The following is a 144,179-nucleotide window of genomic DNA, read 5'->3' as shown; positions in this document are numbered from 1 at the left end:
AAGGAATTCAAGCAGAAGCTGTCGTCTTTTGGGAATACGCAAGGTGTGAATTGCAAGATGACTTATAACCTCTACCCTCTGCAGGTTTGTGATTACAAGAATTAAAATGATGGCATCCACCAATTTCAGCTGAACCAGCCTGATTGGTCATCCCCAGAACTATTGGCTGTTTCTGAAACATGAAAAGATGCCAGCAATTAACTAGGAAGAAATGGAAACGTAAATATATGTTTGCCCAACTCTGAGATATTTCTCTCACCCTCCACTTCCACTGTGAAGATTTTCTTTGTTACAATTTTCATTTAGGACTATATGGCGTTCAGGCATAATGTTTAATACAAAACATTATGGCTTTCTGTTGATCAGCTTTGCTGGCACCAGAAAGAATATTTGCACAAGGTGTAGTGAAAAGCTGAGTTGTGAATAGCTCACTAGGTGGCAGCAAGCTTCAACATTAATTTATGCGAATTTCCATCCTTCTTCCCTCCTTGTGAAATATCCATATAGTCATTTCACAGGCTCACTGCTCTGCCCTCTTCACTATTCTCTTTCAAAATTTCCCTCTGGAAAAGGTGCCAAAGAGAAATGACTAAATAGTCACATTTATTTATATGTATAAAGTCAAGAAGTCCCATCCTTGTACAGTCTCATCTCTATTGTTGCAGAAAATGACAGGCTTTAGACTTCTCAGGATACAGGAAAAGTTTATTTGGCTGCCAGGTTCAGAAAGCTAGCAAAATGGCTAACATTGCAAATTCTGAACAACCTTCATTATCGAAGCACGAGTTCTTATACATTCTCAAAAGCAACACGGAAATACTTAACTCATTTCTTATTGGTTATTTGGGGGGGGGGGGTGAAGCCTTATAAGTAGATGAGGGTCTTACTTCTCCTTTTGTTACAGGTATGGACTACATGGCATTAACGAACTTTAATTGAACCTTGTGGTTTGGACTTTTGACATAGGGACGTTGGCTGGAACATCTTGTGGTTAGAGGCTGATGACATTTCCCTGTCCCTTTAAGCAAGCTTCTAACTGTCCCTTTTATGCCACTTCTTCATTCTTATATTTTTAATCCATATTTTATTCTACTTTACTATGGATCCAGAAGTGGGTTCCTATCGGTTCAGCCCGGTTCAGCCGAACCGGTAGGCTTTGGCGGTCTGAGTCACTGGAACCAGCAGCGACCCAGGTCGGCCATATCCCTGAACTGGTTCCCCAGTCAGCACCGTCGGCGTTGCCATGTTGTTTTCCAGTTGTGCGTGCAGCGAAGCGTGCACACAAGCAAACCGGCAGTAGTGCCAGCCGGAACCCACCCCCTGTATGGATCCTTCTAGTGCCACAGCCAACTCACCAAAGCCAACTTGCCATGGGAGAATTCAACATGGCCAACTCGCCTCAGGACAACTTGCCATGGACAAAAGTCACGTAATATTGAAGAAATTTTGAAATAGAATCATTAAAGAAAAGATACAAAAGGAGGGACAAATTGAATAGTCATAATTTTGCTAATCTTTAAGAAGTGCAGAAGTGCTGTTCTTGCTGTTTTCCCCCTGGAAAATATTAGCTGGGTCACCAGCTGTCACCAGTCATGGTGCTTCTCCTTCTCTGGAGGTGACAGAAAACCAGTTTTCCTGAATGTCATTCCGGAGGATTTGTTTACCTGGCTTTTGTGCGTCGGAAACATTAGATAAGGAAGTGAAGGAAGGCATTTCTTGCCCTCTTCTATGTATAATAATCATAATGAAATGCTTTTATAAAATGTTATTTACAAAATAGTTTATAACATGTCAGGGAATTGTATCCAAGTGGAGTCAGAGATGCTGGCAAGAACTTGTGGTTTTACATAAATAAATATATTTACAGTGAATAAGAGAGGCAAACAGGAGCATTGTCAAGTAAATCAACACAGCAGGAACAAAGTCAATCACAGGGGGCACACAAGTAAAAACAGTGGGAAACAAGGAAACACTCCTTTTACTATCACAGCAACCAATTAGAGATTCCTTCATGAAGGCCAATTAGTTATAACTGTGTGTCCTTACTCATGGTCCAAACCTTCGCTGCTCCAACTGTTAAATTTTAAATAGCATAACAATAATTTATAAAATAATAAAATGAATTTATTCTCCATATAAACGGGCATAGTAACCTCCCTCCAGTGTAACTGCGGAGTCCCATGTCAAACTATAGATCACACAGTGACCAGCTGTAAGCTGAGGACATATAGCAATCCAATATCTGATTTTTTAAAAATATAAACCATGACGCACTTCAATTATTAAATGGCCGAGGGCTTCCTGGGCGGGACCTTGCTGATGGTAGCAGCTTAACAGAGCTGCTCCCGAGTTCCTGGTCATGTTATCTGTTTAGACATCTGACAGGTACCTTATCCTTCAGGCAAGAAGGGAAGGAGAGAGATCCAGCTGGCAAAGTGCCTTTTTGATCTTTGCAGCTTTTATGTCTGCGAAGAGAGGGGGGCCAGCCGAGGCAGAATCATCTCCATGCCGGAATCTCCAGCTGCTCTCTGCAGCACAAAGTAAGATCCTCCCACTTAGAACAACATTTGAACTATTTGATTTTAATACAAGCAGAACCCGTATCGGAGAACTTCATTTGTTTATTTAAATCCTAGCTTCATTTTTACAAGATCTTCCTTCGTTAATTTGGCTTTTTTAAAAAAAAAACTTTCAAAATGGCGATGGTGAATTCTCCGTAACAACGCTCACCTTCTTAATCTTCTTGCAAAGAACAGCTATAAAACTTCAAAGGAAGGGAGTGATTCATTGCTCTGCCTTATAGCCGGCCAGCAGATTTTTATTAATTAGCTTCACTTCTACAAGATTCTACAAGACTTTTTTTTAATCAACTTTGCTAATATATATTTCTAATATAGAGAAGTCTAAAATGGCATTGAATATGCTGAGCTGCTTCGTTACAATGCTTTTTTTGTGAAACCTTCTAAAAAGTCCTACAGAGCTAATAAAGGGGTGATTTAATACCTCTTTTCGTAGCTGCATAGCGGGCCAGTAGAGTTTGATTAATTGCTTGAAGAATTATTAAATGGCCTAGGCATTAGTATTTGAACACTGATCTTTTTAACATTTATATTTCATTGTGTTATATTAATCTAAATGAAATATCAATATGTATTGTTACACTGTGTATGCTATGCCATCAAGGTAAAGGTTTCCCTCACACATGCCTGCTAGTCATTCCCGACTCTAGGGGGCGGTGCTCATCTCCGTTTCAAAGCCGAAGAGCCAGCGCTGTCCCAAGATGTCTCCGTGGTCATGTGGCCGGCATGACTAAATGCCGAAGGCGCACAGACTGCTGTTACCTTCCCACCAAAGGTGGTTCCTATTTTTTCTACTTGCATTTTTATGTGCTTTCGAAGTGATAGGTTGGCAAAAGCTGGAACAAGTAACGGGAGCTCACTCCATTACGCGGTCCTAGGGATTTGAACCGCCAAACTGCCGATATTTCTGCTTGACAAGCACAGCATCTGGGCCACTGAGCCACCATGTCTCTATGCTATGCTGTACACTAAAGAAATAATAATCTTGCCCTCTTATCTCAAGAACTCTGCAGCTTTTCCTAAACCACAGCTAAGAAGTTCAATTTATCTGAATTTTGGAATCAGAGATGTAATAACTCTTGAGCACCAGTGAGAGGCGAGGAGATCTCCCCCTCTGGAATTTCCTCCTGGAGTTTCATTTCGGGGAAACACCTTCTAGTCATCAATCCTATCTAAGCATCTCTCAGAACGTCTATGGAATTGATGAGATGAGGCTGGCTTTGTGTTGAATAAGCAGACAAATTGCATTCATTTTTTTTCAGTTGTTATGACATTGGTGTTCCTCCTGGGAGTTTGAGTTTCACATCTGGCTTGTATTCATTATGTGGTTTACCTTGAAAATGTTGCCATATAAGGACTTTTGGATTTCATCATTGAAAAAGCACACTGAGTATATCTCTACCACAGGGTTAAGGTTTTTTTTGCTATAGGCTTTAAACATGGCCTTGATTTCTTTGGACCAGAGGATTAGAAATTATGTTTGAGGACTGCAGTGTTTCTTTCAAACTCGAGGAGGAGGAGGAGGAGGAGGAGGAGGAGGAGGAGGAGGAGATTCTTAGTCACAATGGATTAAAAATAAGTCTGTCTGTTAGCCTGTTTTGTTGTCCACGTTAACAGAATATTACCCCATTAAAAGATTTTAATAGATTATAAAAAAGATTTGCAAAAATCTATTTGTTTTCTTTTTTTCCTTCCTTGTTTTGATTCTACATTTTAAACAGCCCTTCAGTTGGAATGTTCACCTAGTAAAAGCAAGAATGTGTAAATTAAGCCATAGCTACCACACAGAGGTGATATTCAACAGGTTCTGACCAGTTCTAGAGAACCGGTAGTGGAAGTTTTGAGTAGTTTGGAGAACCAGTAAATACCACCTCTGATTGGCCCTGCCCCATCTATTCTCTGCCTCCCGAGTCCCAGCTGATCGGAAGGAAATGGGGATTTTGCAGTATCCTTCCCCTGGAGTGGGGAGGGAATGGGGATTTTATGGTATCCTTCCCCTGGAGTGGGGAGGGAATGGGGATTTTGTGGTAACTTTCCTCTGGAGTGAGGAGGGAATGGGGAGGAATTGGGGATTTTGCAGTAACCTTCCCCTGCCATTCCCACAAAGCCACACCCACCAAGCCAGTTTACCCCTACCAAGCCATGCCCACAGAACCTGTAGTAAAAAAATTGAATCCCACCACTGATACCATGTGATATAACCAGTTGTGTTTATGCATTATGCTTGCTCAGTTTAGGCTTCCTGCCTTCAATCCATCTTGGTCTCTATGAGGGCATTCTGAAGCATCCTAGAGAAATGGAACTTCCTCCTTCTTATAACACGGTTGTACTCATACAACACAGTTTGGTTTTAAATTCTTAACTGATGCATTGGCAACACATGAAAAAAATAGTTTAGGGTTAACCTGGGGTTGTTTGCTTGGATTTTTGCTGTTTTTATTCATTTGTGTTTGAATATATAGGGTGAACCCAGGAGAAAGAGTTAATTTAATAACCAGGTAACTTACCTTGCATGAACTTCCTGATGGCTCTCTCTCTCTCTCTCTCTCTGGTGCAGTATTCTATTCCTTCTTGGTGATTTTTCTCCTCTTAAGGAGGGAGAATGGGGGTGGAGACAGGTGGTATTCAGCTGGTCCTCTCCAGTTCGGGCTAACCAGTAGTAGCGGCTGCAGGAGGCTCCACCCACCCCACCCCTGATGTAATGTGTGACCTGTGCATGCACATTTGTGGACGAGTAGGGAAGGTAAGTAAACCCCACCACTGGGTGGGGGTATGTCTCCAAATGTCTTATTTCAGGAAAAATGAATTAAAGTCAAAGCTGAGGTACTGGGTATGGCTGGTCTAGTGAAGAGAAGGACCAGAGGTGATATGATAGCAGTGCCAGGCCTGCAGCCATCTTTTCTTTTGGATCTTTGGCATGCTACACTTTCTATTATTCTGCTATGCATTTTCTATTGTGGGAAAATGGGAGGGGGCGTTGTAGGATGTAGCCTTAACAAAATTCTTTCTAGAAAGCCAAGGTCATCCTTTGTCTTTGCACCTCTGCACCTGACCAGAACTGGATGGGTGGAACTGCCAGCATGGCAGTGAAAGATTGGACCGTGTGATGGACTTGTGGGTGTGGGGGCAAGATCTTGAACTTTCAACTGGGTGGGGAAAACCAGGAAGCTTTCAGATTTGGGGTTTCCCAAATGTGTCAACATGGCCCTCTTAATAAATTGGAACTTTGAGCAATACTTTGCCTTGGACTCTGGTTTACTTTTGGATGCTATTTGGAACCCTGACAAGCAGTCTTCCAATATTTGAGGGACTGCTACAAAACAGAGGGGATCGACCTATTTTCCAAAGCACTTGAAGGCCAACGATGGATGGAAACTGATCAAGGAGAGATTTAACCTAGAAAGAAGGAGACATTTCTGACAGTGAGAGCAAATAACCAGTGGAATAGCTTGCCTCCAGAGGTTGTGGGTGCTTCATCACTGGAGATTTTTAAGAAGAGGCTGGACTGCCATCTGTCAGAAATGGTATAGGGTCTCCTGCTTGGGCAAGGGGTTGGACTAGATGATCTACAAGGTCCTTTCCAACTCTATTTTCTATATTATCCTATAACCAATGGAACAGCTTGCCTCCAGAAGTTGTGGCTTTTAAGAAGAAACTGGACAGCCACTTGTCTGGGATGGTATAGGGTCTCCTGCTTGAGTAGGGGGTTGGACTAGATGACCTACAAGGTCCCTTCCAACTCTGTTATTCTAAGTCGTGGGTATAAAACGGAAGAGTCGCTACAAAGGCAGTGCTTATGTTATATGTAAAGAGCACTGGTTTCTCTGAGATTAGTTAGATGCAAAGACTGGCCCCCTCCCCCCAAAAAGAGATGGAGAATTATGGGGCTAGAGAACTGTGTTATGCGGGAATGATTGGATCAGCAGTTTTGCTTCATCTTGTCAGAATGGGCTGGCTCCAGTGACTGATTTGCAAATCAGCTGAAGCTTTGGAAGGGTGATTAGAAACAGCCTTGCCCCCAGACCCTTGAAGTGGCTGCTGCCATGCTGCTTAATCCCATTGACCTACTGGAGATGCATTCGAAGGACAGAACAAGTCAGGGAATTGCTTGCAGATCCTTCCCTTTGTCGTTGCCTACTTGGGGAAAGCAGATAAGCTGCCAATGACAGAAATAAGGAGGAGAGTTCCAAAGGGTCAACACTGGAGCTCGGTCTGGGGATTACAGACCTTGGCAAGTCTTCAACAAGGTCTCCGTTGCTCCATTTCAGGCATTTTTAATGGGGAAAGGTTGCATTGTTCAGTGCCAAGGTCTTGCATCCATACAGTGCCATGGGGGGCAGGGGGAGTGGGTTCTTTAGGTGCCTGAAAACTGAACTAGTTAATGTAACTTTGAAAGTGGTTTTTCTCCCCAAAATTATAAATTACTAATCAATTGGATACCCGTGCTTCACTGTGGAACTATGTGATTGGGCTTGATAAATTGACAGTTAAAGCTTGAACATTAATGAATAGTTACGGTTGGCCTCTCCTCTCCTCTTCTCTCCCTCAGGTTTGCCCCATTGATCCTCTCCTATCCCCTTCTGTCCCTTGCAGGTGGGGAGAGGAAGTATAATGTCTAACTCCTTATCATCAGAGCATTTTTCAGGTGGAGAAGGGGAATAGAATGTCTAAACCCCCAGCCCGGAGACCAGATGAATCATGCACTGGCCATGCCCACACCCGTGGCAGTTGGAACAGAGTACTTTTCAGGTGGGGAGGGGGAGTAGAGCATCTAACTCCTTAGCTTCAGAATAATAATAAAATAAGAAATACTAATGATCTGATGGTCATTTTGAAAAATCCTTTCTTAGCAAGCACCTAGAGGCCAAGAGGAACATACGTATGTGCCAGATTTCAAGTTTGTAGGCTTTACGGTTCTGGAGATTTCATGATGATGCATGAGTGGTATTTCATTTATATATAGAGAGATTTTCCTTGAAAAGGCAACATTGCAAAGATATTTTTGCACCAATCAAAGATAATATTTGTAAATCAGGGCTGAATTGTAGGGTCCTTGGTGGTCTCTGGGCATGGTTGTTTTCTTGAAGATGTTTTATTACCAAACTAGATAATATTGTCAGTGCAAGGAGGAGGAGGAGGAGGAGGAGGAGGAGGAGGAGGAGGAGGAGGAGGAGGAGGAGGAGGAGGAGGACGACTGTGGTGCTCTCTGAATTTGGTTGTTTTCTTGCAGATGTTTCATGATCCAACTAGGCAACATCATCAGTGCTGGAAGGGAGTGGTTTGCTCTCCATCTACCTACAAGTTGTTGGTCAATCAGTGTTGGTAGGAGTAGTGTTGAACATTCCTTCATTAGGCTGTTGCTTATTGTTTGTCTGAGTTGGTAGTTTATTCAAGGAACTGCCACTTGTATATAAACAGAGAGCAAACCCCATTCCCTTTTAGCACTGTTGATGTTACCTAGTTGGGTTATGATATGTCTGCAAGAAAACAATGAAGCCTAGGGAGCACAAATGACCTACATATTTTGCAGTATTCCTTAATACAACTTATTGGTACATGCTTTTGCTAAATAAGAATTTATACCTTATCCTGTCTTATGGCTCCTAGGATTTCCAAGGACATATTCTCCTCCCACCAGAATCCATTCCCCTTTGGTGTGTGTGTGTGTGTGTGTGTGTGTGTGTTTCTTGCTCACTGGCAGAAAAAAATATAACAAGGCAGCAAACAGAACACTAGGTAGAGGGTCAGTTTTTGCATTCTGCAATCAGCCAGCAACAATGAGGAAAGGAGCACTGATCATCTCAAGATGATCTTCAAAAGCCAGAAAGGAAGGATATCTTTGTTGGATGGCATGAGTTCAATTATAATAATTTGGAGCTGAGAATGCGGCTGGCAGAGGTGGTATTCAGCAGGTTCTGACCAGTTCTGGAGAACCGGTAGCGGAAATTTTGAGTAGTTTGGAGAACCTGTAAATACCACCTCTGGCTGGCCCTGCCCCCATCTATTCTCTACCTCCCGAGTCCCAGCTGATCGGGAGGAAATTGGGATTTTGCAGTATCCTTCCCCTGCCACGCCCACCAAGCCACGCCCACAGAACCAGTAATAAAAAAAATTGAATCCCACCACTGGCGGCTGGGTAAAAGTATACTCAAACAAAGCATCCTTTCCAGTTTAAACATTTTTATTGAGTTATAAATTATTGTAAAATACAAAAGTAAATAGAAAAGCAGCGGGGACGAAAAGGAGGAAGAGAAGTGCAGGAGGATAAGAAAAAAAAGAAAAAGAAACATTGACTTTCAACATTCTCTGTTAGCAGTAAAACCAGGCATCCTTCAGATATAAGGAATTTAATTCTCAAATTTCTCAGCAAGGGTGATGATAGTTGGAGAATTCTGGAGTTGAAATCACCCTGGTGGGTTGGAAAAGATGGTGTCATCTCATCCAAGAGATGACTTGTGTAGTGCTGTTCTAATCTTTTCATCACTTATTTAATATCTTCCAGGGGAAGAAGATACAGCTGGAAAAAGGAATAAGGTTTTCAAGAACAGAATACAGATAAGACTGGAGATGTAGGAGAGAGTAGAATAACAGAATTGGAAAGGACTTCTAACTCTGCTTTCCAGTGCAACCCCCTGTGGGAGCAGAAGATTCTTTATCCGTGATGGCGGATGTTTGGCACATGTGCCAGAGATGGCAAGGACCTCTCTGTAGGCCTGTGCCATTGCCAGCTGCTCTTCTGATTTCTGGTGCACATATGAGCATTGGCCAGCTGGTCTTCATGGGCACCAGAGCACCAGAAAACGGTCTGAAAAGGGGCAAAAAACAGGACATTTTGGGTCATTTTCAGACCATTTTTCAGGATGTTTTTGGGCTGAAAATGGCCTGAAAACAGACCAAAGACGGCCTGAAAATGGTCTGAAAAATGGCCAAAACCAGCAAAAAAACAGGCATGTGCACACCAGCCAACTGGTCTTTGGGTTTCCAGGTCTCTGTCTCATGCACACACACACACACACACATGTGCATGCACGCACATTCCAGTTTGGGCACTTGGTGCCAAAAAATTTGCCATCACTGTTCTATATCATTCCAGACAAATGGCTGCCCATTCCCTTCATAAAAGCCTCCAGTGTTGGAGCATTCACAACCTCTGCAGGCAGGTTGTTCCATTGATTAATTGTTTTAAGTGTCAGGAAATTTCTCCTTCCTTCTAGGTTGCTTCTCTCCTTGATTAGTTTCCATCCTTTGCTTCTTGTCCTGCCCTCAGGTGCTTTGGAGAATAGCTTAGCCGTCTCTTCTTTGTGACAGCCCTTCAAATATTGGAACAGTGCTATCATGACACCCCTAGTCCTTTTCTTCGTTAGACCAGACATGCCAGATCATTCATTGTAGGATTTAGCTTTCATTCTTTTTATTCTTTCAGCTTAGGGAGACTCTCATGATTCTCCATACGCCATCTCTCTCTCTCTCCCTCTCTCCCTCTCCCTCTCTCTCCCTCTCTCTCTCCCTCCTTCCCCCCCTCTCTCTCCAAGCTGATTTTCCCTGCTATTTTCCCCTCATCTATAGCCAGTGGTGGGATTCAGCCAGTTCGCACCTATTTGGGAGAACCAGTTGTTAACTTTCTAAGCAATTTGGAGAACTGGTTGTTGGAAGAAATCTCCTTTTGTTTTTTCCCACTTTACAGGGCTAATCCTGTAAGGAAGGCAGGAAGGAAACATTCTGGCATTGTTTCTAGCCTCATCTTTATTGCCCTGCTTACAGAAACTCTCCAGTTAATCCTGATTACATTGTAACAGCTAAGACCCATCAACATGAGTGACATTGAGTTGGCCACGCCCACCCAGTCACATGACCACTGAACCATGCCTACCCAGCTGGTCATTAGGGAACAGAATCGGTTGTTAAATTATTTGAATCCCACCACTGTCTATATCCTTCCTTCCTTCCTGCCTTCCTTCCTTCCTTCCTTCCTTCCTTCCTTCCTTCCTTCCTTCCTTCCTTCCTTCCTTCCTTCCTTTCTTTTGGCTTAGTATTCCTCAGTCCTGTCCTATACTCCACATAATGTTACTTGTCCAGAAAGGATGGGTATGTACGGACGTACAAGGCGTACAAATCTACGTGCAATTTCTATTTGAAATGAAAAGAAAATAGATTTCTGGAATGATTTGGAAGTGCCAAGGCAAACAGAGAGGGAAGTAGGAGAGGAAGAGGGGCTTCTTTCATTGGAGCTTTCAAAAAGGAATAGCTGGGCAGCAGGAAGCGGTTTTGAAATTAAATATTGTGTGAAGTGGTTTCCAAGGTAAGCAAACAATGCATTTCTATTCATTCAACTCCCAGTAGTCCTCGGCTTACGATCACCATGGGAACCAGAATTGCCATTGCTTAGCAAAGTGGTTATCGGGTGAGGCATGCCCAATTTTATGACCATTTTTGCCACAGTTGTAAAACAAATCACTGCAGTGGCCATTATGCGAATTCTGCTTCCCCATTGAATGTCAGAAGATGATTGGGAAGGTTGCAAAGGGGGATCACATCACCCTGGGATGCTGCAACAGTCAGTTGCCAAGCAATCAAATCTTAATCACATGACCATGAGGATACAGCACCAGTTGTAAGTATAAGGACCAGTCATAATTCACTTTTTTCAATGCTGTTATAACTTTGAATGGTTGCTGAATGAATAGTTGTAGGCTGATAACTACCTGTACCTTGGTTCATAACGCTGCTACAGCTGAAGCCTTGATTTTGTTACATGTGTAAGTGCTGACTGTTGTGCGGTGAGTGTCTAATTTCTCTGTCTATACAACTTTAAAACTTGTGGACTTCAACTCTCAGAATTCTATGCTGGCTGGGGAATTAAAATATAGAATTACAGAGTTGGAATGGACCTTGGAGGTCTTCTAGTCCACCCCCTGCTCAGGCAGGAAACCCTACACCACTTCAGACAAATGGTTGTCCAACATCTTAAAAACGTTCAGTGTTGGAACATTCACAATTTCTGGAGGCAAGCTGTTCCACTGGTTAATTGTTCTAACTGTCAGGAAATTTCTCCTTAGTTCTAAGTTGCTTCTCTCCTTGATTAGTTTCCACTCATTGCTTTTTGTTCTACACTCAGGTGCTTTGGAGAATAGTTTGACTCCCTCTTCTTTGTGGCAGCCTCTGAGATACTGGAACCCTGCTATCATGTCTCCCCTAGTCCTTCTTTTCATAAGACTAGACATACCCAGTTCCTGCAATTCTGGGAGCTGAAGTCCACAAGTCTTAAAGATGCCAAGGTTGGACATCCCTGCAATACATCTTATTATACATGCTATACATCTTATTTTCTTTCTCTTTTTCCTCCAGCCTTGTCAGATAATAAGACTGTTTTTTAGTCTTTTTGTCCAGCAACTGATTCCTTTTGGAGCTACACCATCTTTGCAATTATAATAGGATTGAAGCAATTTCACATACCTCACTTAGTAAGCTGAGTTGTCAGATAGGGTGAGTTTTCTGCAGACAAATGTTTATGCTTTGGATTCAAGAGTAAAGAAGAAATGCAAACTAGATTCCACATGTTTAATGTTTGATAAAGAAGCTAACCCAAGAATAAAGACACAAATGAAGAAAAGCCACATGCAGTGATTTTGTGATGAGCAGAGCTAATTAATGCCATTCATTCCTAAGAGACTGCAACATTTATTATGGTTTAAGGGGTTAAACTAAGGCTAGATGGCAGATGGGATTTGAAATAGATGGGAAAAATTATGCAGTGCAAAGAGAATTGATGAAAATTAATGCATTAATCACGCCAACAAGGAAATGTATTAAATCATAGGAATATTCAAATATCCAAAGGAGATTCTTGTAGTTGATGAAAAGTTTAAAAAAAAAACCTTCATGGGAATGGAATCATAGGCTGTTTGTTCAACAATTTATGCCAAAAATGAACCCTATGCATTTCAAACTAATACGAAGTGAGAATACAGGTAATCCTCAACTTACAACAGTTTGTTTAGTGACTGCTTGAAGTTACAACCGCACTGAAAAAAAATGACATGACTATTTTTCACACCTGTGAAACATTGCAACATCCCCATGCTCACAGGATCATTAAAATTTGGATGTTTGGCAACTGATTCATATTTATGACGGTTGCAGTGTCCCAGGGTCGCGTGATCATCACTGTCAGCCCTGGAGCAGAGAGGGGTTCCTACCAGTTTGGACCAGTAGATAGTAGCTCAGCCTACACCCCCACCCCCGAATCAGTTCATCTTGTTTTTTGCTTGCGCAGAAGCATTTTTTTTTAGTACTGTGCATGTGCGCATAGTCCACATCAAGTGCATGTAGCTCGTATCACGTGCGTGCACATGCAAAATGTGTCCCTTGAGTGAACCAGCAGTAGCAACAGCTGGAGCCCACCCCTTTCTTTTGGATCTTCAGGACTGCCACACTTAGTGCTGTGGGAAACTGGGAGGAGGGTTTGCATGGAGTTGGTAGAGGTTTTTAGCCATAACAACATTCTTTTCCCTGGGAGTCAAGGATATTTCAACCTGCACCTGGAGTGGCATGACTAGGAGGCATCTCCAGTTGGGACGCTGCTTTGATTGGAGCATGGGATGGACATGTGGGTGCAGGGGGAGGGACTTCAACTTTCCTTTGGGTGTGGAAAACCCAGAAGCTTTCAGATTCGGGTTTTCCCAGATGGGCCAATATGACATCTCTAATAAAATGGAACTTTGAGGAACTGCCTGCCTCGGAGTCTTCTTTGGCTGGGAGTGTTACTTGCAACCCTGGCAATCACCTTTTGTGACCTTTTGACAAGCAAAGCCAATGGCGAAGCAGATTTACCTTACAACCATGTTATTAACAACTGCAGAGATCCACTTAAGAACAGTGGCAAGAAAAGTCGCAAAATGGGGCAAGCATCCATCTCACTTAGCAACATAAACTTTGGGCTCCTTTGTGGTCATGAGTGGAGGATTACCTGTATAATTTGTAGCACCTGATGTTTCAAAGTCTGATATGATCCTTGAAAACTAAGTTTATATGGGAATGTATATCTTGCAAACTTAGCTTTATTTTATTATTTGTTTTGCATGTATCCTGTTTCCCTGAAAATAAGACCTCCCTGGATAATAAGCCCAATTGGGCTTTTGAGCACATGCGCAAAAATAAGACCTCCCCAAAAATATTGCAACACAGCAGCAGCCATGAGGTGACCATGCTCGCTGTCTCCTGCACCTCAAAAATAATAAGCCCTCCCCGAAAATATTGTAACACAGCAGCAGCCATGAGGTGACCACGCTCGCTGCCTCCTGCACCTCAAAAATAATAAGCCCTCCCCGAAAATAAGGCCAGGCGCTTATTTCAGGGGTCAAAAGAAAATAAGACCCTGTCTTATTTTAGGGAAAACATGGTACGTGTTAATCGAATTTTAAGCCATTCATCTTGCCGAAGATGATTCTAGATATTGAATAAAATGTGCTAAAACATTATAACAATAAATATGGATCTTAAATTTAAATATCTATTTTACATTCTTCTCCTTGGGGTTGTGGTATTATCTTAGTAAAAAGAAAACATATTTTTTTTGTTCCGTGTGTCACTGAGATTTCTTGCCAATTGGGGGAAAAGGCATAATTTAGATGTAGGCTAGGAAAAAGATTTGCTAGTAGATATTTTCTTGGGTTGAAGCCTTTATCTTTCCTCTTCTTTTTCTTACAGAAAAGCTTCAATGTATTTTCCCAATATAACTTTGAAATGTTAGCATAGTTTGAAAATAGTATTTGGTCATTGTTTAGACAGCTGCAAGGTTATTTCCCTCTCCTTATGTATTCAGTTTGATCATCTCTCAAGGGGTACAATCATAAAGGTTTTTAACTAGGAATAAGGAACATGCAAGTGGTATATTTCATCAGGAACGTTGTCTCTGTCTTCAAACAAGTAGAAGAGTGTTCAGGTATTCTAAGAGACAGAACCAGACTTAAAAGGCATCAGGGGATGAGTTAAAACTTTTGAGGAACAGGGAAAATTGAAATAATAGCAGGTGATATGTTTGGAAGAGACAAGATCTTGAAATGAGGTGCGCTGGGAGATAAGACTGAAGGTGTAATAAAGGAAGTCATGAAGTTCTTTAAAGAAAGGGTCAAAGAGGTAGGCTGGTTCATAGATATAAAATCATGAGGGGGACATGATGACAGTGACAGATGAAGTGAACTATTTGGGTAGTACAGGTAGTCTTCAACCTACCCTGTTTCCCTAAAAATAAGACCTCACCGGATAATAAGCCCAATCAGACTTTTGAGCGCATGCGCTAAAATAAACCCTCTCCTGAAAATAAGCCCTGCCAGAAAACATTGCAACACAGCAGCAGCCATGAGGTAACCATGCACCTCAAAAATAATAAGACGTCCCTGAAAATAAGGCCAAGTGCTTATTTCAGGGGTCAAAAGAAAATAAGACCCTGTCTTATTTTTGGGGAAACAGTATGACCACAATTGAGTCCAAAATTTATGTAGCTAAGTGAGAAATTTGTGAAGTGAGTTTTGCCCCATTTTACAACTTTCCTTGCCACATTTGTTAAGTGAATCAATGCAGTTGTAAAATGAGTAACATGGCTGTTAAGTGAATCTGGTTTTCTCATTTACTTTGCTAGTCAGAAGGTCGCAAAAGGGAATCACATGATCACAGGACACTGCAACCTTCATGTGAGTAAGTTGCCAAGCATCCAAATGTAAACCACGTGACCTGCAATGGTCATAAAGATGAAAAATTGCCATGCGTCTCTTTTTTCTGTGCCATCGTAACTTCAAAGGTCATTAAATGAATTGTTCTGTCGAGGACTACCTGTACAATTGGAGAGATGTATAAATTGGAGGCTGAAAATGAGACATAGGAAGATTAAAAGAAGAAAGCACAGGTGAGAACCAGAGGTGATATTGAGAAGGTTCTGACCAGTTCTGGAGAACCAGTAGCAGAAATTTTGAGTAGTTCAGAGAACCGGTAAATCCCACCTCTGATTGGCCCTGCCCCCATCTATTCTCTCCGTCCTGAGTCCCAGCTGATTGGGAGGGAATGGAGATTTTGCAGTAACCTTCCCCTGGATGGACAGGAAATGGGGATTTTGCAGTATCCTTCCCCTGGAGTGGGATGGTAATGGGGATTTTGCAGTAACTTTCCTCTGGAGTGGGGAGGAAATGGGGATTTTGCAGTATCCTTCCCCTGCCATGCCCACAAAGCCATGCCATGCTTGCTAAGCCATGCCCACAGAACCGGAAGTAAAAACTTTTGAATCCCACCACTGGTTAGAACTACCAAGAGGAAATATTGCATCTGTTCAAAGTTTAAAAGGAGAAGCAGCAAATAAATTACAAGGATAAATAAGGGAGAGAAATCAAGGTTGTTGTCTGAGTTTTTCTTGGTTTGTGTGTTTTATTAGAATAAAATGCCATTTTCTCCTCTTCGGCATTTACCTCCGATGAGATCTTAAATATTTCTGAGATAGCAGCAAAGATGAAAGCCTTGTCTTCTGGCTATGAGAGTTTGCTCCCATGATTTATGACCCAAAGTCCTTGACAAATAAAATGCTAAGTTTTCACTCAGAAGTAGAATCTCACCTAGATTATATAAGCTCTACTATCAAGTGTTCAGCTAGTAATGCAGTAATGTAACCAGCCCATTGATGTGGATCAATAAGCAGAAAAATAAAGAGCGCAATTTACAGCTGTTCTCTGTGCTCCCAGCAGTTACAACACACCTACAAAGGGTCTTTTAAAATCCTTTAACCCTGCAGGTTCTACTAAATTTTCATAGCTAATAACTGTGGACCAATTTATCTTTGGTAAAGGAGTTAAAAATCCAATTTTAAAATTGCTTCACTGTTGTTATTATATCGTGCAGTGAAAATCAATTAATTGGAGTGAAATCAATTAATTTAAAAACAGCTGAGACCAGCACTTTAGAGTCTGGGGAAACCCATGAGAATCCGGAAAGGCCCTATAATTTGCTTGTCTACCTGTAAGGTGCTGCATTCCTATTTTACTGCTGTTAAAACGGTGACACTCGATGGGGGGAAGGGAGTAAGCTGCATAATCACGACTCCATGAGAAATCAAGAACTCTAGGCTCAACAGAGCCTCCATTGATTTTCTTCTACGTTTGTCTGAAATGTTATTGTTAACCCAATTGATTATGATCAGTCACTTCTTGATTCTCCCTCTTAGGTGGAAGCCATTTCCACTTATCTCTGTATCACAATCTAAGCAAGAGAAACAGCAGAGCCAGGCAGGTAGACATTTCCAGGCTTCTCTGCACCTGGGCACTTTTTCATTTATGTTCCTGGCCAAAAGCTCACCAGAAACCATCCCAGAAATTCCTCCCTGCAGATTTTGGCTGACCTCAAATTGATTTCTATTTATTTCTCAATCTTTCTGACCAGATAGTCTTGGAGAGGAGAAGTAAACACATCTGGAAAACAGACTGGAAATTTTGGCCTAATTCAGACAGACAGGTATTTCCTAAGAGGAAGTCAGACCATTTTCTGCAAAAGTTTTAACTGGTCCAGAAGTTGCTATCTCTGATATGGCTTTATTTGAAGCAAAATTGGAGTTAAGTCTTGAGGAAGACATGCCTCTTCACAAGACCCACCACAAGACCCTCACCTGATGTCATAAGACTTATTGACCTCACAAAGCTTGTTCTGACCTAGGCTTCCTTTATCTCCTTTGAAACTCTGCTAGAGACCTAGCCTTGGCCCCCTCTCTGCCTCTAATGCAGAGCCCTTGTCCAAGCCTTTCCCAGACTCCAGGACTGGCCCAGGTTCCTACCCAACCTGCTCACTGTCTGAGTCTACCACCATCTCCACAGGCTGCTGGCAGACCAAAACAAAGCCTTTATAAACAGAGGAACACTGACATTCCCTAAACTCCCCTGGAGATGTTACCTAGCCTGATTATGAAATGTTCGGAAACCAACCCACAAGCTCAGAGAATGAACCTCCATCCTCAGACTTTCCTTTGATAGACATAGGCTTTTTTATAAGAAAAAAAATAGTAGGAGAGTTCTTGATTAGGAAATAGGACAAAGTGAGGAGTCATAAGATATTGGGAAAGTTAGTTGATCCAAATCAATGGTTCTTATCACAGTAGTTTTTCCAGTTTCATTACTCAATCAAATAGACCACACTATTAAAGGTAAAGATAAAGGTTCCCCTCGCACAGATGTGCTAGTTGTTCCAAACTCTAGGGGGCGATGCTCATCTCCATTTCAAAGCCGAAGAGTCAGCGCTGTCCCAAGACATCTCCGTGGCCATGTGGCCGGCATGACTAAAAGCAGGTGCACGGAACGCTGTTACCTTCCCACCAAAGGTGGCTCCTATTTTTCTACTTGCATTTTTACATGCTTTCAGACTGCTATGTTGGCAGAAGCTGGTACAAGTAACGGGAGCTCACTCCGTTACATGGCACAAGGGATTCAAACCGCCAAACTGCTGACCTTTCTGATTGACAAGCTCAGCATCTTAGTCACCGAGCCACTGCGTTCCCTTAGGCCGCACTATTAGAATTGCTTAAATGCTTACCTAGGCCTTTGTTTTAAATTCTACTTCCCACATGAGCATCCATTAGGGAAACAAAGGCGAGGGGGCATAAATGTTATCAAAGGCATGATGATGTCATCATTGTCATCCAAATGAAATACTTTGCATCCTTTGTACGATGACATGGGCATTGAGATGGCTAAGGCTGGAAATCTATGCCTCCATTTGAGATAAATGGTGGCTATTGATTTCTCCTTGCCGAAAGAGACAAACATCCTGAAAATAGCCAATTTTTTTCTCCTTTTGCCTTCCACAGAGAAATGCAGAGGAGAACCACCAAGATGATTAGGGGACTGGAGACTAAAACATATGTAGAACGGTTGCAGGAACTGGGCATGGCTAGTCTAGTGAAGAGAAGGACCAGGAGAGACATGATAGCAATCTTCCAATATTTGAGGGGCTGCCAGAGAGAGGAGGGGGTCAAGCTATTTTCCAAAAGCAGCTGAAGGCCAGACAAGGAATAATGGATGGAAACTGACCAAGGAGAGATTCAACCTAGAAACAAGGAGGAACTTTCTGACAGTGGGAACAATCAACCAATGGAACAGAAGTTGCCTTTGGAAGTTGTCGGAGCTTCGTCACTTGAGACTTTTCAAGAAGAGATTGGACTGCCATTTGTCAGAAATGGTGTAGGGTCTCCTGCTTAAGTGGGGGGTTGGATTAGATGACCTATAAGATCCCTTCCAACTCTGTTAATCTGTTAATGTTTCAGTGTCCCAATTATTGCAGAGCAGGGTGGAGATAGAAGGAGGAAGGGAGGGAGGGAGATATATTCCTGTCTTCATTCATCCACAATGCCTTCCAGAGTCTAATAATCTAAGCTACATGAGAAGTGAAACATTTTCAAAGGAAAAAAAAAACCAAGAAAGTCCAATTGACTTTTGAAAAAAAGCACCTTTGGGACTTGCAAGAAAATTATGGAGACTTATGCAGATGTTTGCCAGGAATCAAGAGGAACGAAAGAAGAAAGAGAGGGAGGGAGGAAGGAATGAAATGAGGGGAAGGAAGGAAAGAATGTTGTAGAGGAAGTAAAAGATACAGGTAGTCGATTTATGACCAGTTGCTTGGTGATTATTTGAAGTTATGACAAACCAACTCAAAAACAGCTCAGATTTGAAGTTCTAGTGTCCACCTTCCCACAGTCATTTGACTGTATTTCAAGCCCTCATTTATAGACATTTCCAGCATCTGGCTGCCACATGGCCATGATTTATGATGCTTATAGCAAACAATGGGCTTGCTTAACAACCCTGGCATTTGCTTAAGGACCGCTACAAAAAAAAAAGGTAGTCAAATGGAGTGTGATCCCTTGGAGACTCACTTAACAACCATTACAAGTTACAACCTAAAAAGTGGCCTCAATATATAATCATAAATTGAGGACTCCTTGCACCTACAACTAGTATGCAGCAGTTGGAAGAACTAGATTCAGATCCATATGTAGCCAGGCAGCTCTTGATGTAGCTGTGGACAAACATTTCAGCTGTGGGTACATGCCTTCTTGATAATGCCAGACTACCAAAAATCTAAACAGGGTAAGGACTTAGATCTGTGATAGTGAAGCTATGGCATGCGTGCCCAAAGTGACAAGCGAAGCCTTGTCGCCTGGCACACGCGGCCTTGCCTGTTGTCTTCCGGGTTTCTGGTGTGCATATGTGCGTGATGAACAGCTGTCCTTCATGCATGAGGCAGTGCTGAAAACCAATGTGTGTATGCATGCCAGCCAGCTGATTGTCGGGTGTGCATGTGTACCAAAACCCGGAAGTTCTGCTTTTCCGGAGTGTGATCCCTTCACGCACACAGAGGTGCCGAAAAACAGCCTGTGCATGCACACTGATTGTCGGGTGTGCATGTGTGATAGAACCCGGAGGTTTGGTTTTTCTGGAACGTGGCCCTGATGAGCATGCGCACACGTGCGACGTTTCCGTATGAATTTTTCGGTACGCAGTGTCAAAAAGATTTGCCATCGCTGACTTAGATGGTGGAGCATCCAAAAATCCCAGGGATCTGAACTAGACCAGGAAAATAAAAAGATCTCAGAAAGACTGCATGGAAAGCTATGTTGCTGCCAAGAAAATTGTCTCCCTGTGGCCTTCGGGAGCTGCCCTCACTGTGAAGGAGCTTTTACCTTCTAACCTCAAGAACCAGCCTCATCACTTGAGCCAGATTAGGTAATAAATGATGAAAAAGATCTTGGAATGAATCTGTGGTTAATTATAGTTTTCTCTAGGCTTCAGAGCAGAGCTTATTAGGTAAATGATCTGATAATGCACAAAACTATGACGGTGAATCTTTTGCGCTCCATGTGTGAAAAATTTGGAAAATGTCTAACTTGAATTGCTGATATGTCACACATGGACATCAGTGGTGGGATTCAATTTTTTTATTACTGGTTCTGTGGGCGTGCCTTGGTGGGTGTGGCATGCTTGGTGGGTGTGGCAGGGGAAGGATACTGCAAAATCTCTGTTCCCTCCCCACTCCAGGGGAAGGATACCATAAAATATCCATTCCTCCCCACTCTGGATAGCACAAGGCCTCCATTTATGAAGTGGCTTCAGAGAATGCTCTTCTGTGGTCTCTACTGCCCCTGAAAACTGTGAAAGCATGTCACGTTCATGCACGATTTTCGGAGGCTCCAGAGACTCGAGAACATGGCCCTCGTGCACAATTTTTGGAGAATCTTGAGTCTGTATTCACCTCATTCTCCTTGGCATTCGTGACCTCCAAAAATCATATAAGAATGGCATATGCTTTCAAAAATGGATGCTAGGTGTTGGTGACACTCCAGTTTGTGGTGTATGTCATAGGCATACAGCATTTAAATTTTAATTACTCAGCTTAACTTCCTTTGGAAGCTGACTATTTAGCAGAATATTTAGTAAAAGGCGAAAGATTGATACGAATTGAAGAAAATTCAGAGTATATAGAATGGGAATCATATGAGACTCTTTTACCTTCTTGGACAAACACCACATCTAAATGCATTACATTTGTTTGCAAATATTTCCCACTTATGAGGCTGAATTTGTACTTATCTTGGTCCAGTTTCATTTTACACATCATAACATCCACTTCTGGGGATGACCAACATCTCTACTGTATCCCCTTATGCCAGTGGTAGGAGTCATTTTTTTACTACCGGTTCTGTGGATGTGGCTTGGTGGGCGTGGCAGGGGAAGGATAGTGTAAAATCTCCATTCTCATCCCACTCCAGGGGGAAGGTACTACAAAATCCCCATTCCCTCCCGATCAGCTGGGACTTGGGAGGCAGAGAAAAGATGGGGGTAGAGCCAGTCAGAGGTGACATTTAATGGTTCTCCAAACTACTCAAAATGTCCTCTACTGGTTCTCCAGAACTGGTCAGAGCTTGCTGAATACCACCTCTTGGAACTCCAGTTACAAAAACAAGCTGCCCCCCACCCAAAAGCTTTGCCCACTTCTTTCTGAAAGCCCCACCAACAGAACAGAAAAAGACACTCTTTCAGTCCACCACATCTTTCTTCACCTAAGTATTGAAACCAAATTTTATTTTGGAAGATGACATTACACACACGTTGCCAATGTACATTGAGATGGGAGGGGGGAGGGAAACAATGCATAACAAATATTGAGAGCAAAGCTATCGCGTATACAAATTCTTCTTGCTGCGTGTTACAGACCTCATCTGGTCGGGATTGGGTGGAGAGGACAACGGGTGATTAAAAACAGTTCACAATATTTCACCATTGGAAAACCAAGAGCTTGAAAACATCAGGCCTCCAAACAGGGCCTTCCCAGTGGAGAGAAAAAGAGACTCAAAAAAGGTAAGTCTTCGGGGGTACGTCCATCCAGTTTGCTTTCTTTTCACTCAAAGTCACTGATTCGCAAGTTCTCGAGTTCTTAGTCTCTGCAGACTCTTTTCTGGAGTCAACCCAAGAACTATGCTTCCTTCAATTGTAAACGATCACACTTCTTCGATTGTGGTCATCGTCAGAAGAGGGAGCCATTAGGACAGAACGCAACACTTCTCCATTGGAACCTGGTACCATCAGGCGCCCTCTCTATCCCATTTCCAATAATCAGAGGGAGGGGGGAAGGGAAGTTCTTGACATTATATACATTTTCTCCTTTAAAAAAGTACAAAAAACCCTGAATGGCATTGGGCATAATGCTCCGGAAACACGTTTGTGAGGTCTGTTGCCGTGAACAGACAAAGAAATCAAGGCAAGTTATTCTTAGGAGCAAGACATTGAATTGTACAATACAACTGTAATGAAACACCTTCCCATAATCAGTGCTTATTCAGGTTTTGTCCTCTTGCTATATTCCAAGTATATACCAATAACTGGGAAAATAAACCCCCACAAGAATGCAAAACACAGAAGGACAGAGAGAAGCCAAGAATGGGCAAAAGAAATGATTTAAGGCATGAGATGTCAATACCATGCGTTTACTCTCAAACTCTTCTTCGCTAGCCATCTAAAATGTCTAAAAACTACCACAACTATTTTGACGTTCTGTCAGCTAAGTAGCCTAATTCTACCTTTAGCCATGGAATCGAAGCTTTAAAAAAAATAATCCCCCCTCCCCCCCAAGATCTCGATAAAAATGCTTTCTGTACAAGTTGAATGGCCGAAAAAAACGGTGGACGAACTGCTAACTGATTTGCCATGAATTTAGAATGCATTATGGGCTCAGAGCATGTACCTTGAGAAGAGAGTGGATTCATTGGTTTAAAGCTGCAATATTTTACAAGGCAATAACAGCTGAGAATAGTTTGGGATGGAAACTCTAATTATTGTTCCTCGTGTAGAAAATGTCAACATCCCCAAGCAGGACATCCTCAATAGAAGTGAAATTACCTGATTGACACCAAAGAGACTTTAAAAGACAGACTTCAAAAGAATTCCCTTTTGCTTAAGTCTTCATTAGACTGGAGTCAGATTAAGGACATGCAGGAGTTCATGAAAAGCAATGTCATAGTCAAAGGAACAAGGAGGAAATAACACACAGTCAATGGCACCATGTAAGGTCCCTGAGCCCAGCTAATTAAGGAGAAAAAAAATCATATTGCTATGCTTGCTCAAAGAGTTTTCTGGAAGGTTCTTCCTCCATGGATTACATTTGTAATCTGAATGGCACAGCAGATCATGGGGGTCATCATAAGCCTTATCTCTTCTGTTACTGTTTGTACAGGTGGGTAAAAAGTCCAGATAGTGCTACAAACAAAAAAACTTGGCCACCATCTGACTTTCTTTGAATTCCTGCTTCCTATGGACAACCCAAGGGTGGAGATGTCATGGGAGAACACACTAAGACTGTGAGGGTGAACCTATGACACACGTGTCAGAAGTGGCATAAAGAGCCCTGTCTCTGGGCACAAGCGTCAGCAGCAGCTTCTCTTCTGCTTTCCGGTATTTGGGAGTGCCGGAAAATGGCCTGAAAAATGCCCTAAAAACAGGCATGCACGTGCATGCACATACGTTCCAGTTTGGGCGCTCAGTGCCGAAAAGGTTCGCCATCACTGGACTAAGAGCTGCTCATGATTGTGAGCAGGAAGTGGTTCAGAGCAAGCTGGCTTAGCAAGGCAGAGATGTGGGCTGCTGTCGCAACTATCTGAAGCATCGGCCATGATCCACTTCCTGGCCTCTCCATTTCGATGGCCACATGGCCAATCCATGTTAATGTCCTTTATGTCAAGTTTTCCAGGGCACCAAAAATGCTGCTGCCTATTTTACAATCATTTGTCTCTCTATAGCAATACCATAATGAGCTATTTTGGTTGGGAAAGGGGTTGTTGGAAGCTTGGGGAACTTCTCAAAAGGGGCATCTGCCATGGGGGGCTGGGTTTCAGAAAAGTAAAGATGGCTGTCATAATTATGCGATGGAAACTACAGCCTGCAACACATGTACAAAGGCCTAGGACTGTGATAGCAAACCTATGGCAAAGGTGGCACGCGAGCCCTCTCTGTGGGCACATGTGCTCTTGCCAGCTGGTCTCTGCAGGCACTGGAGCGCCAGAAAATGGCCTGAAAACGGCCCAAAAATGCCCCCCAAAGCAGACCATTTTATGGGCCATTTTCCAGGCCATTTTGGGGCTATTTTTCAGCCTCAAAACACCCCAGAAAATGGCCAAACAACAGGCATGTGCACATCAGTCAGCTGGTCTTTGGGTTTCTGGAGCATGCACATACGTTCCTTTTTGGGCACTTGGTGCCAAAAAGATTCACCATCAATGGATTTCGGTCAAATGACTGAGACCGCCATCTTGATTCTTTTTTTAACCCTCTGCAGATGCTCCTGATATGTGGCAACCTTGTTTCATGATGCAGCTTCACTTGAATTTCACCCAGTGCTGATCGCTAGAAGGGAGAATTGTTGCAAAGATGTAAAACATTTGAAATTTACTGAAAGAGAGATTATTTGTGTTGGATGTGGGTGAAAAAAAAGTTTCCAGCTTTTTATAAAATCCTTCAACTGTACTGTCCGAGGGGTTATGAAAATATAAGATGGATTTGTTAAAGAAAGATTTTTTTAAAAAAACCCTTAATTTAATTAATTCATCCTCTTTACAATGACTCATTCTTTAAATATGTCATTCGAAACAAAACAAAAACTAAAGTATCAACCCTGTAAAATTCAACAGTTCATACAAAGGACCTGTTTTTAAAGATTCTGTACAGAAAGTTTAAAGTATGCCAGCTAAACTTTAAACCTTACCTTGCTTCTTCTTCTTCTTTTACTTTTTAAAATTCTTGTGTTTATTTTTCTCCACTTCATTCCCACTCAACACAAAAAGATTATAGAAGAAAATACATTATGACGTCCTGGTAATATCATATTGCAGCTTTCTTTCACAAATGAAGCAAATCGTACATAATCAGCTCAGGAAACTCAAGATATTAAATTACTGTCTGGTTTTAGTTCCCGACAGTCTTCAGGCCACAGTTAATTTTGCAAAAGAGCAGTAAAGAAAGAGACTGCATCTCAAAAGAAATAAAAGGAATGAATGTTCATGCAGATGCCATTCAGAGAGTTTTATAATTCAGGGTGTTTTTGCTTTGTCACTTGCTAAGGATTAAGAAAATTGGTTGGTGGCATTCACACATTTGATATCTTTATACACTTTTACTTTTTATAAGGTAATTGGTTGGTGATGGCTAACCTTTTTGTAAAGGTGTGCCAAAACTGTGTGTGTGCACGCTATCATGCATGCATGTGTGCCCACCCATATGCGCATGTGCGAGCTATCCCCATCGCGCAAGCACAAGCGGCCCCTGTGGGGGGGAAAAGTTTCACCCTCCCCAGGCTCTGGAGGCTTTCCTGAAGCCTGGGGAGGGTGAAAACAGCCTCCCCCAGCCCTCCAGAAGGCCAAAAACAGCTGGCTGGCACACACATGTGGGACTGTCCTACTGGCAAATATGGCTCTGTGTGACACCTGTGGCACCTGTGCCATAGGTTCACCATCACAGTAATAGGTTATGGAGAAAAAGAAGACCCAGGTTGAGACCTGGATTTAGGACAGAGATGGCATTGGTCAGGATTTGGATGAAGGTAGTACAGTTCTCAGTGGCTGTCAATAGCCTGGACCATGGCATCCTTCTGGACAAGCTGCAGAGACTGGATGTTGAAGACACGGTTGAGGTCCTTCCTCAACAGACAGTTCCAGAAGGAAGAGATCAGTTTAGTGGCTCCTCCCCTGTGGGGGGCCTATAAGGTTGAGTTATCTCCTCCCGTTATGAACACTTATAGAAGCTGTTAGGGAGATCATTTGGCAGTTTGAGGTCTGGAATCATCAAGAGGCTGATGATACTCAACAGTACATTGTGACCTTGGGCTGTATTGAACATCCTGTTCAAGTGTCGTCCTAATGGATAGGGGTTATGAAGTTCTGGCTCTAAGAGATCAGCCTTAACTTGAACTCTAGCAAGGCAGACCATGTTGCTTGAACACTGGAGTTCTTCTATGATCTTTTGTCTTAATTCTGGGAAAGTTGCACAGCTCCTGAGGGAACTGATCCACAACTTGAGGACCTTTCGACTTCTCTTTCTGGATTTGCAAAGGAAGGACCCTGGCCAGGGAGGATTTTGCTCAGTTTCAGCTGGTGCACCAATTGCAGCCTCACTTCAGATAGGAAGATCTCAACATGTGCCCTCATCAGTATCAATAGCACTAGATTACTGCAATAGATTCTACATAGGGCTGCCTGGAAAGACTATTTAGAAGCTTCCATTGGGGAATACAGGGGCTAAATCTGCTTTTAAAGTGTTCACTGTCTTCCTATCAAATTCTGGGTGCTATTTAAATGCTGGTATTCACCTATAAAAGCCTTTTATAGCTTGGCACATTGATGATACTGGGAGAAATAGCTGGCTGGCCCCAGTTTTGGGAAGTTTGAGGGCAGAGAATGCGGAAGCTTTGTTGTTTAATTAGATTTTTTTTTGTCTCCAACATTATCTGCCTTCTGTGGGGAAAAAATGAAGATAGGATTTTTCCAAAGATCTCTTGGGATCTGACACCTTATATGATTTTTGGGGATTTCTTTTAAGGTATTTATAAGACATTTTCAATGGGGACGCAGTGGTTTGGTGGCTAAAACACTGAACTTGTTGATCAGAAAGGTCGGCAGTTCGGTGGTTTGAATCCCTAGTGCTGCGTAACGGAGTGAGCTCCCGTTACTTGTCCCAGCTTCTGCCAACCTAGCAGTTCGAAAGCATGTAAAAATACAAGTAGAAAAATAGGAACCACCTTTGGTGGGAAGGTAACAGCCTTCCATGCACCTTCAGCGTTGAGTCATGCCGACCACATGACCACGGAGACATCTTTGGACAGCGCTGGCTCTTCAGCTTTGAAACAGAGATGAGCACACACACACACACACACACACACACACACACACAGAGAGAGAGAGAGAGAGAGATGGGAATGACTAGCACATATGTGTGAGGGGAACCTTTACCTTCATGACATTTTTGTTTGGTGTTACTGCGTTGTTTATTGTTATGAGGTTGCCTTGAGGTTGCAGGGATAGAAAACTGATCAATTCATAAATGAATAAATGACAAATTTGACAGAGAGGAGAAGGAGTCTCCTCTCCTACAGAAGATGACATTCAATAAGAATCTCAAGGGGACAGGTTTTTAAGGTAACAGTGAGAAATAAAGTTGTAATCATTTAATGAGAAACATGATTTACAAGTTTGACAGTTAAAATATATGACATGGAACAAGGGTGAATATGCATAGATATTATTCCTTCATGATAAGGAGTGTTACTGAACGCAAGACACATTCTCCAGTCCATTGTCCTGACACTTTTCCTTAATAATCAGTTAATTTCCATGAGTCCTTTTAAGACAATTTTAGGCAATTACAGTTTCCATGAATTCCATTTAAAAATATGTTTCAGAGAAGCATTAATATCTTCTTAATTTATTGGATTATCTGTCGAAAACCAAGCTACAGGTCCCAAGGCAGAAAAAGCTAACAGTTGTGAAAATGACCAAGAGTCTATGAAATTGACTATATTGGATTTTTGATTAAGATCATCTTGTGACATGGCAGAGAGCTGTTTTCTCAACTTTGGCAACTTGAAGATGTGTGGATTTCAACTTTCAGAATTTTCCAGGCTACAATGCCACAGTACGCACCCCACATATAATTTGCATCATGAGTTGATAATTGGTGGGGATGAATAAGAATTCTTATTTCTGACAAAACCTGTTTCAGGAAGAAATAAGGTAAAGGTAAAGGTTCCCCTCACACATATGTGCTAGTGGTTCCTGATTCTGGGGGGCGGTGCTCATATCCATTTCAAAGTCGAAGAGCCAGCATGTCTGAAGACGTCTCTGTGGTCAAGTGGCCGGCATGAGTAAATGTTGAAGGTGCACGGAACGCTGTTACCTTCCCACCAAAGGTGGTTTCTATTTTTCTACTTGCATTTTTTATGTGCTTTTGAACTGCTAAGTTGGCAGAAGCTGGGACATGTAATGGGAGCTCATTCCATTACAGAGTGCTAGGGGTTCGAACAGATCAGTGGTGGAATTCAATTTTTTACTACCGGTTCTGTGGGTGTGGCTTTGTGGGTGTGGCATGGCTTTGTGGGCGTGGCAGGGGAAGGTTACTGCAAAATCCCCAATCCCTCCCCACTCAACTAACCTGCTTTCCAGCTCCATTCTCCTGTTCAGGGCAACAAAAGAAGATCAGCTGGGAGGAAGCAAGGGCGGGGTCAGCCTATTTGCCAGTTCTCTGAACTACTCAAAATTTCTGCTACCTGTTCTCTAGAACCAGTCAGAACTGGCTGAATACCCACCTCTGCCACAGATCTGCTCTTTCAAGTCATCCATAATCTGTCCTCAAGACAGCTGCCTCACCTTTGCTTCCCAAAATTAGGAGAACTTCACAGTGGTCTCTACAACATGCCCCTCATAATTCATGAACTTCTAAGATTACAAGGATCTTCTTCATGGCCGACAAAGACATTTTTACATGTATATTGACAATAGGCAGCTGCCATGCAAAGCAGAAAGCATGGGACTGTAATTCAGGGCTCCTCCCACCCCCATAAAAATGGTCCTCTGCAGTGAGAAAACTTACATTTATGGGTTGGATGGCAATAGGGATCTGAAAGACATTAATAGTGGTCATGGATAGTTAAATCAAGAGGGAATGGATAAGAGTAAAGTTGCAGGCACCTGTGAAGGGCTAAAGGACTATATAGGGTCCAGGTGTGCAATTTGGCTATTGCTGCCTTCTAAATCTTCCTTCTACACCCTAATCCTGCATCTGCTCAAGTGCAAGAGTTTTTAAAAAAGAAAGCATACATAGTTTCCTAGAGCTAGAGCAGGGATGCATTGGAAAGACTGTCCCAGTCAGGAGGAGTTATTAAGCAGGGAATTAGTCTGGAATCGTTATATATCCATAAGAGGGAAAGGTCCAACCCCACCCTACCGCTTCGATTGCCTTTGAATCTTATCTAATTTTTCCAGGCGAAAAGCTTCTAGTCTGGGAAGATTCCTGTGGAATAGGCACAGAACAATGAAGTAGCTAGCGTGAACTCTACTCGTATGGGTCTTGGTGGATTGTGCCTGACAGGATGGGATGTAGCCTCAAGGTCACAAGTTGCAGCATCACCCTTCTGTGGTTCTTGAATTCCTTCCATGAATACAGGAAGCTGCTATTTTGAAAGGGGAAGCAATAAACACTGTTGTGGAAATCCTACCATAGGCATATAAGAGCCAAACAAAAATTAAATAATTGCCCTCTCTGCCCCCCCCCCAAAAAAACATCATCACATGCTCACATGTGTGATACAGTGGTCCATCTACTGTGTGGCCTTCAGCCCTTCCCTCCTTAAGTGCCACTCCTGGCCAGTCAACTTTTGAACTTGAGTATTGAAAACTGCTGTTATAGTCCTTCAGTGCTTCTGTCTTTCATAATACAATCAGTTTGTATAAAATACCATATTTTTCAGAGTATAAGACGCACCTTTCCCCCCCTAAAAGAGCGTGGAAATGTTGGTGTGTCTTATACACCGAATACAGCCATTTTTGGCCTCCCGAAGCCCTGCCCCTAAATTTCATTTTTTGTGAAAAATGGGTGAGAAACAGGGTGTTTTTTGCAAAAAATGGAGCCGTTTTTCCCTTCCTCCAGTCCCCAGAAGTACTCTGCAGGCTTCAGCAGGGCTGGGGGAAGGGAAAAGTGGCCCCATTTTTGCAAAAAAACCAGGGCGTTTTTGCCTTCCCCCAGCCCTGCTGAAGCATGCAGAGTGCTCCTGGTGGCCGGGGAGGACATACCTTTTTTTCCTACTTTCCTCTTCAAAATCTTGGTGTGTCTTATACACCTGTGTGTCTTATAGTCCAAAAAATATGATAAGTGGCATCTGTTTGCGCTAATGAATGAGCTGTAAGAGAAAAGCACTGTAGCCTCTAGTGTTGTTGGTTTTTTTGATGAGTTTGGAGCTGAACACACCTAGCATGGTACATATGGCTATTTGGCATGCATTTTAATTTATTTATTTTCTACAAAGAATCATGCAACATCCACTACATAGGCAGTTTTACATCTGACATAGTCACTGATTTCTACCTACAGTTCAAGAACACTTACCTGAAAGATTCTTCTAAAACCTGGGAGTCTTGTTCTTTACCCTGTTTCACTTCTGCAAGTTTTGAATGGCTCCCCCTGCCCCTCCCCTGTTCCTTTTTTAGAAAGAAGAACCTTCCCTTTCCATTGACTAGGCCTCTGGTTTTCTGAACGCTGAAGGTGAACGCTTACCAAAGCTGAATCTCACCGTTTCTGGATTCAGAAGTAACGCACAGCATGGCACAGCTCAAGCAACAACATTCCCATGAGATCAGTCTTTCGGACATGCCATTATTAAGTGCAATAAAAATGAAAGCCCCAAAATTGGAATTTTTGCAGACGTTCAGCTATAGCATGTTAAACCATGATCAAGAATCATGACTGGAATGGACCAAAATTCTATCCAGTTTCCAGCTGTCAAAATGTCCAGGTTGTACATCTAAAGGAACTTCTTCAATTCTCTTTGGGATTTCAGAGAACTAGAAGTCTGAAGTAGATCAGCTGGGGTAAACGGATCTAGTTTATCATTCTATCTATGAGCTTCTCAAGGGCTTACAAGCTGAAGATATATATGGTGGCTTCTCCCTTAATATGTGTTCCCAGCATTTTATACAAAGGACAATGCTACTTCAGAGTTTCCATTGGCAGATAGAAACAGTCTACGTTTGTCCTCTCTGTGCAATCAAGAAAGAGTAAAGTTAACATTCAAAAGACTCTACAGTACTACTACCAAGGATAGGCTTAATGCTAGGGCATTGCCCAAGAAGAGCAATCAAAATAGATCAACCATCTACAGATGTATTTTGCATGGGTATGTGTTTGTGTATGTGTGTAAGAGAGAGAAAGAGGGAGGGAGAGGGTCTGTTCTCCATGCCCCAGTTTTGATGGAGATCATTGCTTCTTGTCTATTAAAACCAGGAAAGATTGGGTTGAAGGCATCAAGATTTTTAGACTCTTGACCAAAAAAAGACAGTGCTGTCAAGAAGCATCATCACCTTTAGCGGAAAAGGATCGCTCAATTTCAGTTTCCAGAATTATAGCTCCTCTGATCACACCCAACTGGAAAAGTGAGAACAGCCCTTCAAGTGGGGGAGAAAAGAGAGAGCAGAAGATCAAAACCGGAGCAAAGTGAATTCGTGGCAAAAAAAAGCGTATCTCCAAATTGACACATGTTCCTGTTTAAGCAATTCACAATGGAGGTCACCTTTGTGACCATGATTCAGAATCTCAGGAGGGACAGAGTCACCATTGCCAAATCTGGGAGGGAGAGATCAGTTCCTGTTTCGGGTGTTGACCACAGTCAAAGCTCACAGCGTGCGCATTGATTAGTTGTGGTGGTTCAGGGCTGCTTGGCTGTCTGTAGAAAGATGATCTTTCAGACCACCCAGGAAACCTTCCCTGAACTCAACAAATCCCACCCCTTCCAAAGTTATGAAGTACTTTTCCACCAAATATGTCTTTTACGGCATTAACAAAATGACTCACCTGCCAACCCAGCCACCCTTCCCGTGAGGTAGAGAAGTATTCCTGTCCCTATTTTGACAGATAAGGTAAATTGAGGCACCAAGAAATTAAGAGACCTGCTCCAATTTATACACTAGATCTGCTAGGGGGGGTCAAACACACCATGGGAAATTCTCCTGTAGATCTTCTTCTGTGCTTTGTCCTCTAGGTCAGCCTTCCCCATGGTGATCCGACTGTGATCCTACAAGGAAAATGGTTCTCCCGAACCAAGTTTTAGTGGATGCATCGGGCCAAACGACAACATTGGGGAACAGGGAATTCTAGACACTGCTTTGGCTAGCAATGGGTTCAGTCTTACTTGTCTTTGTGATGCAGGATTGGGGTCAACTACAGGCCACTCCATTTTCTGACACCTTCTCTGCAACGATAACATCCGAGCACTTAGCTCACTCACATTGTCACCCTAACGCAAAACATGCTAGTGGCGCAATGATCTTAACCAGTGGGTTAAGAGAAACGTCATTTTAAGAAATGGGAATTTCTCCCCCACTCCACACTAGGTAAAGGAAGTGAGCAAAGTAGCCACGTTGAAATCATTTAAAATCATGCCTTTTCAGCTCACCTTTCCTTATCATGCAAGTGGCCCAATGCAGCTTTTCCAATCGAAATGAAAGAACGAACTCTTATCATACACATTCTAAATTCAAAAAGGGGGTTTGGCCACCCCCCCAAAAAAGCAGAGCACCTCACATGGAAAGATCAGAGAATTAAAAAAACATTTAAAAAAATCAAAGCACTTATTTTGATGAATCGGGAACAAGGCGACACACACTATCCAGCACCGATTTAAAAAAAGGCATCGGGAAAACGGTTCAGCCCTGTATCAAACATTGCATTTACAATTATGGAAAAAAGGGAAAAAGCTTGCTTATGCTTTGCATTCTGTTCTAAAGGGCTGTTTTCGTAGAAAAGAGGACTCAAAAGTAGTCTCCTGGCCTTCATTGTGATTCTTGAACATGCCGAAAATGGCAAGATAAAAATCCAGCATGTTGCACAGGGGTAGGAGGGGTGTGGCTGGAGGCAAAAGAAAACATCAACACGGTGCCCCTCCATTGAAACCCAACCTGCTTTGAGGCGCCTTGTGCCTGCAACACACATAAAAGGCAAGTTGGGGCTCCAATACAATGATATGGGGAGAGCAGACACCTTGACTTTTGTTTTATTCTTCCGGGGAGCGGCCTAATGTTACAAACCCCTTCAAAATACTCACTGGATGAGTAACAGCCCACCTCCCCAATGCACCCAATCATGATGCCAGCCCTGGTTTTATTTATTTTTTCCTATTTCAGATGCCAAATTTGGCCGCAACTTCTAAAACGTTTCACTGCGCAGAACATTTTTCTATACTTTTCTTTTTCTATTTTTTAAGCAAAATCAAGTCACCAGTTTTTACTTTTCTTAAAAAAGAAAGAAAGAAGGAAGGAAAGAAAGAAAGAAAAAAGCCTGAAGAATTGCTTCTCTACAACCTAGCTAAAGTCATTTTTCCATTATAAAATTGTACTGATTTCATATTAACAACAGCAATCGCAGTAGTTGTAGGAACAGACAAAGTGTTAGAAACCTGAAAACAAAACCTTCACAGTATTTTCAGTGTTGGCTATTTGCAAGGCATTAAAAATCTTCCAGAGACCAAGAGATACCACACAGCACTTCCAGTAACTTCATATCAACCAAATCATTTTTTTTATTGCCACTACTTTAAAAAAAAACAACCCACTGCAGTGAGAAGATCCTGACCTTAAAGGTCCTGCAGCAAAACTACCATAAATAGCTTTTTGCTCATTTACTTGTGGGGCATGCTGTGATATATTGACCTTATTACCATCATGGATTTAGCCCTTGGTGGCTGTGAGCATAAATCAAGTAGAGTTAATAGGAAAGTATTAAATTTAACACAGCAGAATCAAAGCTACTTTGGTAAAGTTGCTGGTAACTAGGAATATCTGAAAAAACATCCAGGTGGGAAAAGTTGACATTTAGGGGCAATGTTACCACAATCTGCTAATGGAATATCTTGACATGGAATCTTTTGAAAAGACTATCATTTTTTCCCCTACACTGACAGCCAATCCTGGTGTCCTTGCACTCAGGACAAAGAGAGAGAATAGAAAGTGGAAAGATCACGATTGTTCTACTTCACCTCCGGCTCCAAAACCCACCAGGAATAACCATTTTAACTTGGAGGGCGAAGTTCTGCAAGTGGTTGGTATCCCTTTACCTCTGCTCTGTTGCTAGTATCAGTTTTGTAACACAGAGGAGAACTCATAGGAGGGGAAACAAGAAAGCAAAGCAAAAAGAAAGCATAACCATAAGTTTTGTGTCCTTGGATTGATTGCGAGCACCAGTGACCTCCGTTGGGCAGAAGTACTGCTCTGCATTTAAAACAGAGCGTGTACTACAGAGACGGGGAATTGGGTTTCCTTTACATGGAGTCTCCAAGAGAATCAGAGTCGTCCAAGGATAGAGGCAGGTACAGGTCCTGTAAGAAGAGAGGGACAAGCGTTAAATCCCACAATTAGCCCGGATGGCAGCAAGAGGAAGGAAACGGAAACTTCCTTTGCATGGATGAAAAGCTGGCATGGGACAGAATAACAGAGTTGGAAGGGACCTCGGAGGTCATCTAGTCCAATCCCCTGCACTACCAGGAGTGTCTATACCATCTTAGACAAAGGGCTGTCCAGTCCCTTCTTGAAAACCTCCAGTGATGGGGCACCCACACCATTAGGAAATCTCTCCTTCGTTCTAGGGTGCTTCTCAACTTTTCTGAAGGTATCAATGCAGAGACGCTGCACTGAGGCAATCCCCTTCACCGTATCAAAACTAGACTGTTTCTGAAGCTGATCTTTTATACAACATAATGATGAAGGTTTTCCAAATGCCAACTTCAGATATTCTATGCTGAGAGGCATATATTTCCATTTGGCATGCAACGCATCTGAAATTTTGTTCATGTCCGAACTACTCAACATTTCCGCTACCGGTTCTCCAGAACCTATCAGGACCGGCTGGATTTCACCCTTGATCCAGCTCGTAGCTTAGGACTTGTTTCCTACAATATTTCCCATTCTTTGAGGCCTTGCCAGGGCAAAGCTCCTGAGAGTTAAGATTTCTGACAGTTCTATGTGCAAACTCATTCGAGTGACCTTCAGCCAGACTCTCTCTCTCAACTCACTCTACCAGTAATGGTATCCTATTCCATTTACTACCGGTTCGGTAGCAGGAGCGCATGTGCAGAAGGTCTGTGATGATGTCAGGGGTGGGTGGGCAGAGCCTCTTGCCGCCACCACTACCATTTTGCGTGAACCAGTGTGAACCGGCAGCATACCACCTCTGCACTCTACCCCCTATATTTTTTATTGGGGGGTGAAAAAGAGGAAGAAGGAATGCAATTTCCCCTGTTTTGGATTCCTGGAAAAAAGTGGGAAAAATGATGTTAACAAATAAATAAGCAAAGAACTGGCACAGTTGGGAAAGACAAAATGGCTTCCAAGTTGCTAAATGATCGGCAGTGCTACCTGAAGTAGAAGCTTTCTTCTACTCTCACAGAGATCACCTTAACACAGTTTCATAGAAGATAGAATAAACAGGGTTGAAGGGGAACTTGGAGGTCTTCCAGTCCAACCGGTCGACGTGATGTGCCAGTGCCTGGAGGCTGTCAGGGTCTGGATGGGGGTTAACAAGCTTGTGCTCAATCCAGACAAGACCGAGTGGCTGTTGTGTTTGGTTCCACCACAAAACCGCGATGCCCTTATCCGCGCCGACATAAGTGCGGAGGCAAATCCGCGGCGTCCGAAGCGCTAATAAAAAAACGACCCTACCGCCGCGACAACAGCGCGGTGACAGAAAGGCGTTCTACATGCTTCGTTCTTTGCCTCCAAAGGTAGCCCTCCTCCTCCAGCTGACAGCGGCAGCGGGCACGGGGCAAAGCGGGTTGCCCAGCAGCAGCAGCCCGCGGGAAGGGTCCAGCACAGCCGCGGGGGGCATCAGGAAGCGGAGGAGGACGCGGCAGCGGCGGCGGCTGAGGCTCTCCCGGGCCGGCGAAGCGGGCTTGCCCGGCGGAGGCAGGCTGCCCTCTTCTTCCTCAACAACATCTCCTTGGACGGGCGGCCTCCGCCGCCGGCGCCTCCCCCGGAGGAAGAGGCAGGGCAGGCGGCGGCGGCGGCTGAGGCTCTCCCAGGGCCGGCGAAGCGGGCTTGCCGGGTGGCGGCGGCCGCCCATCCAAGGAGATGTTGTTGAGGAAGAAGAGGGCGGCCTGCCTCTGCCGGGCAAGCCCGCTTCGCCGGCCCCGGGAGAGCCTCAGCCGCTGCCGCTGCTGCGTCCTCCTCCGCCGCCAGCGTCGGCGGCCCTGCTCGGGCCCCCCGCGGGCTTCCTGCTGCCCTCCGCGGCTGAGCTGGACCCTTCCCGCGGGCTGCTGCTGCTGGGCAGCCCGCTTTGCCCCGTGCCTGCTGCCGCTGTCAGCTGGAGGAGGAGGGCTACCTTTGGAGGCAAAGAACGAAGCATGTAGAACGCCCTTCTGTCACCGTGCTGTTGTCCCCGCGGTGATGACGTGCGATGATGACGTCGCGACTTTAGTGACACGATTTAATCTCCGCTATTTTGCGTAGCGCGGTTTTGTCGTGCCACAGTTGTGTTTCCATCCCAAAAATCTGGTTAGTATTCCATCACTCAGGCTGGGGGGTGAAATTCTATGCCCCTCAGACAGGGCTCGCAACTTGGGAGTCCTCCTGGACCCGCAGCTGACTTTAGAACACCATTTGTCGGCTGTGACCAGGGGGGCATTTGCCCAGGTTCGCCTGGTGCACCAGTTGCATCCCTACCTGAACCGGGAGGCACTCGCAACAGTCACTCATGCCCTCGTGACCTCAAGACTGGACTACTGCAATGCGCTCTACATGGGGCAGCCCTTGAAGAGCATTCGGAGACTTCAACTTGTCCAGAATGCAGCCGTGCGAGCGATTGTGGATGTACCTCGATACACCCACGTTACACCTATCCTCCGCGAGCTGCAGTGGCTTCCAATCGGTCTCCGGATACGCTTCAAGGTGCTAGTTATTACTTATAAAGCCCTTCATGGTATTGGACCTGGGTACTTGAGAGACCGCCTGCTGCCAATTATCTCCCAAAGACCCATTAGATTGCACAGGGCCGGCCTCCTCCGGGTTCCATCCACCAGCCAATGCCATCTGGCTACGACCCGGGGGAGGGCCTTCTCTGTTGCAGTCCGGCCCTTTGGAATGAACTCCCCGTGGAGATTCGGACCCTCACCTCTCTCCTGGCTTTCCGAAAAGCCGTTAAGACCTGGCTGTGCCGGCAGGCCTGGGGTTGATGAGCTCCCTTCCCCTCTCAACAGGTGTGGTTGTTGGTTATTTTAAATGTCTATTTTGTATTTGCATGTTCCCCTTCCCGTTGGAGTTGTTCGCTGCCCTGAGTCCCTTTTAGGGAATAGGGGAGCATATAAATAAAATGAAACTTCAAACTTCAAACTTCAACCTTCTCCTCTAGCAGGAGATCCTATATTAGTGGCCCCCGACCTTTTGGCTATCAGGAACTGGTTCCATTGAGAAAGATATTCCCATGAGCTGGAGGTGTTATGGTTTTGCATGCTGCCTGTGTCCTCTGGATGGGGCTTCACTCATTTGCACAGACTACCATATTTTTTCAGACTATAAGACTCACCGGAGTATAAGACGCACCAAGATTTTGAAGAGGCACATTTAAAACATTTTTGTTTGGGCCAGCCCGTCCCCCAGGAGCACTCTGCAGGCCTTCCAAACCCTCTGCATGCATTTGAGAGAGTTTGGGAGAGTTTGGGAGGCAAAATGCGCAGAGCAAAATGCTCCTAGGGGCCAGGGAGGGCAAAAATGTGGCATGTTTGGAGATTTGGAAAATGGGCACATTTTTCGCAAAAACAGGGTGTGCAGAGGGTTTGAGAGGCCTGTAGAAGAGGTTCCAAAATTTTTTGAAACCCACCACTGGTCCTTGGATATGATTACTTTACACTATCATGCTCATATTTATAAAACTCAGTGCCTCTGTGAAAGGTAAGGATGACTACTGTGTTTGTGGTACAATCAGAACATTAAGTGTGCTGAAGTTGTTTTAATGCAAACCAAAGATGCCTTTGCGTGCCAATGCTGTGTGTGAGGTAATTTAAGGTGGTTCTGACAAGTGTCGTTGGCATCTTCATATCCGGTCACATGGGCGGCAAGCCACTCCCATCCGGTCACATGGGTGGCAAGCCACTCCCACAAAGGAGGCCACACCCACAGAGTAGGTTCAAACAATTTTTGAAACCCACCACTGATGCAAAGCCTTTAGAAGGCTTATAGAGTACTCCTGGGGGCTGGGTGGGGCAAAATTGAGCAAAAAACGGCCCATGTTTCACTTATTTCTGCCCTCCCCAGCTCCCAGGAGCTCTCCAAAAGCCTCCTAAAGGCTCTGCATGGCCATTTTGGTGAAGGGGCGGGGTTTCAGGAGGCAAAAATACTGTATTCAGTGTATAAGATGCACCCAGATTTTCAGCCTCTTTTTTGAGGGAAAAAGGTGCGTTTTATACTCCGAATAAACGGTAACTCTCAACACCGTGCAATCTGCTGAAAGGAGGTTTAGTAAGGTATAAGAAACGTAATACCTTGTGCTTACGGAGGCTTCCTGGACTAGTAGGTGTAGAGATTGGGGATTGCTTTGATTTCGGTGTGGAAAGCTGGCTGCTTGATGTTCCATTTGCTGTCAGGAAACAAAAAGAAACTCATGAATGAAGATCAACATTAAAAAAAACATCAATTACAGTCTAGTTTGTGAAATCTATAGCTGGGAAATAATGATTTGGATGGTTTCACTTTTCTGGCTTCATAAGTATTATAGGGCAATTCTGCATATCGTTTCTCTGCTATGCAGTATTATACTAATACTCTGAATTTGCCGATTAGCCAGAAAACAGTAGGAAAAATATAGAGGTGGAAGGCCAGGTGAATAATTTCAAATACAGATAGTTCTTGACTTAATGACCACATTTGAGTCCAAAATTTCTGTTGCTAAGCAAGACAGCTGCTAAGTGTGTTTGGCCCAGTGGTGGGTTTCAATTTTTTTCAGAACCTCTTCTGTAGGTATGGCCAGCTTTGTGGGAGTGGCTTGCCAGCCATATGACCGGGTGGGAGTGGCTTGCTGGCCATGTGACAGGGTGGGCATAGCCAACTTGTAAAATGTGGTGAAACTCACTTAACAAGGCTCTTGCTTAGCAACCAAAATGTTGGTTCAGAAACTCTGGCATTTGAAGCACGCAAGTCTTAAAGCTGTCCAGTTACAAGACCCTTGCACCCCTAAACTCTTTAGAGAAAAAAAAAACCAGGGGTGTTCAAACTTGACAGCTTTAAGACTTGTGGACTTCAACTCCCAGAATTCCTCCTCTCGCTCTTCATCTTGATGATGTGTGGACAGGTGTGGGGAGAGAGCTGGAACCAGTTCTAAACGGCACTGTAGATTTGTGGAACCTCTTCTATAGAAGAGGTTAGAACTGGCAGGAACCCACCCCTGGTTTGGCCCCATTTTATGACCTTTCTTGCCACAGTTGTTAAGCGAATCTCTGCACCTGTTAAATGAATCACTTGGTTGTTAAGCAAATCTGGCATCCCCATTGACTTTGCTTGTTAGCAGGTCGCAAAAGATGATCATATGAGCGGGATGCCAGTTGCCAAGTGTTTGAATTTTGATCACGTAACCATGGGGATGCAACAGTTGTAACTGTGAAAAATGGTCTAAAGTCCCTTCTTTTTAGTGCCACTGTAATTTTGAATGGTCACTAAACAAATGGTTGTAAGTCGAGAACAACCTCTAATATCTTGTAAAGAGGAAGACAGATAACTGGAATTACAGAAAAAATTGCCATTTTTTTTCTTTTTAATTTAGTCCTGGGATCACGTTAAACTAAAATTATTAATGGTTTAAGGTTGATTGACTTAACAATAATATGTGAATTATTTCCCAATGTCTCTATTTGAGTTTTATAAGCTGTCTCAACATTCAACTTCTTTGAATTGCTTGCAATTTTTTGTTATTAAGATAAATGTTCCTTTCACACGTATGTGCTAGTAGTTGTTCCTGACTCTAAGGGGCGGTGCTCATCTCTGTTTCAAAGCCGAAGAGCCAGCGCTGTCTGAAGACATCTCTGTGGTTATGTGGCTGGCATGACTAAATGCTGAAGGTGCATGGAACGCTGTTCCCTTCCCACCAAAGGTGGCTCCTATTTTTCTACTTGCATTTGTACATGCTTTTGAACTACTAGGTTGACAGAAACTGAGACAAGAAATGGGAGCTCACTCCATTATATGGCACTAGGGATTCAAACCGGTGAACTGCTGACCTTTCTGATCGACAAGCTCAGCATCTTAGCCACTGAGTCACCGCCTCCCTCATTTTTTGTTATTGTTTTTGTTACTATGATGCCTTGCAAAAGAAGGCTATGAACCATCTCCTACCAATTCCTGGATTCCATTTTGCTTTCTTAAATCTGATTAAAGCATGAAATGGAAGGAAGGAGGGACGGAAGGCTACGCCTGCTTTTTTCTTGACAGAAATCCACGAGGTATAAATCTAGCAGGGCTTAATTGCTTCATGAACTCCATTAGAGAAGCGCATAAATTTAAATGCCAGGCCTCACATATTGTGCCTGCTGTTGTTGCTCTCCATGGAAACTGTTCATCGCTCTGCAGTTTAGAGAAAAGAAACTCAGTCTAAACTAGAACTGCAGACTGTAATAACAATTTATATGAGAACAGCACAGCCCATCAAATGTAGCCAGGAATCCTGCGTAAGCATCTCCGTGTAATAAAGATTTATCTTTTAAAAAATCTTTGGGCTCATTGTGGTTCATGGTGAGGCTTGACAATTGTATTTGATGGACTGCTTCTAGTAGGGCCAATAACTGAATTTTAACTGAATGAGAATCAACAGCCTGGCGCTTTCTTGATGTGAGAAAAGCCAGATGTTGCAATATTTGCTGATGAATTTTGTTCCAGGATCATTAAAGAAAGGAGCATTTTGCAAAATGATAATCAGTTGGTTTCTGTTTATATAGGTGTACATTTTTTTTTCCAAATTGGAGTCAGGGAGTTCGGAATCACAGTCTATAGTGCCGTGATTGCAAACCTATGGCATGCCATAGGTGGCACATGGAGCCCTCTCTGTGGGCACATAAGCCGTTGCCCCAGTTCAGCTCCACCGTGCATGCATGCATGTCTCCCGCCGACCAACTGATTTTCGGATCTCTGCCAGACATGCGGGAGACATGTGTGCATGTGGGGGGGGACAGAGGGGTTGGGCACGCAAGCGTGGGAGTGGGGGAGCACCGGGGGGGTGCGGCACCCCCTCACAGCCCATTTTTGGTCCCAGGAGACTTCAGGGATGCCTGCTAGGTCCAAAATGGGACACGGAGTGGGGTCGCATGGGGGGGGGGAGCAGGGGGGAGATCGTCACACATGCATGCGTAGGAGGTGGGGCGCATTGTATTATGGGTGTGGGCACACACACACTTTAGCATGGACACGCTTTTGGCATGTGAGGACAAAAAGGGTAGCCATCACTGCTATAGTGGTATGTAGAAATAACCATGAGAGACAGAAGGAAGAGATGCAGCTTAGACAATTGTCATAAAAAAAGATATCTCAGCCCACGAAAGGAAAAGGGATGTGGGAAGCATCTAACTATAACCCTCCCTAGTTTTCTGGAATGTACCAAGTAAAGGAGGGAGAAGTGCTTTCAGACTGCTGTTGTAACCTTACAATGAACGTAATGCAAGGACTCATCTTTGATGCTTTGGGTATGTATTATCTCAAAGGGCTGACACAGGCTAATAACTGCTGAAATTAGCATGTTCATCATTCTCCATTACCACAATTCATAGTAAGGTGGAGGGAAAGCAAACACAGATACTACAATCTCTATTTGCCATTAATCTCTGCAAATGCATTATGGTGTTCTCTTGGCAGCTGACTGCAATGGCTAGTTCTTGTCTTCTGCGGTTTTCTTTTTATTAACTTCGCACTCTAGCCTCTAGTTCTGGAATTCCCAGTGATAAGAGAATAAGAGTTGGAAGGGATCTTGGAGGTTTTCTAGTCCAACCCCTTGTCAAAGAGGGGACCTATTCCATTTCAGACAAGTGGCTGTCCAGTCTCTTCTTGAAAGCCTCCAGAGATGGAATAGCCACAACTTCTGAAGGCGAGCTATTCCATTCGTTAATTGTTCTCTCAATTGTTAATTATTAGGAAATTTCTCCTTAGTTCTAGGTTGCTTCTCTCCTTGATTAGCTTCCATCCACTGTTTCTTGTCTTCCCTTTTGGTCCTTTGGAAAATAGGTGGACCCCCCTCTTCTTTGTGGCAGCCCCTCAAATATTGGAACATTTGCATGATTTCTCCTCCAAATGCTGGATTAGCTTTTTAGATCAGCCAGTTTGATGCTGCCATCTGTGGGGACAAGTCAAAGCATCCTATATGGTGTTTCCAAATGGAATAATTGCAGTTTTATTAATTGCACTCTCATTTAGCATTAATATCCCACCCCTTGCACAAGTGTCTCTTTGAATTTATTATGATGGAGGTTTTCATATAGTTACAAAGCTTAGCATTGTGGAGTTGAAAAGGATCACATCTTAAAGTTGCCAGTTTGAAAAATACTGGTCTAATGGGTTTTCTTGCAAACTCAAAAGTTCTTAAGATGTGCAAACTTCAAATCCCACAATTCTCCAGCCAGCATGAATTAAAGTCTGCCCATCTGAAAGTTGCCAAGTTTGAAAAACATTGGACTATGTGATCTATTGATCTCTTCAAAATCCATGATCCAATAATTGTATCTGATTGCCATTGATATTATTTTATAATTGATACTTGCTGAAGACTGTGTCTGGCATGTTTAAATCATCATTTACATGGACAGTTTTATTACACTTCATATTTTTCAGGGAAAACTCAACAACTTATGATAACATGGGTAAGCAGTAATTTCTATGCTTTTTCTTGGGGAGCATAGTCTTTTAAGCTTTCCCAGGGAATCTGGAATTTGTCACTTTGCTTGGAAAAAAGGCCATGCGGCAGAAGTCACGTTGAATCATCAGAAGAAATTCTAAGGCGAAGGAAGATGGATTGGTTTTTTTTAAAAATCACATTAGCATCACACTAGTGTTGTTCATTGATCCAAGTTATTAAAAGGCCAATCAATTTAAGCCTCTTAACTTTTGACTTCTGTCTTCTGGTATTCTTTGCCAAAGAAGCAGCTGTGTTGTTTAATATTACTTATTTATTTTGCAGGGGGGAAAAAATACAAACACTCTTGTGGTTACATGAAGCTTTTTATGCATCACAATCCACTTCTCTAGAGAGAATAACCTCCATTTATTTCTTCCTTGCCAGGCGTGAAATACCAGATCCATACATGAAGTTTCAATTAAGCTGATTTATTGCTAAAAGCCTATGCACAAGAATCTTCTCAGCTAGTGGTCAGCACCTGGTTAGAGTTAGATAAGACTTAACAGCGCTCAAGGGGAGTTAAGACTGAATTTGCTTGTGCCTACATAGGGATTCCACATAGGAATTCTAGAGGGATGTGGTGGCTCAGTGGCTAAGACCCTGAGCTTGTCGATCAGAAAGATCAGTAGTTCGGCGGTTCGAATCCCTAGTGCCGTGTAACGGAGTGAGCTCCCGTTACTTGTCCCAGCTTCTGCCAACCTAGCAGTTCGAAAGCATGTAAAAATGCAAGTACAAAAACAGGAACCACATTTGGTGGGAAGGTAGCAGCGTTCCGTGTTCTTTCGCCATTGAGTCAAGCTGGCCACATGACCATGGAGACGTCTTTGGACAGCGCTGGCTCCTCAGCTTTGAAATGGAAATGAGCACCACCCCCCTAGAGTCAGGAACAACTAGCACATATGTGCGAGGGGAACCTTTACCTTTATCTAGGGATTCTAGGCTGATCCTGCTTTTCACTCTGCCCACAAGTTCTGCTATTCCTTCTACATTCCTCCATTCTTAGCTGTCATTAATTAATTAATTGTGGTTGAAAATGAGTGTATAAGCTGCATGGTTTTTTTCTCCATTGTAATATTTTTTTATTATTATTTTGATCTAGTGTGCAAGTACAGTAATGTTAGTGAAAGAATTTGAATGGATGCTTGGATGTTATCCAAGCGGAATTATATTTGAATTCAAATCATCCTTGGTTCATAATCCAAACAAACAGATTTAATATAGAAGAGCAAACTTCTACCCATTCAATTGGATTTCTCCTATACTCAAAACAACACTATAGAGCACTGCACATCAAGACAACTAGACACAAGAACATTTTCCCCCGAATGCCATCACTCCGCTAAACAAATAATTCCCTCACCACTATCAAACTGTTCACTAAGGCTGCATTACTATTACTATTATTCTTCTCATTGTTCCTATCACCCATCTCCTCCCACTTATGACTGCAGGACTGTAACTTTATTGCTTGTATCCTTACGATTTATATGGATATTGATTGTTTCCTGATTGCTGATTTGTACCTCATGACTATCATTAATTATTGTACCTTAGGATTCTTGACGAATGTATTTTGTCTTTTTATGTACGCTGAGAGCATCTGCACCAAAGATAAATTCCTTGTGTGTCCAATCACACTTGGCCAATAAAGAATTCAATTCAATTCAATTCAATTCTATTCTATTCTATAACATCAGTGCTTAAAATAGTTGAAGATTCCTCTTCCAATCAATAATGAATGAGCAATCCTCAGTGTAAATTCTAGATCTCTATTTGAACTACCTAGATGTTTCACTTTGCTCCAAGCTAATCCAACTTTCCTCTTTCCAGTCTTTGCAGAAAGCTACCAAAGTCACATGGTAGGAAGACACTTAATTTCTAAACCTGCTTACTTTTTAGAAAGGAAGTATCTATTTTAATTTTAAGAAATTTCTTAACATATTACCAGACCCTCCAAGCACAGTGGCACAGCCACATTCTTAGGTCCTTCCTAAAGGCCAGATATTTGGGGTTGATCTAAATTCTGGAAGAACTATGTTCCAAAAGATTGGTGCCATTTTCCTGAATCTTGTCAGATTCCTTAATAGACGAGACCCATAATATATCTCTTCTGCGGGAACTGATTTGGTCTAGATAGATGTATCCAAGGATAGGTAGTTTTTCAAAATCCCTTATGCCTCACCTCTTTACTACTGGTTCTGTGGGCGTGGCTTGGTGGGCATGGTGTGGTGTGACTTCGTGGGCATGGAAGAGGAAGGATACTGTAAAATTTCCATTCCCTCCCCACTCCAGAGGAAGGATACTGCAAAATCCCCATTTCCTCCCAATCAGTTGGGACTTGGGAGGCAGAAAATAGATGGAGGTGGAGCCAGTCAGAAATGGTATTTACCAGTTCTCCAAAACTACTCAAAATTTCCACTACTGTTTCTCCAGAACTTGTCAGAACCTGCTGAATATCACCTCTGACACGGTCCTGGTGTTGCAGACTATGTGCTCTATTCTTTCTGTTTGCCCAAATTCACTAGCACGGAGGATGTTACCTAGTTGGCTAATGAAACTTCTGCAAGAAAACTACCAAGCTGAGAGAGCACCAAGGATGCCTCATTTCAATCCTGAACTAGAAACATGATCTTCTACACATCTCACTATAAAGCTTCTCCAGATAACATATTCTCTGTTTCTTCCATAGGGTCCCAATCAGAGGTGGTATTCAGCCAATTCTGACAGGTTCTGGAGAACCGGCAGTGGAAATTTTGAGTAGTTCGGAGAACCGGCAAATAGGCTGGCCGTGCCCCTGCTGCCTTCCAGCTGATCTTCTTTTGTTGCCCTGAACAGGAGAACGGAGCTGGAAAGCAGGTTAGTGGGGTGGGAAGGGAATGGGGATTTTGCAGTATCCTTCCCCTGCCATGCCCACAAAGCCACACCCACAAAGCCACACCATGCTCAAAAAGCCATGCCCACTGAACCTTCAGTAAAAATTTTTGATTCCCATCACTGGTCCTAATCATCTCCCACCCCCATCCCCCACCTTGGTAAAAAAAAATTGGAGGCCTACAAGGAAGATTAACGCTACTACTTTGCAGCTGTGTCAGTTCCGCTGAGCTATTGCCAACAATTGATGTGACAAACCAGAGAGATGGAGAGTTTTTGTCTATTAAGGTTTTTTTTTTTGCTCAGCTCAGAGGTGAAAACAAACAGTGCATTATCATTGTTAATTTCTTGCCTCATGCAAGCCTCTTCAGCTACTTGACTTTGCCTGATCACAAAAACACCCTTCTTTGTCTATATGAGATTGAACAATACTTTCTATTGTTGGCAGATTGTTCAGTCCACTCTTAAACTAGAAGCTACAGCTGAGCCAAGCATGTTATCCTGCCCGGTTTTCTCTGAATATATCAGAGATGGGGGGGAGGGGGGAAGAATCAATTCCTTCCCATTGTGAAAGGAAAATTCCAATAGGAAACAAAGGCAACAACACAAGCAAAATTTCTTACTTTAAGAGCAGAGGCTTATTGTTTCTAATAATTTGGAACATTAGAAATGAATAGATATAAAAGATATAATAGCAGTAATACACTGCATTATCATATTAATGCAGAGGGCCAATGAGATACAGCAAGTCCTACAAGGACTGCTATAAATCAAAGAGCTCTGAGCTGATCTTGAACTCTATCCTTTATACTGTTCTTCTAAGCACATACATAGTTCACAAGTTCACTAACTGTCACTATCTGTGAACACCAGTGTACATTACTTTCAATTCCTCATTTCCAACAGTTTCATTCTTCCTGTTTTAAACGAATCCATACAAGTGCATATTTTAGAAAAACATATTTCACAGTTAGCAATGGTTCAGCAGGATTACAAATATTTCTGGTAAATTTTGAAATCATCCTAGCTGAAAACTTTGGTTCATATCTCTTTCTTCTGGGGCCTTCTATTATCCATAGGACTTATTGAATCTAATAGATCGGCTATATATAGGCTATATTTCTTGATTCTCACACCATCATAGGATGGGAATGAGCAAGAAAGATTCCCATTATAGTTTGGAGGTAGCAGCTGTTCCTTCACTTCTAAAAGATGCTTCATTTCTTTTAAAAAATAAAATTAGAGGGTTTTTTTAAAAAAATTTTTTTTAAATAAATAAAAATAAAGAGATAAAAATGAACAAAAACTAATAATTAAAATAGAGGGGAAAAAATAAAGAATGAAAATGAAAGCAAAGCAGAAAGAAAAGGAGCAGAAATGAGTATTAGATATGTTTGCCATCTTGATCTTGTAAAGTAATAAAGGTAGGATAAAAATCTAGTAAATAAAATAAATAATAAATTAATAAAAGAAAGAAAAAGAAATATAAAAATGACTTCCAACTCTCTTTTGCAACAGATATCAGAATGAATTCCTTTTAACCTCTTACTCTATGTTTACAACACAACTTTCATTTTTTCTATTACATATTATCGGTATTTTTTTCTAATTATCAAATAAAATCCATGTGTCATAATTTCATTTTTTCTGTTACACACACACACATACACACACACACACACACACACACACACACACACACACACCAGAAGGGCTTCCAATCATCATTGAAATTAATCGATGTCTTTTCTTGAATCAAAGCTGTCTATTGCACATCTCACCCAGTTCCAAGAATTTCATCAAACTGTAGAATAACTATGTTTTCCTACTCAAACTGTGATATATTATAACACAGCATCGTTGCAGGGCTATTGTGAAGAACAAAGCAACTAATCAAGCACAAGAACTTTGTGCTCCCTCCCTCCATAAGAATCCCACTAAAATCCTCTTTTCCTTTGTAGAAAACACTGAAGCCACATTTTTATCAAATCAAATGAGAAATGCCAGGGGAAAAGATTCATAATATTGGGCTCCAATTTTAAGAAAGTGCTAGTCAAAGTTTTGAAGCGCATAAGCCAGGGGTGTTAAACTCAATTTCATTGAGGGCCACATCAGGGCTGTGGTTGGCCTTGGGATGGGTGGACGGGCATAGCTGATTGGGTGGGCGTGGTCAACTGGGTGGGCGTGGTCAGCTTGATGCCACTCCCCAAAGTGCTGGCATGTTTCCTCTTCACATTGGGTAGATTAGGACGGCCCTGTGGGCCAGGTCCGACCACATTCCGGGCCGGATCCTGCCCTCAAGCCTTGAGTTTGACACCCCTGGCATAACCAGTTTGTGAACTGAAGAAGCTTCTTGGATGAAAAGCGAAATGTTTTTAAGGAAAAACAAAGTCCAGCTGCCTTTTGAAAAAGCATCTTTGAGTCAACCAGCTGTGTCTAGTGGTTAAGGCAGCAGGCTAGAAACCAGGAGAGTGTGAGTTCTAGTCCTGCCTTAGCCATGACAGTCAACAGGGTGACCTTGAGCCAGTCCCACTCTCTCAGCCCATCCCATCTTACATTTCGTTGCTGTGGGGAGCATAGCGGGAGGGAGTTAGACATGTTGACAGCCTTGAGATATTTGTAAAAATAATAAAGTCAGGATGCAACTAAATAAATAGTTTAAAATATTATTTCTTCTGGAATGCAGATGACACAACTAATGGAAATACATTGCAGTAGCAGCTACCGCTACTGTCTTAGTCAATCACTTCACTCCGTTCTCCAACCCTAATTCAGTGAGTTAGAGTTTTTTAGAATTTTTTAGAATTTTATTAGTATTTGTAGGCCGCCCTTTTCCCTGAGGGGACTCAGGGCGGCTCACACAAAAACTGGGAAGGGGGAATACAGACAATTAAGACAGAAACATGTAATAAAATAGCAAGCAACATACATTCATCATTCGGGAGGGGTAACTATCCTATCCCCAGGCCTGACGGGCAAGCCACTTCTTCAAGGCTATGCGGAAGGCTTGGACGGTGGAGAGGGTACGAATCTCCACGGGGAGCTCGTTCCAAAGGGTCGGGGCTACTGCTGAGAAGGCCCTCCTCCTTTGGATGGACATCATAAGCAAAAATAAGCCAGCATGGGGACAGAAGGCAGCAGAAATAAGCAAAGACCAGGTTAATTCATGGTCTCTTCCATAGCACTGGAATTGGTCAGTCTCCAATCCAAGAGGGATATGCTTCTCAATTAAGTTAATTTATCCCCTAGATCCATGAGGAGCTCACGTTTATTTGTTGGAAGAGAACAATCACTCACCATCCTGAAGGTTACCTGAATCAGCTGGTGATTTGCTCCGGCGCAATGGAGCTGGGCTTTTTGCAGCACTCTTCTGTGGGGTTGGAGATGACTTGCTTCCTGGGGTGGTAGGCGGGTTTGCTTTCATTACTCGACACTCTGTAAGGGAAACAATAAACAGAACACACACACAAGATCCTGGTAAACGTGATGCTTTTTTGAAGCGTGGACCACTATCCATGATAGTGAACCTGTGGCACACCATTGCCAGCTGCTCCACAGGTTTCTGAGGGGCAGATGCACGCAGATGTCATAGCTAGTCTTAACAGGTGCCGGAGCCCCAGGAAACAGCCTGAAAATGGCCTGAAAAACAACCAAAAAACCAGGCCTGAAAACTTCATGAAAAATGGCCAGAAAACAGGCATGCATACAAAGGCCAGCTGGTCTTTGCGTTTCCAGTCCTCCGGCACACGTGAAGACCAGCGTGCCGGAATCCCGAAGTTGCCCAGTGAGCACATTCGCACCAGCCAGCTGGTCTTCGGGTTTCTGACGCTCCGGCATATGCACATGCACACATGTTCCTGTTTGGGCACTCGGTGCCCAAAAGGTTTGTCATCACTGACCTATATGCTTGATGTCCTTTGGATGAATGGAATTCAGGTTCCCAAATTATCTGTAATGTTCAGGCTTCCTTGTATAAACTCTGGAACTCCCCCCACGTGGAGGCCACCCAGGTTGGAGAATTCTGATTTGAACCAACTTTTCAACTTGGTTCCTTCCACATGTACATGATGAGGTGGTATCTCATTAGACAATGTCTTGTAATCTCTCTGCTCCTTTTCCAATCTCCACTAGAGAACCTTCAACAAGTTTGAAAAGTCTTTGCAGAACTTCATGATATCAAATTAGTTTGATGAAGCTTCATTGAATGAACAGATCAATCTGGTACTTAAACTGCTTTGAATGGCTTCCCTGAAGGGAACCAATCAGAAACTCATCATAGTTTAGTATGACTAATGAAAAGCAACACTTGATCTAAATATTGGTCAGGGATGCCTGACAGAATAATTTCACTTTGTGCTAAATATACCTATTCCTGATGGTGTAAGTCACCGTCTTGGCTTGAAATAAGACATTGTACTATGTTTCTACTCATTCTAGAATGTCTCCTCAAAAATCTAGCTTTAGGGTCCTGAATTATGGGAAGATACTTTATATACTCTCCAGGGATCACCAATCTAAGTAGGAATTATCAATTTTAGCTACAGTCTAATTGGATGGAAGCATGCATGCATGCATGCATGCATGGAAGGAAGGAAGGCATAGATAGATGGAGGGATGGATGGATGGATGGATGGATGGATGGATAGATAGATAGATAGATAGATATGGATGGAAGGAAGGAAGGATAGATAGATAGATAGATAGATAGATAGATAGATAGATAGATAGATAGATAGATATGGATGGATAGAAGGAAGGAGGGAAGGAAGGATGGCTGAATGGCTGGCTGGCTGGAAGGAAGGAAGGAAGGAAGGAAGGAAGGAAGGAAGGAAGGAAGGGAGGGATAGATAGACAGCCAGACAGCCAGACAGACAGACAGGCAGGCAGGCAGGCAGACAGACAGACAGACAGACAGACAGACAGACAGACAGACAGACAGACAGATGGATACGTATAGAAGCTGTGGAGGAACTTCAATTTCTATGTAGCATAGAAACTGATACAGAAAGATGTGACATTCACTCTCCCAAACACTCCAAAGCATCTTTCTGGAATAAGATCCAAAATATTTGGAAGATAATAAAAAGAGAGGAAAACCAGGTGAAAGAGATCCAGATAATGATAATTTCTTGCAAACGGGGACAATTCCCACAAAAACAAGGGTGTCTGTCATAGTCTGGAGAAGCAATCTGTCATGAACAACAATCTTGCTTAGTTCTTACAAGGTATTAAACGTCTTTAATAGATTCCAAATGAATCAGGGTTTCTTAGCCCAGAGGTGGCAGGAGGGGCAAATGAGTGAAGTCTTACACAACCGCCAGGTTTTGTCTAAAGGGAAACTAATCAAGCAGATTTATAGAGGGGACAGTGTGGCAAGAAGCAAAAAAAAGACTTTGATGAAATTTATAATCTTCTTGTGAAACAGAAAACATTATTGCTTGTCTGCCTTCAGGTGCTTTGGAAAATAGATTGACCCCCTCTTCTTTGTGGCTGCACCTAAAAAACTGGAAGACTGTTATCATGACACTCTAGTCCCGTGATGGCGAACCTATGGTACACCTGTCACAGGTGGCACGCAGAGCCCTCTCTGCGGGCACATGAGCCATTACCCCAGCTCACCTCCACTGTGCATGCGTGCAAGCCTCCTGCTGGACAGCTGATTTTTGGATCTCTGCCATGCATGCATGGGGGGGGCGCATGTGGGAGACACACGTGTATGGGGGGGTCATGCATACATGCATGGGGGTGGGGAATGTGCATGTGTGTGTCTATGTGTCATGCGTGCATTGCGTAATTTCAGCACACAGCGATGAAAAGATTAGTCATGACTGCCCTAGTCCTCCTTTTCTATAGACTAGCTGTACCCCAATTCTGCAACTGTCCTTCATATGTTTTAGTCTCCAGGCCTTTAATACCTTAGTTGCTCTTCTTTGCACTTTTTCCAAAGTCTCAACATCCTTTTTATAGTGTGGTGGCCAAAATTGGACGCAATAGTCCAGGTACGGTCTTACTAAGGTTTTATAAAGCAGTACTAATACCTCACAGGAATTTGAATTGGGTTCCAATTATGGTAGGTTGGGATCCAGTGAGATGCATAAAATGCAACCTGAATTCTATTGTGAGTCTAAGCAATTTTATTGCATATAAAATGTCTAATACAAATGCAAGGTAACCCCCAATTTAGCCAGAAGATACCCTACCCCTTTAAAATAATAATAATAATAATAATAATGATAATAATAATTGTGGAAGAGATTTTACCATTTTCATCCAGAGAAAAGTCATCTTGGGCATAGCGGAATTTTTCTGGGCCACAAGCAATAAAAACATCATCATCGCCAAAGAAATCATGAAGGCAAGTTACCTATCGAAAAAAGAAAGTCATTGGTTTAGTGTGAGTTGGCAGCATTCATTTTATGGCTCAGATTTCTTGTAAACATAAAACTGTTTATCTCGGTCTACCTCCAGTATCTCTATTTCCCTTTACACAAACTATAACACAAAATGTAATGTTGACTTGGCATAAAAAGAGTCATCCGTTATTTAAAAGGGTGGTGGGAGATCAATTACTTTGAAATAATGCAATGGCATGTTAAGCTTTCTGTTTTACAGGTTCTATTTCATGCCAAATGAATAACCGGGCAATTTCTTCCCATTGGCTTCATTTTGCCAGTTCCTGATTGTTTACGGGATTGCAAAATTACCAATGCTCTCTGGGCTAGTTTTTTTTTTTTTTATAGACATTTTATTAAGATTTATAGGCCGCCCTTCTCCCTGAGGGGACTCAGGGCGGCTTACAATCACAGGGAAAGGGGTGCAATACCAAAAGACAAACAGTGAGTGAACAAAATAAAATAGTAAAACACAACTTGCATTCAACAGTCAACACTCGGGCGGGTAAATTAAGAACCTATCCCCAGGCCTGCTGGGAGAGCCAGATCTTAAGGGCCGTGCGGAAGGTCTGGATGGTGGTGAGGGTACGAATCTCAACAGGGAGATCGTTCCACAGGGTCAGAGCTGCAACAGAAAAGGCTCTCCTCCATGTAGTCGCCAGTCGACATTGACTGGCAGATGGGATCCGGAGGAGGCCCAGTCTGTGCGATCTAATTGGTCGAAGGGAGGTAATCGGCAGAAGGCGGTCTCTCAAGTACCCAGATCCACTACCATGGAGTGCTTTAAAGGTGGTCATCAATACCCTGAAGCGCACCCGGAGATCGACAGGTAGCCAGTGCAGCTCACGGAGGATGGGTGTAATGTGGGCGAACCGCGGTGCGCCCACTATCACTCGCGCGGCTGCATTCTGGACTAACTGCAGTCGCCGGATGCACTTCAAGGGCAACCCCATGTAGAGCCCATTGCAATATAGTTGCAAGAGTAGAGCCTGACATTTTATATCAGATGGCATTAAAATGAAATATGCACGTCTAATAGAATAAGGCCACTTCATTGAATCTTCTGGTATGGGAGAATCTCATCCTTGGTCTTATCTCATCCTGCTCTCTACTAGAAGAAAAGATGAGATCGTTGATAGTCTATCCTCACAGTCAACTTGAGTCTGATGACTATGACTCACCATGTCTGAAAGGCCTACACCAGAAACCAAGACCGATGAACCAAGTTGTCTCAGAGAATAAAGCCACTTCATTGATCTCCCTCTTGGTCCATCTCATTCTGCTCTCCACTAGAGAAGAGGATGAGATCGTTGACAGTCCAGTCCTCAGAGTCAACTTGAATCTGGTGACCTTGACTCTCCAGGCCTACACCAGAAACCAAGACTGATGGACCAATTTCCTTAGACGATAAAGGCGGCTCATGCTTGAGGCTCAATGGAGAAGTAACTCCTTCTTGTTAGTAATAGATAGGAAGAATTAAAAAATAATGTAGTCTCAAATCTCTGACCTACCTGAAGTTTAAGCCAGCCTATGGTTCTAGAAGGTCTAACTTAAGACCCAGAGTTTCTCCTAAAGGTAAAGGTTCCCCTCGCAGATATGTGCTAGTCGTTCCTGACTCTAGGGGGCGGTGCTCATATCCATTTCAAAGCCCAAGAGCCAGCGCTGTCCAAAGATGTCTCCGTGGTCATGTGGCCGGCATGACTCAACATCAAAGGTGCACGGAACGCTGTTACCTTCCCACCAAAGGTGGTTCCTATTTTTCTACTTGCATTTTTTACGTGCTTTCGACTGCTAGGTTGGCAGAAGCTGGGACAAGTAACGGGAGCTCACTTCATTATGCAGCACTAGGGATTCGAATCACAGAACTGCCGATCTTTTTGATCGACAAGCTCAGCGTCTTAGTCACTGAGCCACCGCATCCCTAGAGTTTCTCCTAGGCCAATGATGGCGAACCTTTTTGGGCTTGCATGCCAAAAGTGGGGGGAGTGCAGGGGGGTTGTGCACGGGCATGCCACACCCATAATGCAATGCACGACCCCCAGTGTGCATCTGCTCATGACAGGTGCTCCCCCTATTTTTGTGTGTGCTTTTTTCACCCTCGCCAGGCTCCAGAGGCTTTATAGGAGCCTGAGGAGGGCGAAAACAGCCTCTTCCACCCCCCCGGGGGCCCTCCGGAGGCTTCAGGAGCTTCCCTGAAGCTTCTGAAGTGCAAAAAAAAAAAGCCCTATGGGCAAACCAGAAGTTTGGGAACGAACTTCCGGTTTGCTTGTAGGGCCGCTTTAAGCCCTCCGGAGTCTTCAGGGATCTTCAGGAGGCTTCCCTGAAGGCTCCGGAGGGCTTAAACTGGCCCTTAAACTGGAAGGCTCCAGAGCCTTCCCTGAAGGCTCTGGAGGACTTAAATTGGCCCTACAAGCAAACCGGAAGTGACTTCCGGTTTGCTCGTAGGGTATTTTTCGTCCTCCGGAGCCTTCAGCAAAGCCTCCGGAAGGCCCCTGAAGGCTCCGGAGGGCTTAAACCGGCCGTACGAACAAACCAGAAGTCCATTCCTGAGGATGAAAAACAATCCTATAAAGCCTCTGGAGCCTGGGGAGGGTGAAAAATGGCCTCAAAAAAAGCTAGTCAGCTGGCCAGCGTGCACATACGTGCTGGCCAGCTGACAGGGCAAATGGTTGCATGTGCCACCTGTGGCACGTGTGCCATAGGTTCACCATCCCGGTCCTAGGCAGAATTAAAATACCACATAACAAAACAATTTCACTTTCCCTGCTTCATGCAATGGAGCAACAAATATGAGGAGTATATAATAAGTAAGAAAACAAGAAATATTCCTGTAAGCTTCTTGACAAGTACAACCATGACAACTTAATTTTAACTTGTAAACTATCAGTTACAATTACATGGTGACAAGAAAACTACAATCCTGGAAATAAGCATTTCACAGTCATTCCTGTCACCTCCTCTTTAGGAGCTTAAAATATTAACGTGTCTCGTAACGAGAAACACGCTGGGAAATAAGACCTTAAAACAGGGAATTCCCTTCAAAGATGTTTCCAGATGTCTTTGTTGTTGTGAAACACTTTGACCATAAATTTGCTAGAAATATCACAGAGTTCAACATTTATTAATTTAATGATATGTTATTGGTTGGCTGGAACGCCTATGCATCCGTTGGCCCACAAAGGTGACCAAGAAGCAAGTACCAGAGTGTATAAAACCAGATGTATTGCTGGCAGGCAAAAAGCACAAAATTCTTACTTATTTTGTCCAAATGGAAAAGGCAGTTATACTCAGAATAGGAGTATAGTGGTAGGATTCAGCCTCTTCGCACCTATTCAGGAGAACCGGTTATTAACTTTCTAAGTAGTTTGAAGAACCAGTTGTTGGAAGAAATCTCCTTTTGTGTTTTTTCCACTTTACAGGGCTAATCCTGTAAGGAAGGCAGGAAGGAAACACTCTGGTGTTGTTTCCAGCCTAATCTTTATTGCCCTGCTTACAGAAACTGCCTCTCCGGTTAATCCTGATGATATTGTCACAGCTAAGGCAAAGCGCCCAACATGAGTAACGTTGAGTTGGCCACGCCCACCCAGTCACGTGACCACAGAGCCACGCCTACCCAGCTGGTCATTAGGGCAGAGAACCGGCTGTTAAATTATTTGAATCCTACCACGTTTGGACACCACCTCTGGACACCATCAAAGCCAACAGCAGTCAGAGAATAAAAAAAACCCTGAAACCACTGCACAAGATCAGAATATGTGAGGAGAGGCAACCCATAGAATTGCTGAAAATTGGACACAGTTGAACAGATGCAGCATCTATTAGCTGTTAACAACTTAGACCATTAGCAAAGAAAGACTCTCGGACTCCTGGTCATAGAAAGTGCACTTTACTAGAGCCCAGTAGTTACAGGGTAGGAAAGCCAAGTCTGGCATTTCACGCCTGAAGAGTGTAGTTAACATTCCCCTTTGGGTCTTGTTTTCCTCCTTCCTTGGTTACCGGTGAGTGTCCAATAGAATTCATATTAATTATTTTGGTAACAGTCCCTAGCTGCATACCTTGTTTTCTCGAAAATAAGACAGATTCTTATTTTCTTTTGACCCCCCCTCCCGAAATAAGCCCTTGGCCTTATTTTCAGGGAGGTCTTATTATTTTTGAGGTACAGGAGGCAGTGGGTGAGGTCACCTCATGGCTGCTGCTGTGTTGTGATATTTTCAGAGGGAACTTATTTTTGGTGGAGGGCTTATTTTAGGGCACGCGCTCAAAAGCCAGGTTGGGCTTATTATCCGGGGCGGTCTTATTTTCAGGGAAATAGGGTAGGCTTGAAGGTGTTGCATTCCATTGGATGACCTTGAAGCAGGTTGCAGTTCTTACGGGATGGCATGATGATCTTCCCTTCCCTTTCCTCTATCCTCCGCCCTTCTATCCCACCCTGCAGTTTCCTCCCCCCACCCCCATTTCTTAAGACAGCTAAGCAGGGGCGGTATAGCAGGACAGCAGGTCTGAACATTTGGCTGGAGTGCCATGGGGCAATGAACAATTTAAACAAATTTGAGAGTGAGCTTCCTTAAAAGGAATAACTACAAGTAGTCCTCAACTTACAACACTTCATTTAATGACCATTCAAAATTACAGCAGCATTGGAAAAATGTGACATGATCATTTTTCACACTTATGATTGTTGTAACAACTCCAAGATTATGTGATTTATATTTGGTTGCTTGACAACTGACTCACAATTATGACGGTTGTAGTATCCTGGGGTCATGCGATCCCTTTTTGCGACTTTCGGACAAGCAAAGTCAATGGGGAAACTAGGTTCACTTAATAACCAGGTTACTAACAACTGCAGTGATTCACTTAACAAATGTTTACAGACTTTACTTCTCTAAAGACATGTAGCCAACAAAAAAAGAAATTAATAGCTCCCTTTCGCAGAACGAAAGCATCAACCAATCTCAGAAGCTGGAAGGTTGGGAGGCTGGAAGAACATACTAGAAGGCGGACATGGGAACCCACTTCTGAATTTTTACCAAAGAAAAATGGCTATGTCTATGTGGTCATTAGGAGTGAAGTTCAAGTTGAAATTTAATATCCTCCCACGATCCATGCCAGTTCTATATTGAGCCTAATAAATACTTTACTTCTAAAATAGCTGACACTCTTTAAAAGACGGGGATCCAGTTTGTGTTCATATTAATCAGTTCTAATTATACAGAGCAATTTGTCCGGAAATAGAATTCTCAGGGGAAAAACTAGCAAAAGTTCCTCCAAAAAGACATGCAATACTTCATTAATGGTTCTAAATGCTTCTTTGTGCTCATAGCAATCATGGCCAGGAAAGAGAACAGCTGATTTTCAAAAAGTGAGATAACTGACACAGCAGAGAGAAAAGTTGCAAAATTTATTGGCTGCATTTCCCCACCAAACAGTCAATGGTTTGTTTGTCCAGTCTTTATTGTATAAAAGCACAACAGATGGTATTCATATATTGTGCTAAGCAGTGAGTTTGTAAATTACAGACACGTTGGTTGCAGAGAAGCTACATCCCAAAATCACATTATGAATAAGCCTGCATGAGTAAATAATAAAAGAATGGAATGGAGTAGAGTGGAGTGGAGTGGAGTGGAGTAGAAGGGAATGGAATAGAATAGGGGACAGAATAGAATAAAGAACAGGATCGAAAATGGAATGGAATAGAATAGAATAAGGAATAGAATAGAATAGAATAGAATAGAATAATAGGATAGAAAATGGAATGGAATGGGATAGAATAGGGAATAGAATAGAATAAAGAATAGGATAGAAAATGGAATAGAATAGAATAGAATAGAATAGAATAAAGAATAGAACAGAAAATGGAATGGAATAGAATAGAATAGAACAGAACAGAATAGAATAGAACAGCATACTGTATTCTTTGTAAGAGTGATGGGGCACACAAGGAATTTGTTTCCAATGCATAAACTCTCAACAGTACGAAATCCACAAATTAATAAATCATAAATAAATAAGATACGATCACAAACCATGAGATACAACCAACAGACAGGTGATAGTCAAAAGATCCCAAAGGAGTAAGTAATAGGAAAGATGAGAAGAATAATAGTAATACAGTCCTACTACATGGTAGTTATCCTTAGGCATAAGACAGTACTGTGGGAATTATGCAATAGCTTTTAATTAAATAAAGGGGCAATGAGATAGACCTGAGTCATAGTTATCTGGATTCACACACTGTGTTAAGCCAGAAACAAAATTTGGGACTTACTCATTGAGATGATGAATTGGGTTAGGCCAAATCTAAGCAAATCATACTATAGCTTCAAAAACTCTGCCAGTGTGATTTTTGCACTTCACAGCAACTTTAAAGCAGAGTTTCATGGGTTCCCTCAAGAGGCATATTGTGCGTTCCAATTCCACCACCTTACATTTTATATTTATATGTATATAGTCCATTGAGATCTTTTGCAATGGAGATGTTTCTTCCCTAGCCCGGCTCATATACTATGCATAAAACTGTTGACATATGCGAACGGTGGAAAATAAGATGAATTTTGCATAGACATTTGGCAAACATCTTATGGCATCTCTGTGGTTTTATTTCTCATGTGAGCATTCTCCATAATTTGCAAAGCATGAAGCTCTGCAGATATTTGGCTAGCCTTCTCTTTGTTTAGACAAAAGGTTTTTTTTTTCTTAAAAAAAAATCTCACTACATTATTCTTGTATTTTTTTATATTTTATTTCCACTATAGCATAATCTATTTGGTTTAGTTCTCAAATCAAATGTTATATTGACTTATTGTTATTTATTTATTTAGCATATGATGAGGGAATGACATAAGAGAAGGAAACACACACAAATCACATAATGTTATACAAAACTTCTAAGGCAGTGATGACGAACCCTTTTCGCCTCAGGTGCACCCGCTCGCCAGTGGTGGGTTTCAAAAATTGTTCGAACCTACTCTGTGGGTGTGGCCTCCTTTGTGGGAGTGGCTTGCTGCCCATGTGACTGGATGGGAGTGGCTTGCCGCCCATGTTACCGGATATGAAGATGCTGACGACACTTGTCAGAACCACCTTAAATTATCTCACACAGAGCACTGGCATGCATAAGAATATGATGTAAACTTGTTTTTTAAAAGGCATCTTTGGTTTGCGTCAGGGACGTGCAGTCACTAGAGGCAAGGGAGGCGGGGCCTCACCAGTCTCCTCAGGGAAAGTAAAGAATTTTAAATATATTTTTTAAAATAATTAAAGCCAGGGTAGTTGCTACCAGATTTCAAGTCACAGTGGCTTGGTGTCTGCTCTCAGTATTAACTAGGAGGAGGCCAGAGAACTCACGGCCTCCTTTGCATAAGGAATTTTTCGCCTTTTAAAAGTTAAGAAAGAGTTAAAAAGCAAAAAATTCCATATGCAAAGGAGGCACTGATTCTCCCGCCTCCTGATCGGGGAGCAGCGAATCATGCCTTATGAGCACGCTTACGTTGAGCACGCTTACATTGGATGGACAAGAGGAGAGTTGAGAGAGTTTCCACAGCTGGAAAAGGTATGTGGATCAGACGGAGGGAGGGGGGGGATTCAAATTTATTGTAATTAAATATGTAATTTTTTTATTGTGGAGTGTATGTGTGTGTGTGTGTGTGTGTTTCTTTCTTCACAGTGGTCCGGTGGGGTCGGAGGGGGGGGGGGTGAGGCGGCGGAGCGTGGAGGCGGCAGGGACGTTCTCGCCGCTGTGTCCCAACAGGCCAGGTGTCTTGCGTTTATGTTCGCCATAAACGCGAGACGCCTGGCCTGTTGGACACAGTGGTGGCGGGGGGAGGAATGGGCTGGGTGGGCTGGCTGGCTGGGGAGGGGGGAGCCCTTTAAAGCCCTGCTGCCGCGTCTTCCCAGCAAGACTTCCTTTCGGTTTGCGGTTTCCCTTGCCTGCCTTAATTAACTTTAGAGTGCCGGCAGGCAGAGCTCGGCCGCCATTCAGCGAAACATGTTTCACTGAATGGTGGCTGAGCCCATGCCTTTAAGTGCCGGCTTGCCTTCTGGGCCGGCTGGCGCGGAAGGCAAGCCAGCACTTAAAGGCATGCCGACACTTTAGAGCTTGGCAGCCATTCAGCGAAATATGTTTCGCTGAATGGCAGCTGAGCCCATGCCTTTAAGTGCCGGCTTGCCTTCTGGGCTGGCCGGCGCGGAAGACAACCCGGCACTTAAAGGCATCGGCTCAGCTGCCATTCAGCGAAACATGTTTCGCTGAATGGCGGCCGAGCTCTAAAGTGCCGGCATGCCTTTAAGTGCCGGGTTGCCTTCCATGCCGGCCAGCCCAGAAGGCAAGCCGGCACTTAAAGGCATGGGCTCGGCTTGCCTTCCGGGTGTCCCGCCTCCATCTGAGATGCTTCTCGCCACCGTCGCGCTCCACCGCCTTGCCCCCCCCGCCTCCTCCGACGAACAATCCTTCTGCCCCGGCCTGCAGCCAGCCCAGCACCGAGCGGGGAGGACAAGGAGGAGGAAGAGGAGGAGGAGAAGAGCGGTGAGTCCTTGTGCTGGCCGGCCGGCGAGGCAGGGAGCAGGTTGGGCAGAGGGTGGGTGGGCTGGCTGCAGGCCGGGGCAGCAGGACTGTTCATTGGAGGAGGCGGGGGGGCAAGGCGGGGGGGGAAAGGCGGTGGAGCGTGACGGCGGTGAGAAGCAACACCCCCGCCACTGTGTCCGACAGGTGTCTCGCATTTATGTCTGCCATAAATGCGAGACGCCTGTCAGACACAGCCGCGGGGACATTGCTTCTCGCCACTGCTGCAGTCTTGCCTCACCAACGGTAACCCTCACCGCACGTCACTGGTTTGCGTTAAAACAACTTCAACACATGCAATGTTCTGATTGCACCACAAACGCAGTAGTCATCCTTACCTTTCACAGAGGCACTGAGTTTTATAAATATGAGCATGATAGTGTAGTATAATAATATCCAAGAACCAGTGGTGGGTTTCAAAAAATTTTGGAACCTCTTCTGTAGGTGTGGCCTGCTTTATGGGTCCACTGGTGGAACCTCTTCTAACCGGTTCGGTAGATTTGATGAACCGGTTCTACCGAATAGGTGCAAACTGGTAGGAACCCACCTCTGCCGCTCGCGTGCCCACCCACATATTTTAATGCCCCCCATGCCATGCCCCCTGTGCATGCATGCATGAAACACACACACACACACACACACGCTGCCCCACGCATGCGTGCAGAGCTTTCTGGGAGCCTGGGAAGGGTGAAAATGGCCTACCCTGCCCCTCCCGGAGGCTCTTTGGAGGCCAGAAACGGCCCATTTTCTGACTTCTGGTGGGCCCGGTAGGTCTGTTTTTCGGCCTCCCAAGACTCCAGAGGCTTTTTAGGAGCCTGGGGAGGGCATAAAACGGCCCAACATGCAAACCAGAAGTTTGGGAATGGACGTCCGGGTTGACCGTTGAGATGTTTTTCTCCCACCAGAGGGTGAAAAACAATCCAACGTGCAAACTGGAAGTCTGTTCCCAAACTTCCGGTTTGTGCATTGGACGGTTTCTTTGCCCTCCAGAGATCTGAGATGAACAATCTTTGGGGAAGGATTTTGGAAGAGATGAACATAACGAATGGAGGGATAAGTTAAATGGGCACAATCATATCAGAATAACAGAATAACAGAACAACAGAATTGGAAGGGACCTTGGAGATCTTCTAGTCCAAACCCCTGCTCAAGCAGGAAACCCTGTACCATTTCAAATGAATGATGTCCAATCTCTTCTTAAAAGCCTCCAGTGTTGGAGCACCCACAATTTCTGGCGGCAAGTCATTCTACTGATTAATTGTGGAATTGTTGGTTCTCCCCTTGATTCCATACATCGCTTCTTGTCCTGCCCTCTGCTGCTTTAGAGCAGGGGTCTCCAACCTTGGCAACTTTAAGACTTGCGGACTTCAACTTCCAGAATTCCTCAGCTGGCTGAGGAATTCTGGAAGTTGAAGTCCGCAAGTCTTAAAGTTGCCAAGGTTGGAGACCCCTGCTTTAGAGAATAGGTTGACCCACTCTTCTTTGGGAGAAGGAGTCTTCCTTCCTTCCTTCCTTCCTTCCTTCCTTCCTTCCTTCCTTCCTTCCTTCCTTCCTTCCTTCCTTCCTTCCTTCCTTTCCTCCCTGCCTGCCACCCTCCCTCCCTTGCAACCATCTGGACCAATCTTAGGATTTTCTTGATAAGTCCCCAAAATGCTTTTTCCAAAAGACAACTGGATTTTCTTCAATGTTTTCATTGAAAATATTGTGCTTCTCATCCAAGAAACTTCTCCAAACTGCCTTCTGGAAAAAGCACTTTGGGGACAACTGTGACCTAGTTGATTGAGAATCTCCATAGAAACTTTTCCCGACAAGGTTTTTCAGAAGTGGTTTGCCCTTGCTTTCTTCTTCCCAGGGCTGAGAGAAAAGAACTACTCGACTCTAGTCATCCAACTGGCTTCAGGCCCAAGGCAGAACTGTAACACAGTCTTCTGTTTTCTAGCCTGGTGCCGTAACCAACAGATCAAATTGTCTCTTACTTTGCCTTTGAGTCATTCTTGATTCCTAATGACTACATGAACAAATCTCTGCAATTTCCTTGGCAAGGTTTTTCTCACAAGTGACTTGCCATTTGCTCCTTCCCAGGGCTGAGAGAGAGGGACTGGCCCAAGCCACCTAGCTGGCTTTGTGCTTAAGGTGGGACTATAGTATAGCATAGCCTTTATTGTTGTTGTACAAAATAAATACAATGAAATTGGTTTTAGCCTCACTGGTGCAATCCATGATAACAAATACCAACAACATAAATAGTGTAAAGAATAATCCCAATACAAGTAATTCGGGGAAAAAAGAAAAAAAAAGACAGAAAGAAAAAGAAAAAACTAGTCATACATTTCCGTGTGTGTGTGTGTGTGTGAGTGTGTGTGGAGTGATTGTGGTTGTGTTTAAGAGTCTGACAGCCCAAGGATAGAAACTATTTTTAAACCTATTTGTTCAAACTGGCAATACTTTGATGCCTTCTGCCCGACGATAGAAGTGCGAAGAGACACTGACCAGCGTGTGAATCATCTTTGAGTAGCTTCCTTACTCTGCTAAAGCAGCGAGACCTGGCGATGTCATCCAGTGGTGTTAGAGGGCAACCAATGGTTTCTTCTGCCAAACTGATCACTCTCTGTAGTGCCTTCCTGTCTGCGCAATTAAACCAGCATACCATACTGTAATGCAATATGTGAGACGCTTTCTATTGTGAACCAATAGAAAGAGGCCATCAGCCATTGTTCCACCTGATTTTTTAACAGGACTCTAAGGAAATTAAGTCTCTGTTGGGCCTTGGCAACAGAACTACAACTTATGGCCTCCCAGTTTCTAGACTGATGCTATAACCAATAAACCAAACTGGCTGTCATAGAGAAGGATGGAGAGAATGTTTTCTTTTTTTGGATTTTCTTTTATCTAGTTACAAATTGTACCTTTCTTTTATAGCGGTTCTACCTTGGAGAGATCTCACTTGGAGTCGGCATCTTCACTTTTTTTCTGAAATTTTCACAGCAATATTGTGGGAAGCTGTGGTTCCTGTTCTCAAAAAATTGAACCATGGAGTTTTAGAGAGAGTTTTATATGGCCTACTCTTGCTTTAGTTCAAGATCGGTGTTATTACAATTATTTATTGTCACTCCCCCCCAAACTCTATATATTTACCAAAATTTAAGGCAGTGTTTGGCAATCTTAAACTCAGCAACTTTAAGATGTGTGGACTTCAATTCCCTGAATTCCTCAGCTTGACTAGGTAATTCTGGGAGGTGAGGTCCTTACATCTTAAACAGTGGTGGAATTCAAAAGGTTTTGTGGGTGTGGCTTGGTGGACATGGTGTGGCTTGGTGGGTGTGGCTTGGTGGGCATGGCAGGGGAAGGATACTGCAAAATCCCCATTTCCTCCCAATCAGCTGGGATTTAGGAGGCAGAGAATAGATGGGAGTGGGGCCAGTCAGAGGTGGCATTTTCCAGTTCTCCGAACTACTCAAAATCTCTGCTACCGGTTCTCCAGAACTGGTCAGAACTTCCTGGATACCACCTCTGGTCTATACATATTAAAGCTGCCAAGGTTGAAAAACAGCAACTGAATCCCAAACGAGTTTGGAAGTTTAACTGACTGTTTAAAAGCACTAGAACAATAAAATAAAAGAAGAAAAGGAGGGGTGTCCAGTCCTTCGGGATTGGGCGGCATATAAATTCTATTAATAAATAAATAAATAAAAAGGGGAACCAGGGAAATAGGCAGATTTTCAGTGTTTTGGGGAACCTCCGTAGGATGGGATCTCTTTCATATATTTTTTGGGGGGAATGGAACGTGAGTTGAGGTTGACTTTCAGATAAAATTTCCGGGATTGCTTGCTAGATGCTAAAGTAGTTATGCTTAGAGGGGAGTGATATTTCTCAGTGGAAGAATGGCCACCGTGCCTTGAGGCATTGGTATTAAGATGCCATTTCAATATTTTCATAAAACATGTTACTGAGCATTAGATAATGAGCACTGCCAAATTACCCAAGTGTTCCTCTAGAAGAAAGAAATGAACAGATGGAGACGGTGGAAGAGAAGATGGCAGCAAGTAGCACCAACAAATTATCTGTAAGATCATAAAAATATGTTTGGGAGACTGCAAAAATTAAGCCTACTTGCAATCCTTCTTACATGCTCTTTTTATTAACAGAAAAACCAAGGTGGAAGGAACATTGGAGGTCTTCCGATCAACCATACCAGACAATCGTTGTCTAGGCTCTTCTTAAAAATTCCCAGTGTGGAACACATACAACTTCAGGGAGCGGGTGGAACTGGTTAATTGATCTCACTGCTAGTAAATCCTCCTTAATTCTAGGTTGCTTCTCTCCTTGATTAGTCTCCATCCATTGCTTTTGTCTTGCCTTCTGGTGCTTTGGAAAATAAGGGGACCCCCTTCTTCTTTGTGGCAGCCCCTCAAATATTGGAAGATTGCAATCATGTCACCCCTAGTGAGGGGTGGTATTCAGCAGGTTCTGACCAGTTCTGGAGAATCAGTAGTGGAAATTTTGAGTAGTTCAGAGAACTGGTAAATACCACCTCTGGCTGGCCCCACCCCATCTATTCTCTACCTCCCGAATCCCAGCTAAGAGGATTTTGCAATAACCTTCCCCTGCCACACCCATTAAGACATGTCACACCCATCAAGTCTCGCCCACAGAACTGGTAGCAATTTTTTTTTGAATCCCACCACTGCCCCTAAACCTTTTCAATAGACTAGACATACCCAATTCCTGTAACCATTCTTTGTATGTTTTTGCCTTCAGCTTCCTAATCATTTTTGTTGCACTTGATGAAGTTTATGAAGATTGTTCCTGATTTAATCCTCATAATTACAGCCCTGAAGATAATCACCCAATGGGCTGCTTGCATCTAGGACTTCCCTCCTGTACCAGGAAGACAAACCATTCTTTTAAATACAAATGGGCGTCAACATTGCAGTTGGTTAAGATTGCAACTAGAAATTGACCCAAAAGTGTGTTTCTGAAGACTACTCAGGAAACATTTTTGGACACTCGAAAAAGTGTGAAAAAAAATTCTGCGTCTGTCATTTCCAGGCTATTTGAGAATAAGCTAATGTTAAAATACTCATGACTGGGAGAGACATGGGAACAAGGTCAGCCAATGAATAGGCATAGCAACTAAGTCAGCCAATGGGAGCTTAAACAGATCTGAGTCTGCAAAGAATTGAAACAGAAACTTAAGCAGTTTGCTGCTCTGAGAAGTAAACTAGCAGTCTGTCTGGGCTTGTCCGCTGAAATGAAACTAACTAATTGTGTTTGCCTGTAATTCTCCTGCCTTGTGTTTACTTGGAAGAACCACCTGTTGGTATTGTACATTTATTCATCTATTCTTATGTATATAAAGAAGTTAATGAATCCTGCTGCATCAGTTATCTGGGTGTGTTTCTGAATTTGAATTTATTCAACAAACTCTGACAGTTAATGTTGCTCTTGGAAGGCTATAACCTTCCACTGTGCATCAGCTTGAATTAAAATAGCACACACTTGGCCATTAGGCAAATTGCACCCAATATTAACATTAAGTTGGAAGTGAATATGTTTGGGGAAATGTTGGTACCTCCAATACTTGAGGAAGCCAATTAGTCTCAAGCTGAGATGCTTTTTTATTCATATGAATAATGTATTTGCAGCCAGGAGGTACCAGAGGTTGCATTATTAACCTCTGTTAGAGAAAAGATTCATTGGTCTACAGTCAACAGCTCTGCAATAGTTGCCTCAAGGTGTCATGACTATCAACAGTACAGACCTTCAAATTTCTTGGTTGTATCATATCTCAAGACCTAAAATGTACACCTAACATCAAAAATGCACAACATTTCTGTGCCAACTCAGGAAGCTCAAACTGCCCAAGGAGCTGCTGATTTAGTTCTATAGAGGAATCATTGAGTCTGTCATCTGCACCTCCATAACTGTCTGGTTTGGCTCTGCAACCCAACAAGACAGACGCAGACTTCAGAGGGGAATCAGAACTGCAGAAAAAACATTATTGCCAACCTGCCTTCCATTGAGGACCTGTACACTGCACGAGTCAAAAAGGGGGCCATGAAAATATTTGCAGACCCCTTGCATCCTGGACATACCGTATTTTGGGGAGCATAAGACACACCTTTTTTCCTCAAAAAAGAGGCTGAAAATCTGAGTGCGTCTTATACATCAAATACAGCATTTTTTGCCCCCTGAAGCCCCACCCCCTTCACAAAAATGGCTGCGTATACCCTTATGGAGGCTTTCAGAGAGCTCCTAGGGGCTGGTGAGGGCAGAAATGAATATAAAATGGGCCGTGTTTTGCCCCTCAGTCCCCAGCAGCACTCTATAAATCTCCATAAGGGTATGCATGTAAATTTTTTTGACAAAAAATGGGCTCATTTTCGTGAAAAAGGGGTGTTTTTGCTCGTCCCCTCCCCAGAGCACTCTGCAAGCCCCCCCCCAAGGCTATTCATGCCTTTTATTTGAAAAAAAGGGCCCATTTTCACAAAAAACGGGCCATTTGGGGCAGGTGATAATGAAACATCTGTAAGAAAACAACCAAGCTCAGAAATTGCCAAGGACCCCACAGTCCTAGGATCTTCCAGCAACTGATGTTACTGGGTGAACTTGAATTCTACTAGGGATGCAAATGAGAAGTTTACGAAGTGACTTAATGATGTGTTATATCATTTAACTATCTGAATATCCATGCTTCACAATGAAACTATGTGATTGGGCTATGCAGGAGAAATTCAGTTCACAGTCCATTGGCTCAGTGATGGTCGGTGATTGAAACACATAAGGCAGTGGTTCCCAAACTTGGCAATTTTAAGACTTGTGGACTTCAATTCCCAGAATTCTCCAGCTAGCTCTTCTGGCTGGAGAACTCTGGGAGTTGATGTCCACAAGTCTTAAAGTTGCCAAGTTTGGGAACCACTGACATAAGGGAATGTCTCTCCTGCTGCATTGAGTCTGGAAGTAGTTCCATAGGTGGAAGGCGTAGATATTTTGGTAAGGTACCAATGTTTAGTACTGTAAGGAACCCCAGACCACTCCTGAGTGAAGGAATGGAACGTCTGCCAGTTTGAACTGAGGTAACAGAATGTGAGGCAAGTTGGAACAGTTCTTTTCAGGTGGGGAGAGGGAGTAGAATGCCTAACTCCTTGGCATCAGAACCTGTTAATCTGTATATATTAAATACTGTATAAGAAACACTAATGAGCTGATGGTCATTTTGAAAAATCTTTTCTTAGTGGGGCACCTAGAAGCCAAAAGGAACATACGTGCCAAATTTCAAGTTTCTAGGCTTTACGGTTCTGGAGATTTTGTGATGATGCGTGAGTGGCATTTCGCTTTTATATATATACAGATTCAAAATGCTTGGTAATATTTGAGATCCCTCCCTTCTGCCGAGTGGACCCTGGGCCTTTGCCTGAAAATCCTACCCTTATGGGTAGGATCCTACCCATATCATTTTTGCAAACACCATTTTTGCACCATGAGAAGAAAAAACACAACTTCCTTTCTTCTCTCTTTTCACCGTACGCACCAGAACCATGTCTGCCTAGGGCACTATATTTCTTACATTAAATGCACCAAAAGACGCCACGGTCTTCCCTTAAAATACTCCACCCTCTACTCTTTTCCATGCTTTCTTTCATCTTATTCCTATCTTAAAAGACATATCAAGATATAGATACTCCCACAGTGGGGATCACGAGAAAGCATGATCACTGAAGCTCAATGTAGCAAGCAAAATCTGGAATGCTTAATTTATTTCCCCCTGAATTGTAACCACCAGCTTGTCTCTAGACTATAAATATCCTTGCTACCCTTGTTTTACTCTCAGTTAAAGCTGGAAATGGATGTCAGGAAGCCTTTAAATATTAGATAAGAGCCAGCTAGTAGAACAATCTAATTAAAACATGCAGCTTTTATTGCCTTCATATATTTTTACAGCCATTACTAGGGGTCAGGGGTCATTTGCTACTTTCTTCCGAAATATCCTTTTGTGTATTTTTACTAGCTAAATCAGATTTTTATGAATATATAAAAAATGCTAGGCTAATCACTTTAAATATGCTTAGGTAAAGGTAAGGATAAAGGTTCCCCTTGCACATATGTACTAGTCATTCCCGACTCTAGAGGGCAGTGCTCATCTCTGTTTCTAATCCAAAGAGCCAGCACTGTCCAAAGACGTCTCCGTGGTCATGTGGCCGGCATGATTAAACACTGAAGGCGCACAGAACGCTGTTACCCTCCCACCAAAGGTGGTTCCTATTTTTCTACTTGCACTTTTACATGCTTTTGAACTGCTAGGTTGGCAGAAGGTGGGACGAAGTAAAGGGAGCTCACTCCATTACGTGGCGCTAGGGATTTGAACTGCTGAACTGTCGACCTTCTGATCAACAAGCTCAGTGTCTTAGCCACTGAGCTACCGTGTCCCTTTTAAGCTATTAGTTAGGGATATGCTATTTTTTTTCATCACAAAGCAAGTTCTACCTATAGATGATGCCACACAAAATGATTAGTATCATTTTGTGTGGCATCACAAAGAGTAGCACAAAAAGAACTGGAAAAGAGTGCAAAATATCAGAACTTCATAATTTAAAAATGAACATTATGGACTGAATAAGCAGAGGTTTCAGGGGTCCTTGGTGCTCTCTGAGCTTGGTTGTTTTCTTGCAGACCTTCCCTTACTCAAACTAGGTAACATCATCACGGCTGGTGAAATGCCTGCAAGAAAACAACCAAGCTCACAGAGCATTAAGGACCCCTCATTTCAATCCTGAGCTACAAATATTTTCCTTTATCGATAAGCAGATGTTTCCCCCATGATTATTGGTGCATTTGGAGTTATAACAATCAAGTTGTCAAAACACAAAGTTAAAATTATTTGACCTCACACTGTTTAACAAATACTAGTCAGCCTTGGGAGCCATATTTTCCTTGGAGCTTCAGAGCTGCCACAATTACTACCCTGGGAAAATGGGAGGGGGGATTACAAGGAGTCGGTGGAGATATATAGCCATAACAACATTCTTTTCTCTGAGAGTCAAGGACGTTCAGCCTGCAGCTGGTGGGAAGTGACTGGGGATTGTCTCCAGTTGGGACGAGGAGTTGATTGGACCATGTGATGGAATTGTGGGTGCAGGGCAGGTATGAAATGCTACTGGTTCGCCCGAACTGGTAGTAAAAAATACTAAAAAATGTTTTTAAAAAATAGACGTTCCGAAGATCGCACGTCGAACAGCTGAGCTTTGGAACTTTTTTTTTTTTTACTTTTTAAGCATTTTTTTTACTACGGGTTCTCTGGAAATTCAGGGGTGGGGAAGTCCCATTTTGCTCCCAGCAGGCTTCCCTCAAGTCTGCTATGCCAAAAATGGGAGGGGGGGCTGAGAAAGAAAGAAAGGAAGGAAGGAAGGAGAAAGAAAGAAAGAAAGAAAAAGAAAGAAAGGGAGGGAGGGAAAAAGAAGAGGAAGGAAGGACTACAAACCTGGCACTAGGAGCAGCTTCAGAGGATAATCCAGGGCTGGAAGGGACCTGGAGGTCATCTAGTCCAACTCTACTCCAGCAGGACATTGTGAGTTTCTGTCTTTTGATTCCCCAGTTACATGACTGTAACGCCCACCCAGTCACATGACCGAACCAAGCCACGCCCACCAAGCCACGCCCATAGAACTGGTAGTAAAAATTTTAGATTTCACCACTGATGCAGGGGATGGGTCTTTTTTTTTGAAAGATTTTTTATTTTATTTTAGTTGAACAAAAACACAAAAAAGAATTATCCTTCATTACATCTTAGAAAGCGTGTCGATTGGTTACAGATAACTTTCGTGCATTTCTTCCACAGTCATTACTTATAGTTCATATTAGATTATACACTTTAAATCAAAAATCTTTGTATATCTTACTATCAATGTATCACAATTCTCATTTGACTACAATTATTTGAACATGCTTTTACCTCAAATCATTCATACTTAAAGACACAACCACATAATGGCATTCATTAGCTATTTCAAAAAAATTCTTCAATAACATTACACCTTTACAGTATCTTTTAAGTAAAAGTCAATTAATAAAGTTTCTAAGCCTTTCCCCCCCCTTTTTTTCCAACTCACTGACTAAAATTTAAATCCAAGTTACTTTAGCCAATACCATAGCATGTATATATTGTTAAACAATGTCCATTAACATTTCCTTGTTTTTATTTTAATTGGCTAAAAATCATTTACTATTTATGCCCCATCTCCTCTCATCAGGGCCCCCACCCACCCCAAAAAAAACCCTTAACCTTTATAACAAGATCTAAATGAAAATTTGTTAATAAAATTTATAGGTCTTTTTCCCAAGTCCTGTTGCAATTTATATCCAATTTTTTTAATTAAATTGTCAATACATGTATATATCATTACGCTGTATCCATTATCATTTCATTATTATTATTTATGTTTAATTAATTGTTAGTGAGCAAACATTAAATAATAATCTAAAACAATCTAGGAGTTACAAAATTCCTACTTATTAATCACCAATAATTTAAAAAAACTATTTTTTATTACCAACTTTCATTGTCAACCTGTATCTTTCCAGTAACAAAACAGTGTTATCTCTCTTGCCAATTGTGGAGTCAGCCTCTTTTTATCTCCTTTATAAGGTTTTTATAGGCTTCTCTCTGCACTGGAAGACCAGCCAGCGGTAGGGGTTGCCATTCTGGGACGACCCTGGACGACGCCGGCTCCATCGACTCCGGCGGTTTCCATGCTTTCCCGGCCGCTCGGCAACGAGGAGAGGAACCTCGGCCGGATAACAGCGACGGCGCTTCCCGGTGGCTTTATCGCCTATTCCATCTTCCTGCCCTGTCTACTAATGGCGAGGACGGCGAGGACGAGGTCTCGGGGAGACCGCCCCTGCGCCGTGCAGACTGTGGCGATTCCAGCGGTCTCGGAGGCTCTGGTGATTTTTGCGCTATTTCGGCCGTTTGACACCGAGGAGGCAGGCTTTATTTTGAGAGCAGCGGCGGCGTTCCTCGACCATTCCAGTGCCTGTTCCGCCTTTTCGTTTTGCCTGCCCCTGACGGTGAGTTTCTGGGAACTCCCTGGGGTGGCTTTACCCCTAGAAAGAAGACTCTTGGACTGGGCTACCATTGAGACTGCAGGTGGACAGATGATGGCGGCATTGGGCGTTCTCATCGAATCCCCGCAGTTCCTCCTAACCAACATTGCCCAGCTTGCTGAACTTCCGGTTTCCTCATCAAACCGACAACTAAACCGACATCATTTTAGAAGACGTAGACTGGGGTCGGGTGTCTGTAGAGACTGGCCAAATTACGGGACTAATTGTGACTGCCATCACCACAACCCTTACAGACGCTCCCCCCCTCTCCTTGCCTTTCCCCGTGGCTTAGCCTTCGTTTTTAACATCATTATTGTCTCTGTTTTAACACCATCATTGCTGGCTGTGATGCCATCTGGGGAGAACTATTTGACCCTCCCGGAACCCGCAATTTTAATAGAACTGCTGCGCATTTTATAACTTCTTCTTTTTTTTCTTTTCTCTCTCCTCTAAAAAAAAACAACCTCTCTCTTTTTCCCCTTTCCCTTCTCCTCTTCTTTTTTTCCCTTGTTTTAAATCTTAATCTTAAACAGGTATGTTGAGTATATGGGATTGTATGTGAGTGTGTGAGTGACCCACTTTTATTGCTATAATTGTTGTATTTTTGTATTTTAATTATTACGTGGGGATTGGCTGTGTGAGTGCTTGAGTATGCTTGATTCGGAGGAACTGCCGGGGGATGCGGGGGTCACCGGGGTGGTTGGGGGGACCACGGCCACGGGAGTGGGTCAGAGCATTACGGTCGTAACAGGGAGGGGCAGATATGGCGGGGACTTTAGGGCTGGCCATTACCGGGGAAGGAGGGATCGCTACATCACAGAGATCCCTCCTTCCGGCCCTATGAGTCCCACTCCGAGGCCAGATGGCGCGAGTAATCAGGACCCTGGTCTCAGGCTGTTGTCGCTAAATGCCAGGTCTGTTGTTCACAAGGCTCCTCTCGTCCGGGACTTAATTTTAGACGAGAGGGCAGACCTGGCATGTATTACTGAAACGTGGCTGGGCACGGAGGGAGGAGTCCCCCTCGTAGAGATGTGCCCAGACGGATTTCAGGTGCTTCATCAGCCGAGAGCCCAGGGAAGGGGTGGCAGTGTGGCCATTGTTATCCGGGAGTCGTTAGCACCTCGTAGGATCCCTGCTCCGGAGCTTGTCGGGTGTGAGTCTCTGCTGCTAAAGTTGGACCTCAAGGGTCAAGTGGGTTTGCTGTTAACGTACCTGCCTCCCAACAGCGTTGCAGCAGCCCTCCCCTCGCTCCCCGAGTCAGTAGCCGAGCTAGCAATTGAGTTCCCCAGACTTATGGTCTTGGGGGACTTCAATTTGCCTTCGCTCGGTGAACACTCTGATGGGGCGCAGGAGTTCATGGCTTCCATGACAGCCATGGGCTTGACCCAGGTAATTCGGGGCCCAACCCATTCAGCGGGTCACATGCTCGACCTCGTATTTCTCTCGGAGCAGTGGATTTGTGATCTTGGTCTGAGGGGTAATGAGATCATACCCCTGTCGTGGTCAGACCACTGCCTACTGAGGCTCGACTTCCGGAGGCCAAACCCCCACTGTAGGGAGGAGGAACCGACCAAGTGGTTCCGCCCCAGGCGACTTATGGAGCCCCTGAGGTTCCAGACGGAGCTTGGGGTTATTCCTGATACTCTCGCCCACAGTCCGGTGGAGACTCTGGTTGCTGCCTGGCACTTGGCAGCATCGGAGACCCTCGACCGGATTGCGCCACTACGGCCCCTCCGAGGTGGCGGATCCCGGAGACCTCCCTGGTTCATCGAGGAGCTCTGGGAGATGAAGCGCCGGAGGAGACGCCTAGAGCACCTATGAAGGTCCGATAAGTCCGAGTCGAACCGAGCAATCCTAACAACCAGCACCAAGGAGTACATCAGGGCACTTAGGGCAGCAAAAAGATCTCACATTGCCACCTTGGTTGCGTCTGCTGAGTCCCGCCCAGCCGCCCTGTTTAGGATAACCTGCTCCCTCCTAAACAGGAGGGATACGGGGGAACCCTTGCAGGGTAGAGCTGAGGATTATGCCCAATTCTTAGCGGACAAAATTGCTCGGTTTCGGTCGGACTTGGACTCCATCCCTGCAGTTCCAGCCGAGGCACAAGATGAACTGGTAGACCACCCCTGGGTTGAGTTTCAGGATGTTGCCCCTGGGGATGTGGACAAGGCCATGAGAGCTGTGAGTGCCTCCACCTGTGTACTGGACCCGTGTCCCTCATGGCTGGTTGCCAACAGCAGTGAGGTGACACGAGGCTGGATCCAGGCGGTTGTTGCCGCCTCTCTTCGGGAGGGGCACTTCCCCGCCGCACTTAAAGCGGCCGTGGTGAGACCCCTCCTGAAGAAGCCATCTCTGGATCCAGCTGTTCTTAACAACTATCGACCAGTCTCCAACCTCCCTTTTGTAGGGAAGGTTGTCGAGAAGGTGGTGGCCTTCCAGCTCCAATGGTCCTTGGAGGAAGCAAGCTATCTCGACCCCTTCCAGTCGGGATTCAGACCCGGTTACAGCACAGAAACCGCTTTGGTCGCATTGACCGATGATCTCTGGAGAGCCAGAGATTGAGGCCATCCCTCTATTCTGGTTCTCCTCGACCTCTCGGCGGCTTTCGATACCATCGACCATGGTATCCTTCTGCGACGACTGCGGGAGGTGGGAGTGGGAGGCACCGTGTTGCGGTGGTTCTCCTCCTACCTCTCGGACAGGTCGCAGTCGGTGTTAGTGGGGGGGCAGAGATCGACCCCTAGGCCCCTATCATATGGGGTGCCGCAGGGTTCGGTCTTATCCCCCCTACTATTTAACATTTACATGAAACCGCTGGGTGAGATCATTCGAAGGCACGGGATAAAATACCATCAATACACGGACGATACTCAGTTGTATCTGTCTGCCCCGTGCCAACTCAATGAAGCGGTGGACGTGATGAGCCGGGGTCTTGAGGCCGTTATGGACTGGATGAGGGCCAACAAGCTTGTGCTCAACCCGGAGAAGACCGAGTGGCTGTTGTGTTTCCCTCCCAATAATTCGATCAGTGTTCCATCACTCAGGCTGGGGGGTCAAACTTTATACCCCTCAGAGAGGGTTCGCAACTTGGGAGTCCTCCTGGATCCACAGCTGACTTTCGACCATCATCTGACGGCTGTGACCAGGGGGGCATTTGCCCAGGTTCGCCTGGTATGCCAGTTGCGACCCTACCTGAATCGGGAGGCCCTCACAACAGTCACTCGGGCCCTTGTGACCTCTAGGCTGGAATACTGCAATGTGCTCTACATGGGGCTGCCCTTGAAGAGCATCCGGCGACTTCAGCTAGTCCAGAACGCGGCCGTGCGAGTGATTGTGGGCGCACCTCGGTTCGCCCACATAACACCTATCCTCCGCGAGCTGCGCTGGCTACCTGTTGATCTCCGGGTGCGCTTCAAGGTGCTACTTGTCACTCATAAAGCCCTCCATGGTAGTGGATCTGCGTACTTGAGAGACCGCCTCCTGCCAATTACCTCCCTGTGACCAATTAGATCGCATAGATTAGGCCTCCTCCGAGTACCATCTGCCAGTCAGTGTCGACTGGCAACCACACGGAGGAGAGCCTTTTCAGTAGTAGCTCCGACCCTCTGGAACGATCTCCCCGTGGAGATTCGTACCCTCACCACCGTCCAGACCTTCCGCATAGCCCTTAAGACCTGGCTAGCCCGCCAGGCCTGGGGACAAAGATAAGCTGTCCCCACCCGAATGATGAATGAATGTTGCTTTTATTTTTATCTTTATGTATTATTTTGTGTCTGTTGTTTGTATCCCCCCTTCCCCCATTTTTATGTAAGCCGCCCTGAGTCCCCTCAGGGAAAAGGGCGGCCTATAAATGTTAATAAACATTCTAAACATTTTAAACAAACTTTGTTGCTTGAAGGGTCTCTCAGATAATCTCCTTGCCTACCAATTGCTACTAAAGTTAACTTGTCTTTGTCAATTTTGCTTCTGAAAGAATTCCTCTTCTTCTGTCTATCATCATTAGTATTTTTTTCTCTTCTGTGTCCTGGAATCTGGGGTAGAGCTCCAATTCGTCAAATTCCCTTTTCCATATTCCCTTCTTCCCATTTTTACCCACATTGCTCCATTAATAAATTCATCTATGTCTTATCTTTATCTTCTATATCTTCATTCTCCCCTTTAATTTTGGGGGCTCCAACCCCATCATCTTTTGCTGTGAGGAAGACTAGTCTTTCCAGCTTCTTCTCAATTCTCCCATATCCTTCCAATAGATTTTGAATTCCAGCCAAGATATTTTGGAATTTTAAGGTTTCCTCATCTGAATATTGATCCATGTTTCCAAAAAAGAAGGAAGAAAGAAAAAAAAAAAACTAATAGCCACTGCCACTCTAGCCTTCCAGGCCTCTTTTATTTTTGTTGGCTTGAACACAAGTTATTTTATGCTCTTCAAAGGGGAAAGGTTCTGTTCCTTCCCTTTCTTTCTTTATTTCTTTCTTTCCCTGCCAAAATAATTCTCAGAGGCATCTGTGAAAACAGTTCATGCTCTTGGTTCTTTATCAGTCTCTGTAAACAAGTTGCAAACCCTTCAGCTGCAAAGTTAGTGGAGTCAAATAAAAAAAGAGATACGTTGTTTCAAAAAACTCCAAGTGGCAGTTAATTTTCACCTTCTGTAGGAAACAAAGTTCTTTAGATTTCTTTTAGTGTGGTTTAATAACAAGTAGTAGGAAGAATTGTTAAAATAAAAAGGAAGATTTTAATCCAGAAGTCAAAAAATAACGCAACAAAAAGCAGAAGAAAAAAAAATCAATCCGTTCACTTTAAGAGGAGAGATGAAGAACGTTCATTTCAATCCACAAAAAATAGTTACAATGACAAAGGAAAAAAAACTTTCCACAGCGATCCCATTAGGATTATTTTTGCCAACTAGCATCTCTCGACAATTCCACATGCTGGTTTGGAAAGCCATCCATGGCTTGGCATCACAAAACATGTAGGATCACCTTCTCCACTCAATTTCAACCTGCCTGTTTTGGGCACCCCAGGAGAACTTGCTTATGAACCCATAAGGCAGGGGTGAAATTCATCAGGTTCTGGCCAGTTCTAGAGAACTGGTAATGGAAATTTTGAGCAGTTTGGAGAACCAAAAAATACCACCTCTAGTTGGCTACAGAGTGGGTTGAGAATGGAGATTTTGCATTATCCTTCCCCCAGGAGTGGGGAGGGAATGGGGATTTTGCAATATCCTTCCCCCAGGAATGGAGAATGGGGATTTTGCAATATCCTTCCCCCAGGAGTGGGGAGGGAGTGGAGATTTTGCAATATCCTTCCCCCAGGAATGGAGAATGGGGATTTTGCAATATCCTTCCCCCGGGAGTGGGGAGGGAGTGGAGATTTTGCAATATCCTTCCCCCAGGAGTGGGAAGGGAATGGGGATTTTGCAATATCCTTCCCCCGTGAGTGGAAAGAGAATGGGGATTTTGCAATATCCTTCCCCCAGGAGTGGGGAGGGAGTGGAGATTTTGCAATATCCTTCCCCCAGGAATGGGGTGAGAATGGAGATTTTGCAATATCCTTCCCCCAGGAGTGGGAAGGGAATGGGGATTTTGCAATATCCTTCCCCCGTGAGTGGAAAGAGAATGGGGATTTTGCAATATCCTTCCCCCAGGAGTGGGGAGGGAGTGGAGATTTTGCAATATCCTTCCCCCAGGAATGGGGTGAGAATGGAGATTTTGCAATATCCTTCCCCCAGGAGTGGGGAGGGAATGGGGATTTTGCAGTATCCTTCCCCTAGGAGTGGAGAGAGAATGGGGATTTTGCAATATCCTTCACCTGCCACACCCACCAAGCCATGCCTACAGAACCAGTAGTAAAAAAAGGAATTTCACCACTGCCACAGGGGGCTGAGGCTGGTAGGCATGACTTTTTGGGGGATGCATCTGCTCTTCACCACCATTCCATTAACTTTCCCCAAGCTATTAAAAACCGAATTATATCAGAGAGCCCTTTGGGAGGATGAACTGACCCCTTTGGGCTGACCAATCAATGGTTATGTCACTTTTGATTAATTCTTTTTATATTCTTTCACTGTGCTGTTTTATTGCTTTTCTCTTGATGTATGTGAACTGCCAAGATTTTTTTTATTGCACCAGAGTGCAAATCTGATCAATAAAGGCTCTATCTTACTATGATATAATTTAAAAGAGAATTTTTACAAAATGATGCACAGTTGGTATATGACTCCCCAAAAATTATCTAGAATGTATAAAGGTGCTTCAGTTTTATGTTGAAAATGCGGACAGTGTGAAAAGTCATTTTATTATGCTTGGTGAACTTGTAAGAAAGCCAGAAAATGTTAGGTTTAAATATACACAATGCTGTAAAAAAATTTTTTTTTAAAAAAAGACTAATATTTAACTGAAACTAGAACTATTTTATTGGGATTAATGGAAAGAAAATTAGAGAAGAACCTTGGAGGATAATTGTTGTATATGATTACTCCTGCAACACTAGATTGTACTGCTAACTAGAGCACACAAAACATTTGCTAGACCAATCTTCGAATACAGCTCATCTGTCTGGAACCCACACTGCATATCAGACATTAATACAATCGAGCGAGTCCAGAGGTATTTCACAAGAAGAATCCTCCACTCCTCTGCTCACAACAGAATCCCTTATGCCACCAGGCTTGAAATTTTGGCCTTGGACAACTTAGAATTACGCCACCTTTGGTCTGACCTAAGCATAGTACATAAAATTATCTGGTACAACGTCCTACCTGTCAATGACTACTTCAGCTTCAATCGCAACAGTACACGAGCACACAATAGATACAAACTTGAAGTAAACAGCTTCAAATTAGACTGCAGAATATACGACTTCAGCAACAGAGTGGTCAATGCCTGGAATGCTCTAGCTGACACTGTGGTTTCTTCCTCAAACCCCCAAAGCTTTAACCTTAGACTGTCTACTGTTGACCTCACCCCATTCCTAAGAGGTCTATAAGGGGTGTGGATAAGTGCTCTAACATGCCTACGGTCCCTGTCCTAATGTTCCCTTTTATTCGTACCCATTTCATGGATTCAAAGTCTTGTTTATATTTATATCTGTTATCTAATACATGTTTGGCAAAATAAAATATATAAATAAATAAAATTATATGTGCCAAAATGAAAAGATTTTAAAATACTCACAGTGGAGGAATGGTTGGCAAGAGATGGCAAAATGGTTGGAAGAGATGGCAAAATTAACTTTAGAGAAAGATTAACATTTATTAGTGACTTAACTTCTTTATGGTTTTTTTGATGTAAAAAGAAAAAAAATCAACTGTTGATTTATGGATTTGATTATTAGAAAGGGCAGATTATGAGGAAGTTATGATGTAACTTCAGAGAGGGTGAGATTATGCGGATTTTGCAGTAACCTTCTCCTGGAGTGGGGAGGGAATGGAGATTTTACAGTATCCCTCCCCTGCCATGCCCACCAGAACCTGTAGTAAATTTTTTTGAATCCCACCACTGGTTCCTCCACTATAGAGGAGGAAGAGATGAGGAGGAGAGTCACATCTGACCTCAGAATAGTTCTACAGAGAACAACTATTCTAAGGTTAGATGTGAATCTTCCTCCTCCTCCTCCTCCTCCTCCTCCTCCTCCTCCTCCTCCTCCTCCTCCTTGTCTCTCTTCTTCCCCTCTTCCTTCTCGTCTCCCTTCTCCTTCTTCTTCCCATCTTTCTCCTCCTCCTCCTCCTCCTCCTCCTCCTCCTCCTCCTCCTCCTCCTCCTCCTCCTCCTCCTCCTCCTCCTCCTCCTCCTCCTCCCACATGACTTGCTTTGAGCCATTTCTTCCTACTCAGTGACCAATCTTTATATCTGAGCTGTCTCAATTGGCTGGTTATTTGAGAAATCGGCTATACAGTTGTATATTTTTTTTCTTGAGAAAAGTGGAGTCACCCAGCCAGCCGCCTACTCAGCAGAAGGGGGGATGGATTTTGTGCATTGTTTTGCAAAGTTATACAACGTTCAGTTGCATTGGTTGGTTTTCTTTATAACCATTAAAACTGTAGATAAGGCATGCCCACAATCTGGCAGGCATTGGTTGAAGAGGTGACTTTGCTTAGAAGTACAACTCAGTACTACAGAGTCATGTGAAATAAGGACCTCGGATTCTCAAGCATAACTTTAAAGGACCATCTGACTCCTTCTCCTTCGTATTAAGACCCGAACCTCTACTTTCTGCTTACATCAATGCTACAGAAGGAAACAAATGATGTGCAAGCTTTAGCTGCCCAACATAAGTCAGTGTGAATGTTATCTGATATGAAATTCTTCCATGTTTCCATATGCTAGGGAGCAGAAAATAACATTTGGAGAGGATCTAACATCTATTTAGCAACCCAAGGGATAAGAGCAGAGGCAGATGGTTTTCAGAATCAATGAGCCCCTCCTTTTAGGCAATTTCTACACTAGCAATTTGTAGCCTTTTCTAGTCTCGTCCAAAAATTGTTCCATCAAAATAATATTGATGAGAAAGGGTTTTATATCACTTTGGGAATTGCTAGGGGTTTCTATGAAGTCATTAGTGGGAAAATGGCCAACTAAGAAGAAGAAACCAGATGTAGTAATAACAATTGTGCAGTTTTCTGTAATGTTTAGAAATGCCTTTTCAGCAAATCAACATGTTTTAAATGCAACACCCATCCTACAGCTTCACTTGTTTTTCACACAGGGAATGTCATTGCCTGTGCTATTCTGATCCTTGTAGGTACCAATGCATTATGGCATCATTTTCCAAGATCTGAGCAACTTTCAGAGATCAAAGAGAATTTGACAGAGTCAAAACTTCTATGTGATTAATAAAGGGTAGCCTCTGAGTACAGCAGAGAATAAAACAATCCAATATGGTTAGCTACTGATCCCCATGGTATATATAACAAGAGTCCAGTTCAAGAGTATAAGGGTTTAGTTCCTGGGAGTTTGATTGTTTATGTAAGGAACATTTTTCTTTCTTTCTTTCTTTCTTTCTTTTTCTTTCTTTCTTTCTTTCTTTCTTTCTTTCTTTCTTTCTTTCTTTCTTTCTTTCTCTTTCTCTCAATCCGTCTGTCTGTCTGTCTGTCTGTCTGTCTGTCTGTCTGTCTGTCTGTCTAGCTAGCTAGCTAGCTAGCTAGCTAGCTAGCTATCCAGTAGTGGGATTCAAATAAATTAACAACTGGTTCTGTGCCCTAATGATTTCTTCCAACACCCAGTACACCCAACTGTTCAGAAAGTTAACAACCGGTTCTCCAGTGGTGCGAACCAGCTAAATCGTCTGTCTCTCTCTGTCTCTGTCTCCCTCTCCCTCGCTCTCTCCCTCCCTCCCTCTCTCCCTCCATCCAGCCATCCTATCATCTATCACAATAGCACTTAGATTCACTGTATATATCACTTCAAAGTGTTTTCCAGCCCTCTCTAAGCAATTTACAGAGACAGCATTTTGCCCCCAACAATCTGGGTCTTCATTTTACCCACCTCGGAAGGATGAAAGAACTGAGTCAACCTTGAGTCGGTGATGATCGAACTCTTGGCTATGGGCAGAGTTTTGCCTGCAATACTGCATTCTAACTATTGTGCCACTACGACTCTATCATCTATCTCACCTGCATTACTTTTTTTATAAATAACTAAACGTGTTTAACATATCTAATATTCACAGAACATAGAATAACAGAAATGGAAAAGGACCTTAAAGGTCTTCTAGCCCAACTAGAAGGATTTGGGCTCCTTCTAGGAGTTGGGCTCCCTCAAGCAGGAGATCTTTACCATGCCAGACAAGTGGCTGTCCAGTCTATTCTTAAAAGCAGCAATAGGGTACCCACAACTTCTGAAGACAAGCCTTTCCACTAGTTGATTGTTCTGCCAGGAAATTTCTCCTTGGTTCTAGGTTACTTCTGTCTTTGATTAGTTTCTATCTATTGTTTCTTGCCTTGCCTTCTGGTGCTTTGAAAAATTCCTTCCTCCTCCTATTTTGCTCACAGCAAGCACCCTGTGAGGTGGATTGAGCTGAGAGAGATGGTCCAAAGTCACCCAGACACCTTTCATGCCTAAAGCAGGACTAGAACTCACCCTCTCCAAATGTTTGGTCCCAAATCACCCAGTTTTGTTGTGTGCCTAAAGTGGGACTACAGCCACAATCTCCTGGTGATTGCTCCAAAGCCACTCAGCTAGATTTCATGCCTAAGTGGGACTAGAACTCACCATCTCCTGGCAATTGACACAAAGTCATCCAGCCAGAGTTGGGTTGCCCATTTTTTTACTACTGGTTCAGAAGCATCTGGGTGGGTGGATGGAGCCTCCCGCCACCGCTACTACCGGTTCAGCTGATTGGGACCGAACCGAGAGCAACTTACCTCTGCATCCAGCTGATTTTCATGTCTATGGCACAGAGGTGGGTTTCTTCTGGGATTACTGCCGGTTTGGTGCGCGCATGATTTTGCGCTCCCCGCACGTGCCTATAAATAGGTCTGCGCAAGTGCAGAACATTTAAAAAGGTAAAAAAAAAGATGTTGCGGCGACCGGGGAACCGGTTCAGGGGAGTGGCGAGCATGCCGTCCCTACTGGTTCGGAGACTCAGTCATCATTTCCACTACCGGTTCCACTGAACTGGTGTGAACTGGTAGGAACCCACCACTGCTATGGCAGGATTAGAACTTATTCTCTCTGGGTGTTTGGCCCAAGTTCACCCAGATGGCTTTCATGTTTAAAGCAGGACTCGAACTCACAGTGTCTTGAAGATTGGTTCAGTCACCTAGCTGCCTTTTGTGCCTAAGGCCAGACTTGAATTGTAGCCTGGCCTCTTGACTACTAGACCAAACTGATTTCCAAACAATATGATCACAGACTTTTAGGTGCTATTAATTCTTCAATATACTTTGCTCCAGGAGATCATTCGGAGGCACGGGATAAGATACCACCAATATGCGGACGATACGCAGCTGTATCTGTCCGCCCCGTGCCAACTCAATGAAGCGGTGGACGTGATGAACCGGGGTCTTGAAGCCGTTAGGGACTGGATGCGGGCTAACAAGCTTGTACTCAACCCAGAAAAGACCGAGTGGCTGTTGTGTTTCCCTCCCAAAAATTTGGCTAGTGTTCCAACGATCAGGCTGGGGGGTCAAAATTTACACCCCTCAGACAGGGTTCGCAACTTGGGAGTCCTCCTGGATCCACAGCTGACTTTTGAACACCACCTGTCGGCTGTGACCAGGGGGGCATTTGCCCAGGTTCGCCTGGTGCGCCAGTTGCGACCCTACCTGAATCGGGAGGCTCTCACAACAGTCACTTGGGCCCTTGTGACCTCTAGGCTGGAATACTGCAACGTGCTCTACATGGGGCTGCCCTTGAAGAGCATTCGGCGGCTTCAGCTAGTCCAGAATGCGGCCGCGCGAGTGATCGTGGGTGCACCTCGGTTCGCCCACATAACACCTATCCTCCGCGAGCTGCACTGGCTATCTGTTGGCCTCCGTGTGCACTTCAAGGTGCTTCTTACTACCTATAAAGCCCTTCATGGTAGTGGATCTGCGTACTTGGGAGACCGCCTTCTGCCAATTACCTCCTCTCGACCCATAAGATCCCACAGATTAGGCCTCCTCCGAGTGCCATCTGCCAGCCAGTGTCGGCTGGCAACTACGCGGAGGAGAGCCTTTTCTGTAGCGGCTCCGACCCTCTGGAACGATCTCCCCGTGGAGATTCGTACCCTCACCACCCTTCAGACCTTCCGCACAGCCCTCAAGATCTGGCTATCCCGCCAGGCCTGGGGGTAAAGACCATAGTTTGCCCCCGCCCGAATGTTGAATGAATGTTGTTTGATCTTAACTATATATTGTATTTTTATGTTATTGTACGTCTTCCCCTCCCATAAGTTGTTAGCCGCCCTGAGTCCCCTCAGGGAAAAGGGCGGCCTATAAATAAACGCAACTACAACTACTACTACAGGAGCTCCCCCCAAATTACTGATTTCCCTTGTTTGTAGATCTTCCCCCAAAGAATTGACTGTAAAGCAGAATATGTACCGTATTTTTTGGAGTATAAGATGCAACGGAGTATAAGATGCACCAAGATTTTGAAGTGGTAATTTTTTTAAAAAAAATATTTGCACTCTGCAGGCCTCCCAAACCCTCTGCACGCCTCATTTTTGGTGCAAAAGAGGGCATGCAGAGAGTTTGAAGCAAAGTGCTCCTGGAGGCTGGGGGGGGGGGGAGGCAAAAATGAGCAAAAATGGCCTGTCTTTCACTAAAATGGGCCCATTTTTTGCCGAAAACATGGTGTGCATAGGATTTGGGAGGCTTGTAGAGTGCTCCTGGGGGCTAAGGGGACAAAAACAAGCAAAGAAATGGCCACTTTCTTTGCTCATTTTTGCCCTCCCAGCCCCCAGGAGCACTTTGCATGCCTCCCAAACCCCCTGCAGGTTAATTTTTGTGAAGGGGGCGGGGATTTGAGCAACCAAAAATGCTGCATTCAGAGTATAAGATGGACCCACATTTTCACCCTCTTTTTGGGAGGAAAAAGGTGTGTATTATACTCTGAAAAATATAATAACCTTTTTATTAAATTGGATTTAACCCACATTTTAGCGTTCCCTTCTTGGGGAAGGTTGTTGAGAAGGTGGTGGCCTTCCAGCTCCAACGGTCCTTGGAGGAAGCAAACTATCTAGACCCCTTCCAGTCAGGCTTCAGGCCCGGTTACAGCACAGAAACCGCTTTGGTCGCATTGATGGATGATCTGTGGAGAGCCAGAGATGAAGGACATTCCTCCATCCTGGTCCTCCTTGACCTCTCAGCGGCTTTCGATACCATCGACCATGGTATCCTTCTGCGACGACTGCGGGAGGTGGGAGTGGGAGGCACCGTGCTACGGTGGTTCTCCTCCTACCTCTCGGACAGGTCGCAGTCGGTGTTAGTGGGGGGGCAGAGATCGTCCCCTAGGCCCCTAAATTATGGGGTGCCTCAGGGCTCGGTCTTATCCCCCCTACTATTCAACATCTACATGAAACCGCTGGGAGAGATCATCCGCAGGCACGGGATTAGATACCATCAATATGTGGACGATACTCAATTGTATCTGTCCGCCCCGTGCCAACTCAATGAAGCGGTAGACGTGATGAGCCGGGGCCTTGAGGCCGTTATGGACTGGATGAGGGTTAACAAGCTTGTGCTCAACCCAGAAAAGACCGAGTGGCTGTTGTGTTTTCCTCCCAAAGATTTGACTAATATTCCACCACTCAGGCTGGGGGGGTCAAATTATATACCCCTCAGAGAGGGTTCGCAACTTGGGAGTCCTCCTGGATCCACAGCTGTCATTTGACCACCACTTAACGGCTGTGACCAGGGGGGCATTCGCCCAGGTTCGCCTGGTGCGCCAGTTGCGACCCTACCTGAATCGGGAGGCTCTCACAACAGTCACTCGGGCCCTTGTGACCTCTAGGCTGGAATACTGCAATGTGCTCTACATGGGGCTGCCCTTGAAGAGCATCCGGCGACTTCAGCTAGAGCAGAACGCAGCCGCGCGAGTGATTGCGGGTGCACCTCGATTCACCCGCATAACACCTATCCTCCGCGAGCTGCGCTGGCTACCTGTCGATCTCCGGATGCGCTTCAAGGTGCTATTAGTCACCCATAAAGCCCTACATGGCAGTGGATCTGGATACTTGAGAGACCGCCTTCTGCCAATTACATCCCTGCGACCAATAAGATCCCATAGATTAGGCCTCCTCCGTGTTCCATCGGCCAGCCAGTGTCGACTGGCAACTACAAGGAGGAGGGCCTTCTCAGCAGTAGCCCCGACCCTTTGGAACGAGCTCCCCGTGGAGATTCGTACCCTCTCCACCGTCCAAGCCTTCCGCATAGCCTTGAAGAACTGGCTCGCCCGTCAGGCCTGGGGATAAGGATAGTTACCCCTCCCGAATGATGAATGTATGTTGCCTACTATTTTATTATATGTTTCTATCTTAATGTCTGTATTCCCCCTTCCCGGTTTTGTGTGAGCCGCCCTGAGTCCCCTCAGGGAAAAGGGCGGCCTACAAATACTAATAAAACTCATAAAACTCATAAAAACTCCTGAAGTTCTTCAGCAGATGTGGGAATATAATGGCTGAAAATGTGCCCAGATAATAGATTCACTTCGTCTCCCAAAGATCCTAATTCAATATATTTTATTGTTTTATTCCTGTGACCACCAATACTGAAAGAATCTGAAAAGAAGGCAACATAATCTTCTTAATGAAGATTATATAAAAGTTTTAAAAAAGTCTTTTAATTACCATTTAAACTGCCCTTGGCTTATATAAACCAGCACCCCACAGAACCCCCTCAGCAAATCCGATTTGTACTTTTATCACAGCAGAAGTGATTGCAATTATCAGATAAATGCTTTTAAGTTATATATAAATTATTAGGTAACAGTATGTGCTAGTCATTCCTGACTCTAGGGGCGGTACTCATCTCTGTTTCAAAGCCGAAGAGCCAGCGCTGTCCGAAGATGTCTCCGTGGTCATGTGGCTGGCATGACTCAACGCCGAAGGTGCATGGAACACTGTTACCTTCCCACTAAAGATGGTTCCTATTTTTCTACTTGCATTTTATGTGCTTTCAAACTGCTAAGTTGGCAGAAGCTGGGACAAGTAACAGGAGCTCTCTCCGTTACGGGCCGCTTTCTGATCGACAAGCTCAGTGTCTTAGCTGCTGAGTCCCTATATAAATTATTACATATATATATATACATACATACATACATACATACATACATACATACATACATACATACATACATACATATATATATATATATATATATATATATATATATATAATTAGACAAATGCTCATAAGTGTGGGCTCTATTAAGGGGAGACTTCAGGATGGTAAAATCACCCCACTGAAAGTTTAGAGACCAGATCCTTTCTATAGATTCTGATCTATTCCATTCCTTAATAGAGATTATTTAGCAGCCCAAAATTACTCTGCATTTTTTCCTCATTTGTTTTGATGAAGGAATTTGCTTTCAACATTTCTTCCAAAAGAGAATACAATACATATAATGAACACATTGTATGAACTCAATTATCCTTTGAAATTTAGAAATTTCTACATTTGGAACAGACTTCTTCAGTCGTAAATGTTTATCCTTCTACTAGTATTAGGAACACATAAATCAGTTGTAAATAGCTCTCGCCCCCTCTCTCCCTCCAATGCAGCCCTCATCAGAGCCTTCCCCAGACTCCAGGACTGGCCCATGTTCCTCCCCAATCTCCTCACTGTCCGAATCTGACGCCAGTTCCGCTGGCGTGCCACAACACCTAGCTGAAGCTTAGCTTGAAGGAAAATGTGGCAACACTGTGATGTGATGTCTCTTCACAGATAGCCACTGTACTGAGAATACACCGGATGGCAAGAGATGGAGGCAAGAGAAGAAACTGTTATCTTCTGCTGTTATCTATCCATTGGAAACCTTGCATGTGCAATTTTTCATATTTTCAGCCTGGGAACGGAATGCAAATGTAAGGTATCCGAGCCCTTTTCAGCACCTTGGATAAATGGATGCATCCCATTCCTTTTGTCACACATCAGGACAATCCTTTGCTGGCCTTGTAAGCTCATGGAATAGAATAGAACAGAATAGAATAGAATAGCAGAGTTGGAAGGGACCTTGGAGGTCTTCTAGTCCACCCTCTGCCTAGGCAGGAAACCCTTTACCGTTTCAGACAAATGGCTATCCAGCATCTTCTTAAAGACTGCCAGTGTTGGGGCATTCACAACCTCGGGAGGCAAGCTGTTCCACTGATTAATTGTTCTCACTGTCAGGAAATTTCTCCTTAGTTCTAAGTTGCTTCTCTCCTTGATTAGTTTCCACCCATTGCTTCTTGTCCTGCCCTCAGGTGCTTTGGAGAATAGCTTGACTCCCTCTTCTTTGTGGCAGCCGCTGAGATATTGGAAGACTGCTATCATGTCTCCCCTAGTCCTTCTTTTCATTAAACTAGACATACTCAGTTCCTGCAACTGTTCTTCATATGTTTTAGTCTTCAATCCCCTAATCCTCTTTGTTGCTCTTTTCTGCACTCTTTCTAGAGTCTCCACATCTTTTTTACATTGTGGTGACCAAAACAGGATGCCGTATTCCAAGTGTGGCCTTACCAAGGCATTATAAAGTGGTATGAACACTTCACGTGATCTTGATTCTATCCCTCTGTTAATGCAGCCTAGAACTGAGTTGGCTTTGTTGGCAACTGCTGCACACGGCTGGCTCCTATTTTCCAAGGAGAAGAGAGTTTCAGCAAAAGTCGAATGCTGGAAGCAATTATTGTATAAGTCAGAGTGTGGCTCAAACACTTGGGGGGAGGATCATAAGCTAGCTGGAGTTGTGCCACCATTTTTAAAAACCCTATCAGGATTGCACAAGCAAAAGGGAACACTGTCCAAATTGTCAGGCTTCATTAAACATTACAATTATCACTTATTATCTTTGTCATTGATTGACAATTAAAATTATCTATCAAAAATCAGTGTGGAATTTACTTCTAACCTTGACCTAGCTCTAGTGATATTTATTTTATTTATATTTCATTTCGGGGACTCTCAGTGTTGCAAAATTTGAAAACTCCTCTTCTTTTCTGGTACAAATGAATCTCACAATTCCTAAACAAAACTGCATTGAAAGCTAACAAAAATATAGGTAAAGATAAAGGTTCCCCTTGTACATATGTGCTAGCTGTTCCCGAATCTAGGGGATGGTGCTCAGAGAGCCAAGGTGGCCCAGTGGGTAGAGTGCAGGCCACTTCAGCTGACTGCTATCAGCAGTTCAGCGGTTCAAATCTCACCGGCTCAGGGTTGACTCAGCCTTCCATCCTTCCGAGGTGGGTAAAATGAGGACCCGGATTGTTGTTGGGGGCAATATGCTGACTCTGTAAACCGCTTAGAGAGGGCTGAAAGCTCTATGAAGCGGTATATAAGTCTAACTGCTATTGCTATTGTTATCTCCGTTTCAGAGCCAAAGAGCCAACGCTGTCCAAAGATGTCTCCGTGGTCATGTGGTTAGCATGACTAAATGCCATAGGCACACAGAACGCTGTTCACCTTCCCATCAAAGGTGGTTCCTATTTTTCTACTTGCATTTTTGCATGCTTTTGAACTGCTAGGTTGGCAGAAGCTGGGACAAGTAACGGGAGCTCACTCCTTTATGCGGCGCTAGGGATTTGAATTTCTGAATTGCCAATTTTTCTGATCGGAAAACTCAGCCTCTTAGCCATTGAGCCACCGCAATACAATTTTCTCTTTTACAACTGCTTGACAGAACCTACAAGTTTGGAAGATGGAAGCCATGTTCTTTCTGTAGAAGACTTCTGATAATTCTCCATTTGATTGCATGGCATGTGGGCTGAGCATCTCTTTCAATTGAGATTTTCAACTGCCTGAGATTCTGTAACTAAGTTAGGAGCAAACTCTTTGTTTAAGCAATTACTGCAGTGCAGAAGAAAATTGAAGCTCATTGGGCTACAGACAGGCAGCTCGATGGTGTAAATGGGGAAGAGTTGCCAAATGTCTGTTTGGGGATTTGTTTATTTGTTCTGCAAGCTGAAAGACTTTCTTTCTCACCATAATTTATTCTCTTGTCATTGGCTGCTATTTGGGGCTTCAAATACATAGCTGCCAAATTGGGATAACTGGACAGATGGATAAATGAGTCTGCATATGATCTAGGGTGTGTGTTCACACATATCTATACTTACACACAAACACGGAAACACCCTTGCACCTATTTCACTTATTGTCAAGTGCTGTTTTTCACTTGTAACACAATTTTCTATAATAGCATGTGCTCTATGGCCAAGGTCTGTTAATGGTTTCATTTTCTATACAGTGTTTCTATTACCCATGTTGAGAGCATCTAAATTGAAGCAATTTCTCACTTGCAAAATATCTCCAGGCAAGGTGTAAATTGCTTACCTGGTATTTTTTTGGGGGGGGGGAGGAGGGGAGAATATTATTGATAGTTTTGTAAGAAGAATGGATGGAGAGATGGATGGATGGACAGATGGGTGGATAAAGATAATCATTTTTGATGCATATTAAGCAATAGTTTTCAGATTTTTAGGTGATATTTGGTTACCTTGCCTGTCCATTCCATGCAGTGCGTTCATAAAACTTATTAAAACTTTTCAGGACCAAGAACAGCTCCAGCTTGAGATAGTGGAATGACCTTGGAAGAAATTGAGATGGGAGAATCTTCCTTTTCTCTGAAAACATCTTGTATATGGATGTCCAACCTTGGCAACTTTAAGACTTTTGGATGTAAATTGCTGGCTGGGAATTGCCAAGGTTGGACACCCTGCTCTAGTAGCATACTTATTTCATTGACCAGATTATGAAGTTGAGTTCTTGACCCACTAAGAGATTTGTTCTAATGAGCATGGCATCATATGATAATCATGATACTATGTGAAGAAGAAGCTAGATTGGACTTTGGCCCTAAGATGGACACTTTCCGTGTTCAACAACAGTTGATATTTATGGCTGAGAGGAAATTGATACAGTAACTTTTTATTTTTAGAAAAATATGGAGAGAATTGTAATCCCTTTTATTGGGATTTCCTGAAAGAGTGAGTCAAGCTATTGCTCACACAACTATCCAATAGAAAAGAATATTAGTAGCTCAGGGTTAAACTGTGGGGTCCTTGCCAAATAATATGAATATCAAGTTCTTCTCAAGCTTTCTGATATATGTAGGCTTGTCACAAACATTACAGCCAAGTTTGGGCTATCTGATCCCTATTAAAATGTTTTCTAATCATATCTTAAGTTTATTTCTGTAAGCGTTGACAGAGAGACTTAATCTATGACTTTGAACTCAACTTTTCTGTTTTAAGTTTCATACTGAGGTATGTTTGATTGGATCTAAATCAGCTTAATGGAACAAATATATCAATCAAATCACCAGAAGGGGCAAAAAAAGGCATTCTTGACTTCTACTGCACAGATTATCTAAACAATGTTTCATCAAACTCCACTGCTTTTAAATCAGTCTGCAAAAGATGGATTTGCCATCCCTCAATTATCAAGACAAATAATAATATCCTGAATTTCATTTTCCTGACTTACCCACCACTTTGCAAAATTTGATTTGGGAGGGACCAGTGGATTTTGACACAAAAAAGCACAGGGCATGTAAATTTAGACAGAGACAGAGAGATAGAGACAGAGAGACAGAGACAGAGAGTGGGGGGGAGGAGTGGGGGGGAGAAATTTGGGCAATAAGATTTGTTTTTTGAGGGACATTTCAGGCCAATCAATGGGCTGAAGGCAGAATGGAGGCTCCAGCAAGAATGGGGTGGTGTGGGTGTGTGATGATGGCTAACATCAAAAGAGTAAGAAAGATTTTTTTAAAAAGCTATTGGAGCAGATTTGGCAGCAGAAATAATGAACCACTTCTTCAGAATTCTGTCCCAAGAAATAGTCCCGCTACAAAGACTAGAAATGATGAATTGACATGAAGTTCCAGTTTGGAGGAAATTCTCACGAAATCCCCTTTTATTATTACAAGGAACCCAAAGGACTCAAGTAATGGAAGTGTTTAGATGTCAGAACATACAGTTTGGCCAACATCTATGTTTGTGAAGCCAAGATAATTGATGGAAGGGATGCTGGAGTCTGAATAGTATAATACAGTCTTTATTGTCATTGTACAATACAAATACAATGAAATTGAGTACTCAGATGTCTGCTGGCTGGGTCTCTCAACGGGCCGCTTCATTTGTTATATGCCTAGATATGGTCCTTTAGGTGCCCACAATCCTCCATAGCCCAACTGATTTCAATTTATGTTGACTTTGGATTAAAACCAACAAAAAAGGGACATTGTAAGCAAAGTGCAAGTCTTAAAGCATTATATGTATTCCAAAGATGACAAACCCCGCCCCAATTGTTTGCAGTTTAAAAACGTTTTAAACAGACATTGTCTTGTCTGACAATGAGCCCATTTGCCACCCCTACCTCCCCCCCCAAAAAAAATTAAAGCTAGTGCGGTAGTGACCATCTTGACAACTAGAAGAAATAGCATGGGACAATTTTATCTCTTCATCTTCAGGTCTATGGCTGTTTGGTGATTGGCCACATCCTCCATTTTGTGAAATGGCCTTTGACTTTTCTGAATTCCAAATGTGGCTATTCAGGACTTCTAAGATAGAGGAACTGCAGGGAAAGTAGCCTTTGTGCAATTCTGGTGAGTTCCTATCATTTAGTGTAGATATTGTTCGGTTAAATGGACAAACAAGCTGATTCACTGTAAAGATATGTTGCATCCTTTTGTGTTGAATCACATTTACCAGCATTATCACGTTTCTGCTGGCAAGTCTGAACTGGATCTGACTCTAAAGTGACTCATATGACAAGTCAGGTGTCAGGGTTCCAAACTGCATTCAAAATAAATCAGAGTCCAAGGCAAAGTATTGCTCAAAGTCCCGATTTATTAAAAGAGCCATGTTGGTACATCTGGGAAAACCTGAATCTGAAAGCTTCCCGGTTTTCCACACCCAGTTGAAAGTTCAAGATCTTGCCCCCACACCCACAAGTCCATCACATGCTCCAATCTCCCACTGCCATGCCACCCATCCAGTTCTGATCAGGTGCAGAGGTGCAAAGACAAAGGATGACCTTGGCTTTCTAGAAAGGATTTTGTTATGCTACATATTATCTAACTCCGTACAATCCCCCGTCCCATTTTCCCACAATAGAAAATGCATAGTAGAATAATAGAAAGTGTGGCAGACCAAAGATCCAAAAGAAAAGATGGCTGCAGGCCTGACACCAGGTTTTCTCTCTACCAGTCAGGAAATGCCTTTCTCTGTTCCAAATGCCATGATCCTGTCTTCCTCAGGTGAAAAGGACCAGAAGGATCAGGAGGAGACATCTCAAGAGCCAAATTCAATCTTTCCAGACCTGAGAAATAATGCTGAGAAAGCAATTGGCTTCACCATTCCTGGAGCCCTGGATTCTAACCATCCCCCAGGGACTTCATTTAGACTCCAAGAACATTATTAACTAAACCTAGAATGTCTAACAATGCCTGCCTATGGTAAGGGAAGGTCAAACCAGACTAAATCTCATGATAGCAACTTGTTGAGAAGAAGCAGGCTAGAACACTATTGATCTATGATAGTTCTTCTGTTCAGCTTACTTGAATGTTTATAGCTCAAAAATCTCTTATTTTGTTTCGGCCTTATCTCTTGACTTTCAAACTTCTTTAATCCTTTTGATACTTGTCCTCCAGTAAATTGACTTGTGTGTTCTTAACTTGGAGTGGATTTATTGCAATAATATCTGAGATATTATTGCAATGAATCCACTCCAAGTTAAGAGATAAGTGTTGCTGGTCAGGAGGCTGGAGATTAAACCAGTTTTTTTTTAAAAAAAATATAATCAAGGTCTGCATGAAATACCTAAACTCAAGCTCAAATTTTCCTTCCTTCCTTCCTTCCTTCCTTCCTTCCTTCCTTCCTTCCTTCCTTCCTTCCTTCCTTCCTTCCTTCCTTCCTTCCTTCTTTCTTTTCTTCATTCACTCACTCACTCACTCACTCACTCACTCACTCACTCACTCACTCACCCACCCACCCACCCACCCACTCCTTTCTATTTAACCCTTCTTTCCTTCCTTAACAGATTTAACAGATTAACAAGAGCAGGAAGGGACCTTACAGGTCATCTAGTCCAACCCTTAACTCAAGCAGTCCAATCTCTTCTTGAAAGTCTCAAGTGATGAAGCTCCCACAACTTCCAAAGGCAACTTCTGTTCCATTGGTTGATTGTTCCCACTGTCAGAAAGTTCCTCCTTGTTTCTAGGTTGACTCTCTCCTTGATTAGCTTCCATCCATTATTCCTTGTCTGGCCTTCAGGTGCTTTGGAAAATAGCTTGACCCTCTCCTCTCCATGGCAGCCCCTCAAATATTAAGACATTACTATCATGTCCCCCCTGGTCCTTCTCTTTTCTTTCCTTCCTTCCTCCTTTCTTCCCGCTGTCCCTCCCTCTTCAGAACTATCACTACTAACTCCAGCATAGGAAATATAAACCTGATACATATAGTTTCTCACTTACAACCATTCATTTAGACACCATTCAAAGTTATTATGGCACTGAAAAAGTGACTTATGACCATTTCCAGATTTACAACCATTGTGGCATGCTGTGGTCATGTAATCAAAATTTGGATGCTTGGCACCTAGCATGTATTTATGACAATGCTGTGGTTGTGTGATCACTTTTTGCGACCATCTGACAAGCAAAGTCAATGGGAAAGCCAGATTCATTTAACAAATGCATTAGTAACTTAACAACTACAGCAATTCACTTAACTGTGGCAAGAAAGGTCATAAAATAGGGCAAAACTCACTTAACAATGGTCATGCTTAGCAAGGGAAATGTTCAGCTCGAGTATGGTTTTAAGTCTAGCATTGTCCTAGATAGCAGACTAAAAAGCAGAGACATCACCCTGCCAACAAAAGTGCATATAGTCAAGGTTTTGGTTTTCCCAGTTGCAATGGATGGCTGTGAAAGTTGGACCATAAGGAAGGTTGAGCACCAAAGAATGGAGGCCTTTGAACTCTGGTGCTGGAGAAGACTCCCGCGAGTCCCTTGGACTGCAAGGCCATCTAACCGGTCAGTCCTAGAGGAGATCAACTCTGACTGCTCTTTAGAAGGCCAGATACTGTAGATGAAACTCAAATACTTTGGCCACCTAATGAGAAGGAAGGACTCACCGGAGAAGAGACTAATGCTGGGAATGATTGAGGGCAAAAGAAGAAGGGGACGACAGAGAATGAGGTGGCTGGATGGAGTCACCGAAGCAGTCGACATGAGCTTAAATGGACTCCAGAGGATGGTAGAGGACAGGAAGGCCTGGAGGAACGTTGTACATGGGGTTGCTATGGGTTGGACATGACTTTGCAACTAGCAACAACAAGTCAAGCATTACCTGTTTTAACATGACCCTAAAATACATAAAGCAATGATGCTAGCTGTTCAAGCGTGTCCAATTCTTAGTGATTCTCTCCATATATACTGTCTTTGTATACCTTCTTTCAGTGTTTTACGCTCTACCTAGTGTCAACCTGGATAGTGTCTAGTCATCGTGGTTTGTTTTGGCAGCCTTGTTTCCTTTTATCTCTGACCGTTCTGAGCATAACTGCCTTTTCTAGTGAGTTTGAGCACATGACATGACCAAAATAAATAAGGTGAAACTTTGTGATTTTGCCTTCCAGCGATACGTCTTGTTTTGTACGCTCTGGTACTTGCTTATTGTCATCTTTGCTGTCCAAGTAATGCCCAGGAGATTTCCCCAGCAACAAAGCTGGAACAGGTTGATTTTTTTCTTGTCTATTTTTTTCATGTCCAACTTTCCCAACCATACAACTCTGCACACCATACATAGGATGAAAACCACTCTCAGATAAAATTATGCATCAGTAAACACACACCAGGCATGGGATAAACAACTCAAAACTTTAAAGAAATGGCAAGGTTTTATCAGACAGTTTAGGCTGCCATCTTGACATTTTTGACTTTCCTTGCATGTGCCCCAGGTTGGGGGTGCAGAGGACATTCATGTAAAAACATGGGCTACACTAATTCAGTTTAGGAAATAATGGAATTGTAACTACTATATCTTTAACTGAGCTGGTAAGATACGTTATGCAAATCCAGCGATGGTCTAAACCCAAGCAATAAATTGATTATCTGAAAATCCTTGCAGGTACATAAAAAAATTGCACTAGCCTCAGAAGGGGTTCAATGAGATAATTCATGTCCCAAAGAAGGCACCTACTTAATGGTGAGAACCATCAGGTCTTTGCAGAGGTGGGTATTCAGCAGGTTCTGACCAGTTCTGGAGAACCAGTAGCGGAAATTTTGAGTAGTTCGGAGAACCGGTAAATGCCATCTCTGACTGGCCCCACCCCCACCTATTATCTGCCTCCCGAGTCCCAGATGATCGGGAGGAAATGGGGATTTTGCAATATCCTTCCCCTGGAGTGGGGAGGGAAGGGGATTTTGCAGTATCCTTCTCCTGGAGTGGGGAGAGGATGGGGATTTTACAGTATCCTTTCCCTGGAGTGGGGAGGGAATGGAGATTTTACAGTATCCTTCCTTGGAGTTTGGAGGGAATGGAGATTTTGCAGTATCCTTCCCTGGAGTGGGGAGGGAAGGGGATTTTGCAGTATCCTTCTCCTGGAGTGGGGAGGGAATGGGGATTTTGCAGTATCCTTCCCCTGGAGTGGGGAGGGAAGGGGATTTTGCAATATCCTTCCCCTGGAGTGGTGAGGGAAGGGGATTTTGCAGTATCCTTCTCCTGGAGTGGGGAGGAGATGGAGATTTTACAGTATCCTTCCTTGGAGTTCGGAGGGAATGGAGATTTTGCAGTAACCTTGCCCTGGAGTGGGGAGGGAATGGAGATTTTACAATATCTTTCCTCTGCAACATCCACCAAGTCAAGCCCACAGAACCAGTAGTAAATTTTTTTGAATCCCACCACTGTGTCTTCGATCTCCATTCATAGGTAAAAATCGATGCTACCATATCAGGCTTTCTTTTTGACAGTAGAAGAAAAAAAATGGAGTTTTCAGGGTCATCAGATCCGTGAATGGTTCAATGAGCATAAAAACCCTAACAAAAGGTGATCAATTTTTTTCTGAAGGGGTAAGAGAAGGACTCTCCCTATTGGCAAAATGTCCCTTGGTTCTGAATTGGCAAAACAAGAATTATTCCACTGAGAAGCTCAGCCTTATGTCTTCAGAGGTTTCTGTCAGGCCTGTAGCCATCTTTTCTTTTGGATCTTTGGTCTGCCACACTTTCTGTTATTCTACTGAACATTTTCTATTGTGGGAAAATGGGAGGGGGGATTGTACGAAGTTAGATAATATGTAGCCATAACAAAATCCTTTCTAGAAAGCCAAGGTCATCCTTTGTCTTTGCACCTCTGCACCTAACCAGAACTGGATGGGTGGAACTGCCAGCATGGCAGTGGAAGATTGGACCATGTGATGGACTTGTGGGTGTGGGGGCAAGATGTGATGGACTTTCAACTGGGTGGGGAAAACTGGGAAGCTTTCAGATTTGGGGTTTCCCAGATGTGCCAACATGGCTCTCTTCATAAATTGGAACTTTGAGCAATTCTTTGCCTTGGACTCTTTACTTTTGGATAATATTTGGAACCTTGACAGTTTCAAGCTTTCATGGAGATGCTTGAAAGAGCCAAAGCTGATACAGTAATATAATGTCCATACATTTTGTAATACAGGTAGTCCTTGACTTATGACCAAATTTCTGTTGTTAGGTGAGACTTTTTGTTAAGTGAGTTTTGCCCCGTTTTACGACCTTTCTTGCTATGGTTGTGAAGTGAATTACTGCAGTTGATAAGTTAGTAACCTGATTGTTAAGAGAAACTTGTTTCCCCCATTGACTTTGCTTCTCAGAAGGTCGCAAAAGGGAATCACGTGACCCAGGGACACAGCAATGGCCATAAGTATGAACCCGTTGCCAAGTAACTGCAATTTGTTCATGGGGATGAGGATGCTGCAAAGGTTTGCAACCGTGAAAAATAGATCCCTTTTTTCATTGCCGTTTTAATGGTCACTGAATGAATTGTTCTAAGTCAAGACTACCTGTACCACCAGAAGCCGAAGAACCCTGATCTAGCCTGCCCACTCATCTGTCTCCTTCACTCAAACCAAGGGAAAATTCTGTAGATCAGGGGTGTCCAAACTTGGGAACTTTAAGACTTGTGGACTTCAACTCCCAGAATTCCCCAGCCAGCCTGGCTGTGGAATTCTGGGAGTTGAAGTCCACAAGTCTTAAAGATCCCAAGTTTGGACACCCCTGCTGTAGATGAAGGACATACATCTACAAGGGGGCAGTCAGAAACATCAGAGCTGACATGACGCAGTGGTTAGGGTGCAGTACTGCAGGTTACTTCAGCTGACTGCTAGCTGCAATTCAGCAGTTCGAATCTCACCAGGCTCAAGGCTGACTCAGCCTCCCATCCTTCCGAGGTGGGTCAAATGAAGACCCAGATTGTTGGGGGCAAGAGGCTAACTTTGTAAACTTTTTAGAGAGGGCTGTAAAGCACTGGGAAGCGATATATAAGTCTAAGTGCTATCAATATGGTGGTTGCGACTGCCCTATTGATGCTCTCCCACTGCCCCATTTCTAAGAAGCAACAAACATAAAAGAGATTTCGATTACTCGTTGTGGGTCCTTTCTTGACTAACACTCTCCTTCTCCACCTATATACCATCCTGCTTCAGGTGAGGATGGTCAAGAGAGATCATGCTGATCCCAAAGAACATACCAAGATGCCTTCATGCTGATGAAGATATTAAAATACTATCTATGCCAGGGGTCAGCAACCTTAAACACTCAAAGAGCCACAAAGGTCCTAACTGGAAGCCCCCCGTTCAATTCTGGAGCCGACAAGAAGTCTGTTTTCTCCACCATAGAGGCTCTTCCTAGCACAGCTTCCTTTTCTGCTACCTGTCCTAACTGAAAGCCCTATCAATTGTGGAGCTGACCCGAAAACCCTCCCCTTGCCATAGAGTCTCCTCCTGCCATGCCCTGCTTCCGCCCCCCCCCCCCCCCAAAATGGAAGCTCCTCTCAATATTGTGCTGCAGAACATGGCAAAGTCAGAATAGGAGTGTGTGTGTGTGTGTGTGTGTGTGTGTGACAGATACACATACATATATATCAATATATATATATATATGTGTGTGTATGTATGTATGTATGTATGTATGTATGTATGTATGTATGTATGTATATACAAGTGTCTATGTCTGTCTGTCTATGTAAAAGTTTATATATATAAACAAACATGATTTTGCAACTAACAACATACTGTATGATGTATGTATGTATGTATGTATGTATGTATGTATGTATGTATGTATATACATACATATAGTATGTTGTTAGTTGCAAAGTCATGTCCAACCCATCGTGACCCCATGGACAATGTTCCTCCAGGCCTTCCTGTCCTCTACCATCCTCTGGAGTTCATTTACCGGTAAGCTCAGGCCTACTGCTTCAGTGACTCTATCCAGCCACCTCATTCTCTGTCGTCCCCTTCTTCTTCTGACCTCAATAGTTCCCAGCATGAGGGTCTTCTCCAGGGACTCCTTCCTTTTCATTAGGTGGCCAAAATATTTGAGTTTCATCTTCAGGATCCGGCCTTCTAAAGAGCAGTTAGGGTTGATCTCCTCTAGGACTGACCGGTTTGATCGCCTTGCAGTCCAAGGAACTCGCAGGAGTCTTCTCCAGCACCAGAATTCAAAGGCCTCCATTCTTTGGTGCTCAACCTTCCTTATGGTCCAAGTTTGTTGCTAGGATCTTTCTCTTAAGACAGAAAGTTGCTGGGTGGTTTATATCACACCGTTTGACAAATGAAGACAAGAAAGATGCTGCCTTTGCTCCTTTTGACTCATGAGTGGAATACTGACTGCATTTGTTAACAACGCAGAGACGCAAGCTTTGCCCTTGGATTGGGATAAGCCCCCACCCCCCAAATCTGGCAACGGCTCAATCATGTTGCAGAGTCTAGGACCACCAACAAAGGGAATAAGAGCCCGGTGTGGTATCCTGCCAGTTGCCCTTTAACTGCTCTACCTCCAGCCATACAAAACCAAGTCGCATGCAATTCCCCCCCCCTTTTTTTTGCCAGAAAAGAGATTTTTAAGGAAGGGGGAAAGAGGAGAATTGAGTTTCTGCTGTTCTTTCATCTTGGGGAGATGCTTAATACTGATTGAGCTCCTGGTGAAAGTGAGAAAAAGGCAAGTGCTAATTCTGCACAGCTGCTTGGAAATGGCAGGACCAGCCTCCCCAGACAGCTTCTTTGTGCTCCAAGAATTGTCACTTAGCAATTCGCCCCTGCAGCTGCCAGATTGCACAATGGGGTGGGGGTGGGGGGAGGATCCTCAACCTCCATCAAAAGCCAGAAGTTAGGAAAAGGGAACAGAGGAAGGGAAGCAAGGCATTAAATCAGCTGGAGAATTTTTATTACAGGATCTTGATATTGCCTTGGATGGAAATAATCTGGAGGGTCAATGCTTCTCAAGACAGAGACAACCTTCACAATATTGGATTGGCTCCTCAGCTTGGAGAGTCTGCAGCAGTGGCAATAATATCCTTACAAAATAGAAGTTGAATTAAATACAGTTAAATAATGGTTCTCATACATACAATGCATCATGTTGCATCATATATATATATAATTTAGCATGTACTAAAATAAGCCCTCCCCCGAATATAAGCCCTCGCCAAAAATATTTAAATGCATGCACAGCCAGTCCCCACCATTTCCTCTGGTTGCTTGCTGCTCAAACAATACGAGGTGAAGAGGCGAGGTCGGAAGAGGGGGGGAGGTGGGAACATGTCCCATGCACCTCATACGCCCTTACCTAATGGCCTCTCCCACAACCCTAGCTGCTGCGCCCCTTCTGTCATGCCAATGGCTGCCACAAAAAGAGTGGCAGGTCCAGCAACACGCAACATAGGAGCAGGCATGAGGTGACCATGCTCACCACCTCCTACACCTCAGAAATAATAAGACCTCTCTATCTCTATCTCTATCTCTATCATCTATATCATCTATACCTACTTACCTACCTATCTATCTATATCTACTTGCTGTCTGATTAGCAAATGTACAAAAAGGCAGGAGTCACAAACCAATAGTCCTTTATAATTTTCTTTCCTTCCTTCCTTCCTTCCTTCCTTCCTTCCTTCCTTCCTTCCTTCCTTCCTTCCTTCCTTCCTTCCTTCCTTCTTTCCTTCCTTATCTCTCTCTTTTTCACTTTGTCTCTCTTTTCCTTCCTCTTTCTTTTTCTTTCTCTCTTTTTTTTCTCCTTACTTTTTAGGTATTTTAACTTTTGCTAAATCTGCTTAGTCCATCTCCCCTAATACCTTGATGTAGGTTGCAATTACGGTACGTCTTATACTTTAAAGCTGGATGAAAAGCCAAATAATTTCATTCTTATAATGCTGACATCCTATATTTAATGTCCTCTCTGTGGGCACGCATGCCATCACCAGCTACTCTTCTCGTTTCCTGCATGCATGTCTTCGCGGGCACCAGAGTGCCGGAAAACAGCCTTAAAATGGCTCGAAAAATGCCCCAAATCCTGAGCGTTTTTAGGGCGTTTTCCAGGCTGATTTCAGGCTGTTTTCTGGACCAAAAATGGCCTGAAAACAGCCCAAAAAAACAGCCAAAAAACAGGCATGCACGTGCCAGCCAACTGGTCTTCAGGCTTCCGGAGCTCTGGCGTATGCGCATGCATGCACATTCTGATCTGGGCACTCAGTGCCGGAAAGGTTCACTATCACTGCCCTGCATTCTTACTGGTATTTTTTCTTTAGCAATGGCTTATAATCATTCACCACAGGGGTCATAAACTCCAGGGATGAAAATTTGATTCCAGGCTTTTTATAATGATGCCCTCCCTCATGGATTATTGGGACAGGGAAAACACCATTGGAACTTCTAACATAGGCCCCCGCCCAAATCCTTTACAACCTGAGCAAGAATGGAAATTCAGAGAGCCATCTATCTATGTGATGTGTCACAACCCCTTTTGTATCATTCTGCTGCCCGCTGTTTTTCATTTTTAAAACGTTCAATCATTTTATTTCACAGGCTCAACCACAGTTTCAAACTGGGAAACTATTAGCATCTTAGAGCAAGTCACATCCCCAAATGCTGGAGAATGACTGGAAGGTTGGCATTCAGACAAATCAGGGATAAGCCCCATTTTCACACCATTCAAAAGAAACAATAAAGAACCTAACAAGGAAACAAGAAGAGTAGATAAGCAGGGATTAGTGCCAGATAAACAATAAGGCAGAAAACAATATTCTAATCAAGGACCACCAAGAAGGGAGCCATATCCCCAACAGTGGTAGGGCAAGCCATTATATTTAAACAGGCAGCAAACCTCACACCCATGCACATTGATGATGTTATCTAGGTGGGTAATGAAACATCCACAAACAAACAATCAAGCTGAAATTTCCACAAAGAGAGAGAGAGACAGGGAGAGAGGGAGAAAATTGAGATGGGGGGGAAACTAGGAAACAGTAACCAACAAAACATGGCATATATAGAAAATGATTCAGCCTAATTTTTGCATATGTCATGACTATATGAAATACCATATTTCCCCCAAAATAAGACCTCCCCAGATAATAAGCCCAATCGGGCTTTTGAACGCATGCGCTAAAATAATCCCTCCCCTGAAAATAAGCCCTCCCTGAAAATATTGCAACAAAGCAGCAGCCGTGTAGTGACCATGCTCACCGCCTTCAGCACCTCAAAAATAATAAGACCTCCCCCAAAATAAGGCCAAGTTCTTATTTCGGGGGTCAAAAGAAAATAAGACCCTGTCTTATTTTTGGGAAAACACAGTAATATTGATAAATCTTTCCATTTAATTAATAAAAGAGCCAAGTTTAAGAATATAAAACAAATACATGGATGGTATGAGATTGCCTGTGGGACTTTACAATCCTGAAAAATAATTTATTTTGCCCCTGGCATCCATAATTATTCATGTAATGATAAATTCCAACTTTGGGGAATTTGGGGAACAGAGATATGTAAACACATTTTTAATGTACATTTATTTTTGTAACACCATAGTAACCAACTTAAAGATATGAAAATAAACTTCAGCAGTGGTGAGATAATCCCAAACCATCACTTCCAATTTAATGGATTTATGAGATAAGACCTTTTAGAAACTGAATCTAAGCTGTCACATAAATATCAGAAAACATCTTTTGTTAAATGCATCTCAGCTTAAATTTATAAGAAATATTCATTGTGTTCTTTAATATATTTAGACACTAACTTGTTAATATGGGATAAAGGTAAAGGCAAAGGTTCCTCTCGCACATATGTATTAGTCGTTCCCAACTCTAGAGGGCAGTGCTCGTCTCCATTTCAAAGCCCAAGAGCCAGTGCTGTCCAAAGATGCCTCTGTGGTCATGTGGCTGGCATGACTCAACGTTGAAGGCGCACGGAATGCTGTTACCTTCCCACCAAAGGTGGTGCCTATTTTTCTACTTGCATTTTTACGTGCTTTCAAACTGCTAGGTTGGCAGAAGCTGGGACAAGTAATGGGAGCTCACTCCATTATGCAGCGCTAGGGATTCGAACCGCTGAACTGCCGACCTTTCTGATTGACAAGCTCAGGGTCCTAGCCACTGAGCCACTTGAGTATAGGATACTCAAGCCTTTTTTGAGTTGCCAACAATAAAGCCTCCTAATTGCCATGTCTCCAAGATTATGTAGCTCACTCAATGCAGCAACAAACAATTGGATCTGGACTGAAAACATCTGGAAGTTTGATAGATGGCACTTAAGAAAGCATTCTATACCTCTTTGCTATCATTTAACCACCTCGGAAGGATGGAAGGCTGAGTCAACCTTGAGCCGGTGAGATTTGAACTGCTAAACTGCAGCAAGCAGTCAGCTGAGGTAGCCTGCAGGTTTCTTTCATTTCTTTTTCTCTTTAGGACTTGAAAAATATAACAAGAAACCAGAGAGGGAAAGACAGTCTCTGATGATTACAAAGGCTCTAATGCAAAGCCCCAAAGAACAATGAAAAAGAGAGTGGAAAAAGGAAAGAGCATATTAATGTCAAAAAGCAGAGCACATGTGCAATGGCATGTGGAAAAGACCTTGGAAGATAGACTGATGAGATGCTGCTAAGGAGCATGAGGTTATAATTAACTATAATATGTTAACTATACGATATTAACTATAACATCTATTCTATTGCAACTCTATGAGGCCATATTATGGAGATTTTATAATGGTTTTATATAATATTTTATCATATACTATATACATGTATCACAAACATGTATATGCTAACCCTAACTCTCAGAATTCCTCAGAGTTCTGGGAATGCTGTCTGGGGAATTCTCCGGGTGCAAGCAGGGGTGGGCTTCAAAACTTTTAGCGAGGGGTTCTCTGCCCGCTTGCTGGGTGAGAGTGGCCTAGTCGGCCTCCTGCAACATGATGAGGGGGTGTTTTTGCCCTCCCAGGCTACAGAGGCTTTCGTTGAGCCTCGGGAGTGCGAAAACAGCCTTCCCAGGCTCTGGAGACGCTCTGGAGGCCAGATATGCAAACTTCTGGTAGGCCCATTTTTCGCCCTCCCCGAACCTCCATGTGTGCCCTGCACTTACCTGCATCCCAAACGGACCGCGTGGGGACTCCTAGGAGGAGTGAGACAGGGTGGGCAGGGCCAGCCAGGAGTGGGATTTGGGTGTTCTCCAAACTGCACAGAATCTTAGCTAGAGGTTCTCCCAAACAAACCTATTTCCGGCCTTCCCGAACTTACAATAGACCCATTTTTCACCCTCCTCAAGCTTCAGTGGATGCCCTGCACTTTCCTGCATTCCGGCTGTATGGAGACTCCTGGGAGGGGTGAGGTGGGCGCAGCCAGGAGTGGGATTTGGGGGTTCTCTGAACTGCACAGAATCTTAGCTAGAGGTTTTCCCGATCCCGAGAATCCCCAGCAGCCCACCCTTGATCCTGGCTTAGCAAATCCCAAAGGTGCCTTAATTGCTTTGTACTTCCCGTTCCTAGGAACCATTCAGATTTTAAAAAAATATATAAAACCAAACAAATTCATAGAATAAGAGCTAATAACAAGGACAAAGTGAGATATAAGCATCCACCCTCCTTTCTGTTGGTTTCGAATTGGAGCAAGGAGATTTTTGTTACAGCTTAGGGAGAAACAGTGATTAAATTACGCTCTTTGCATTTTTTAGTCTTAACTTTTGTATTAGGTTGAAAATTATCTTTCCTTGGTTTTTTCGGACTGAAAAGCAGAATCTGCAGCATAGAGAAGCTGCCCGAGCTAAAGCCTCTGGTTTTGGGCTTCAGGGAGATATAACATTTGAGTCAAAGAAGAGGCAACTTCTAAAATAAGAACAGTTTGGAATTTTGCTTTTAGCAGTTTCTGGAGATGTCGTTTTGCTTATTTCTTGAGTTGATTCAAACTGAAGCAAGGATTAGTGTCCCATTTCTTGTGTTGCCTTATCCACATGCAGAATTTATTTTACATTTCTGCTTAAAGAAAATGGAATTTTGGCAGGAGTGAGGAGGAGTTCACTGACAAAATATCTATACACTACTAAAGCTGCCATTTTGTTTGTCTGTTTGTACTCTCATGTTAGCCCAAATGGTGCATTGCATTGCAACAATTTTTGAATTAAGGTACCTAAAATCTGCTAACGTAAAAATGCATAAACAAATCTAGGACCTATTAGAAGTGTGGAATTGAAATTTCAAGGATCTTCAGATCAGTTTTATTCGCAGAGTTGTGACTCTTGTGGTATCTCTGTGATCACGTGATTTTGATTTCCAATGTTCTCTGGGTAGCTTCTAAGAGGCAAAGTCATTGGGGAACCCAGCAGAAAGTCGGAGATCACTCCTGCTCCTGCTGCTTTTTTGCTTGTCTCTGGTCCTTCTGTTTATTTGTTTAGGTAAGTAAATATTGACTTATTGTTGAAGTTCACGTAGAGCACGGTGACTCACTTGGTTAGGATGCTGGGTTGGAGGTTAGCGAGTCAATGTTTGAGACCCAAGTGCTGCTGTGAGGCAAGGTGAGCTCCCATCCTTCGCTCCAGCTCCTGCCAGGGACATGAAAGGAGCTCCCAACTGGGTGTCCCCCAAGCAACAGTGATGCCACTAACTAATCCTTTCAACCTAGAAATGCCTTGGTGTGTCTGACATGAGAGTGACGCAATGCGATTGAAGTTGCACTACTGTTATTTTTCTACCTATGATCAATACTCTTCTTAGATGATCAGAGGAACAGTGCAGGGATTCAAAATTTTTTACTACCAGTTCTGTGGGCATGGCTTGGTGGGTGTGGCAGGGGAAGGCAAACACAAGCAGTTAATTTCACTTCAGCAGACAAGCCCAGACAGACTGCTAGTTTACTTCTCAGAGCAGCAGACTACTTAGGTTTCTGTTTCAATTCTCTGCACAGACTCAGATCTGTTTAAGCTCCCATTGGCTGACTTTGTTGCTATGCCGATTCATTGGCTGACCTTGTTCCCATGTCTCTCCTAGTCATGAATATTCTAACATTTTAGTCAAATCTCTGTCTCAACATGGAGAAGAAAACAGATTGCTTATGATTCCTTCTATTCTGAACTCAACATGGAAACAAACAGCTTTATCAGGACTGGGGTGTCACTTCAGTGCTTATTTGGGGGGGCATGAAATGCCCAACCTTTGTGATATTATTTAAATGTTTACCTTTATTTTCCTGATAAATATTTGTTGTAACTCAAAAAATGCCTGTCACATAATCTCTATGGTCAAACTACAACATCAACCAAAGTGCCTTTGTTACGTTGGCCATTTTCAACATTCTTGGTTTAAAACAGCAATACTCACACACAACTCTTTGTGACCTGTGTGCAGATATTTAAAGGAGCCCTTGTGACTCATTAATTTCTGATCCTTGCCAGTATATTTTAGGAGCTGCCATGTGCTATAAATAAGTGCTCTGATGTGCAAACTCTTCTGCGAGTATGTTTGACATTTCAAGCCACAGGTTGTTTCTCAACGAAGTAGATGTGAAATGCGTCAGCCATCTATTCTCTTTCTCCTCTTGCCCCTGGTTAGGAATCTTTTAGTATTGACTGACATGAAATAGTGCAATAAACAACATTTTGACGCAGAGTTCATTCATGTGGAAGCTCGGTTCTGTTTTACCTCAGGATTTCAAACCTTCTGAGGTGTCTTCCCTCCCCCAGTTTTCCTCACACACACAATCAGTATTTAATGCTCCCCCTGAGCAGTCTTCATTTTTATTTCCCCATCATCTCTGTTTTAACACTTTTCCCATGATGCTTTAAAACCTTCACATTGTTCATTGATCCAAAATATTAAGGTAATCCCTTAAGCAAACCAGGAAATGACCAAAAAATGTTTGTTTGTCATTCGTTGGGATTTCTTCAGCACTCTTCAGCTATTCCAACCAGGTGTCCCTTCCCTTCTCTTTCCCTTCCCTTCCCACTCCTTCTCACAAGAGACTTCAGAGGACAGTCTCTGCAGAACAAACAGAACTGCAGAACTGTAGAAAAAACAGTTACTGCCAACCTGCCTTCCATTGAAGACCTGCGTAGGAGTCAAAAAGAGGGCTGTGAAAATATTTACAGACCCCTCACATCCTGGACATAAATTGTTTCAACTCCTACCCTCAAAATGACGCTATAGGGCACTGCAAAGCAAGACAACTAGACACAAGAACAGTTTTTTTCCTGAACACCATCACTCCGCTAAATAAATAATTCCCTCACCACTGTCAAACTATTCACTAAGGCTGCATTACGATTACTCTTAGTCTTCTCATTGTTCCTATCACCCATCTCCTCCCACTTATGACTGCAGTGTATATATGCCGAGGCACACAGAATGCTGTTCCATTCTCAGCAAAATGGTACTTATTAATCTACTCGCATAGGCTTGCTTTCGAAATGCCAGGTGAGCAGGAGCTGGAGCAAGGAACGGGAGCTCACCCTGTTATGCAGTGCTGGAGCCTCAAACCCAGGCTGCCAGCTTTCCAGCTGACAAGCTCACTGTCTTTAACTGTTGAGAGACTAAACTCTAAAAACAAAAACAAACTGCTTGCACAGAGCTGTCTTTTGAGGAATATTCCTAGTGATTAGAATCCCAGCCATTTTGCACCTGCTATTCTCTGAACATTGGCTGCCCTTCTCTCCGTGATGCAAACTGTAGTGACAATTTAGTTCCTGCTGCCCCTGGCATGACAAATCGGGGAGCAGATGGTGGACACTTTAGCAGGCTAATTTTGAGCTTCGTTGGACATTCATTTAGACATCATGGCTTCTTGTATAAAAAAAAACGGACATCAGAGAAAACAAGGGTAAAAGATATATTGATTGTAAAGGGCAGGAAAAAGGAATAGGTGGAAAGGATAACAGTTTCAAATTTGGGAGTACATGGATTTGAATAAGGACACCTTGGCTTTTGAATTATTTAATGAATTACCCCCACGTTTGATTAAGTTGAAGGCATCATTCCTTGGGTGAACGGGCAGGTTTTCAGCAGAGAGACAGGAGAGAGGATTTTCAAGCAATTTGGCTCAACATTCTTGAATTATTTAGGTTATAATTACATATTTACAAGCTGCCCTTTCCTCCCTCTCTTTCTTTTTATTTATACATAGTATTGTTTCAGTGCTGTTCCTCCCCTTAAAATAGATTTAAGCTTTTGCAGTACCTAAAAATATTGAAATGACTATATTTATTTATTTATTCATTCATTCATTCATTCATTCATTTATTTAGAGTTACAACCCCCGGTATGCTCAAATATGGGAGGAAGATCGCTACTTCCATTCTCTGTCCATCGGCTCGTCACAAGAGACCATCCAGACAGAAACCCAATATTTTTACTGTTGCCTTTATGTTACATTTGTGTTATATTTGTGCTGATAAATATTTGGGCATACCGGGGGTTGTAACTCTAAATAGATACTTTCACCCTGGCTTGGCTGATAAGGAATCGAACTCTGTGGCTGAGTGGTTAACACATCTGCCTAAGACGCAACACAGCACAGGTTCGAATCCCAGTAAGGGTATAGCTAGCTGATAAGAGCTAAATAGCTTGAAATAGATCTATACTAGTCTCCCTTTATTTATTTATCAGCACAAATATCACACACACACACACACACACACACACACATATATATATATATATATGTGGAATTGTATTTCCCTCCCTTCTTCTTTACGTTTAAATGAATAGTTTGAATCAATGCGCAAATGTTACTTATTTCCCAGTGCATTTATAATGCAGGAGGAAGTTCTGGGTGATTTTATGGTTTTAGAATAAGTCATAGAAGGTACTTCCCCACAGATCATGTTAAATCATAACCCACGATTTACTAACATGATGTCCAGGTTCACATAATCACAATAGATCACATTAATCTAAATATAATCTCATACACCACTCAAATGACCCAAATCAGTTGGCCAATACAAGACCTCTATCAGTCAGAGTAAGAAATCAAATTTTGTTAAGAGACACAAAAGAAGGAAAAGACTCTTCTGAAAGGAACATATGAATTTAAGAAGTCTAATTTCTAGATTCTAGACTCCAGATTAAGTGGATTCAAAAATTTCAGCCTATGAACCACCACGTTGAAGCATTTTTTTTCATCTTTTGATCCAAGTTGGCTGCCTTGGTGAAATGCTCTACAATTCCATTAAAACATTAGAGAGGGTCCAGAGGTACTGTATTTTACAAGAAGAGTACTCAACTCCTCTGCTCGTAATAAAATTCCGTATATCACCAGGAATTTTGAAATTTTAGGCCTGGATAACCTTGAACTATGCCGTCTACATTCCGACCTGAGTTTAATGCACAAGATAATCTGCCATGACGTCTTACCTGTTAATGACTACTTTTACTTCAACTGAAATAACACAAGGGCTATCACTAGATACAAACTTGATTGCAGGAAAAACTATTTCAGCAATAGAATAGTAAATGAGTGGAACACCCTACTTGATCCTGTTGTTGGTTCCTCTAACCCCCATACCTTTTACCTTAAGCTGTCTACCATGGACCTTACACATTTCTTAAGAGGTCCTTAAGGGGGCGTGCATAAGCGCACCAGCGTGCCTACCATCCCTGTCCTACTGTCCCCATTTATATGTACTCTTTTTATGGGTCTATGGCTATGTTTTTGTTTGCTTAATTCTGTTAAACAACTAATTCCCTCACCACTGTCAAGCTATTCACTAAGGCTGCATTACAATTACTATTAGTCTTCTCATCGTTCCTATCACCCATCTCCTCCCACTTATGACTGCAGGACTGTAACTTTGTTGCTTGTATCCTTACGATGTATATTGATATTGATTGTTTCCTGATTGCTTATTTGTACCCTGTGACTATCATTAAGTGTTGTACCTTGAATGTATCTTGTCTTTTTATGTACACTGAGAGCATCTGCACCAAAGACAAATTCCTTGTGTGTCCAGGCACATTTGGGCCATAAAGAATTCTATTCTATTCTGTTCTGTTCTATTCTGTTCTGCTCTACTTTACTCTATATTCTATTCCTATTCCTATTCTATTCTACTCTACTTTATTCTGTATTCTATTCCTACTCCTACTCTATTCTATTCTACTCTACTTTATTCTATATTCTATTCTATTCTACTCTACTCTATTTTACTCTATAGTCTATTCCTATTCCTATTCAATTCTATTCTACTCTACTCTACTTTATATTCTATTCCTACTCCTACTCCTACTCCCATTCTATTCTATTCTACTCTACTTTATTCTATATTCTATTCTATTCTATTCTATTCTACTCTACTCTATTCTATTCTCCATTCTATTCTACTCTACTCTACGCTACTCTCTATTCTATTCTATTCTATATGCACCAAAGACAAATTCCTTGTGTGTCCAATCACACTTGGCCAATAAAGAATTCAATTCTCTTCCACATAAACTTATGGCTTGACCATAACTGGAACCAATTTACCAAAAGGTTGCTATGTCCTTGTTTGTCCCACTGCTGAGCAGAAGGTTTAAAGGCCTTACCTGCTTCCCATCCAATGTATACAGCTTTTTAACGACTCCAGTTTCCAGCTTTATGGCTTCGGTAATGTCAGTGAGCACCTGCTCAAAAGAATGAGCTGTTTTCTTATTCAGGAGCACGCGCACCGCCTTCCTTGGCTTCACTCCACTCCGGATGATGGTCACCAACTTGGGACGCACAAAATCCTTGTTCTCCTTCGCCTGGGCACTGTTGCTACTGGCCAGAGACTGAGGAGCTTTCATGTTGGCAGAGGTTTTCACATTGACTGACCAGTTTGGGTTGACATTCTTGGTATACTCCACTTTCTTAAAGAAGTTGTCTGATGAACATACATAGCTTTCTCCTGTGAAGAACAGAAAATATAGGGATATTTATTAAGGGCAGAAGCAAGCTCTTTTCAGCAGGAAGGATAGCCATAGAGGTTTGGACATCTCTGAAGAGAGAAGTCAAATGTGGAATGCAGGTGGCTTCTTAAAGACCATCTTTTCTGTTATCCATCCATCCATCTCTATCATCTTCTCCATCTGAGTCTACCTGACCACCAAGAGTTAGCATTCTCTGTTTGAATACACCTAATGGAAATGCATGTTACTGTAACGCGCTCTACATGGGACTGCCCTTGAAGAGTGTTCGAAGACTTCAGCTAGTCCAGAACGCAGCCGCACGAGCGATTGTGGGTGCACCCAGGTACACCCACGTTACACCTATCCTCTGCGAGGTGCACTGGCTACCCATTAGTCTCCGGACCCGCTTCAAGGTGCTGGTTGTTACCTATAAAGCCCTACATGACATTGGACCTGGGTACCTGAGAGACCGCCTCCTGCCGATTACCTCCCATAGACCGATCAGATCTCACAGGCTAGGTCTTCTCCGGATTCCATCTGCCAGCCAATGTCAGCTGGCGACTCCCCGGGGGAGAGCCTTCTCTGTTGCAGTTCCAGCCCTTTGGAACGACCTCCCCGTAGAGATCCGGACCCTTACTATCCTCCCGGCCTTCCGCAAAGCCACTAAGTCCTGGCTGCTCCAGCAGGCCGGGGGGCTTTTGAAATACCCAGCCCCACGGTAACTGTGAATGTTGTGTATTTGTAAAGTGTTGTTTTGTCTATTTATCCCCTTCCCTTGTTTATTGTAAGCCGCCCGGACTCCTTCGGGAGTGGGTGGCATACAAGACCAATAAACATCAAACATCAAACATGTATATGTTTGTTTGTTTATTTACTTGATTTATGTGGTCACCCAGCTCAACATAGTAACTCTGGGCATCTAACATTACATCAAAACATACCTACAGCACAACACAAAAATAAAGCCAATATCTCAATACTCAGAGAAAGTTAGTTCGTCTCCCATCTCTCAGATTTTTACAATTGGTTGGTTGGTTGGTTGATTCATTCATTCATTCCAAGATGAAAGAAACAAGTGCTAACTATCCTCTCTTTCATGATGCAACATTTCCTCCAGTGGTCTGCAATTCCTCTGTTTTTTCTATACTTCCATTAATTCTCAAGGGAAATCATGAGAGAAAAAATATTTTCCATGGGTATAATTTCCCAGAAGAAGTAGTACACTCGTTGCTTTCTGGAGAAATAGTGGAAGGGTTTTTGCTTCCCCTGCAGACCCTGGAAAAAATGAGCCCAACATTTCTGTTGCTAAGTGAGAAAGTTGTTAAGTGAGTTTTGCCCCATTTTATTACATTTCTCGCAACAGATGTTAAGTGAATCACTGCAGTTGTTAAGTTAGGAACATGGTTGTTAAATGAATCTGGCTTCCCCATTGACCTTTCTTGTCAGAAGGTCACAAAAGGTGATCATACAACCCTGGGAAACCACATTCATCATAAATATGAGTCAGTTGCCAAGAATCTGAATTTTGATCATGTGACCATGGAGATGCTGCAATGGTTATGTGCAGTGATGGGATTCGAATGATTTAAAAGCTGGTTTTCTACCCAAATTACCAGCTGGGTAGCGAGGCTCAGTGGCCATGTGACTGTGTGGCGTGGCCAACTCAACATCACTCAGGTCGATGGGCGCTTCATCTTAGCTGTTACAATGTAAAAAGGGTTAACCGGAGAGGCAGTTTCTGTAAGCAGGGCAATAAAGATTAGGCTGAAAACAACGCCAGAATGTTTCCTGCTTGCCTTCCTTATAGGATTAGCCCTGGAAAGTGGGGAAAAACAATAGGAGATTTCTTCCAACAACCGGTTCTCTGAACTGCTTAGAAAGTTAGCAATCGGTTCTCCCGAATAGATGTGAACCAGCTGAATCCCACCACTGGTTATGTGGGGGGAAAAAGTCATGTCACTTTTTCCAATGCCATTGTGACTTCAAAGTCCTCAAGTCTCAAAGTTGCCAAGTTTGGAGACCCCTGATCTAGAAAAAAGAATCTTAAATTAAATGTGGAAAAGGAAAAACAATGAGGCTAAATTTGCTGCTCTGAAAGAACAATTTCCTGGAACCTAGCCATTTTCAAAGGGTCATGTTTATATTATACTGAAACCACTAAAAGAGAAAGAATCTAAAGGCAGCTGCAGTGAATGAGTCTTGTCAAGTAACACAACTGCTGTCATGGATGTAATTAATTTTTGACATTGCAATGTATCTAACAAACCCAACCTTATGTCTACTCATTACAGGAGGAAGAGAGACAATTTTAGAACAACGACTAGCCAGAATCTTTTCACTCCATCTCCCCAATCAAGCACTATAATCGTAAACTGCCAACACAAAGGTGGCAATCAAAGTTCTGATTGCTGAAATAATTCTACATATAGTTAATAGGAAGAATTATCTCTTGTCGCCCTTTGTAGTGTATGTATCTCCACATCTCTGTCGCCACAGTTGCTATCTCCAGCAATTCTGTCTCTCAGTGTCATTTCATCTGATATTCATCTTCTTTCCTGACTTTGCTTTTAATAAAGTAAAGGTAAAGATTCCCCCCGCATATATGTGCTAGTCATTCCCAAATCTAGAGGGATGAATGGTGCTCATCTCCATTTCAAAACCGAAGAGCCAGCGCTGTCCGAAGATGTCTCCGTGGTCATGTGGCTGGCATGACTAAATGCTGAAGGTGCATGGAACGCTGTTACCCTCCCACCAAAGGTGGTTCCTATTTTTCTACTTGCATTTTTACATGCTTTCAAACTGCTAGGTTGGCAGAAGCTGGGACAAGTAACGGGAGCTCACTCCATTATGTGGTGCTAGGGATTCGAAAAATAGAACTAGGGGGTATACGATAGCAATGTTCCAATATTTGAGGGACTCCTACATTGTTAATTGGTAACAATTAACCATTGGAACAGCTTGTCTTCAGAAGTTATGGGTGGTTCATCACTGGAGGTTTTCAAAAAAAGATTGGACAATCATTTATGTGAAATGGTATAGGATTTCCTTCCTGAGCAGGGAGTAGGACTAGAAGACCTCTAAGGTCCCTTCCAACTCTGTTATTCTGCTAACATAAATTATTAAGAGATTTACTGGTCATTTATCTGCTCCATGTCCCAGACTGAAATGACATCTGCAAAATAAATACTATATTATATTTATAACTTTTCATCCAGGAGCTCAAGATAGTTTTCAAAACTTGCTAGCAATTTCATCAAAGTGACCTCAACAACAATTGACAAGAATACAGTAAACATTCAGATTTTGGCATGTTCCCAAGCTACAGAGAAAGGATGCAGGATTTCCTCCCATTTTTGACCGAGCAATGACCGAGCTTCAGGGTTTGCGTGATTCGTTACCCAACAGTTGAACACTCAATAAATTGTCAAGGAGAACTGATAGGTTGTGGCAAGAGCCTGATAGATTTTAATCAGGGATACGTTTGTTGGGCAATTTAATCCATTGCCCAGAGAAGTCCTTCTCCAAAGGGCATTTGGAGATGGTGAATTTCTGTGTCATGTTTCTGCTCTATATCAGGATCTGTGAATGATTGATGTGGTTGAACATTCACTCTGCTTCAGCTATGTCCAGCTTGTTGGGGGCTGGGGGTGATAACACTCAAAGTGGAATGAACGCAGGGCAGGAAAGAACCAAATTCTAGAAAAACCATGTTAAGTTGTTGGCCGTGCCTTCTTTCTTTACATTTACCATCACTGTTTGACAAGGCAGTGCTGTGAGGCTTCCTGACTTGCCAAACATTCGTTGTGAAAGTAAGGGAGAAGAAAAGCACATTTTCAAATCTCAAAAGACAAGAAAGAAAAGAGATGTCAACCCCTCAAAGGAAAGTTACAGAATTATAGAATCATAGTTGGAAGGGACCTTGGAAAGTCTTCTACTCAGAACTCCTGCTTAAGCAGGAGACTCTAGTCTAATCTATACCATTTCAGACAAATTGCTGTCCAATCTCTTCTGAAGAACCTTTGGTGATGGAGCACCTGCAACTTCTGGAGGCAAGTAGTTCCATTGATTGATTGTTCTCAGTGACAAGAAATTTCTCCTTAATTCTAAGTTGCTTCTCTCCTGGATAAGTTTCCATCTATTAATTCTTGTCATGCCCTCAAGTGCTTTGGAGAATAGGTTGATTTCTGTCTAGAATGACTTGAGATTCTGGGAGAAATATTTGGAGTATCTTCTCTTCCTCTGACTTGTCTCCTAATTCTAAAACCGTACCTGGCATTTGGATTCCTCACATTCCACTTTTTAGACCACTTTGGACATCATGGTTTGCTATTTTTCTGTTTAAAGAACACAGTATCAACAGTAGAGACCTTCAAATTTCCAGGTTCTAACATATCGCAAGATCTAAAATGGACACCTACATCAAAAACGTCATCAAAAAGCACAACAAAGGATGTTCTTTCTGCGCCAACTCAGGAAGTTCAAACTGCCCAAGGAGCTGCTGATTCAGTTCTACGGAGGAATTATTGAGTCTGTCATCTGCACCTCCATAACTGTCTGGTTTGGCTCTGCAACCCAACAAGACAGACACAGACTTCAGAGGAGAATCAGAACTGCAGAAAAAACTGCCAACCTGCCTTCCAGTGAGGACCTGTACACTGCACGAGTCAAAAAGGGGGCCGTGAAAATGTTTACAGACCCCTTGCATCCTGGACATAAATTGTTTCAACTCCTACCCTCAAAATGATGTTATAGAGTACTGCACACACCAAGACAACTAGACACAAGAACAGTTTTTCGCCCCGAACACTAAACAAATAATTCCCTCACCACTGTCAAACGATTCACTAAGGCTGCATTACTATTACTCTTAGTCTTCTCATCGTTCCTATCACCCATCTCCTCCCACTTATGACTGTATGACTAACTTTGTGGCTTGTATCCTTATGATTTATATTGATATTGTTTCCAAATTGCTTATTTGTACCCAATGACTATCATTAAGTGTTGTGCCTTATGATTCTTAATGAATGTATCTTGTCTTTTTATATTTACTGCAATCATCGGCACCAAAGACAAATTCCTTGTGTGTCCAATCTCACTTGGCCAATAAAGAATTCCATTCTATTCTATTTTATTCTATTCTAAATTTAGTCTTGCTAGAACCCAAATTTTATTTTTGTCTGTTTCAGAAAAATGAAACAGTGTCCCTTACCAATAGAATTAAACAGTAGACAATTAAACACTGAAAAAAGCTAGCACTAATTTAGTGTTGACCAAAATTAATTTTATCCCCCCCACCTTCTGCTGTTGCCTTACCACTATGCCAAAATATCCTTACCTGTCCTCACTTGAGGGCTCCTTGGTGCTCTCTGAGCTTGGTTGTTTTCTTGCAGACCTTCCCTTACTCAAACTAGGTAACATCATCAGTGCTAGTGAAATGTCTGCAAGACATTTCAACCCTGAGATGTAAATATTCTCCTTTATTGTCCTCATTTGATTGCAAAATTCTCAAAAAAAGAGCTTTCTTTGTTCTACATATGGTAAGAATTCCAGTATTTCTGCAAGGAAAGCTCTAAAAATCTTCAAGGAAATGGGAGTTATTAATGGCCTCTCTTTTGATACTGCAGCATTAATACCAATTTCACCTCAAGTGAAGAATATGAAATACAAATGTAATTTAATTTCATCTCCTTCTTCTCTCCCCCTTGCCGTTCGGTTTAATCAAGCATAAAACAGGAAGATATATTTGCTGGCATTTTTCTCTTCCCCTTTTCTCTCTCTCTAGGTCCCTCCTTGAAGAGATGGAAAGGCAGCACATTTTTAATAAGACAACAAGAAAATGCTGACTAATTTCATTATTTTAGCTTTGATTTCAGAATAGGGATGTGAAAAGATGAGGCTGTGTGTATTTCAAATTACTTTCGCTAGTCAATTGCCTTGAGAGCTTTCTGCAGTAGGAAATGGATTCGGGCAGTATAAATAAATCAATGCATCTGTCATCATAGCGTACATGAGGGAAATGCAAATTATCAGTGTAGGGGAAGCAGCAATGATACAGGTGGCTGCGAATGGATGTCAAATATTTCCTTAAATAGACAAAGGTACCTGCATTCTCACCAATCCAATCAAGTGATATTTACAGCAAGAACTAACCCTATCCTATGAGCAGTCAAGATGCTGAGATTCTTAGAGTATCACAGTATGTAATACTAGAAATCTAGCCCAAGGGTTTTGGTACAAATTAGCACAAATCAATCCATCACAAATTAATTAATTAATTAGTACTAATCAATTTGGTACAAGAAGAGATTAGGCGAAACCTGGCTCAAAAACAGTAACTGTGAGAGATACCTTGGAGTCCTAATGGACAATCACTTAAACATGCGCTAGCAGTGTGCAGCAACAGCAGCCAAAAATGCTAATACAATCCTTGGCTGTGTAAACAGAGGCATAGAATCAAAATCATGCGAAGGATTAATACTGATTTATAAATCCTTAGTACAGCCACACTTGGAGTACTGCATCCAGTTTTGGTCACCACATTAAAAAAAAAAAGATGTTGAGACTTTGGAAGAAGTGAAGACAAGAGCAATTAGGATGATTAAAGGCCTGGAGACTAAAATATGTGAAGAACAGTTGCAGGAACTGAATATGGCTAGTCTAGAGAAAAGAAGGACTAGGGGGACATGATAGAAGCATTCCAGTATTTGAGGGGCTGCCACAAAGAAAGAGGGGGCTCAACTTATTTCCCAAAACATCAGAAGGCAACACAAGAGACAACAGATGGAATCTAACCAAAGAGAGAAGCAACCCGGAATTAAGGAGAAACTGCCTAACAGTGAGGGCAATTAACCAGTGGAATGGCTTGCCTTCAGGAGTTGTGGGTGCTGGAAGTTTGTAAGAAAAGATTGGGCAACCACCTATAAGAAATGGTATAGGGCCATGATGGCAAACCTATGGCACACGCAACACAGGTGGCACACAGAGCCCTCTCTGCAGGCATGCAAGCTCTTGCCCCAGCTCAGCTCCACCGCACATGTGTGTGCACCAGGGGTGGGTTCCTGCCAGTCCTAACCTCTTCTCTAGAAGAGGTTCCACAAATCTACTGTGCCTTTTAGAACTGGTTCCAGCTCCCTCCCCCCGCCCGTCTGCACCACGCTTGCCCTACCTGTCGCTCACTGATTGGCTGGCTCACCAATTGCCCTGCCCACCTCTAAGAGTCCTATCTAAACCTTAAAGCCTTAAAGCTGTTACGTTTGAACACCCCTGGGTTTTTTTCCCTAAAGGATTATGGGTGCAAGGGTCTTGTAACTTGACAGCTTTAAGACTTGCACACTTCAATGCCAGAGTTTCTGAGCCAACATTTTGGTTGCTAAACAAGAGCATTGTTAAGTGAGTTTCGCCACATTTTACAAGTTGCCCACGCCCACCCAGTTACATGGCTGGCAAGCCACTCCCACCCGGTCACATGCCCAGAAAGCCACTGCCACAAATCAAGCCACACCTACAGAAGAGGTTCTAAAAATATTTGAAACCCACCACTTGTGTGCACCTCCCACCGGCCAGCTGGTTTTCAGGTCCCTGCCGCATATGCATGGGGGGTGCCTATGGGAGACACACATGCTTCTGCAGGGTGGGTGAGTAGGTCGTGCACATGCATGGGTCACACGCATGAGAGTCACATGCACAGGGGGGCACCTAGAGGCGTAGAGGGCAGGTGGAGCACGGGAGGGTCACACGTGCATGTGGGGGGGGTGCACACACATTGCATTATGAATGTGCACACTGGCGCACATGCACACACTTTTGACACATAGCGACAAAAAGGTTAGCCACCACTGGATCGGCTGCTTGAGGAGAGGGTTGGACTATAAGACCTCCAAGGTCCCTTCTAGCTCTACTGTGATTGATTGGTTATTCCAACTATCTACTTTACACAATGCACAATATTCAGAGCACCCTTGACTTGCAACCATTCATTTAAGGACCATTCAGTTACAACCTGACTGGGAAAAAATGACTTGTGCTTAGTTCCTACACTTAAGACCATTGCAGCATCCCCACAGTCACATGATCAAACAAAAATCAAGGGCCACCTATATTCTCCCAAGCTTTCCTTGCACTGTCACAATGCACTGTGAATGGTGTACATCTCCTAAACCATTTAATCAGCTCCCTCTTGTTACGTTTGTAATGTGAATTCTACTGGACCAGTCTAAGGCTGGTGGGGGGGGGGAGGGGGGAATCCATAATTTGAGATTAGCTTCAAATTCACATCCTCTATTTTTAATTCTGGGTTTCAAGTACAGGAAACATCTTTGTAATTTAAAAAAAAATAGAAACCAAACTTTCCCACTATACGTGACCTGAAGAATACAATAGTGTGGTTTCCTGATATTTTGAGGTTGGAAAAATGTGAAAGCTAAGGTAAATCTTAAAAGAGGTTTGACATAAGTTGAATAACATGAATCTTCTCTCCCCCATCACCTACTCGCCAAAAAAGGAAGAAAAATGGTGTGTTTGGCTTATGACCAACTCACAGACGTTTTCAGTTAAAAATATTAATTACAATTATGAAAAGTTTACCAATTTCTGATTTTCTGAATTTTGTACTGAACTTCAGTCAGAGACAAATATTCTATGATGATGGTGAATTTAGCACCAGCTGTTTTCTATTATTATTTTGAGAATATTAAGGAATGCTGTTCCTTAAACTAAGTTCCTTAAATAAAGCCATTTGTGTATATTAGGAATAATCAATGTGAACTGTTTCTCTTTGTATCTTTCATTTTGGCCTACTTACCTACAATACCCTGCTGATTCCTCATCCAAAGATTAATCAAGGCTTCAGCTCAAATTGGCTAAGCACTGCCATCTGTATTTCAGCTATGAAATGATGATAGTTTCACTGCCAGGAAATTACAGCTCACCTCTAAATCCATACCTAGTCTTACATCATAACATATTTCTTTAGGCACCTCTCAACCCATAACTAATGTGGGGTAGAGTCGGGGCGACTTGGATGGAGCTGAGCATTTACTGGCCAGATCCCTTTCCCGATGCCACGTGGAGTTTGCAGCAGACATTTTTTTTCTTTGTCCCTGGAGAGAGAAACATCTGCCACTACCTAGGATTGAACTCTCAACCTTCTCAACGGGAGGCGATTAGCTTCACCGCTAGGCCACCATGACAATTTCTTTGGGTTTATGATTGTGATCAACTGTGATCAACACAGTAAATTGTGGTTTATTCATGGTTAATCAAACTAGTATTGTATGAACATTATGAGTGACGTAGGATAAGCAGATGTTGTTTTGTCAAAGGTATAAAAATATGGAATGCTCCCCAAATTTGTGTATTACTAGGCATCAACCAAGTACCTTCTTAAGAGGTACGATATTCCGAGTAGCACAGTTTTTTGCAGTTCCACTCGTGTTATTGCAGGAAGTTGCAATTTATTGATGTATTTTGTAAAATTCTTGGAGATGGTCACCAAGTGCCCCGATGGCAATGGGTATCATTGTTACATGTTTCATCCATAATCGAGTAGGTCGCAATTTTTCGTGTTTTTTCCCCCAGTTCTTTTTCTTTGACTCTGGTATTTCCCGGTACAGCGACATCAATAAATTGTACACTTAGGTTTTCGACAACTGTGATATCTGGTATGTTGTGTTCCAAATGATGACCCATCTGTATTTGAAAGTCCCACAAGATCTTCACCTTTTCATTTTCTACAACTTTTTTCACTTTATATTCCCATGACTTTTTGGCAAGTCGTATTTTTTACATAATGACCAGTGGATTAATTTAGCAACTCGGTCATGTCTAGCTTTGTAATCAGTTTGTGCGATTTTGCAGCACTCACATATTAAATGTTAAACAGTTTCAACTTTGTCATTGCAAAATCAGCAGTTTGGATTGTCAATGGATTTTTGTATCTTCACTTACATGGCATTAGTTTGCAGTGATTTTTCTTGAGCAGCAAGTATTAAACCTTCCGTTTCTTTCTTGATGGTTCTCATCTTAAGCCATGCCCATGTCAAGTTGTTATCACATTTTCCTTCAATGTTTTTTAAGTGCTGTCCATGTAAAGCTTTGGTTTTCCATCTATTTAATCTGTCACCCAGCTGTTTTTCCTTATATTCTGCTTTTGTTTCTGTTGTTTTTATAATGTTCTCTTTTTATTATTATTATCTCTTTAATTCATTAAACATGAAACTCAGTCAACTGAACATTTAAAAATGCATCACAAATACCATCGACTGGTGCTAGTGTTTGATACGGGTTGCTGCCAGCATCCTAGGTATCAACCAAGTATCTTCTTAAAATATAAGATGTTCCAAGTAGTGCAGTTTTTTGCAGTTCCACTGGTGTTATTGCAGGAAGCTGCAATTTCTTGATGCGTTTTGTCAAATTCTTGGACATGGTACAAAGTGCCCTGATGACAATGGGTATCACTGTTACATGTTTCATTCATAACCCTGTAGTTTCGAAGGCCAGGTCGCAATATTTCGTGATTTTTTCCAATTCTTTTACTTCAACTCTGGCGTCTCCTGGTAGAGCGATATCAATAAATTGTACGCTTCGGCTCTCGACAACCGTGATATCTGGAGTGTTGTGTTCATTACCCTTTTCTACTTTACAAATATTTACATTCTTAAAACCAGTCTGTGAGATTCACCATTTGTTAAAATTTATCTATTAAATTTTTATGCCACCCATCTCGTGGGATCTAGCCCACTCTTCATTATTCTGTTTAAATTTTAGGTCACTTCAGATTAAAAGCTCTAGAAATCTATACAATATGAATGTACAAAATAGTTCCAAATGTTGTTTTTCCTTAAGCCCCTTCCCTTTCTGCAGTTCAGTTGAACCCTCTGGAGATACATGATATCATAACAAATAACATAATTTCAGCACAACAGGATAAGAACCCTTGGGGGTAGGATGATATTTTTTTACAGTGTGACATAAACCATCTGGAGAAAATATTACCACACACACAGTATATTGAAGTGAAGCACCCTGAAATTTCTTTATTTCTGATATTTTATTGCACAGATGATGTCTTAATACAGAGTTGGGGTATCAATTGTATTCAGGACCTATTGAGCATGAAGACTTCTTAAAAACTATGGTATCTTCCAAGCTTGGTCTTCATTTAAATAAAGTCTGCAGATGAACTCTTTATTTGTTATGATAATGGTGGTGTTAGCGTTCCAAATATGCAGAACTAAATCAGAGTCCAAGGCAGAGCTATCCTTAAAGTTCCAATTTAATAAGACAGACATGTTGGTACATCTGTGGGAATCCTGAATCTGAAAACTTCCTGGAATCCCACCTGGCCACTCATTGTAGTAGTTCAGGGGACTTCTTCCGCAGTGTTTTCAATGTTGCGCAAGTAGCACAGCTTTTTACGTAATCTTCCACCTCCGTTTTCATTTTTGGCCACCAAAATTGATGCCTGGCAAGGTGGAGCGTTTTTAAGAATCCAAAGTGGCTTCCTAGTTCCGTCTCATGGCTTTGCTGTAGAACTTCCAACCTCAACCCTGCAGGGATGTACAGTTTTGACCCCTTCCAGGCTAATCCATTTTCCATTGTTAGAATATCCTGGTTATTGTTGAGTCACTGGTCTGTTGGGAGTGCCAATTTTATAGCTGTCATCAGCTTATCCTGGCTTTAGTTAGTGACTTTGGCTGTCTTTTGGTGGGAGGAAGAAATGATGGGGTGAACAACTTCTCTCTTCTTACTGTTCTGCGGTTTTCTCGACAAAATATCCCTCAACAAGATTTTTAGTACTTGTTGGATCCCTGGGGTTTTTGTCTCTGCTGCAGGTGCTTCAGGTTCTGGGCTCTTGGGTTCAATCGTCCCTGGGTGGCCCTTTTCCTCCACAGGTGGTAGCGGCCCAAATGCAACCATCAATTTCGTACCGACATCTTCCCACTTTATCGTAGGCTTCCACTTGTCAAGCCATGCAAGCCCCAAGATAATATATTCCGGCATCTCTGGAGCCACAATGAATCTGAGAATCTCATAGTGGCGGCCCACTTGTAACTTCACCATTTCAGTTATTAGCATGGCTGGGGCCCCTCTAATTAGCGTTCCATCTACCTGCTCAACCCAAATGGGACAGCTAGAGGTCTTGTGCATATGCCTAGTTGCTTTACAATAGACATGGTGATTAAGCATCGAGTGCAACCGGTGTCCACAACTGCTTCAACTTCCCCTTCCTCCCCCGTTTTGGATACTTGGAGGTTGACTTGGAAGGCGAAGGGGCAGATGGGTGCACTAACCATTGGGTCATCTTCGGCATTTCCATCCTCCAAGGCCTCCCCATTGGTAGGACTCTTAATCACCTTAGGTTGGGGATCCTCTCCCAGAAGTTGTTGGCCCAGATGACTCTTTTCTGGTGGCATCTGGGGCTTTCTCTTTACTGCCGTGGTGGTTGGTGCGCACGTTTGTGGCATTGGGGCTGGAGCCAAGCACTCTGACACTCTGTGGCCAAGTTGACAGCAATGGTGGCATTTTATTGGCCCCCACAAGGGAAGGAATCTAGTTACATCTCTAAACTTAGGAACCGCCTCATCACATTGTTCCGCTATCCATCCTCATTCATCCCTTCTTCCATTGTCAAGAACTCTTCTCTGTAGGAAGGTGGGGTAAGAACCTGTTGGGGCATTGCAGGTGGGACTGGACTCAATGAAGGGGTCAATCCCTGGGTTGGCCACTGCCCAGTATTCTGCCATGGTGCCATCTGCTGAGGGAGATCAGGTGCCCACAGGCATCTCTCCCATCCATGACCTGGAAAGGAAACCCATTCTGGAGTTGCTTGATTGACAGGTTGCAGGCCAACCATCAGTGGCTGGCAGGGCCAAGGTATGGTCCAAGGCCCCTTCTGCTGGCTTGGAGGATTTTCCCATGTTGCCCAGTGGCATCTCTGCCATCCATGACCTGGGAAGAAAGCACAACCTGGTGGTGCTTGATTCACAAGCTGCAGCCCAATTTTCGATGACTGGCTAGTGAGAGATGTTAGCCAAAATCCTTCCTGCTGGCTGGTTTGAATTCCTCATTTTAACAAAGAATCTGTCTTCAACTCAGTTGCAGGGTAATGGGTCATTTCATTTATTGCTGTTTGGAAGGAGTCAAAATTTCCACTCCAGTCCCCCCCCCCCCGAGCCTTGGCTGGGGAAGGAGGGGGAGCATCACTCACATTTAGCTGCTTAAGTTGATCTGGGACTTTCAAACATCTTGTTGCTTCCAGCCATGTGCAGAATAAGCCTTTCCAGCCTCCTCTGACCACATCTTCCCAGGCGCAGAAATTCCTTTGCACTTCGAAGCTTTGCAAAGAAACTTCAAACAGAAATTCCTTCGCACTTTAAAGCTTTGCAGTGGGGCGTCTTGTCTAGTTCATTTTCTTCGCTGATATTTTATGCCGACCAGGTCAGTCAGCATTGGGAAATCAGCACATCTTGCCAGCCCCCCTGCGGGGGGGGGGGGGGTTTGCTGGTGATTTATTTTAAAAGGAGATTTGGGATAATGTCAGTGCAGAATTAAATCAGAGTCCAAGGCAGAGCTATCCTTAAAGTTCCAATTTAATAAGACAGACATGTTGGCACATCTGTGGGAATCCCAAATCTGAAAACTTCCTGGGTTCCCACCCAGTTGAAAGTTCAATATCTTGCCCCCACATCCACAAGTTCATCACATGGTCCAATCTTCCTCTGCCATGCTGGCAGCTTCCACCCATCTAGTTCTGGTCAGGTGCAGAGGTGCAGAGACAAAGAATGACCTTGGGCTTCTAGAAAGGAATCTTCTATTATGACAACAACACATTCTACAATTCTACTCCTTTCTATTCCCCCTCCCAATTACTACACTAATGAAACAGCATAGAGAAATAATAGAGAGTGCGGCAGGCCAAAGATCCTAAAAGGAATATAACTGCAGGCCTGACAGGTGGGCCATGAAGGTTGGAATAGAAGGAGATTAGCTTTTTCTAATCTGTGCAGGATGACTTAAGTTTCCCTCAATGTCAACTTCTGGTCATGGAGATACCTCCTTCTCAAGATGAACAGGAAATAAGGACTTGTTATTTCTGAGAAAGAAAAGTGCTCTTTGTTCTGACATAGGCTTCCTGAGAAAGCATAAAATCCCTCTTGTATTTAAACAGTTGTGAATTATGGTCATTCACAGCCCATAATGATTCACAAACAGTCTGTAAAGAGTCTGACAGATGTCTGCTCGAGTTGCCGCAGTCTTTCAGGGGAATGTTGATAAGTGCCCACCTTTATCTCCCTTGAAACGCTACCAGAGACCTAATTGGCAATTAGTTTTGCAAGGCCAAACAGAGCACAGTGTCTAGTAGGGTTTCTCAGAACTTGAACCAACTAGATGAACTAATTGCTTCCTGCAAAGACTCATGTCCATTTGCCCCTCTTTTATGTCTTATGGAAGGGGCCAATCATCTCCAAGGCTTACTCTTGAGTCTCCCTTTTTGTCTTAACTGTTCTTGCCTTCTTGTAGTTCTGTGCATGCACACACTGGGAACAGGCTCAGATTGTTCTTCTGCCTTGCTGATGTCAGACTCCGGAGGCTCTGGAGGCACCATGTAACTACCAGATGGCCTTGGACCACTCTCTGCCTCCGACACAGAGACTTCGTCTGAGCTTTCCCCAGACTCCAAGACTGGCCCATGTCCGTCCGTCCCCAACTCTGCTGCCAGCTCTTTTTAAAGGTGTTGTTTTATGGATCTAATTTCATGGTTCAGCTGACTTGTCATCATATCAATTCATCCCATTAAAGGGTTGAAACATCCTAATCTTTTCTTTCCTGCTATATTCCCAATAAACATTCCCTCTCAATCTACCGTACAGGAGAAATCTCCATTAGCACTGATGACTAATTTAGAATAACAGAATAACAGAGTTGAAAAGAACATTGGAGATCTTCTAGTCCAACTCACTGCTCAAAAAGGAAACCCTATACCAGTTCAGACAAATAATTGTCCAATCTCTTCATAAAAACCCCAGTGTTTGTGCACCCACAATTCTGGAGGCACGTTGTTCCATTGGTTCATTGCTACACTGTTAGCTATTTTTTCCTTAGTTCTAGGTTGGTTCTCTCCTTGATTAGTTTCCACCCATTGCTTCTTGTCCTGCCTTCAGATGCTCTTGAGAATAGCGCATACATGCCTGCATGCGCAGCAGAGACCCGAAGACCATCTGGCTGGCAGGGGGCATCCCAACACTGGCAGCGCAGCAAGAGGTAAGATCTTTTTCTTCTGTGAGCTTCTGTTTCATTGTTTGCATGAAACAGAAACTCACGAAAGAAATACTACAGAGAACTGACCTGGGGCAATGGCACATGTGCCAGCAGAGAGGGCTCAGTGTGCCACCACGGAACTAGACATATCCAATTCCTGCACCATTCTTCATACGTTGCTCTATTGTGCTCTATTGCATTTTTATTGTTGAAACTCTAGCAGCGTGAGGGAGACTTACACTCCACTTTTTAAGTCTGAAATCCACATTATTATATATACTTGTTCTTATTTTTGTTGAGCTTTGGGTCAAAAATCTTTGGCAGATTTCCCTCCCATCAAATCTTTTCTCCTTGCTTTCCTGCATACACCTAGCCCCTAACTATGGAAAGTAGCTTTCTGATATGAGTTATGTATCTCAGTGTAACTACTAAATCAGATAGCATTGCTGGTAATATATTATAAAGTGCAGGCGATTAATGTCTTTCTTTATTTCAAGTTCACCTCCAGCACACATTAAAATGCATGGCTCAAAATCTAGCCAAAACCACTTTGCATTGTTAAATTAAACCTGCACACTTCCCCAAGGCTTAGTAGAAAAGTTTTAGTAAGCTTACTGTATATAGGAGCCCAATCTGTGGTTGAAGAGCTGCTTGAACGTGAGATTTATTTTAAATAGATAATAATTTATTTAAATAATTTATTTTATTTATTTATTATTTTGTTATGTCACCCGCCTGTCTCTCGTAAGAGATTGTGGGCGGCTTTATTAATAAATAAATACATTCTAACACTGTATTTCCACTCAATTGTTTTGTAATGTGATTAGGGTAGAATAGAAGGTGAGAATAGAAAACCTCTAAGGGATCCTTGGTTATTTCCTTGCAGATGTTTCATTACCCAAAGTGAGATGGATCATATATCAACATCACCCTAGCACTGATAATGTTACCTACTTTGGATAATGAAACATCTGCAGGAAAACAACCAAGTTCAGAGAACGCAAAGGACCTCTCATTTCAACACTGAGCTACAAATACCGTGTTTCCCCCAAAATAAGATTTATTATTTTCTTTTGACACCCTGAAATAAGCGCTTGGCCTTATTTTCGGGGAGGTCTTATTATTTTTGAGGTGCAGGAGGTGGCGAGCGTGGTCACCTCATGGCTGCTGCTTTGTTGCAATATTTTCAAGGAGGGCTTACTTTCGGGGGAGGGCTTATTTTAATGCATGCACTCAGAAGCCTGATTGCACTTCTCATCCGGTAAGTCTTATTTTCAGGGAAACAGAGTATTCTCCTTTACTGACAGGAAAAACCACTGTTGGATGTTTTCAAAATCTTTTTCTCAGAGCCAAAATGATGACTAACTCATCATTAAAGTTTGCAAGCCCTAGATGGAAGATTTGCTGTCTAGCTTCTTTGGCTAGCCACACTCTAGTAAAGCCCCATGGAAAAATGATTGCTCAAAGTCAAAGAAGCTGAGAAAAATATTATCTGGGGAAGAAAATCAGAATTTGTCTGAAATGGTCTTCTCCTTGGAAAGCATTACTAAAAGACATTTTCATCAAATGGAATAGAAACAGGTTGAAAATGCGTAGAATTTGTCTGCCTGGAATTAATAATTTTACCTAAGTAACCTTTCGTTCCTTTCCCATTGTATTACTGCAGTGATTTTTAAAAAAGGTCTTTTGCAATCCTGACTTCTAACTTGGACTGCAAATGGATCCATCCATCTATCTATCTATCTATCATCTACCTACCTGCCTGCCTGCCTGCCTGCCTGCCTGCCTGCCTGCCTACCTACCTACCTACCTACCTACCTACCTACCGTGTTTGCCCAAAAATAAGACATGGTCTTATTTTTTTGACCCCCCCCCAAAAAAAGGGCTTGGCCTTATTTTTGGGGAGGTCTTATTATTTTTGAGGTGCAGGAGGCCCCTTAATCTCGCACATGGATCTGCTGATTCAGTGAGAGCCGGAAGGTCTGTGTCTGTTTCTGGCACACTCTTGCCAGCCTTAGTGTCACTGGGCCTGCCGTTCTTTCTGCGGCAGCCACTAGGAGAAGGGGAGTGGTAGCTAGGGTTTGTGGGAGTGGCCTCCACAAGGCCATTCCACGTGGATGGCAGGTGCGTGTGAGGCATGTTCCCCCCTTTCCTCCCCAGGAAATGGTGGAGATTGGTGTGTTTAAATATTTTAGGGGAGGGCCTATTTTGAGGGAGGGCTTATTTTAGCACATGTGCTCAAAAGCCTGATTGGGCTTATTATCCGGGGAGGTCTTATTTTTTGAAAACAGGTTATCTATCTATCTATCTATCATCTATCTATCTATCTATCTATCTATCTATCTATCTATCTATCTATCTATCTATCTATTGTGACTCAGCAGCAGTCTTCTGTGAGTCTTTTCGGAATGCAAGATTAACGATGCAGCTGGGGCTGTTGGTGGGGTTTTGGAGATAAAAGGACGGATGCTGCCACGCCCTAGTTGCAGGAGTCAACGTTCCTTCGTGCGTTCCTTGGTTTGTACAACATTGCTTGATCATCAGTCGTGGTTTATGTAAGATACACTTGGATAAGTGTTTTGTGTTTCCTGTAACCCTGATTCAAGAAGATACACTTAGAGAAGTGCTTTGATTTCTGTAACCCTGATTCTTAGAGACTTTGGAAGAAGTGTTTTGCTTTCGTTTTGTTCAACGTGTGTTGCCATAAGAAAGATTTGTTTTCGTTCCGTTATCTGGTCAGAGACTGTATTTATGTTATTTTTGGGCTCGAAGCCAGTCTGAGCTGAGAACTGATAAAGAAGTTCCTTTTAAGTTTGTCTGCTCGCCGTTTGTTAACGAGCCGTGAAGGGGGGACAGAACATCCATCTATCCATCTATCCATCTATCCATCTATCCATCTATCCATCTATCCATCCATCCATCCATCCATCATATCTATCTATCTATCTATCTATCTATCTATCTATCTATCTATCTATCTATCTATCTAATCTATCTATCTATCTATCTATCTATCTATCTATCTATCTATCTATCTATCTATCTATCTATCTATCTATCTATCTATCTATCTATCTATCTATCTATCTATCTATCTATCATCTATATCTGTCTGTCTGTCTGTCTGTCTATCTATCTATCTATCTATCATCATCATCATCATCTATCTATCTAATCTATCATCTATATCTATCCATCAATAATCTATCTACTACCCTGTTTTTCTGAAAATACGACCTACCCCAAAAGTAAGTCCTGGCTTGATTTTCACATGCACACACAATATAAGCCCTACCCCAAAAATAAGCCCTAATTAAGCCCCCCCACTCCACCCACTGCAAGGGTAAAAATTAAGCTAGGGGTGGTTGTGGGTGGATCCGCCCTACTACTTACCTTCGGATAGTTGCAGCCAGGCCTCACATACCCAGACACCTACCTCACCAGCCCATTTCTTCTGCAGCGGGCAAGGCAACAAGACTTTTTTAAAGGCCTCTGCAGCAGAAAACAGAGCTCTGGATCGATCTGGAGCTCTATTATTGACTACAGAGAGCTTCAGGGAAGCTTTACTGGCTGCATAAGAAGTTTCTGAAGGTCTCTGACAGCAAAAAGGAAGCCAGGGGTGATGTGTGCAAGTGAGGTGAGTCAGTGGATGATATCCCTCTCCCCCCACAAAAAATAAAACGGTGCATTTTTGGTGGCAAAAAAATATAAGATATAGTTTTATTTTGGGGAAAATATGATCTATTACTCCTGAAATACCATCGATCAGCTGTTCCAGGTGGTGAGGATTGCCGCTGCCTATCGCCACTGATTAGCTGATTGCCACTCAGAACAGCTGATTGGTGGTATTCCGGAAGGCCGATCAAACTGCCAATCAGCTGCTTAGCAGCAAAGGTTCCAGCATTCTCCGGTGGCAGTGAAAAGTGGCAGTGGAGACAGTCAGAGAATGTGGCCGCCATACCAACCCCCCTCCCCCTGCTGCAATATTCACTCACCCACTTTTTTTGGGGGGGGAATGGAAGTGTGTCTTATAGTGTGAAAAATATGGTACTTCCTTTGTGGTTACATAGGGATTCTAGGCTGATCCCTCTCTTGACTCCACCCCCAGATTCTGCCACTCCTTCCCCTACATACATAGGCAGTGAATTGAGATACAGTTGGGGCTTTTACTGAACACCTCTCTCCTTAAGGCTAGCTAGGATTTGCTCCAGCTGCGCATAGATTTCTCCCATCACATCCTTTTCCATCTCTTTCAAAGTCATCTGCGAAGCTCTAACTAGGTTACTTTATTTCCTGATATTTCCTTAGTTCAAAAATAGCACTTTTTAGGAAATATCCTACAATTGGCCATATTCACACAACATACTTACCCACATCTTGGGTTTGCACGGTAGCTGAACCATCAACTAATTCAACTAGGCTCAATTTTGTTTGTTTATTTACCTACCTACCTACCTACCTACTTACTTATTTACTTACTTACTGATTTATATTTTTTATTTCTTAACCAACCACTTCCCTCAGAGAATTTGTACCACACTGTAAACCAGCAGGAGACATAAACCAAGGTTAAAACTAACTAAGCTTAGCAACTTAAACACAGGCAGCCTGTAGGTTTTGATCGAGCTGGTGAGATTGTGTGAAGCGAAGGCAAGCGTGTGTGTGAAATGAAACCATTCGGCCTTCAGCAAGATGAAGACAAAGAATCCCATTCATGAAAACAAAGAAGGTTCCATTCTCCATTAACTCTGGTGGCAGCCCTTTACTTCCTATAGAACAAAATCCCCCATGAGAAGCGGGTAACAAAGCAGTTCTGGTGGCTTACAGATAACCATGATGTCACTCTTTTCAATTCTCACTCTGGGGGCGTTTTCAAGGAGAATGACATCATTCAAAATGGTAGCCTCTGGTACAAGAGGCAAAAAGTCTTGGGAACCTGGAAGCCTCAGGGAAGCCCCTAGCAGAAGAAGCCCTGTGATTAAGTCCACCTTGCATCTCCAGAAACATAATGACTGAAGCCCAGCTATGCCCTGAGGGATAGAAAGCTGCAAATCCAGATGTACCCACTACCATCCAAGCAAAGTTTAAAACCTGTGTGAAGATCTTGTCAATAGACTCTTCATTGTGCTTCACATTTTATCAGCCCTTCCAACAGAGGCAAGATTTCTTCTCTCTCTCTCTCTCTCTCTCTCCCCGAATCTCTCTGGGCAGATCTTCCTTCCAGCCTTGCTATGTAACATTGCAAAGATATAAAATTGATTGGATCCATATGGAAAGCTTTCCTCCCGAGAAGACTGCATCCATTGCCAGCTTTCTTTCTCTCCGGCAGGCCAATTACAAGAACCATACTCACTCCCTCCCTCCCAGCTCAGAAGAGTTTGGAGCCCCCTCCCTCCCTCAAAAGACACCCCTTCCCCCAGGGGCAAATCAAAGTGACACCCCCTCCCAGCTTGCACTTTGGAGACACACTGAGCACATCCACTCCAGACAAAGAGACACACCCTGCAGGCTGCCTCCCAGATGAACGTTTAAAACAAGAGCCTCTGATCAAAAGATTTAAAAAGATTTTTAAAAAAACCTTTAAGCTAAAAGTGCATAAGGCTCGGCAAGTCTTTTTTTATTATTATTATAAAAAAGAAGAAATAAAGGTGGGGTTTTTTCCTTCATTGTTACTGCAGCAAAGAATAGAATTCTGCTTTTTCATTAGGGTTAGAAGAAGAAAAAGAAAAAAGCACATTCTAGCGCAAATTTCCAAAGCAGGGATGACATCAGCATTATATTTAATTCCCCACCGCTGTTTTTGGCTAATCTTGCAAGCTTTAAGGCAAGCTGCATTTAGCTTTGTTGCCTCTCCATATTGCACCATCGGTGGTCTCAGAGCCCGTCAGCTGGTGAGTGACGAATAACCCAGGCACAAAGTGCACAAATTGAACAGATTGCATTCACACACACTGAAGCATTTCTGCAGGATGCAGGCAGAGTGTACACGCCTTCAGCCAGTCACACCCACTGCAAAATATTTGCTCAAAGCTTTCATGCTCACCAAGAACAGCTACTTTACCACATAATGCATAGAAAGGATGCTTAAATGCTAAGGCTTCCTAAAGAGTGTTGAGAATATTAGAAGACTTAAGTCTTAAAGCAGACTTCCAACCTCCTGCATTCATAATTCTCAGATACATTGCAAAAAGTGTAATAGTAGACCTAATCTAGAAGGTATTGCAGCCTGTCTAGAAACTCATAATCTGCAAATATATTGTAGACAGGATCATTTAGATACACAGATGCTCCGAAGTTAGGGAGCTAAACCTCCTAAATGTAATTCATGGGTCCACAGATGGGTACCCGTATCTCCTCCTTAGGCAAGTCAACTAATGGTCCACCGAGACTCCTTCTCTGCAAGCCCACCAGAATGCCTGTCACTACAGAGAGGCAGAAAACGTACAAGACATGACATCAGCCCACCCGGCTAAATGAGCAGGCATCCCACTTCCAGTGCAAGTTATGGAAACATGTGCACAAATACACACCCACCATCTGGACTGAGATCATTCAATTACATGCCTTTCTAGATTCGCATCTACGCTGCCTGCCCAGCGATGTATTTTAAGCTTCGGGGGGGAAGAAATCCATATTTAAAACAGGGTGGATTAGAACTTCTAATCTTCTAACAAGGGTTTATTTCTTCCTTATGCTGCAGGGATTGCAATTAGGTGGGCAAGAGGACCACTGAGAAATGCGCAAGAGAGATCCCCATCTACTGAAAGGATTTCGGAGGGGATGACTAAGACGAAGTCACAACCAGAATAAATGATTATCAAGATAGATTAGATCCTTTCCGATGGACAAGATGACAACCCCCATAATCTCTGGTCATCTTGCCCATGCTGTCTGAGATTTATGGGAGTTGTACTCCAAGAAAACAGGCTTGAGAGGGCTGGGCTGGACAGCCACAGTGTACAATTTGAGGGGTGAGGATCACACTTGATTCTTATGTTCAGTCAAGTCCAAAAATAAGACACTGTTTGGTAAATAAATTAGATTGAATTATACCTGGGTGGCATGGATCCTGCCCAGGATTTAATCGTTTCCACAAAATATCACATTACACATTAAAATTTGGTGACAACTTTTAGATGACTGCATTGGGTCACATCAAAATGTCCAGATACTTGCAGTGAATCTAGAATAAGGAGGTCCCAATGATATAGAGCAGGGTTTCTCAACCTTGGCAAGTTGAAGATGGGTGGACTTCCATTCCCAGAATTCCCCAGCCAGCATGCTGGTCACTTTCTTCTTCCCTTTCCTTCCAGCTTTCTCAGCATTAGAGCCTTCCCCAGAGATTGCCTTAATGTTGCTTACTCTGAAATTAAATTTCAAGATGGGTATTCTCAGCAACTTTAAGAGGCATGGACTTTAACTCCAGCATGCTGGCTGGAAAATTCTGGGAGTTGAGGTCCACCTTCATCTTCAAGTTGCCAACGTTGAGGAACACTGATGTAGAGTATTATATGCATCCATCCAAGGATTAAATATGAACTTTGACAAACTTTTGGACAATCTTGCCCCCCAGAGATAAATTATTCCCACCATTGAAATTCATAGTTTTAATTTTAGCACCCTGAATCAGGAATAAAGTGTCATCTTCCATGGGGTGGAACATGGGCCATTCCTCATCTTTCCACCCTTCCTGGAGCTACTCTACAGTGCTGTCCTTCTTACCTTCTTCCAGTTCATCCATGCTGCCAATCTTTCTGTTGCCATCAATGGTGTAAATGTAGCGAACTCCCTGAGGCAGATTAATGTTATCAGACAGAGAACGGGTCAGGTCAGCAAGCAAGGCATCAAAGCTTCGGAAGCGGTCACTGGAGACGGCGTAAACAATCCCCTTGAAATAACGGTCCCCGTTGCGGTAGAAACGCACTTTCTTTGCCTTCTTCTCATTGCTCAGCGCCTGTAAGGTCCTGGTGCGGTAGAAACTACAGTGGGCGCTGTGAGTGGGACTTGGCAGGCCGTTCATTCGGGAGCCACGCATGTTTCTGGACGCCTTATCTCTTTCGTCAAAGTGTCCAAAATCAAGTTCCATTGCTTGGTGACCCCTAAAGATGTGAAGCTGAGGCAGAAGAAGGAGGAAAAGAATGGAAGCAAAGAAGAAACAAATGTAATAACCACCATCACCACCACAACAACAATAATAATTGCCTTGGGTGCAATCCCCAAAACAACTGGAGCACCACTTGAACACCATTGGCATTGACAAATTCGCCATCAGTCAATTGCAAATGGTGGATTTACTAGGAACTGCTTCCATCCTGTGATGATATCTGTAACACCATCAAATATCTACATCTGCCTCTACCAGGTACTTGATAAGGACTCAATAGGTAAACAAAAATGCCAAACCCAGTCGGAAACATCTGGCTGACAATAATGATAATGACAATAACAACAACAACAACAATAATAATGTGTTCACTTGACTGAGTTTCATGTTTAATGAATAAAAGACATAATGATAGTAATAACAACAACAACCTTATTCAGAACTGCCTATATACTCAGACATTACCTTAACAGCTGTTAGGTTCTTGGTTAGGATTTGAACTGTTAAGTTTTTACCAGTCCCAGGCCGTAAATCAAATTGAAGATTAAATCGATGATGATGATGATGATGATGATGATGATGATGATGATGATGATGATGCAAAAATTACTGGGAACACTAAATCGACAAAGTTCTTGAAAATGAACTGGTCAAGATCTTGTGGCAGTTTCGAATCCAAACAGACAGACATCTGGCCCACAACACACCTGATGTCTCTATTATGGAAAAGAAAAAAAACTCTGGTTCATTGATATTGCAATACCAGGTGTTACACAAATTGGAGAGAAACCACTAGAAAAAAATAACGAAATACTGTAAGTTGAACTTGAGCAATTGTGGAGGAAGAAATCAATGGTTGTACCAATCATAACAGGCGTCCTTGGAGCAATACCAAAAGGGCTGCCTAGATACATCAAAATTTTGGACTTATCAGACCTGAATATCCTGACTTTGCAAAAAAAAAACCAAAACCCTATCTTACTCGGAACTGCTTACATACTCAGACGCTACCTTAATAGTTTTTACGTTTTTGGTTTTTTTTCTCCAGTCCCAGACTAAATCAAATTGAAGATTGCATCTTTAATAATTATTATTAATAATAGTAATTAAGGATGATGATGCAATGAGACAACCTTCAGAGACAGAACTTGGATTTAGGCCCCTTGAAAGGAAGGAAGGAAGGAAGGAAGGAAGGAAGGAAGGAAGGAAGGAAGGAAGGAAGGAAGGAAGGAAGGAAGGAAGGAAGGAAGGAAGGATGGAAGGAAGAAATGGAACACCTGGGTTTTCCTTAGAAGGCTACCAGGGAAGATTTTACCATATGTGCGTGAGTGAGCTGTTGGGAGCATTCAGGAGAGAAGGAGCCTCCTACGCAATACAATCAATCAAGATTGATTCTTTCTAAGAATAATTTTCACCCCCACCTCCCCATCTTTTAGGATAACTCTCTTTCCAGAGCAGCTTATAAGCAAAAAAAGAGAAAGGGGGGAAAAAAGCCAGGAAAGAGCATTTCCCTGAGCCTCGTGCACTCTCTACAGAAATCAGTTCTGTGTATCAGGAGCAGCAAAACCTTTTATGGACACTGCTGGAAGACGGATCTGTGAACAGCTGTAAGGAGTGAGCAGAAGTTCACTGCAGTTTAGATGGTGCTATGGACTGGGGGTGGGGGATAGGGTATGGGTGGAAAAGAAAGGAAAGAAAGAAGACATACCTCCAATGGAAGGAAACATGGAAGTGACAATGCCCTAGAGTTACATATCCGACAAACCAAAGAACCAAAGACATCATCTGTCATGCATTCATCATAGCCAAGGGCGACTGGAGTGACCAAGCTAGGAGCCCCTTTTAAAAGGGGGTGTGAATCATCAGTAAGTCTCTTCTCCAGTCATCTAGCAACATTTTCTTTGTGAGCAGCTGGATTCAGAAGCCAGCCAGCACCCCCTCCCGTTCTCCCCACTCCTTCCCTTGGCTCCTACGTCCCTCCTAAGCCATCAATCAATTTTGAGGGTTATTCTCAACCGCCCAGGAGATAACATGGAAGGGTGGGAAGGAGTTAATAGGGAAACAGCAGTGAGGAAGTTAGTGTGGAAGAACAGCATTGTTTCCACTTGGAATGCAATTCGAAGGTCAATGAATCAGGAAGGCTTTTGACATTCGCCTTTCACCCCCCCTCCTCCTTCTTACCAGTAAAATGAAGTGACTTTTAATTGCCGAAGGCGCCTCCTAGCCGTATTCCTGTCACACCCCTGCAAGTGGCACCTTTCATTGTTTGCAGCCAGGGCAAGGGACGAGAGGCTTAGCTTAAATTTGTGCACTGGAGGAGTGATGGGAATGGCAGAGAGACCAAGATGCTAGGAATCTCCTCCTTTTGCAGTTTAAAACTTGGCATGCAAACCTAAGCTCTGACCATAACGGGGGTGGGGGGGAGGAAGGATGAAAGCTGTGGCTATCATTAGCCTTCACACAATTAGCATGCAAGTCACATCTCCACCACAGAAACAGGGCAAAACATGCTCTATGCAATCAGGGACAAATCTTGAGCAAAAGCGATGGCTTCCCAACCACTTCCTATCAGCTCTGGTCGAGTCCCAACCCACCATTCATTTTCTACAGGGCGATAATGACTGGTCCCTGACCTTCGTATTGTCACCCTAGAGCTGCAGAGGGAGTTTTCCCAGCCTCTTTTCCTTCCGTCCAATTGCAGACTCCACTCCTGCCTGTTTCTTCCTACTCAAGTCGGCATGTACAACGGAATTGCATCAAAAGCCAACTTTTTTCCCAGAAAAAAAAAAGGAAAAGGCGAAATCCAACGGCTGAGTGGTGGGCTAAGAAGGCACCCCTGGCTCCAAAGGTTCAGCCTGTCCTTCTTTTGGCACCTGACATCTGTTACTTAGCCCTGCTTGGGGAAAGTCAGTCTTTACTTACCGTTTTTTTTTTTTCAGCTCACAGGGCGGAGATGCTGAGAGAAAGAAACCCAGCTACACTCTGCCTTTGTTGTCTGTGCTCCAAGCAAGAAATTCCTGCCCGTTTGGCCAAGATTCCTGCTAGGTCCTAGTGCCTTTTGCATACATGGGTTTTGCACGCCCATGCACACAGCGAGATGTGCAGACCCCCAAGTGCCTTGGCTTAGCTTCACACTCAGGACCAATTTCCTAGTAAAGATTCCTCTTCCCACCTTTTGAAAGAGAAAACGATAGCCTGGTGCATGATTTCAATGTTCATAGGAAGCCACAAAGAGTGGGATGAAGAGCCATATTTGGGGAGGCATTGTCTGTGCTTTTCCGAGGAAAATCTCCCATTGTCTACAGTTCCTCTAATGCTCTTCCCAGCCCAGCTGAAAACGGGCATGGTTTGATTTATGGCACGGCATTAAGACTTCGGCACACGCGGCACAAAAGTGAGGGAGTGCTAGCTAGATGCCCATGAAAATCTCGGCTGCCTTGTGGATTCAAGAGGGGTGAGGCTTTAGGCAAGCAAGATGGTGTAAATCAACACGTCCTTCTTATGATCACACACCATGATTCTCCAAACCTCAGCATCAAAGGCTAAGGCACTTTGATAATCATAGCCAGGACCTTGATCATGGGCAGGGATTTAACCCAGTGGTGGGATTCAAATAATTTAACAACCAATTCTCTGCCCTACTGACCATCTGGGTGGGCGTGACTCGATGGTCATGTGACTGTGTGGGCATGGCCAACTCAGCGTTACTCACGTCGATGGGCGCTTCGCCTTAGCTGTTACAGTGTCATAAGGGTTAACCAGAGAGGCAGTTTCTGTAAGCAGGGCAATAAAGATGAGGCTAGAAACAATACCAGAATGTTTCCTTCCTGTCTTCCTTACAGGATTAGCTCTTTAAAGTGGGAAAAAACAAAATAATATTTCTTCCAACAACTGGTTCTCCCAACTGCTTAGAAAGTTAGCAACCGGTTCTCTCAAATAAGTGCGAACCAGCTGAATCCCACCACTGGTTTAATTTCAAGCCATCTGGGTGGAGCTACACCTATTCTTAATTTAGAAGGATTTCATTCTTTGATTCCAAATGCCCTAAACTACATCCATAACAGGGGTGAAATTCAGCAGGTTCTGGATAACCGGTAGTGGAAATTTTGAGTAGTTTGGAGAACTGGCAAATATCACTTCTGGCTGGCCCCACAGTGGGGTGGGAATGTGGATTTTGCAGTATCCTTCCCCTACCACACCCACCTAGCTACGCCCACAGAACCGGTAGTAAAAAAAATTGAATTTCACCACTGATCCATAGGGAAAAAGAGGTTTGAGATTATTCTGCTCTTATACACTCCTTAGTTCTTTATCATGGAATCCATTTGTTTTTAGAACAGAGGTGAGCAAATCTGAAGTCTGTATTGATCCAGAAAAGCCACATTTTATGGCCAAGATCTCTTCTGACAAAGCCACCCAAGATGCTTTCCTTCCTTTTCATCTGTAGGACATGATCAGGCTGAGCCCAAAGGAGGAATCAAATACATCATCGGTTTTGAGTCCCTTTGAGTCTCACCCACAAGAGAGCCAAGTCCAGCCATCCTAGAATTCTGTTGACTGCTTAATGTCAAGTGCAGAAAATCAGAAGTCCAGGCAGTTCAGATGAATATATAAGTTTATTGCATGCTAAAATCCTCTACAAGAATCTGAACTACTAACAGTTAAAGGCAAATTGGCAGTAGGGAAGAATCAATGGAATTCAAGGCGGGCTGGACTTAGATTGCTTGTGCTTACAAAGGGACTTGACACGGGAGACATATTTGACCCCTTCCTAGGGCTCAGCCTGATCATCTCCTGCATCATCTTCTTCATAATTTTAATTGTCTCTCCCCTCACAAAACTGTTGAACTCTTGCTCCCCGCTTCTTTAACTAAAGTTGCCCAACCTCACTTGGGGCATCTTATTAATACTGTGCGAAACAAGTCTCTCACTTGTCCTTTTCTTTTGCTGTGGGTTTTCATTCAAACTGATGGAAGGATAAACCATACAATCATAGAGCTGGAAGGGACCTTCAAGGTCTTCTAGTCCAATCCCCTGCTCAAGGCAGGAGACCCTGTATCAGTATTGGCGAACCTATGGCACCCCTATCAGAGGTGGCAGGCAGAGCCGTCTCTGCGGGCGCACATGCACGAAGGAGCTGAGCTGCCAAGCATTCAGTTGCCAAGCATCCGAATTGTGATCACATGACCATGGGGACGCTGCAAAGGTCGTAACTGAGAAAAATGGTCTTAAGCAGGGGTGGGCTTCAAAAATTTTATCAAGAGGTTTTCTGCCCAGTTGCTGGGTGGTTGTGGGCCATGGTGGGTGTGGCCTAGTCGACCTCCTCCTCCTTTTTGCCCTCCCAGGGAGGGCAAAAAAGCCCTGCCTCCATGGCAGGGCAGGGCTTTTTTGCCCTCCCTGGGCTCCAGACGTTTTCTTTGAGTCCCCGGGAGGGTGAAAACAGACTCCCCAGGCTCTGGAGGCTCTCTGGAGCCGGAAACGGGCCCGAACTTCTGGTAGGCCTGTTTCCCGCCCTCCTTGAGCCTCTGTGCACACCTTGCACTTACCTACATCCAAAACGGGCCGCGTGGGGACTCCTGGGAAAGGAGGGGAGGGATGGGCGGGGCCAGCCAGGAGTAAGGTTTGGGGGTTCTCCGAACTGCACAGAATCTTAGCTAAGATTCTATGAACCCCCAGAAGCCCACTCCTGGTCATAAGTCACATTTTTCAGTGCTGTTGTAACTTTGAATGGTCACTAAATGAACTGTTTTAAGTCGAGGGCTACCTGTATCGCAAACGTCACTGCAAGGCAGGGTTGCATATGAAAAATGGGTGGAGCTTTCATCACACCAGTGCAGTTGATGGGCTGTAAGCAGGGTCATGGCACACACTTAAGAGTAAATCAAGAAGACTGTAATTGTGGGGTCTGCCTGGCAAGAACAAAGAATGCTTATCAACAGGAAATATGCATGTGTAAAGCTTGTAACAATTGTGGTAGTTAGGCAACTTGTAGACCTCAGCTAAAGGTTAGGGATGGCCTGCAGCAAATGCAATGTGAATTAGATAACTCCTGGGGCATACACTAGCCAAGGCTTAGGAATAGGGACAGCTAGAGACCAGGGGTGGGTTTCAACCGGTTCGCGGCGGTCCCTGCGAACCGGTTGGTCGCCGAACCCGGAAGTAAGTAACTTCTGGGAATGGCGAAGGGTGCGCCCGCCCGCCCACGGTCCTTACCCAGTTTTGACGAGTTCTGCGCTTCCAGACGCATACAGCGCCTGCGCGATCGTCCAGGAGCAGCTGGAGCGTCGCGCAGATGCTAGTACGCATGCGTGCACCGCGCGCGTGCACAAGGACACCGCCGGCCCCATTCCAACCGAACCGGTTGGAACAGGGCGAGAAACCCACCCCTGCTAGAGACCAATAGAACCGATTGTAGAATTATTACTAAAATGTTTATTAGATGACATTTCTTATTATCTCACCTTGTCCAGCCTTCACCTTTAGTGAAAATGTATAAAGCCTACTTAGTCCTTTGTTCTTGGCCTTTTGACCAGGAACCATTTTTTTCTTGGAGTACTGCAATAAAAAGCCATCAGAAAACCTGCACCCCGTGATAGAGCTGAGGTGGCGCAGTGGTTAGGGTGCAGTACTGCAGGCCACTTCAGCTGACTGTTATCTGCAGTTCAGCGGTTCTAATCTCACCGGCTCAAGGTTGACTCAGCCTTCCATCCTTCCGAGGTGGGTGAAATGAGGACCCAGACTGTGGGGGCGATATGCTGACTCTGTAAACCGCTTAGAGAGGGCAGAAAGCCCTATGAAGCGGTATATAAGTCTAACTACTATTGAGAGTTTATTTATTTATTTGAGAGTTTATTTATATGCCGCCCTTTTCCCTGGGGGAACTCAGGGCGGCTTACAACTCGAATTGTTATTGCTATTGTTTGGCATCCATCTTTGGTTTCGGCACCAGGATCAGATCCGAAGCATAGTTGTCATCCTGACTTTTTTGATCAAGAAACCCCTGTTCAAACATAAACAGTGGTCCATTCTGCTCCGCTGTACTCCTTACTCTAATTCAGCTGAAATGAAGCCGTTTGGATCCCCCCCATTCTCAAACCTTCTGCTATCAGTTAAGGTAATCAGCAGAAGCCACAATGGTATCAAAACGATGACACACGTCACACACCTCTCTGCACATGATAAATTAAACAATTGCACCTTGACGTCTGATGCAAGTTCTGTCTTGCCTGGGCAGAGCACAATGATGTCAAAATGATGAAATGTGTATGATGACATCGTCACCAAAATGCCAGCCAGCTGACCTCTGCTTCAAATACATGATCCCTCCCTTTGCATGATAATTCACATTTCAATTGTGTTTTGCTTTATTTATTACAGCCTTTAGCCGGCAAATAAATCAAAAAGGAAAGGAAAGAGTCAAAACAGGAAAGTACAAAGAAGCACCTATAGCAATCCAACTTAAATCTTAGTATGCTGAAGGATTCGTGCCAAATAAGGAAACTTTGCAACATTTTGTTTGCACAAAAAGCATTATTAGTGAGAAGTAAATCAACACGAAAACTATTTGTTTGGAGACTGCCGCTAGAAGGAGAAAAATAAGATTTCAATGCAATTTTGTATAAAATATTCAATATACAAAAATATGCATTGGTAACCAACAAAAACTGGGGCAGTTGATTCAGCTCTATTTTGAGTAACTGTTGGTCCAACAGATTCATAGCTAGAGACCAGAGGTAGGTTCCTACCAGTTTGGACCAGTTCAGTAGAACTGGTAGTAAAAATTGGGGCTGGCTCTCCAAAACGGTAGTACTGGTAGGCCGGCCACGCCTCTGAACTGGTTCCCTGGTCGCTGCTCATGTCCATCGGATGGCAAGCTGACCGGAGCTGGGAAACATCTGGCTGGCAAAGAAGCCTTTCAGCCACCTCTTTGAGTGCCAGAGGATCGGAGGCTTCTTTTCCACCCAGCCACTGGCCGCCAAAAAGTCCTCCAGCCAGTGAGAAGAAAGCTACGCGTGCGCAAAGATGGTGGCAGTGACCGGAGGTCTTTTTGGCGCCCTGTGCCAGCAGCTGGGTGGAAAAGAAGCCTCTCAGCATCCAAGTTCAGCAGCAGGCTCGGTCCCTTCGCAGGTCACTTTTAGGCTGGAGCCCCCCCTCTCCCCGTCAAATCTTTTCACCACCATTTCGGTGGGCATGGCGCAGTGGTTAAATGCAGCACTGCAGGCTACTTCAGCTGACTGCAGTTCAGCAGTTCGGCTGTTCAAATCTCACCGGCTCAGGATTGACTCAGCCTTCCATGCTTCCGAGGTGGGTAAAATGAGGACCCGGATTGTTGTTGGGGGTAATATGCTGACTCTGTAAACCGCTTAGAGAGGGCTGAAAGCCCTATGAAGCGGTATATAAGTCTAACTATTGCTATTGCTATTGCTTGGTGAGGGGGGGCATGTGACTGAGTGTGCGTTAATGATATCGAGTTGGCCATGCCCACTCAATCACATGCCCCCATCTAGCCATGCCTACCAAACAGGTAGTAAAAAATGTTGAAACCCTCCCCTGCTTGAGACCAACCAAGGTTACATATAAAATACTTTGAGAAAAGCCACGTAAAAGAAGCTTGCCTTCAGATGTTGTGGGTAAGCTTCATAACTGGAGGTTTTTAAGACGAGACTGGATAGACACTTGTGTGAAATGGTATAGGGTGAACCCTATGGTGAACCTAAGGCACGCATGGCCGAAGTGGCACATAGAGCCATGTCGTCTGGCACATGCAGCATCACTCATTCCTCTTCTGGGTTTCTGGTGTGCATTCGCACACAATGATCAACTGGCCTTCGTACATATGGCAGTGCCGAAACTGGAAGAGCTGGACTTCCATTTTTTGGCATGAGCATGTCCACCGGCCAGCTGATCGTCACATGTGCATGTGCACCAGTAGGTGGAAGACTAGCTGATCAGTGCACATGTGCATGCTGGAAACCAGAAGTTCAATTTCTAGTGCACGCATGCCCCCTGAGCAGCTCCTCTTTCAAGTTGCACCCCAGATGAGCATGTGCACACTCCCTTTTCATCACCCGGTGCCAAAAAGTTTTGCCATCACTGGTCTCCTGCTTGACTAGAAGACCTTCCAGCTCTATTCTGATTGACCGAGTTTCTGCTTAAGAGAAATCTTCCAGGTAAGATTGGAAAGCATAAGTAACAGCCAAGTACAGAAGCCCATAGATGCATTTAAGGGACTTATAGATGGATTTAAGCCAACAATGGTATCATTACACACATTTGATTATTTCCTCACACCCTTGTGTCTCCTGGCTCTCTGTTCTTCCCCTACCAGTTTTCCAAAGCTAAGTTGGAAGTAATGGGACCTGCATATAGCCTTCAGAATTGGATCCTCAACATCTGAAGCACCAACCCCCTCTTCTATGTGATTATTGGTTTCAAAATTCCTTCCTATGGAAAAGATAGACAGACATACAGACAGACAGACTGACAGAGAGACAGATTAGAATTCTTTATTGGCCAAGTGTGATTGGACACACAAGGAATTTGTCTTTGGTGCTTAAGCTCTCAGTCTACAATAAAAATCAAGATACATTCATCAAGATTCATAAGGTACAATACTTAATGATAGTCATATGGTACAAATAAGCAATCAGGAAACAATCAATATCCATATAAATCGTAAGGATACAATCAACAAAGTTACAGTCCTGCAGTCATAAGTGGGAGGAGATGGGGGATAGGAACAATGAGAAGACTAATAGTAATAGTAATGCAGCCTTGGTGAATGGTTTGACTGTGGTGAGGGAATTATTTGTTTAGCAGAGTGATGGCGTTCAGGAAAAAACTGTCCTTGTGTCTAGTTGTCTTGGTGTGCAGTGCTCTATAGTGTTGTTTTGAGGGTAGGAGTTGAAACAATTTATGTCCAGGATTCAAGGGATCTGTAAATATTTTCATGGATCTATCTATCTATCTATCTATCTATCTATCTATCTATCTATCTATCTATCTATCTATCTATCTATCTATTATCTATCTATCTATCTATCTATCTATCTATCTATCTATCTATCTATCTATCTATCTATCTATCTATCCAGCTATCCAGCTATCCAGCTATCCAGCTATCCAGCTATCCAGCTATCC

General features: G+C 43.3%; 1 protein-coding gene across 5 annotated transcripts; it reads right to left on the bottom strand.

Moving 5' to 3' along the window:
* Window positions 1–27,055: 27,055 nt before the first annotated feature.
* On the bottom strand, window positions 27,056–137,038 carry DCX (doublecortin). Of its 5 annotated transcripts, none has more exons than XM_087727177.1 (7): window positions 134,505–134,730; window positions 133,658–134,048; window positions 110,333–110,673; window positions 51,890–51,992; window positions 48,926–49,063; window positions 38,373–38,467; window positions 27,056–34,220 (listed from the first exon to the last, which is right to left on the bottom strand). In XM_087727177.1, the coding sequence occupies exons 2-7, from the start codon at window positions 134,019–134,021 to the stop codon at window positions 34,164–34,166; spliced, it is 1,098 nt and encodes a 365-aa protein (XP_087583303.1). In that variant the 5' UTR covers window positions 134,022–134,048; window positions 134,505–134,730; the 3' UTR covers window positions 27,056–34,163. The 5 variants fall into 5 exon arrangements, with proteins under 5 accessions (XP_087583303.1, XP_087583304.1, XP_087583301.1 ...); XM_087727178.1 differs by having other exon boundaries at window positions 48,941–49,063; XM_087727175.1 differs by lacking the exons at window positions 27,056–34,220; window positions 134,505–134,730 and adding an exon at window positions 136,962–137,038 and having other exon boundaries at window positions 37,908–38,467.
* Window positions 137,039–144,179: the final 7,141 nt, after the last annotated feature.

Source organism: Thamnophis sirtalis, unplaced genomic scaffold, assembly GCF_051295495.1.
Source record: "Thamnophis sirtalis isolate CommonGarterSnake01/CBP01778 unplaced genomic scaffold, rThaSir2_p1.2 scaffold_13, whole genome shotgun sequence".
Classification (NCBI taxonomy): domain Eukaryota; kingdom Metazoa; phylum Chordata; class Lepidosauria; order Squamata; family Natricidae; genus Thamnophis; species Thamnophis sirtalis.
This window is presented reverse-complemented; position numbering and strand designations above follow the sequence as displayed.

Bases quoted from the DNA above. Each gene is read 5' to 3' on its own strand.
- DCX (XM_087727175.1), bottom strand. From the start codon at position 134,021: ATGGAACTTGATTTTGGACACTTTGACGAAAGAGATAAGGCGTCCAGA. The intron at 110,674-133,657 runs GTAAGAAGGACA...TGTTCTTCACAG, and splicing joins CATGGATGAACTGGAAGAAG to GAGAAAGCTATGTATGTTCA. The intron at 51,993-110,332 runs GTAAGGCCTTTA...TTTTTTCGATAG, and splicing joins ATACATTGGATGGGAAGCAG to GTAACTTGCCTTCATGATTT.